This window comes from Suncus etruscus, chromosome 2 (genome assembly GCF_024139225.1).
Source record: "Suncus etruscus isolate mSunEtr1 chromosome 2, mSunEtr1.pri.cur, whole genome shotgun sequence".
Taxonomy (NCBI): Eukaryota; Metazoa; Chordata; class Mammalia; order Eulipotyphla; family Soricidae; genus Suncus; species Suncus etruscus.
This window is the reverse complement of record NC_064849.1, coordinates 6,540,697-6,674,724: the sequence shown is the minus strand read 5'-3', so window position 1 is coordinate 6,674,724 and position 134,028 is coordinate 6,540,697. Positions and strand designations below refer to the sequence as shown.

The following is a 134,028-nucleotide window of genomic DNA, read 5'->3' as shown; positions in this document are numbered from 1 at the left end:
CCAGTGCTTAGTGGTGGAGAGAAAACAGATTCCCTGTGCCCAGTGAACCCACCAGGAATGATTCCTGATGGCAGAGCCAGGAGTAACCCCTGAGTACCCTGAGTATGGCTCCCAAACCCAAAATCAAACACAAAAAAATAAAAAGCAAAATAAGTTCTGAGATAGTACAGCAGCTAGGACACTAGACTTGCACTCGGCAGAGACCCGGCATCCTAGATGGTTCCCCAAACACCACTAGGAATGATTCCTGAGTACAGAGCCAGAAGTAACCCTTGAGCACTACTGAGTGTGACACAAAATCAAATAAACCAAAGAAAGCTGAATAAAAACTAAAAATAGGGGCCGGAGAGACAGCCGGGAGGGCATTTACCTTGCAAGCGGCTGACCTGGGCTCGATCCCCAGCATCCCATATGGTCCCTGGAGCCTGTCAGGAGTAACCCCTGAGCGCCACCAGGTGTTGTGCCCAACGCAAGCAAATAAACTCAACTAAAAATAAATCACTTGGGGGCTGGATAGTATGGTGGTAGGGTATTTGCCTTGCATGCAGAAAGGCCGTGGTTCGAATTCCGGCATCCCATATGGTCCCCCCGAGCCTGCCAGGGGTGATTTCTGGGCGTAGAACCAGGAGTAACCCCTAAGCGATGCTGGATGCAACCCCAAAACAAACAAACAAAAAAATCACTTTATAAAATTTCTGTTTTGGCCATTCCCATATTTACCCCTGGCCCTGCTCTGGCAGTAACTCTGGGGGCCAGCACCCCTGGCCCTGGAAAGACAGAGCAGCCAGAAGAAGGGATTGCAGGGCCTTTAATGAGCTCCCAGGCCTTATCCTCCAGCCAGAGCCGGGGGTCCTCCCCAACATGCCAGCACCCCCGGCTCCCTTCCCTGTACCCCCCATCCCAGCTTCAGGGGTCAGGGGGCGCGGTAGCCGCTCCCAGCACCAGCAGGGCCAGGGCCTTGGGCCGGGCGCCGTGGATCTTCTCGTGGCGCAGCAGGTTGGAGCGGCGGCTGAAGCTCTTGCCGCAGCCGGGGCAGGCGAAGGGCCGCAGGCCGCGGTGCGTGCGCTGGTGCGCGGTGAGGTGCGAGCTGTGGCTGAAGCTGCGGCCGCAGTCGAGGCAGTGGTAAGGCCGTTCGCCCGTGTGCGTGCGGCCGTGCGCCAGGAGGTTGGAGCGCTGGCTGAAGCACTTGCCGCACTCGGGGCAGGCGTAGGGCTTGAGGCCCGTGTGCGTGCGCTGGTGCGTGGCGAGGGCCGAGCTCTGCGAGAAGCCCTTGCCGCACGCCGGGCAGCGGTGGGGCCTGGCGCCCGTGTGCGTGCCCTGGTGCGTGGCCAGGTCGGAGCGGCGGGCGAAGCGCTTGGCGCAGTCGGTGCAGGCGTAGGGCTTCTCGCCCGTGTGGATGCGCCGGTGCTGGAGGAGCGTCGAGTGGTGGCCGAAGCTCTTGCAGCAGGCCGGGCAGGTGTAGGGCTTCTCGCCCGTGTGGATGATCTGGTGCTGGAGCAGGTGCGAGCTGCGGCTGAAGCGCTTGCCGCAGTCGGTGCAGGTGTAGGGCTTCTCACCCGTATGCGTGCGGCGGTGTGTGGCCAGGTGCGAGTGCCAGCTGAAAGCCTTGCCGCACTGCTCGCAGCGGAAGGCCCGCCGGCCCGCCGCCGCGCCCTCCGGGATCTTGGCACGGCTCTCCAGGGAGCAGTCTGGGTCCCCTGGGTCCTGGGAGCCAGGCTCCAGAAGGGTAGGCCTTGGGTCCTGGGCGGTGCCCCCTGCCCCTCTTCTGGTGGGCTTCCCATCTTCAGTGGCATCCTGCTCCACTTGGCCCACCTGCAAGGTTCCTGGAGAAAGAAAGGGATTAGCAAGGGGCCCTCAGGGAGCTGGGTGGGGTGGGCCCGCTCTCCGTGCAGCCCTAAATTCGGCATCATCTTCTGCAACTTCGGGAGGGACTACTGGCCACCCCACAGAGACAGCCACACTGGGAGGCCCCCAGGGCAGTGAGGACCCCACAGAGACAACCCCACAGATACCACCAGGCCTGTATCTGGCGTCTCCTGTTCTGTGGAAGGGCCATATTCAAGCCCCAAGTGCCAACTCTTTTTGGGGGGAGGCAGGAAGTGTGGGGCCACTCCTGGCTCTGCGCTCAGAAATCGCTCCTGGCAGGCACGGGGAACCATATGGATGCCAGGAATTGAACCAGGATCCTGTTCTGTGTTGGCCGCGTGCAAGGCAAATGCCCCACCACTGCACTATCTCTCCGGTTCATGTGTGAGGTCTTAAGAGCGTTGAATTTCTGTTTTGTTTGGGGGCCAGGAGGAGCTCAAGGGTTACTCCTGGCTCTGCACTCAGAGATCAATCATTTCTGGTGGTGCTTAGGGGACCATATAGGATGCCAGGGATGAAACCCCTGTTGGCTGTATGCAAGGCGAGTACCCTGTGGGCTGTTGCATGGCTTTGGCCCAGAGTACTGGTTTGATGAGCCACACCCTGAGATCAGCTCTAGTAAGGCCAACCTAAGCCCCCTGTATTGTCTCTCCAACCCAAATTTTCCTTTTGTGACTCTCCTCTCATTTTATTGGGGGGGGGGGGCACATCCAGCGGTTCTCAGGGCTGACTCCTGCCTCTATGCTCAGGGATCACTCCTGGCAGCCTCAAGGGAAAGACTATATGGGGTGCTAGAGACTGAACCAGGATGAGCTTTGTGCAAGGCAAGTGCACTCCCTGTTGTACTATTGCTCTGACCCTCTTATGGTTTCTAAATTAAACTTTTATTTTAATTTGGTTTTTGAATCACACCTTCACCTTGCAGTGCTTAGGAGTGAATCCTGGATGCCACCAGGGGAGCCAAGTTGGTGCCAGGATCAAACCAGGTTGAAGGGATGCAGGCAAAGCACTTTCCCTGCTGAACTATTTCTCCACCCCTCAGCTATTTTACTTTAAAACCTAAAAGAGGCCACAAGGCATACTGAGCGGCCTCATCTCCCGCTAAGTGGAGCTGTGCTAGATTCCTGAGTAAATGATGAGGTTTGGTCCCTGAGCCCACTAACCTCACACAGCACCCCCAGACCCAGCCTGGGCCCCGAGCCAGCATTCATGACCCCAATCTTCACGGACTCATGGACCTGGGGTCAGAGGGGTCTGACAGTGCTCTCCACAAGCCAGGGGGAGACAAGGCCCATATGCCAAATTCTTCCAAGTGAGGCACTGGGATCCCGGTCAGGTGAAAAGCATTGCATTAGGCGGAACTACCAGCTAAAAAGAACATTTAAAATAAATAAATAAATAAATAAATAAATAAATAAAAAGAACATTCTTTCCCCAACCCCACCAAAACCCCAAGGCTGCTGAGGGGATCTGTGGTTGCCAGTGAGCCATGCAGAGGATCTGAGATGCCTCTGATCTAAGTCCTGAGGAGGCTTTCATGGTGGGGAGCAAAGCTGAGGTGATAAGGGGAGTCAGAGCAGGCCAGGTCACTGAGGGGCTCGCAGGGAGGCCACAGGCAGACGAAGCCTGAAAAAATGCCCCGAGTTCCCCATGAGCCTCTCACAGTTCAGGACTGGAAGGGAGCATGATACTCAGGCAGGGACCTGGGCTTCACCCCCAGCACATGCCCCCCTCCCAAACCACCAGATAAGGCTAGAAAAAAAAAAGCTCAAAAAATCCTGCCCAGTGCCCAGAGAGATAGCACAGCAGCGTTTGCCTTGCAAGCAGCCGATTCAGGACCAAAGGTGGTTGGTTCAAATCCCGGTGTCCCATATGGTCCCCCGTGCCTGCCAGGAGCTATTTCTGAGCAGACAGCCAGGAATAACTCCTGAGCACCGCCGGGTGTGGCCCCCCCCCCAAAAAAAATCCTGCCCATTATCCAGAGCCCTGAAGCCCCAGTGTGACGCCACCAGCCAAAGCGGCTAGGAAGAGGCCAGGTCAGGTCCCTGAAATGGTGGCTCTGACCAGTCAGGCAGAATCTGCTGGCACCTTCCGATCCACTCTGGGGAGATAGGTCCTTGCAGGGTGGGCACCAGAAAAGGGGTACTCTCTATGGACAGGGAGGCCACAGCCACAGGAGCTGCTCTCATAGAGAAAAGCCCAGGGCAGGTGCCTTGCTATGCTCTGCAGCAACACATGGCTTCATACCTGCAGGGACACAGCAACCCTATCACCAGGAAGATTCTAGAAAGTGCATCGGTCCTTACCCAAGGGCAGCCCACTCCACTGCTGCTGCTGTGCATGGTCCAGCTGCCCCCACTCCTCCCTGGACAGGTAGAGTGCCACGTCCTCGAAGGTCACAGGCATCTGAAAGCAGAGATGAGGCCTCCAAGACAGGGCGTGGGGCGTGCTGGGCTCAAGAAGGTTCTAGAACGGCAGCAGAGTCAGGCCCCCCACTCCTGCAGCCCCCATAGACCCACCTGTGACCAGGCGGTGAGTAGTGCTGTGGCCATCTGCCGATCCCGAGTCCTGGCCTCACGGGAGAGTGTGGGGACCCGGAAGGCTTCGGGGCCTGAGAGGAGAGAGAGGGTCTCAGGGTGCCATGCAGCCTGAGGGCCCCCACAGGATCTCACCGCCAGACCCCAAGCTGAGGTGCCTCCCCATGGCCTCTCTGCACCTTGGTCAAGCAGGAGGGGGGCTTTCTCCTCAGAGCCCTGAGCTCCCAAGATGCTGCTCTCTGGCAACACCCCTGCAGGTGGCAGCTCTTCCGGTTCCATCTTAATGAGCAGAGACTCCAGGGTGGCTCCACGTTCCTCAGCCTCTGGGCATGACTCCGGGCCTGGGCATCTGCCTCCTGCTGCCTGGGGACACAGTGCATGGGAACTTAGGGGGGAACAGCCCCCCAGGGGTCCCTAGAATAAGTCATAGGGTGGCTCCCTGCCTCTTCTTCCCTGTCCCAGAACCGCTGAGTACCATTATTAATACAGGATGAAATGAGCTATAGCCCCCCCATTCCGACCTGCCTGCCCCCCCCCATGCCCAGCCAGGCCATCAGTGAAGGACTATCCTGGTTTCAGGAAACCCTATATCCAGGAACCTGATGGAGGTGAGAAAGCACAGAAACTTGGGGACCTTTGGAAGAGTGGGGTAGTATGAGGGATATCCATAAACCCGGGCACCTAATTTGCAGAAGATGAGGGAGACTGGAGGGTCTGAGCATGCTGCAGCCTGGCCCTGCTTGGCTTTCATCTGGAGGAAAAAAGGCTACAAGTCCTCAGGGAAGCCCAGTGCTCACCTGGCTCAGCCCAAGAACCTTCCCCCACATTGGCCCCAGGCTGGCCTCAGTCCCAGCTGAGGAGGGGAAACTGAGACAAGAAGCATCAGCAAACTTAGGGAAGTCAGTGCCTGGCTTTGGAGACTCCAGGGAGCCATAGACCCATAGCACTGGGGTGGGGGTGACCTTCTAGGAAGTCACAGTCACCCTAGTTGGGAGTATGGAGAAAAACTCTTGGAGCCGGGCCCGGAGAGATAGCACAGCGGTGTTTGCCTTGCAAGCAGACGATCCAGGACCAAAGGTGGTTGGTTCGAATCCCGGTGTCCCATATGGTCCCCCGTGCCTGCCAGGAGCTATTTCTGAGCAGACAGCCAGGAGTATCCCCTGAGCACCGCGGGTGTGGCCCAAAAACAAACAAACAAACAAACAAAAACAAGAAACAAAAAAAACCTCTTGGAGCCAAGTCTCAGCAGTGACCAGAAAGAACCAGTGATGAGCAAGTCTTCTTGGATCTGGAAAGTACTGGATAACCACAGATCAACCAGAAATTATCACTGCTCTGCAGCCTAAGCTGAGGGTCCCGGCACCAGCCTCGGGGAAGACATAGCAGTGGAAGAAGTGGGGGAGGCCCGTGCACGTCAGGGCCTCCAATGGAAGACTAAGAGCCAAGATCTGAGAGATCCTTGAACTGGGCTGTGGTTTTGGGGTTTCCTCTTATAGCTCCACCCTCTCTGGGGTTGCTATGTGGCTCCCTGACCTCCGGCATCCCCACCCTTGGTTTGGAGCCTGGCCCATGGCACAGTGCCTCTGCGCCTCATAGACTATGCTGGAGAAATGCTGTGAATACACACACATGTATACGCACATGCAACACCGAGAGAAAGACCCAGGTGGAGGGAGGAGAGTGTAAAACAAGGTCTCACATTCTGTCCCTCCTGCCTGGAGTCCTCCCCTAGCATCCTGCAATCCCAGCTCTGTGGGCATGTGGGCCCCAACTCTGGAACTCCCCATGCAAAGCCAACGGGTCCCCTAGAAATCAGTTCCCAAGTAAAAAGTATTTCCCATCAGCACCCCTTTCACCCTATCTACCAGCCCTGCTCCCCCAGTGAGTATGAATTTACTACTGGTTCAGGCACCCTACTTAACCCCTCCCGTAAATGCTCTGTGGAAACCACTGGGCCCCAACATACCTCCTGGGCACCTCCCTTGTCCCGAGCAGCCTGGATGCCACTTCTATTTGCAGACATCTTCTCTCTGGGTTGAAATGCACAACTGAAGGGCCAGGCAGTCCAGGGCTTAGACCCCTACCTAGCCTTCAATTCTTCCTCTGCACCATTCACTGGTCCTGAACACCACAAGAAGTGATACTGAAGCTGAGTCCAGTGGCCCAAACCCCAACACCCACATTTAAAAAATAAAAGTTCCTTCCCCCTCTATGGGCTTTTGGCCAGGGGTCTGGGAGCAGGAAGGCGGCCAGCATTTTAGAGACACCTTCTAGGAGCCCCATTACCCCCAGATCAGAACCCTCCCTGCACCCTGACATGTCTCAGCCAGGGATGACAGTCGTTGCCTTGTTCCCTTCCTTTGTCCCTGCAGCCCGAGGAAAGCATGTTGGACTCTTTGCAGAATCTCCTGCCCTGGGGAGCCAAAAAGCGGGCGAGGAGCTGCATGACAGATGCTGTCCTGAGCCCTGCTGGCCTCGGCACCCCCAGGACAGACACGACCCCACGCCCCAATCTCAGCCCCCCGCTCTCAGCGGGCTCCCACGGCTGCAGAGCACCAAGCCCGGAGACCAGCAGGCGACGACCGCGCCCTTCAGCCTCCACTGCAGAACCGAGGCCGGGCCATGCATGCCCTGGAGCCGGCCCAGGGCTGCCCACATTCGTCTCTCGGGGTCCCGGCGGCCGGGTCACCTCGGGAGACCAGCAGGGGCGCCACTCCCGGGAAGGGATCCCTGCAGCCTGCAAGGGGGCGGGGAGCCGGGCGGGACCCTGACAGCAGGAAGTTCGTCCCCGACCTTCGTCCCCCGCAGAGCCACAACGCAACGGTTCCGGACTTCCAGGGTTCCGGGCTGGCTGCATCTGCTCAGGGAAGGCGGTGATTTGGTGATGAATATAGGCTCCTGTGGAGGGTCCTGCAGTTTGATGGTCGGAGAATGTGCCAGCCTCCCTGCAGGGGCCAGGGATTTGCCCAGGGGATGAGGGTACGCCTGTCCTTCTAGGCACAGGGTTGCACAAAGCTGGATGGAAGCTGTGGATGTGACTTTGGGCTTCCCTGAGGGCCCACGGCTGGTGGGCTAGTCCTCTGGGTCCATCTCCCTCACCCACTAATTCTGGCATGGAGCTCTCTCTCCCTTACGAGGTCAGGAACACCCCCCTGAGAACCTCCTACTCTTTTCTCTAGGCCACCCTCACTCCTTCCCAAATCAAGGCAGGGGGAGAGGGGGAAGGCTTCCAGCCCCACTGCCTTAGGGTCCTGCAGGGACCCTCAGAATCATGAAGTTTGATCTGGCACTTCTCAGTTTCCACTTCCTTATGGGATCCTGAACATGAGGGTTCCCCAAGTGGGGGGGAAGAGATGACTCTTGACTTCTTGGAGAAACCATTTCTCCTGGTGTGGCCCCCAAACAACAAAATTCGTTCTTATCATCTGAAAATTATGTTCTCAAAAATCTATTTCCTGGGGCCGGAGAGGTGTCGCAAGTGGTAGTGCCTTGTACACGCTGACCTAGGACAGACCTATATGATCCCCCAAGCCAGTAGCGATTTCTGAGCACATAGCCAGGAATAGCCCCTGACCATCACCAGATGTGACCCCTCCCCCAAAAAAATACATGTCCTGGGCTGGAGCAGTGGCACAACAGTAGGGAATTTGCCTGACCTAGGACAGACCATAGTTCGATCCCCCGGTGTCCCATATGGTTCCCCCCAAGCCAGGAGCAATTTTTGACCCCAGAGCCAGGAATAATTCCTGAGGGTCATTGGGTGTGGCCCCCCAAAATTATTTCCTTGGAGCCAGAGGTATGGCAAAAATGACATAAGTGCAGTCCAGAGAGATAGTACAGCAGGAAGGTGCTTGCCTTGCACACAACTGACCTGGGATCAATCACCAGCATCATATGCCCCCCCCCCAAGTCCACCAGGAGTGATCAATCCCTGAGTATCACCGGGTGTGGAAGAAAAAAGAAAGAAAAGAAGAAAGAGAAAGAAATAGAGAAAGGAAGGAAGAGAGGGAGGGAGGGAGGGAGGGAGGGAGGGAAGGAGGGAGGGAGGGAGGGAGGGAGGGAGGGAGGAAGAGAAGTCGAGCCGGAGCAGTGGCGCAGGGTGTAAGTCGTTGGGCGCACTAACCTAGGACGAACTGCAATTCGATCCCCCGGCATAATATATAGTCCCGCAAACCAGGAGCAATTTCTGAATGCATAGCCAGGAGTAACCCTTGAGCGTCACCGAGTGTGGCCGAAAAGCAAAAAAATGAAAAAAGAAAAGAAGAAAGAACAAAAGAAAAAGAAAGGGATAGAAAAAGGAAAAAAAAAAAAAAACCTTGAAGGGCCAGAGCGATACAGAGCGGTTAGGGCGTTTTCCTTGCACAAGGTCCATCCCCGACTCACCTGGTTCAATCCCCGGCAACCCCTATCGTCCCCTGAGCTTGCCAGGAGTGATTTCTAAGCACAGAACCAGGAGTAACCTGTGAGTGCCGCCGAGTGTGGCCCCCCACCGAAATAGACCTTGAATATGAAAATTTTCTTTACAGATGAAGACCAGACAACGAGGAAACCTAGCCTTAGGAACAAAGCCGCAGAATAAAGAAATATGAGCGAGGTGGAGAAAGCAGAAATGTTAATTAAAGCGGAGGTTAATCATTGAAAAGGGAGAGAAAGTCAATATGTTAAGTATGCAGGAGCCGCAGAAATAAAAATATTTTGTTTATTTTTTGATTTTTGTGTCACACCGGTGGTGCTCAGGCGTTACTACTGGCTCTATGCTCATAAATTGACCCTGGCAGGTTTGGGGGACCCGGGAATCAAACCCACATCCATCCCGGGTCGGTCACATGCAAGGCAAACGCCCTACCACTGTGCTATTACTCCAGCCCAGGAATAAAAGTCTTTAAAAGGCTTTTTTTTTTTTTGTGGTTTTTTGGTCACACCCGGCAGTGCTCAGGGGCCACTCCTGGCTCCATGCTCAGAAATTGCTCCCGGCAGGCACGGGGGACCATATGGGACGCCGGGATTCGAACCGATGACCTTCTGCATGAAAGGCAAACGCCTTATCTCCATGCTATCTCTCCGGCCCCTTTAAAAGAACTTTAAGAACTCCCGGGAACGCTGGAGATCGGTATGGGAGCTCATCCCGAACCCTACTCTGGGAAGCATCCTAGGCGGACAAGTCCCCAACTTGGAGATGCTCAAGAAGGAGCTGGTGACTCTGGGTACCAGAAACTCCGACGCCGGGAGCGTGTCGCCGAGGCAACGACTCTGCCCGCCCCCATCTTCAGGCAAACTCCGGCGATTGGCTGCAGATCATGAGACCACGCCTACGTTGCTTTCTAGGCCCCGCCCGCTGCCCTAGGCCCCGCCCAAAGCATCTGATCCGGTCCCGGTCCCGGTCCCTGTGATCTCCATCCCACCGCGCCAATCCCACATCCACTTTTCCCGAACTGAGTCTCGGTACCGGTGATCGGCCGCAGGACGGAAGCCCCGAGCCTCGGAGTTGGCTTCCACTGTGAGGAAACAGGCAGTTTTGGGGTGCATCGTGACGGAGCGCGAATTCCGGCCAGGATCTTCCCGGGCCCAGATCTCCCCACATTCACCTGTTCCGACTCGTTCTTTTCCTCGAAGGGCTCTTGCTGACTCGGGTGCAATCTGGCTCAATCCCGGCAATTATAGGGTTCCCCTCACCACCACTAAACCTGCCAGGAGTAACCCCTGACTGTTGCCAGGTGTGACTACCCCAAAAAAGAGAGAGATTTCCAAATCTCAGGGACAAGGGCCGGAGAGAGAGCATGGAGGTAGGGCGTTTGCCTTGCATGCGAAAGGATGGTGGTTCGAATCCCAGCATCCCATATGGTCCCCCGAGCCTGCCAGGAGCGATGTCTGAGCGCAGAGCCAGGAGGAACCCCTGAGCGCTGCCGGGTGTGACCCAAAAACCAAATAAACAAAATACACCAAATCTCAGGGGCATTTGGAAAGAACACTTGTTCTATCAAATTACATATCAAGGGGCCGGAGATATAGCATAGAGGTAATGCGTTTGCCTTTCATGCAGAAGGACGGTGGTTCGAATCCCTGCATCCCTGAGCCTGCCAGGGGCGATTTCTGAGCATGGAGCCAGGAGTAACCCTGAGTACTGTGGATGTAAACACCCCCCCCCCCAAAAAAATAATAAAATTACATCATCAAGCTCCTTAGAATTAGTAAAAGCTGGAACACTTTGTTTTGGTGTTTATTTTATTTTCTGATTTTATTTTGGACACACCCAACAATGTTTCTAGGGGCTACTCAGGAATTACTCCTGGGGTGCACGGGGCATCATCTAGGATGCCTGGAACCGAACCTACCCGCTGTAGTATGTCTTCAGCCCCCAAATGGAAGGTTTTGTATGTCCAGGTCTGGGTCCCAAACCCCATCCCTGCTCTGCACGGGCCCTAAGCACCAGCAAACAAATCCACATCATTGCTATGGATGTGCCCCCAAGGCAAGCAAAGAAAGTGAAAAGGAGGGGGCGGAGCTATTGCAGTAGCACAGGGGTATGGGTGGATTTAGGGCGTTTGCTTTGCATGCGGTCGCCCTGGGTTCGATCCTTGGCATCCCATAGGGTTCCCCAAGCCTGCCAGGAGTGATTCCTGAGTGCAGAGCCAGGAGTAAGCCCTGAGCACAGCCGGAGGTTGACCCAAAAAGAAAAAAAAAAAGTGAAAAGGAATCCCAGTAAGGGGGGGCTGGGTTCAGTCGCCCTCCCAGTAGCATTTCTCAGTGAACAGCCGACCAGACCTTAACCTCCAGGCCTCGCCTCCTCTATGTCACGCCCTTTGGCTCACTCAGGCCACGTTCTCTGAATGGGGGTCCTGGGTTTCCCGCTTCCAGTCTGACCCAAGAGCTTGTGCCGAGCTGGGCCCGCAGCAGCTCTTAGAATAAGTGAATCAGGGCTGGGAAGACTACAAGAGTACAAGATTGTACCTGGCTCAGTTCTGAGCATCATATTTGGTCCCCTGAGCACTGTCAGGAGCACAAATCCAGAGCACTAACAAGTGTAGCAAAAAGAAAAAAAAAAGAAAGACAAAATTAGGGGCCAGAGAGATAGCATGGAAATAGGGTGTTTGCCTTGCATGCAGAAGGATGGTTCGAATCCTGGCATCCCATATGGTCCCCCGAGCCTGCCAGGAGTGATTTCTGAGCGCAGAGCCAGGAGTAAGCCCTGAGCACAGCCGGAGGTTGACCCAAAAAGAAAAAAAAAAAGTGAAAAGGAATCCCAGTAAGGGGGGGCTGGGTTCAGTCGCCCTCCCAGTAGCATTTCTCAGTGAACAGCCGACCAGACCTTAACCTCCAGGCCTCGCCTCCTCTATGTCACGCCCTTTGGCTCACTCAGGCCACGTTCTCTGAATGGGGGTCCTGGGTTTCCCGCTTCCAGTCTGACCCAAGAGCTTGTGCCGAGCTGGGCCCGCAGCAGCTCTTAGAATAAGTGAATCAGGGCTGGGAAGACTACAAGAGTACAAGATTGTACCTGGCTCAGTTCTGAGCATCATATTTGGTCCCCTGAGCACTGTCAGGAGCACAAATCCAGAGCACTAACAAGTGTAGCAAAAAGAAAAAAAAAAGAAAGACAAAATTAGGGGCCAGAGAGATAGCATGGAAATAGGGTGTTTGCCTTGCATGCAGAAGGATGGTTCGAATCCTGGCATCCCATATGGTCCCCCGAGCCTGCCAGGAGTGATTTCTGAGCGCAGAGCCAGGAGTAAGCCCTGAGCACTGCCGGATGTGACCCAAAACAACAACAACAACAACAACAAAACAATAAAAGAAAGACAAAATTCGCATAGGCACTTCACAGATCAGTATGGGAGCCTTGTCTGTCCCATGCCAGCTGGCCTCATTCTTGGGGGGATTTTTAGTGACTCTCTTGTCCCTCTTGACCACCAAAGGGTCCTGTTCTCTTTCCTCCGGGGCACCTTGCACAGTCAGCAGCTCCACACCCCCAATGAACCCCAGAGGTTCCTTCCTCTGTTCCTCAGGATGTAGCAGAGAGGTGCTGGAACTGAAACCACCTGGAAAGAGCTGGCTCCCAGCTATTTTTGGGGGGGGGTGAAAAGGCACACCCCACAGGCTCAGGGCTTACTCCTGGGCTCTATCAGGGATCACTCCTGGTGGGCTTGGATGCCAGGACCATGGATGGTGCCAGAGATCAAACCCTGGTGGACTGCGTGCAAGATAAATGCCTCATCCACTTTACTATGTCTTTGCTCCCCAAGCTGTTTTTTGTGGTTTTTTTTTTGTTTTTGTTTTTTGGGCCACACCCAGCGGTGCTCAGGGGTTACTCCTGGCTGTCTGCTCAGAAATAGCTCCTGGCAGGCACGGGGGACCATATGGGACACCGGGATTCGAACCAACCACCTTAGGTCCTGGATCGGCTGCTTGCAGGGCAAACACTGCTGTGCTATCTGTCCGGGCCCCCCAAGCTGTTTTTTAAGCCACATCTGCATGTATAGGGTCCAGGATTTCATTCCCAGCACCCAAAAAAGTGATGTCTGTGATGTCTGCTCCTGTTTCCCGGGATTAACAGACACACACACATATACACACACACCCAAGCACAGTAAGAGCCAGACTTGATGAGCCTGGAATCTGCCTGGGCCCTGCCCTCAGTTCCCTTACTGTCCCCTGGGAAGCTAAGGGTTAACTCTAGGTGCACCCCCTCCTCACCTGCAGGGCTGGGCCGGGACTTCCTGTCCCACTTTCTCCCACCTCCCCCAGGCTGACCTCTGCTGCCAGGTCCTGGCTCCCTCGCCAACCTCTTGCACATCTGTCTCTCTAGCGGGGACGCAACGGGTGAGTCGCCAGAAAGCTGGGGGGTCGGGGGTCGGCGGCCAGGATACACCCTGAGATTCAGAGAAGCTTGGAGAAGAAGGGGGACAGCCGCCGTCCGGTGGCATTGGAGATTAGGGGACTGGAAGAGAATGTTGGGAAGATGTGGGTGGCCCATGCCTGGGAGCTCAGCTCCTCCGTTCTGTAGCAACTGGGTCTTGCGACTTCCCGCATCCATGGGGAAAAAGTAGGCGGCCAGTCCCCAGGCCTCGAACAGGTTCCCAGTTCCCCAGAGACAAAGCCGAGCCTCCCTGCTGTGGTCCGAGGGTGGGTGTTTTAGCCCAGGTCCCCTACTTTGGGCTTCCGGCTCTCTAGATTAGTCTGGCCCCACCTTCGCCCAGGCTGGTCCTGTGCAAGCATCCTTCCTCCCCCAGCTCTGGTCCAAAAGGGGAGGATGGGCCAAACGCCTCACCACCCCCACCCCAGTGGCCCCCCACAGATGTGCATATTAATAGAGCTTTTGTGCTGGCAACCTGGGGGAGGGGTTCAAATCGGAGCTACTTCCCCTGAATTCCATCCTTGTATCTTTAGAGTTGGGTTGAGGTTCCATGGCCCCATGGGGATCAAATTCAGAGTCCCTCGCCCCACCCCAAGTAGTGCTGTTTTTCAGACTTAGGGCAGGCCTGACTCGGATGGAAGGGAACCGGGTCCTGCTAAATTTCAGAATTTGGCGGGGGTGGGGAGCTTTAGCTGCTCATCCTAGAGCTCATCTTAGCTGCCCATCTGGAGTGACCCCTTCTCTCCTCTCTGAACCCTGCTCTGCCCTTGTGGAAGGTGTGACCTGGTCTTTGACTCTTGGATCTGATCTGCCTATATAGACTCAATGTAGCCAAACCCCCCTTTTCCCTCTAGCCATGGAAGGCACTTTCTATGGGTGGCCCCCCATTCTTAAGACTCTGAGCTGACCATGGTCAACTCCATTATTTCCATTACCAAACCCCCATTATTTCTATTAGTAAACAGGTCAATCCTGGTCAAGCGCTGGAGGAGAAAGGTCCTTGGAGGGGGCTGAAAGCTTGACCACTGGAGACTGGGTTCACCGCAGGGAGTCAGGAGAGAAGCTAGAAAAGAGGGGGAGATCCTTCGGGGGTGGGGCGGGGTAGGCCCTGGGGCTTTGTCTTAGCTTCCCTGCTAGCGCCTTCCCGCCTTCCTAGCAGGGAAGGAGATAGCGCCTCCTGAGCCAATGCAGGTCCAGAATCTGGGCTGGACACCTTTGGGACAAATCCGTGTCTCTGAGTCTTGATGTTCCCTGCTGGGAAATGGGCCAGACAGGTAGTCAGCTACCCTGAGGTTTGTGTTTTGAGGGAAAAACAACAGCCCGGGGACCTTACCCTGCTCAACCCCTCCTTCTAGGCAGGAAGTGCTGTGGGACCTGCCTTCACCCAGCCTGGAATGCCCGTGGTGTCCCCCAGTGTGGTCACAGGCGATTGGAGCTAAAATTCTCTGTCCACTGTCACCCAGGAGCTGAAGTCCAGCCTGTTATAGAAAGTGGGGCCTTCGGGGGACGCTCAGGTAACTGAATGTTATCTTTGTACTGAATGGTTACCCTGTGGGTGAGGCTGAATTTGAGGCACTCCCTAGGGGTAACCTGGGCTACCCCCCCCCCCAAAAATCAGAGACTAGAGCCCTGAGGGTCTGGGGTAGGGTTGGAGGAAGAGGATAAATCTGGCCTATGGAACCAGCGCCCCCTGGAGGCGAGTAGGAAACACTGCGGGCAAGACAGATACTTGAGCCAGAGAGCCTGGGACTTTAGGAAAAAAAGGGGAGAAAGGAGCTTTTCTCCTTTCAGCCAGCCTCTTCACCCAGGGGCTTCTGGAGAGGGCTTTCCCGGCCAGCTCTGGGTTGCATTGGGGATGTTTCTGGCTTAGCTCAGGGAATCTTTTTGTTGTTGTTTTTGGTTTTGCGGCCACATCCCGTGACGCTCAGGGGTTCCTCCTGGCTCTGCGCTCAGAAATCGCTCCAGGCTTGGAGGACCATATGGGATGCCGGAGAATCAAACCACCTTCCATCCTAGGCTAGCGCGCACAAAGCAGACGCCTTATGGCCTGTGCCACCGCTCTGGTCCCTTAGCTCGGGGAATCTTTTTTGGGGCACACCCGTTTGACGCTCAGGGGTTGGTTACTCCTGGCTAAGCGCTCAGAAATTGCCCCTGGCTTGGGGGGACCATATGGGACACTGGGGGATTGAACCGCGGTCCTTCCTTGGCTAGCGCTCGCCGGCCCAGTGCAGGGAATCTTACATTCACGGCCAACAGCGGGAGGCCAGGGTGAAGGAGCAACCTCAGGCACGAAGTTTCTCTGAACCTTCAGTACTTAAAACATCGAAAATCTCCAAGCATTGAAATCAAGAGTTAGCAAACACACCCATCTCCCCTGTCCTGGCCACTCTGCCATCTCACTGTGCTGCCTGTGGCCCCTGAAAAGGGCTTATAACCCTTCATCCCTTCTGGAACAGGCTTCCTTTTCTCCCTGAGCTCAGAGGGTCTCCCTCACACACTCCGAGATGAGGGTACTCCCTTAATGGGGCTGGGAGCAGAGGGGACAGATTCTCCTCGGGATGGTGGAGGCATCTTTTTTTTTTTTTTTTTTTTTTTGGCTTTTTGAGTCCCACCCATCAGCACTCAGGGGTTCCTCCTGGCTCTACACTCAGAAATCGCTCCTGGCAGGCTTGGGGGGACCATGTGGGATGCCAGGATTTGAACCACTGACCTTCTGCATGCAAGGCAAACGCCCCACCTCCATGCTATCTCTCCGGCCCTTGTGGAGGCATCTTGATTTGTGTTTGTTTGTGATCCACATAGTACTAAGGACTTACTACTAGCTCTACATTTCAGGGCTCACTCCTGGTGGCTCAAGTGACTAACTGGGGTGCCAGGGATCAAGCCCCAATTAGTCGTGTACGAGGCAAATGCCCTCACTGCTGTACTATCTCTCCGGTCTCAAAACAGGGGCAATTTTTTTCAGGGAGGTGTTATACCTAGACATGCTCAGGACTTACTCCTGGCTCTGCACTCAGTAATTTCTCCTGGCAGTGCTCAGGGGACCACATGGGATGCCGGGGATTCAACCTGGGTCGACCGAGTGCAAGGTAAATGCCCTCCCCTCTGTACCACAGCTCAACCCCATCTTGAGACATCCCTTGAGACCACGGATTGAAGAGCAGAGTGGGAGAGAGCGAGGAGCACCCACTTTGGTGACGAGCCCCTGAAGGATGCTGGCAGAGTCAGGCCCAACGGCGCAGGAGCCAGACCCGCTCAATGCCGTGAAACTGGAGGAGGAAGAGGCCGTGGGCCTGGAGGCAGGCGTCAGGCCGGAGGTCAGGCCTCGGCCCGAAGTGGCCCACCAGCTCTTCCGCTGTTTCCAGTATCAGGAGGACATGGGCCCACGGGCTTCGCTCAGCCGGCTGCGGGAGCTGTGCAGCCACTGGCTACGGCCCGCACTGCACACCAAGAAGCAGATGCTGGAGCTGCTGGTGCTGGAGCAGTTCCTGAGCGTGCTGCCCCCGCATCTCCTGGCCCGGCTGCAGGGCCAGCAGCTCCGAGACGGGGAGGAGGTGGTGCTACTGCTGGAGGGCGTGCAGAGGGACCCTGGCAACGTGGGACCGCTGGTGAGGGCTGCAGGCAGGAGATGGGGCTCTAATGGTCCGGGTTTCCATTCACCGCCAGGGGTACTTCTTGTGTTTAGAGCCAGGTGTAAATCCTGAGCATCACTGGGTGTGGCCCCCAAACCAATAATAAGGGTTGGTGGTGTTTTGTTTTGGGCCATGCCAAGGATTGTCTTGCTGGGTCCTCATTATCCATACAAGGGGCCTTGTTATCCATATCCCAGAGCCTGGAGTCCAGAGCAGGGAGTTTACTGCCTCATTAGATATCATGATGGTGGTGGTGGCGGCCTAAAAGATAGCATAGGGCTAAGGGTTTTCATGAGGCCAGCCTCTGGGCAGATACCCAAGAGATGGCTCTGTGGGATCAGAAAACAAGCCAGTGTGGATCCCTGGTTCTGTGCCACCCGGCGTAACCCCTAAGGCCAGAACTACCAGGCGTGGTTCAAGACAAAACCCAAACAGACTAAAGAAAAGTCTTCTGCCCTTCCCTTAACTCTCCTCCTTCGCTCCATCCCCTTTCTCACTGTCATCCCCTTCTTGGCACAGAGGATGAACTTCCTCCTTGAGCCCCTTAACACGAATACTTCTGAACAGGATTTTAGTCTTCCTGCTGGCAAGAACTGTCCCCAGGCAGACGGCACCTTGGAGGAACAGAGCGGAAATCCCCACGATTCCAGCCACAGGCCCAAAAAGGAGACACAGTCAGAGGGACTTCCAGCCCTGGAGCTGTGGCCCGAACTCCCACCTCCCCAGTCATGTGACTCAAACACGGCCGAAGTAGGTCTCTGGAGAGGTCCCGCCAGTTCACAACAGCCCCTGAGCCCGGGGTCCCAGAGACAATCCCAGGCCCTGCAAGAGATCGGTGAGGAGCCAGGAGGTTAGGCGCCCTAGTGGGGAGGGAAGTGGGGTCTGATTGGCCCTTGTGGGGCCGGGCACGGGGCATGTCCTGGGAGCTTTTGACCCTCTTCTCCCAGATGGCGCAGCCCCCAGGAACCCCGTGCAATGGCTGGAGGAAAGTGTGCGTGACCAGGAGCTGGCAGCTGTGCTGGAGTCCCTGACCTTTGATGATGTCCCGGTCAAGAAAACATGGACCGTGTACCCCAGAGGTGAGGATCCTTCCTGGCTGATGCCTCAGCCCCTGCTCTTATCTCTTGATGGCTGGAAGTTTGAGACTAAGTCTCGCTTCTTTGCATCTCTGGCAAATTTAACAGGTTGTTAAATAAGGGTGTTAAAGGCGCTTCGTCTGATCCAGGCATAAATCAATAACTTTGAGCTTTAGTTTTTTGGTTTTTGGATCACACCTGGCAGCACTCAGAGGTTACTCCTGACTCTGTGCTCAGAAATCGCTCCTGGCAGGCTCAGGGGACCATATGGGATGCCGGGATTCTGCATGCAAGGCAAATGCCTTACCTCTATGCTATCTCTCCAGTTCCCGAGCTTTTGTTTATTTTTCTATCATCATCATCATCGTTGTTGGTTTTGAGGCCACAGTTAGCAAGCAGTGCTCAGGAGTCACTCCTGGCTGTACTGGGGGAAAACATATATGGTGCTAGGGTTCAAGTGGAATCTATAGTGTGGGAGGTGCCTTACCATCTGTACACTCTAGCCCCAACATCTGAGTTTTTTCAATGACTGATCAGGGACCAGTTAAGGGCCCTGGAGGACCCCTAAATGGGGAGGGTGCATTGCTCTGCATGCAGCTGACCTGGATTTGATCCTTGACATTCTATATGATCCCCTGAGTGCCGCTGGGTGTGACCTAAGAAGAGGGGTGGGTTACATGTTTTATATGTAGGGGCCCCAGATTAGATCCTTGACAATACATAGTGCACTGAGTACTGTTTGGTGTGACAACCCAAACAACCCCCCCTCCAACAAAATGAAATGACTAGTCTTGTTCATAGGCATGGGATTTTGATTTGAGGTGAAAAACTTCTGGAACTAAGCTGTTGGGGGGGGGGGGATGCTGCATAGCACAGCTGTGTTTTAAATGGCCCCCAAATTGTTCGCCTTTAATCGGCTGCCGAGCAAATGCCAGGTCACCTGCAGGTCCCTGGGTATCCCTAGCACCTTCCCACCCTCACTCCTGGCCAACTTCCCCAACTTTCCTCCAGGCAGTGAGGTTCTGGAGATACGAAGTGACCCTCACAAATATATTTAACAGTGCTTGTTCTCCGTTCCCTTCCCAGATTTTGAAATCAGAACCTCGAACGGGGTGTTTAAAGTGGAAGGGGCTGGAGGAGTGGTCTGGCCAGCAGGTATCAGCGCCTCTGGAACCCCAGTCGAGGAGAGCCCCCAAATCATCAGGGAAGCGGCGAATGATAGGAGTCAACCGCTGGAGCCAGGCCCGGAGGCGAGCGTGAGCTCCGAGTCACGGGGGTCCCCATCGGGCAGGAGTGACATTGTGGAGGTCCGCGTGGCCGAGGACACCCCGGAGTACGAGCTGAAGCTGAGATTCCTATGCAGCGAGTGCGGGGAGAGCTTTCCGCGCCGGTCGGGCCTGGAGACGCACCGACTCCGTGCGCACACCACGACTCCCGCTTTCGTGTGCCCGGTGTGCGGGAAGACGTTCGGCCGCAGCTCCATCCTCAAGCTGCACCTGCGCACGCACACCAACGAGCGGCCCCACGCGTGTCACCTGTGCGGCCACCGCTTCCGCCAGAGCTCGCACCTGTCCAAGCACCTGCAGACGCACAGTTCCGAGCCCGCTTTCCGCTGCGCAGAGTGTGGCCAAGGGTTCCGGCGGCGTGCCAGCCTCCTGCGCCACTTGCTGGCCCATGCCCAGGCCCAGGAGGTGCCGGGCAGCGTTGCAGCAGCCGTGCCCAAGGCCAAGGCCAAGGTCAAGGCCGAGGCGGCCACCGTGCCGTGTCCCCACTGCTGTCAGACCTTCCAGCGCCGCTCCAGCCTCAAGCGCCACCTGCGCATCCACGCTCGGGACCAGGCGCACGCGGGCTCCAGCAGCACCCCCGAGGAGGGCCTCGCCCGGGAGCCCCCGCAGCGGCCCTACGTGTGCGGCGACTGCGGCAAGACCTTCCGGCGCAGCGAGCACCTGGGCGCCCACCGCCGCGTGCACACCGGGGAGCGGCCCTTCGCCTGCCCGGTGTGCGCCCGCCGCTTCAGCCAGAGCTCGCAGCTCGCGTGCCACCAGCGGGTGCACACGGGCGAGAAGCCCTACGGCTGCACGCACTGCGGGAAGCGCTTCGTGCGGCGCGCCGGCCTGGCCCGCCACCTGCTCACCCACGGCGGTCCGCGGCCCCACCGCTGCGCGCAGTGCGGCAAGAGCTTCGGCCAGACGCAGGACCTGGCCCGGCACCGCCGCAGCCACACGGGCGAGAAGCCGTGCCGCTGCAGCCAGTGCGGGGAGGGCTTCACGCAGAGCGCCCACCTGGCCCGCCACCGGCGCATCCACACGGGCGAGAAGCCCCACGCCTGCGACACCTGCGGACACCGCTTCCGCAACAGCTCCAACCTGGCGCGCCACCGCCGCAGCCACACGGGCGAGCGGCCCTACGCCTGCAAGACCTGCGGCCGCAGCTTCCGCCGCAAGGCGCACCTGCAGCGCCACCTGGCCACGCACGTCGGCCTCGGCTCCAGCTCCGGCTCCTCCGAGGACCAGGCGGCCGCGGCCGGCCAGGCCGAGGAGCCCCAGGAGTGCCCCGAGTGCGGCAAGAGCTTCAGCCGCGGCTGCAACCTGCTGCGCCACCTGCAGGTGCACACGGGCGAGCGGCCCTACGCATGCGCACAGTGCGGCCGCAGCTTCAGCCGCAACTCGCACCTGCTGCGCCACCTGCGCACGCATGTGCGCGAGGCCCTTTACTAGCGCCTCGAGGCCCTACGCATGCGCACAGTGCAGCCGCCACTCGAACGTGCTGCGTCATCTGTGCACGCGTGCGTGCGCAACCCTACGCATGCTCACAGTGCAGCCGCAACTTGCACCTGTTGCGCACACGCATGCGCACGAGGCCCTCTACGAACTAGGGGCACGTGGCCCGACGCATGCGCACTGCAGCCGCTGCTTCAGCCACGACTCGCACCTGCTGCCCCATCTGCACACGCATGCGTGCGAGGCCCTCTACTAGCTAGGGGCACGCGGGTGCGAAGCCCTACGCATGCGCACAGTGCGGCCACAGCTGGAACTTGCTGCGCCATCTGTGCACGCATGCGTACGCGACCCTACGCATGCTCACAGTGCAGCCGCAACTCGCACCTGCTGCAGCACATGCGCACGCATGCGCACGAGGCCCTCTACTAACTAGGGGCATGTGGCCCTACACCTACGCACTGTGCAGCCGCAGCTTCAGCCACGACTCGCACCTGCTGCGCCACCTGCATACGCATGCGCGAGAGGCCCTCTACTAACACTCCGCAGCTTCAGCCGCAACTCGCACCTGCTGCCCCATCTGCACACGCATGCGTTCGAGGCCCTCTATTAACTTCAGTTGGGGCCTGCCCCCGCTTCCCCAAGATACCTGCGTCTGGTGGTTTCCCCCACACACCCCAAGTCGAAGTAAACGAAGCCAAGTGCTCGTTGCTCCTAGAATGACGTCCTCGGGTCACTCGATGCGGCCGACTCCCAAGCGCCCTTCTGCCAACCTAGAGCCCCAGGCAGCCCAGCTAGGCGAGGGTAGAGTGGGGATGTTGGGCATCCATTTGGGGTCTCTCCTGTACCGCCCCCCCTCTGCTTCCTGGTAAACATGTCACATCCCTTAGGACAGTGCTTCTCAATTATTTTCTCTCACGCCCCCTTCAGAAGAAGAAAACACTTTTCGCGCCTCCCGCGCAACTGTAAATAGTATCTTTATTAAAAAAAAAAACTTGAACTTGCAAAACAAAAATATATAAAATAGTTTGAGCTGATTTTGTAATCAGTTGTGATGTCTGGATTCATGGCTCCAAGGAGCACGTTTTGCAATGCCTAGCTTTTCGAAGCGGGGTTGGAAGCAGGACACAGCAACTCTCAGCTCCAGAGACATACAGAGACATAAGCACAGGGCTTAGCTTGTTATGACGGTGTTTGCTGAGGACAAATGCGGCCCCCCATCACAGGGGTATCCCCTACCCACTAATCTCTATTCAAACCACACCCCCATCTTGTTCCCTCCAATCTGCCTCCCCCCTCCAGTATAGTGGTTTTTTTTTGGGGGGGGGGGTCTTTTTATTTTTTGGCTACACCTGGTGGTGCTCAAGGGTTACTCCTGGCTCTGAGCTCAGAAATCATTCTGGCAGGCTAGGAGGACCATACGGGATGCCTTGAGATATTTTTACTTTTATTAATGGCCGAGGGTGGATCTCACACCCAGCTGTGCTCAAGGATCAGTCCTGGCCACGCTAAGGGGACTCTTTGCAGTGCTGGGGACCCAACTAGAACCAGCCGCCAGTCAGTGCCTTAGTCCCTGAGCATGCTCCCCAGCATACAAAGAACAGATGGCAAAAGGGCTCTTAGAAGCTCCTAGTCCTTAGCGAAGGGTGTCTGTCTGGGTGCTGGATGTGGGGCACAATGAGAAACAGGGAACCTCCTATTCCACATGCAGTTTCTAAGCAAGTGAGGCACAACTGGAAACCACGTGGCTTCTGGTAAACCTTATATGCTAACTGTGACTTTTCCCCCATAACATCCTATCGCATTCATTGCTGGGCTTCCTCCAAAACACACAAAGGTTATTCAAAGGAGAGTGAGCTCAGAACTCCCCATGTCTTTGCTACATGTGCAGACACCCCCAAACCTGGTTCAGCATGTGGGGAAGGCCAGAAAGACAGACAGACCCGGGGAGAAGCCTTCAGGGCTCAGAATTGGTCTGAAAGTGGAGGGGCTGGACTGGAGTATTAGGGAGCTTGGTGTGTCAGGGAATCCATGCTGCACAGCCCACCCAAAGACGGGATGGAGAGTGAAGGATTCTGCTCATGCATGTAGTGGGGGAAACCCTCCAGGCCCACAGCCCAGGGAGACCAGGGGATGGGCCTATAAGGGGGGGGGTGCTGTGGGGACTGCAGGTGGAGGCTTCAACCTGGTGGTGTCCAGAGATAAGCAGGCCTGAAACTGGGACTGTAGAGGCAACCCCAAGGGAGGATGGAGCAGGGATCAGGGTGGTTAGGTGTGGCCTAGAGATGCAGCAAAAGCCAGGTGGGGGACATATGGGAGCAGGAAGTGCTTGATCAAGATGCAGCTTTCGGGCCCGGAGAGAGCACAGCGGCGTTTGCCTTGCAAGCAGCCAATCCAGGACCAAAGGTGGTTGGTTCGAATCCCGGTGTCCCATATGGTCCCCCGTGCCTGCCAGGAGCTGTTTCTGAGCAGACAGCCAGGAGTAACTCCTGAGCACCGCCGGGTGTGGCCCAAAAACCAAAAAAAAAAAAAAAAAAAAAAAGATGCAGCTTTCTGGGGCCGAAGCGGTGTCGCCTTGCCAACGTTAGCCTAGGACAGACCACGGTTCGATCCCCGAGTGTCCCATATGGTCCCCTCCAAGCCAGGAGCGATTTCTGAGCTCTTTTTTTTTTTTTTTTTTTTTTTTGTGGTTTTTGGGTCACACCCGGCAGTGCTCAGGGGTTATTCCTGGCTCCAGGCTCAGAAATTGCTCCTGGCAGGCACGGGAGGACCATATATGGGACGCCGGGATTCGAACCGATGACCTCCTGCATGAGAGGCAAACGCCTTACCTCCATGCTATCTCTCCGGCCCCGATTTCTGAGCTCTTAACCAGGAGTAACCCCTCAGCGCCAGTCTTCTGGGGCCAGAGCTATAGCACAGCGGTAGGGCATTTGTCTTGTATGTGGCTAGCCTAGGATGAACAGCGGTTCTGCATAGCCAGAAGTAACCCCTGAGTGTCACTGAATGTGACCCAAAACCAAACCAAAGCAAAACAAAACAAAACAAAACAAAACAAAAACAGATGCAACCTTCTTGGACTTCAGCTCTGAGAGTGTTCCTGCTTGGAGGCTTGGAGAGGCACACGGCCCTGTCCTGGGCGTGGCCCTGATAGATGGCGAACAGGGAGGCAGGGACAGCAGGCAAATATGAACTCAGATCACTTGTCACGTCCTGGAAGCTCCTGACCCACAGCTCTGGCTGAGCTCAGGTCCTGTCACTCACTGTTGTAACTCACCAGCACCCAATAACTCAGGTAATTGCCCTGGCCCTAGCTCTAGCCCTAGCCCTTTGCCCCCTACAACGACTACTGCTTCACAGACAAAGCATCAGTTTGAAGGCTTTTTTTTCGCACACCCATGTGGTAGAGAGCAGGTGGGGAGGGTTGGGAGAGGTTGCAGAGAGACAGGAGGATCCAAAGGCCCCTGTGTGTATGTGTGGACAGAGGTGACACCTTTGTCCATAAAGGGGTGTAGGCATCTGAGAGTGTAGAGGTTCCCCTGGGACTCTCTCCTAAGAGGTCACATGCAGACCTGTGGCACTGAGGTGTGACCTTTCTCTGGGACACTGCTAAAGGTCTGCATCCAGATGCATACACTCTTCCAGAGGTCTCTCAGCCACTGAAAAGTGTCACCAGCACTGTTAACACCCAGGCCCAGAAGTCATCCTCTGGTTCCTGTGGATGATGGCAGACGCCTTATTCACCTGGGCCTGGGCCTGCTGCGACACCTCCAGGACCAGAAGGGACCCCTGTGGGAACTGGCTGCTCTGCACAGCACACCCTGGGTCTCCAGAGGCAAGCCCCACTCAATGGCAGCTCGGGCTTTGCCCTGCACACAGCTGGCACGGGTTCAATCCCCAGCTCTCCATATGGCTCTCCAAGAGGGGCCAGGAGTGATCACTGAGGCAGAGCCAGGAGTAAGTCCTGAACACCACAAAATGTGACCTCTCCCACCCATCCACCCCCAAAAAAGAGGAGGCAGGAGAGAGCCCAGGGGTTGAGATACTTGTATGCAGATAACCAGGGTCAGTCCCCTTCACTGGCTGAAGCCCCGGGGTCCCCACTCTGTTCTCACCTACTCCTGACTCTGACATTCCTCATCCAGGGCATCAAGCATGGTAGTGTTGAATTCACCCTGGGGAGGGGGATATGGGCTGAGACCTGCCCCAGAAATTTTCTTTCTGAAGCTGTTCTTTTGGGTGCTGGAGGGTCACCTGGGCTTCCCAGATTCCCGGGGCTAAGCTCTGGGAGAGGAACAAGGTCCAACTCACCCTGAATCCTTGAAATTTGAGTGACCTGTGGGGAAAGTGGGGTGTGGAAGCTCAGTCTCGGCTCTCCCTGCCCTGAGAACCAGCCCTGCAGCCCCCCGGTCCAGCAGGTGTCTGGGCCAGGCAAGGTTGCACCTGCTCCATCCTACAAGCCCCCTTGCCTCCACGGATCTAGTCCCCTGATCTGTGACAGCTGCTCCAGGAATTGTGCATAACTTCAGGAACTCTGATCTCTGGCTCCCTCCTGAGCAGTCAGACCTCAAGCAGGAATGGGGGCACCCACTGTCTCTCAGTCTTGGAACTGGGATAGCATTTTATTCCCAAACCTATGGATCATTTCTTGCTGTGAAGAGAGACTTGTCCCACTCACTAGTATGACACTTCCACTCCTGAGTGAGAGTCATACTGGAAGGTCACCCCACCCTCATCTTCCTGTAACCTTACCTGCTAGTAAGACCTGCCCATTTCTGGGAGGGGTCTTTGGTAGGGGCAGGAAGGGGATTGATGGGGAGATTGGGAGAGATTCAGCAAGGGAGAAGCAGCAGGAGAGGAGATGGCTGAAAGAGGTTGAGATGTCAGGGCTGACTATGAACCCAGTATAAAAGGTTTCAGCTTTTACATTCCCTCTTCCTGTAACCAACCTTACCTGATGGTAATTACGACCTGTCCATTTCAGGGAGGGGTTTTGGGAAGGTATCAAAAGGTTTGCCTAAGGGGCAGGAAGAGAATCTGGAGGAGAGGAAGAAGCAGCAGGAAGGAGAGTTAGGACAGACAAGGTTGAATGCAGGGCTGATTAAGGATCCAGTGTAAAAGGTTATAGTAGGCCACACATGTTGGCCAGGGCCTGAATAAAACTGATGTCTCCTGAAACCTGTCTGTGGATCATTTTCCTCGCCGCTACCCTGAACTCTCATACCCGCCGACTGGAGTGGGTTGCAGACGTGTGGTCCGAGCTAGAGGAGAAAGGCCCCTCCATCCATCCCATCACCATCCAGCCCCATCCAGGGCTGTTGTTCAACACTGAAACCTTCTCCCCCAGACTCCCTGCCAATTGTACTGCAAGTGGCAAGGTTCATATTGAACCTTTGGTTCTCCCTTCCCTGTGGTCAGCTGTGGAGGAAATGGGGTACTCAGGCCAGTGTGAGCTGCAGGTCACACCCACCCACAAAACATATTTTCACTCACGCACATTTACACACAACCATCCACATGCACTCACACTTGTACAGACACAAACTCACTTGCATAACATACGTGCATGACAATTCACTTTTATACTCACATAACGCTCATTCACACACATACACTTGTGAATATTCATTCTTATATGTGAATACATGTGAATAATACTCATACTCATGTGTTCATATACATTCACATTCACATATTCACACCCACACATGCTTGCCCCCGATTCAGAGTTGAGGCACATCAGTGACCCCTCTCAGGCCAAGTACCAGATGTCTGACCCAGGCTCATGTTGCCTCCCTGCAGTTGTTTCTGTGGTGCAGGAACATGAGGGAAAACGGGCTCAGGGCTCTGCCCCCTGCCTGTTCTCGCTCATTCTGCGGAAGTACATGGCTGCGCAGGGTCTGGTAGGCTGTGGACACAGGGGACAGGGATGTGGTTAAGTGGAGATGCAACCTTGCCAGCTTGCCCAGCTACCCTGTCCCTCCCTCCTCACTGCTTTCAAGTCCAGCAGGAAGAGCCACTACGCAGCTGAGCCTCTGTTGCCAAGTTAAGGAGGAGGTGGGGGGCACTGGGCAGGGCCCTAAGTGACTATGTCACTATGTGGGGAAACCACACACCCAACCACACCATTCCACATACCCATCCACACTCCCAACCACACACCCATGCACACACCCAACCACACAAACCACATAGTCCTTCTGCATTCAGCAGAAATGCAGGCTTTTGAGTCACCTCTGTTTTCCTCCTTCAGGGCACACATGTCCCTCCTCTGGGAAAGACACTGGCAGGGACCAGCCGCCCTGAAGGATCTCAGGTCACTAGGGCAGAAGGGAGATGCTTGGCTGGGTGGGAGCCTAGCCCTTACTGACTGCAGTACTTGGGCGACTGACATGTGAGCAGGTCAAATAGGGGTCTGTCCATGACAGACACCCCTCCTATCCCTCCGCTAAAGCAGCCAGTCCCCAAGCTGCTGGTCAGCCAGGTGACCCCCGGTTCCAATGCAGCACCATTGCTGCACCTCCTGGGAGTTTAGGTGCAAAGGAAGAACTACAGTTTCCCACTCCCCGAAGTCATTCTTCAGTGGAACAGTCCAGAAGCAGAAACTGGACACTGGTGTCTTATTTGCTGCATTTGTTGTATAGTGAGGAATGAAGTTCAGGGTCTTCCTGCTGTTGTCATTCTATACTCTGGGTGGGCCTGAGGAGGCCGCAGTCTCCCGCTGTGGTGAGGGGTGCTGAGGAGATGGGCCCTGATGGATCAGATCTCTGTGCCCCCCCCCATCTGAACTCCTGGACACTGGGGAGGAGGTGTCCTGGGAGAATCACATCTATAAATGGGGGAAGGGGGGTTATCCTGTGGGGCCTTTGAGGCAGCAGAGAAGCTGGGCGGGTGGGTTCCTGGGCTATGAAACCTGAGACTGCAGGGCCACTGGGCCTTAGGGGCAGTCTTGGACCCCACCCTGGGGAGCATGACCTGGGTGGGGAAGCTGGAATGGATGAGAAAGTTCTGGAAGGGTGGAGTGGGGCAGGCAAAGGGAAGGCGTGCCTCTGGCTTCCAGTGGGGATGAGGTTGAATCGGGATGAGCCATCCCAGTGTGGATGTGTCAAGATCCACTGTCTTCTGTGATCTTCTGTGAAGATCCACTGTCCCACCAGACACCCCAGGGAGAAGGGTGGAGGGAACAGGTCATGTATCCCCTCAAAAGTCAGCTTTGACCCTCTGTCAGAACCTCCTTCCACAGCATGTACTGAGCCCCAGCCATGAGGACAAGGGGGTTCTTCCATTCACAGTCCCCAGGAGCTCTGGGAGATATCCCTGCTCAGAGGTGCTCTGTACCTGAATACCGGAGCTCTTTGACCAGTCCTTCTGGGCTCTGACTTTCCTGTGTCCCAGCTGATATGGCTTCGTCTAGGACACAGTAGCTTCCAGTAGCTTCCCCCCCGTAGCTTCCAGCCTGACCCTGGGCGCCAGTGGATTAGGCATTTGCCCCTAGTCGTTCTCCCAAGCAGGCATCTTGGTCTTCCAGGACACAGACTAAATCATACAATTTTTTTTTTTTGTGGTTTTTGGGTCACACTCGGCAGTGCTCAGGGGTTATTCCTGGCTCCAGGCTCAGAAATTGCTCCTGGCAGGCACGGGGGACCGTATGGGATGCCGGGATTCGAACCGATGACCTCCTGCATGAAAGGCAAATGCCTTACTTTCATGCTATCTCTCCGGCCCCATACAACTTCTTTTTTAAGGCACTGTGATTTGTTTTTGTTTTTTTGTTTTTGGACCACAACCAGTGGTACTCAGGTTTACTCCTGGCTATATGCTCGGAAATCATTTCTGGCAGACTCAGTGGACCATAAGGGGTGCTGGGGATCAAACCCAGGTCTGTCCCACTTTGGCCGCATGCAAGCCAAATGCCCTACCACTGTGCTATCACTCCAGCCCCAAGCACTGTGATTTGTGATAGTAATCATGGAGGATATCATGTGTCTCAACAGTGCCCCTCAGCCAGAGTGGGTGCCTCTATGGGACTTCTGGTCAACCCAGAAAGCCTTGCAAGAGGCTGGTGAGAGAGTACAGAAGTGATCCCAGACAGAGACAGAATTCAGCCTTAACCACTGCCAAGTGTGTTCCCAAAACGAAAGCAGAAAGGAAATTATAAAGCAAAAAAATGGTCTTTTTGTCGTTGTTGTTGATATTTTGGACCACATCCAGCAGTACTCAGGGCTCTATGCTCAGAAATTACTCCTGGCAGGCTCAGGGAGTCATATGGGATGCTGGGAATCGAACCTGGGTTATCTGCATGCAAGGCAAATGCCCTACCACTGTGCTTTCACTCTGGCCTCAACAGTAAGTATTTTAGTGGGCCAGAGCACTGCTATGTGTGACCACCTCAAAAAAAAAAAAAAAAGGATCATTCAAATTTCAAAGTCTTAGCTTCTAGGGGCTGGGAAGCTCAGGGGAGGGTGCCTGGCTCTGGATGGGGTGTGATGAAGGGTAGGGAACCCACTTGTTTTCCCAGCCTTGTGAAGCACAGAGGGGAAATCACATCACTTCTGGTAAATTCAGGGGAAGCATCCACCCGAGTCACCACGAGCTGACCTGTGTGTGGCTTTTCACCAGCATGTTCACTGCCCAGCCTCACTCCCTCATCTTCAGAGAAGCCACAGAGGATCCCCAGAGAACGTGGCAGAGGGTCAGGAGACCCCCAGACCATTCCAATGCAGTACCAGGCGCACCCCCAAGAGATTTCCAGGTGCACGGGGAGATCCACAGTTTCCTACTCCCGGAGTCATTCTACAGTGGAACATCCCAGAGGCAAAAACACTAGTGTGTTTCATTTGCTGGATCTGGTATGGAGGGAGTAGAGCTCAGGGTCTTCCTGCTGGTTTCTGTGGGGCTAAGGCGGCACTGGCACCCCTCTATGGCTCAGGGGTGCTGAGGACACAGTGGCCCTGGTGGAGGGGCCTCAGATCTCTGTGCCTACCCCCATTTTAGGCTCCCAAATATGGGGAGGGGGGTTCCTGGAGGGACCAGATCAGTAAGGGGGCGAGGCAGCTAGTCAGAGGTTTGGTTTGTCCTGTAAGGGGGGGCAGTTTTGGTGAGCTTGGAGCTGGGGTTGCCAGGCTCTAGGGAGACCTGAGTTCTGTAAGATGAGAGGCACTGGGGCTCAGGGCAGTCCTGGTTCTCACCCTATGCAGCACCAACCTGGGTGGGGAAGCTGGACAGGATAGGAAAGTTCTGGAAGGTGTGGATGGGAGCAGGCCTGACTTTGGCTCCGCAGACCTGCCCTCTCAGACCTGCAGAGTCAGGAGAAGGAAGGACCCCAGTGTGGTCCCAGAAGCCGGTGGGGTGAAGGGAGCCCCATTTGGTCACACATGGCTGGGTGGGGATGGTCTGCAGGGGCACTGCAGAGGCTCCTTCTGGGCCCACCCCACCTGCCCTGCATGGTCAGCTGGACATGGCGTCCCCCAAGCCGAAACCCAGGCCCAGCAGCAGCGGGGCCAGCAGCAGGGCCAGCCCGGGGGTCAGCTGTGCTGTGCCCCTACTGATGTCGCAGCGACAGTGGCAATGACCAGTCTGAGGGGTGGTCCTGGTCACCGAGGGGCTGCTGGGCGCTGGGCAGTCCAGCCACTTGGGGCCCATAGGCTTCGGGGAGTCAGGGTCGGCCTTGACGCTGCCCTTGGGGAAGCGCCAGTAGTGGGTACCCTTGAAGAAGTAGGTGTCACCTGTAAAGATTTGAGGGGGGAGGCACAGTAGAGGGTCTCAGTGTCTGTGCATCCCCACCCCACGAGCCCCCCACCTGTGCCCGGGCCCGCACCTGCGTTGTCGACCATGACGTCGTCGGGGGAGCTGGGCGCCCCTTCCCAGAGGACCAGATCCTTCGGATAACTGGGGTCAGGGCGGGCTGCGGCCTCATCGTAGCGCCAGTAGCGCTGCTGGCGGACCAGGTAGGTCTTGCCATTGAGGGGCCAGGAGAACACGGCATCCACCGGCTCCCCGGACGGCAACCCCAGCTCGGTGAGGGGCCGCGGGGCACCCTCCAGCTGCCGGTCCTGGAACACCCAGAAGTACAGGCCTGGGGCCGCAGGGCGTGGGTCAGGGCCCGTCCCCTCCAGGCCACGCGCGTCTCAGGGATCCCAACCCCGACACCCACCACTAAAGAGCAGGATCCTGCCGTCGGGGTGGCGGGCATATGCCGCCTGCACCTCTTGCACAGTCGCTGGCAGCCCTTCCCAGAAGCGGTGCAGCCTCGCGGGCCTTGGGGACACCAGCTGTCCCGAAGGCTGGACACGCCAGAACCAGGGCCCTGCAGGGGTCGGGTAGGGGCAAGATCAGAAGACTTCCCCCTCCCCATTGCATACCCATGAGGTGCGAGTGAGGAAAGCGGGGTGCAGAGGGGTGCAGGGAGGTCTTGGCCCAGGCTGTCTGTCCCTCAGATCACTGAAATTCTGCACCCCAGGGAACCCCCCCGTGGAGTCGGGGTGTAGGGCCAAGGGGGTGGTGGACCCCACTGGGGACTCACCCTTGAAGAAGAAGATCTCCCCGCGGATGTTGGCTATGGCGTCGAAGTTCCCAGTGCAGCGATCCGGCATCCCGGGGCTGGGGAGAAGACACAGGGTATGGGGTTGCATCAGGGCGCACAGGGCTCTGTTACCCCCTGCCTACAGCCCAAAGCTGAGGCTTCCCCTTCTAGTCCCCCGTCGTCTCACCTGTTGGGGGGCAGCACCGGGGGCGGGGGAGGCCGGGGCAGAGGCTTCATGGTGGGTCTGTCATCTGGGGTTTGGGATGCTCTCCCTGCAGACAGAGTGAGAAAGAGGGGATGTGAGTGCCACATCCTGCATGCTGACCTGGGCACCCTCCAGTTCCTATCCTGGCCCTCACCGTAGAGCTGCTGCAGGCCTTCGCGGTCATCCCGGGACAGGCGGAAGCTCGAGGGATCTCCCACGGGACCCTGATAAAAGGGCCTCATGATGGAGTCAGGAGCCGATGAATGGCCCAGGCCCAGTGCGTGGCCAAACTCATGTACTGCCACCGTGAACAGGTCGGTCCCTGCATCGCCATCTGTGGGAGAAGGAACAGAGATGGAGGGTGAGTTGGAAGGGCAGCAGATGGACTGACCCCGAGCCTGGCCGCGAGTTCAGGCCTGCACCCATCCTGATGCTCAATTCCCTGAAAGGTGTTGGTTGCCACATTTTTTAGTTTTTGTTTTGTTTTTCTGTTTGTTTATTTGTTTGTTTTGGGGCCACACCTGGCAGTGCTCAGGGGTTACTCCTGGCTCTGCACTCAGAAATCGCTCCTGGGAGGCTTGGGGGAACCACATGGGATGCCGGGAATTGAATCTAGGTCCATCCCAGGTCAGCCACATGCAAGGCAAACGCCCTACTGCTGTGCTATCTCTCCAGTGCCTTGTTTTTGTTTTCTGTGTGTTTTGGGTGGCAATGTTTAGGGGTTACTCCTGTCTCTATGCTCAGGCTCATTCCTGGGAGGCTCAGGGGATCCTATGGGATGCCGGGGATTGAACCGGGGTCAACGGCATGCAAAGGCAAAGACTCTCCGCTGTGCTCACATTTGGCAAGCCAGGGTCTCAGTGGACATGTAGACAGAGGTCTGGGGGCACCTTCTCAGCGATGTGGACAAGGGAGGGGGCACTGTCCCTGCCCTCAGGAAGCAAACTCAGAATATGCCTTGAAATGACCTTAAGATCCCAAGGCCCCAAATTCATTTCTCCAGCTCCGGCACCCCAGCCACTAACCTCCTGTCTGTACACCCCACTCCTGCATACTCCCACCTCTCCCCAATACCTGCTGGCCCCGAATCTGACCTCACTTTCAGTCCTCCAGATTGCAGAGGCATGGTTCTTGGGGACCATCCCCCAGAAACAAGCCTCAGAGCCTCTACAAGCTCCTGCCTCCTCATTAATCCAGCCCAGTCCAACCTGAGAGGCCGGAAGAGAGCTGAGGACCCCTAGTGGGAAGCAAGGTATCCCCAGATGCTGTTCTGTTTCCCGGAAACCCAGCACTGGGGAAGGGGGTTTCCTGAAAGTGGCCCTGGACTGAAAGGCCCAGAGACCAGCAGGAAACAAGGCTGTGAAGGGCAACAAACACCAGGCCTCGCTTGCTTTTTCTGAGATGCTGCTTCCTCTGCTCATTTCACTGTGAAGAAAAAAAAAAAAACTGAAGGACAGCAGCAGAACAGGCATGGAGGCAGGGTGTACAGATTTCCAGGAGATTGGGTGTGTGTGTGGGGGTTCCTGGCACCCTGAGTCTTTCCTGGGAAACTGAAATCACAAAGGCATTAGGATGCTCCTGGGGTCCCCCTAGCCTGCATTCTCATTGCCTTCCCCCAAGATTCTCACGCCAGGGGTCAGAGTGTTGCACAACCCAATCAGGCCACACGCAAGGGCCTCCACCACCCTGATGCTTGCTTGTCAACAGCTCCTGCCCCTCCCATTCAGGCCCTTCCAGGCCCACAGTCCCTCAGTCTCTGGCCATCCCAGCCACCAACTCTCAGATAACTGTGTGTTTCCTTTTTCATCACTAGAGGCCAATGTGTGCAATCTGTAACTTCCTGTGCTAGGACAAACTACTTGTTTTAGTTTTTTGTTCGTTTGTTTTTGGGTCACACCCGGCAGTGCTCAGGGGTTACTCCCGGCTCTACACTCAGAAATAGCTCCTGGCAGGCTCTGGGGACCAAATGGGATGCCGGGATTCCAACCACTGTCCTTCTGCATGCAAGGCAAACACCCTACCTCCACGATATCTCTCCGGCCCTGACAAACAACTTTTATCTCCCCTTTCCTCACCTCCTGCCTCTGGTCCTGCTTAGCAGGAGGACCCCACTGCACTCACCTCCTCTAGTCATTCACTCCATTCATTCCTCCATCCATTCACCCATCTACCCATCCATCCATTCACCCACCTACCCATCTACCCACCCACCCATACATCCACCACCCACCCATCTGTCCATCCATCCATCTGTCTTTACATCCAGTCACAGAGACAGCATCCTTCCTTTCCATTGGCTGATCTAGTATCCATCCCCACGCCCTCAAGATTCCCTCATCCTGAGATACCCCCTGACTTGTCTGGTCCTATATATCCCCTATTCTCTCTCTCCCCAACGCAGTGCTTGGTGGGTGGTTCACTGCCTCAGTTCCTCTGCTGCCCAGTCCCCTTGTGGTCTGTGTTCTTCCCCACCCACTGGTGCCTGCAGGCTCTAAGGTCACTTTGTCCACAACTGATCCACAAAATTTACTGGACCTGCCACCCTACCCACTGTGACCACTTCCTCCTTCCCCACTCTTGTTCTTGCTCACCTTGGGGCAGGCCCTTGTTGCCTTTGTCTCCTCCACTGTCCTACCCTTACCCCGGGCCCTGCATAGCTCTGAGCTGCATCCTTGAACCCATCGTCTCCTTGATACTTGACTACGGACTTGAGGGGGCCTCCAGGCTGGGCTCTAAGCAGTACCGGATTCCCCCGCCCTTGCCAGGCACTGTGCAGAGTGGGAGGTGGTTATTCAGCTCACCACCTCGGCTCACGTTATGATTATGCCCATTTCTCTGCAAAGGAAGCAGAGTCTAAGGAGGTCAGGTTGCTTAGCCCTGCAGCGAGTGAGGCATGTGACTGAGCTCTGGCTGCTGCTCAGAGCTGCACCCCCTTCCACTCATCCCCGCTTCTCTCACATTGTGCCTAAGGCTCTTGGCATCCAGTCCCACAGCCTCCTATATCAGGAAACAAGGCTCCCCACGGCCATTGCAGGTCTCAGGGCTGTCCAGGCTCCAGACTGGTCCTGCCACTCCCTTCTTTTTTGGGGTGGTTTTTTTTTTTTTTTTTTTTTTTTTTTTTTGGATCACATCCAGCAGCGCTCAGGGGTTACTCCTGGCTCTATGCTCAGAAATCACTGGCAGGTTCTCTCTCTTTTTTTGTTTTTGTTTTTGTTTGGGCCACATCGGTTTGATGCTCAGGGGATACTGGCTAAGGGCTCAGAAATTGCCCCTGGCTTGGGGGTACCATATGGGACACCGGGAGATCGAACCGAAGTCCTTCCTTGACTAGCGCTTGCAAGGCAGACACCTTACCTCTAGCGCCACCTCACCGGCCCCAACTCCTGGCAGGTTCTCGGGACCATATGGGATGCCAGAATTTGAACCACTGTCCTTCTGCATGCAAGACAAACACCCTACCTCCATGCCATCTCTCCGGCCCCTACCCTGTCACTCTCTTCTGCCTGGAACAATATCCTGGCACAAAGTCTGGCCTCGGTTCTCTACTGCTTCCCTTTCCCTAGATAATCTGCTTATATAAGGGGGTTCATCTCTAGGGGCTGGAATGATCATACAGCAGGCAGGGCTCTTGCTATGCACAAGTTCGATCCCTGGCACCCCATGTTGTTGCCTGAGTACCACTGGGTATGATACAGACAAAAACAAAAGCTAAACTAAACTAAAAAGCACTCCCAACTCCAGCCACTTCTGGGGAGCCAAATTCAAGAGCTAGTGAGCAGAATGGGCGCAGGCCAGCAGGGCCAGAGAGTGGGCCTGCTCCTCCCAAGGAATATCTCCACCTAATAGGTTTCAGGGCTGGAACAATAGCACAGCTAGGAGAGCATTTGCCTTGCATACAGTCAATCTGGGTTCAATCCCCAGCATCCCCTAAGGTTCCCCAAGACTGCCAGAAATGATTATTTTTGTTTGTTTGTTTATTTTTATTTCGGGGTCACACTCTGCACGCTCAGGAGTTACTCCTGACTCTACGCTCAGAAATTGCTCCTGGAAGGCTCAGGGGACCATATGGAATGCTGGGATTCGAACAACCGTCCTTCTGCATGCAAGGCAAACGCCCTACCTCCATGCTATCTCTCCGGGCTCCAGAAATGATTTCTAAATGCAGAGCCAGGAGTAACTCCTGAGCACCACCGAGTTTGGCCCCAAAACCAAAAAGAATGGGGTTTCACCTAGTGGGCCCCTCTAGCCAGAAACCTGACCACAACCACCATATCCACCATATTCCCATTGCCCCAGATATAACTGGCCCCAGTTCTGGCCTGCCTATACTACAGCTCTTGAGACACCTTCTACTGAGATATCATCTGCACCTCTCTCCAGCCCTCTCTACTCTGGCCAGTTAGGCTCAGAAGGCCTGAGCCTTTCTCTGGTTTGCTGGCTGTGTAGCTAGTAGGGTTTCCTGAACACGAGGCCCTTCTGGGCACCCAATGCCTGGTGACACCTTCTATCCAGGTTCCTCCATGCACCCTTTGTCGTGAGAACATCTGTCTGTCCCCTTCCAGTCCAGAGGTTCCAGACAGCTCCCACCCCAATGTCCTGGCATTTGTTGGACTCAGTGCAAATCGGGCCCCTGGTCCCTAGCCCTTGAATGTGTGAGTCGGAGTCGCCACCTCCAGAAAGTCCCCTCAGCCTAGAGTTCAGGGACAACCTTTCCCTCGAGCACCCCCCTCATAGGACACTTCCTCTGAGACTCCCAGTTCTGTCACCATGTGGCAATTGTGGATGACTCAGCTGCTGTGTGGTTTCACCTCTTTCTCAGCCCCAGCTGGGAACTGGGGCCTGTAATTTCTGGGTGTGTGTCACATTCTGTGTGTGTCCCAGGTGGCCCTGGGGTTGGGGAGATCCACAGGGAATCTCCCCATGAAGGCCTCTACAGGCACCATGGCCTCCCCATGTGGGGGGGGGGGGAATCACTGGCAGCATGTGGTGTGTCTCAGTGAGTCAGTTGAAGGCCCAATGAGTAGCTAAGCCTGAGCTTTCCCAGAGAAGGTTCAGCTGCACATGGCAGGGCTGACAACCTTGCTGGCTTCTTGGCCTGCCCATCCACCCAGCAGGATTGAAACTCATCACATTCACCATCCTGTACACCAGGGTTTTATTTATTTTTTGTTTGTTTGTTTTTGCTCTACGCCCAGAAATCACTCCTGGCAGGCTTGTGGAACCATATGGGATGCCAGGATTCGAACCACCGTCCTTCTGCATGCAAGGCAAACACCCTACTTCCATGCTATCTCTCTGGCCCCATGTACACTAGTTTGTTTGTTTGTTTTTTGTTTTTTGGGCCACACCCGGTGGACCTCAGGGGTTACTCCTGGCTATGCGCTCAGAAATCATCCCGCCTTGGGAGACCATATGGAAAGCTGGGGGATCGAACCTTGGTCTGTCCTAGGCTAGCACGCACAGGCAGACGCCTTATACCCTGAGCTACTGCTCCGACCCCTAAACCACTTTTGTGGAAGAAACCCAGTCGCATGTACATATATGCATGTCCTGAGATCTCTACCAAGCCATGTAATTTATACCTGTCTGCCTGTCATACTCAGAGCTTACTCCTGACTTAACTCAGGAATCATTCCTGGTCAGAATTAGGGGATTATATGTGGTTCTGAGGATATAACCAGGGTCAGCCTTGTGCAAGGCCAACACCTTACCTGCTGTGCTCTCACTCCAACACTATAAACCTTTGTTTTTGTTTTTGTTTGGGGACCATACCTGAAAGTGCTCAAGGTTTACTCCAGGTTCTGCACTCGGGGATCTCTCCTGGTGAGTCAGGAGACCATCTGGGGTGCCAGGATCAAACCCTGATCAGACGTATGCAAGGCCAGTGCCCTCCTTGCTGTGCTTTTACTCCAGCCCCTCTATACTTATTCTCAAGGACATAGGGATCCCAAAAGAGAGGTACCTTTTGACCCATAAGTCCAGGTCTCTTCATCGTCAAAGTGAGTGTCCCCTGAGATGGGGTGTTCCCCGGGAAAGAAGGCGTGGGCGAGGGTGCCCCCTGGTCCGTCGAAGGGGTAGGTGTCCTCATGGTAGGCCTTAGAGAAGCTGATGCGGATGTCAGCCTCCCGGGGATCCTGAGGAGGCACCTCCTGGAAGTCGAGGTTCGACTCTACGCGCCAGGCAGTCAAGGCATGATGCATGAGGATACGCACGGTGTCGGGGCTCAGGGTGGAGCCCACCGGAAAGGAGGACACCCTGCCAGGAGAACACGCAGCCACTCAGAGCCAGCTGGGGGCTGGTGGGGGACAGGGGTACTCTTAGGACCTACCTCCATGTCAGGGTTCGCTTTTTCCACACGCTGCCGCTCAGGGCATAGCGGCGCCGCCGTCGGACCAGCCCAGCCACACCCAGCACGTCGGGCAGGGAGCAGCGAGGTTTGCGCATGGCCACCATCGTCTCTGCATCTGAAGGGGCATGCCAGGAGCTCAGAACCCCCCCCTCCACCTGCCTGTCATGAGGGCAAGAAGGGATTCCAGAAACCCCCCAGAAAGCAGATAGGGCCTTCTGCAAGGTGCTAGGCCCTCAAATGGAGCCTTGCCTCTCTGATCCCTGGGCTGGCAACTCAGTGAGGTGAGAAGCCCTAGGAATGACCAAAGCATCCAGACAGCCCCTCCTCAGCCATGCCCCAACTCTCAGAGGGTAGAGGGATCTGGAACCCCTTTACCAGGGATCTTGGCCTCATCTAGTGGCTGAGGGGCAGAGGAACAGGAGATGGGGTCAGGAGCCATGCATGGCTGATCGGTGGGACAGAGAATGGTGGCACACCCTCTTATAGGATGCTCGGCTCACACTGCACCCAAGAGATACTGGACACCCCACAATATCTGCCCTGGACCTTCCCCCTCATTATCCACCTGCCATTGGAAACAGTGAAATTTGCTAACCCCATCTAAGCTTGCTAGCCTGCATGAAAGCTTCCTCAGAGCTCTTTCTGGACCCTGTTCCCAGCTCTTCATCCTCAAGCCTTTTCGTGAGAGGATCATGGCTGTGCCTACCACAGACTTGCGTACAGGCCTGTCCTCTGCCCAGGAGGCCTCCCCTCAACTTAAGCCTGTGTGCCCTCTTGAAACTCCCTCCATCCCTTTCTCTCATTTTCTCTCCCTGCCTTTTCATTTTCTCTCTTCCTCTCTCTTTCTCAAGTAAAAGCAGGTTATTTGGAGGTTCTGAGGGAGGGAGAGGATAAGAAAGAGCGAGAATGACACACCCGAGAGAGCCCACTCTGGCACACAGCCCAGCGTGAAAGCATGGAAGTCCACACGGCGAGAGGGGAGACACAGGTGCCCTGAGTTCAGCTTCAATATGTGGAGAGGGGAGATGAGTGCGCCCTGAGCTCAGCCCCGTACACATGGGCTGGCAGCACACGTTGGTCATCTGTGTCTCATCTAGGTGGTCTCGCTTTCTCAAGCCTCTACTGTCCCCTAAACACAGATCTCTATTTCTCTTTCTGCCCTTTTCCACTCTGAAATCCACATATTCCATGGCATATTTCCAATGCCATGGTTCCAAGAAAATTTCATTCAATAAAAACAACCGTGGGGGCTGGGGAGATAGGTGGAGGGAGGGCATTTGTCTTGCATGCAAAAGAACGGTGGTTTGAATCCCAGCATTCCATGTGGTCCCCAGATCCTGCCAGGAGCGAATTCTGAGCACAGAGCCAGGAGTAACCCCTGAGCGCTGCTGGGTGTGACCCAAAAACCGGGGGGGGGGGGGCAAAGAGATAGCACAGAAATAGGGCATTTGCCTTGTATGAAGAAGGACGGTGGTTCGAATCCCGGCATCCCATAGGGTCCCCCGAGCAAGCCAGGGGAGATTTCTGAGTGTAAAGCCAGGAGTAACCCCTGAGCATTGCCGGGTGTGACACAAAAACAACAACAGTAATAAAAAGACCTCGGGGCTAAGAGACAGGACAGGGGGGAGGACATTTGCCTTGCAAGAAGCCAAGTTGGATTCCATCCCTGGCATCCCAGATGGTCCCCCTGAGCACTGCCAGGAGTGATTCTGAGTGTGGAGCCAGGAGTAAAGCCCTGAGCCTTGGTGGGTGTGCCCTAGATGGCTTCACTAAAAATTAAAGAAAAGTAGGGCCCGGAGAGATAGCACAGCGGTGTTTGCTTTGCAAGCAGCCGAACCAGGACCAAAGGTGGTTGGTTCAAATCCCGGTGTCCCATCTGGTCCCCTGTGCCTGCCAGGAGCTATTTCTGAGCAGACAGCCAGGAGGAACCCCTGAGCACCGCTGGGTGTGGCCCAAAAACCAAAAACCAAAAAAAAAAAAAAATTAAAGAAAAATAAAGAAACACTCTCCACTCTGAACTTCGAGAGCAAATCTCTGCTCCTAAACTGTAATCTTTCCTCATCTAAAGAGGGGTGCCCAGGGGGCCCACTTACACTCACCACAAAAACCCCTCGGATGTGCAAGGGCATGTGAGAGGTTCCGGTGAGTAGTTACTGAAAGTAGGGCACCCGGATCCCCGAGGGTCGGGAAGGATGTGGTGGGCAGCTCTGTAGGGATAGGGCCACCTACCTAGAATGCCGGTCTCGGGCAGCCCCGCAAATCTCTGCATCACTTTTAGGGCGTCTTGTAGCTTGGCCAGACTCTGCAGCTGAGCCTGGGCCGGGTCGGGCGGAGGCAGGTACCCGTAGCGCGTCAGCCAGTCCTAGAGCAAGCGGGGACACTGAGGCACGAGAGCCAAGACCCCCCCCCAAAAAAAAAAAACCCTCCATTCAAACTCCACAGTTCCTAAACTGTGTTTTCCCATCTGCCACCCCAATTTCTTCTCGTCCTTCGATCAGAGCTGCAGGGGCAGGGGGCGAAAGCACAACGGGGAGGGAGTTTGCCTTACGCAGGACCAACCCGGGTTCGATCCCTAGCACCCCAATTGGGTCCCCCGAGTCCCCGCCTGAGCGCAGAGCCAGGAGGAATCCCTGAACATAGCCAGGTGAGGTAACAAAGCAAAAGGAACAAATAACGGAAAATCAATCCGGGGTCGAAAAAATCCCATCCGGACCCCATCTCCGGTTTCTGCCAGGATGTTCCAGTCAGCCTCCTGTCGCCTCCGGGGCTGTCTGCGCCCTGGAGCCCCCCACCTCTAGCCCCCCAATAGCGCACTCACCACGCCCAAGCTCACATCCTGCGCCCGGGATTTCCGAGCGCGCACGGGCGGCGGCGGCTGTAGCAGCAGAAGCAGCAGCTGCAGCGGTGGCACCAGGCGCACGAGCATCGTGGGGGTCCGGGGTCCCGGCAGAGCCCCCGGGGCAGGCGCAGGGTCCGGACAGGCTCCGGGAAAAGCTGGCTCCCGGGTCTGGGGGCCCGAGACGAGCGGTGCGGGGTGGGGCCCCAAAGGAGCGGTCGCAGGTCGGGGACTCGGGGTCCCGGGCGCAATTTCTGGCCTCCGGGCAGGCGGCCGGCCTGGAGGGGTGTCGGGGCGGACGGGCTCACCCCGGGAACCAGTGGACAGTCCGACGTGCCGACGTGCCGGGGCGAAGGGGCGGCGCTCGGACCCTCCCCCAGTCGGGGAGCGGGGGGCGGGGAGGGGGTGCGCCCGCGGGTTTCTGTTCCCGGAGCCAGCTCGGTGGCGGCTCCTCGGCACCCGCGCGCGCTTCTGCTTTTTGAGCACGGCATCAGCGCACGCACGGGGAAGGGGCATCCAGGGGGGTCCCCACCCCAAGTCCCACTGCCCTTCCCGGCGCCGCTGGGGCGGGGAGAAGGCGCTTCCCTCCTCCCCACGAAGGTCCGGCCGGGGTCCGGGGCGCCCCTCGCCTCGCCGGGCAATGGGGACTTCAGCCCGGGGACTCCAGCAGGTCGGGCTCCAGAGCGCAGCAGGCGCGCGCGGCTTCGAGCCCCGCAGAGCTGCCCCTGGGAGCGGAGAGGCGCGGAGGCTGGACCCCGAAAGCTCGGGATGGGGTGGGAACAGAGAACAAGGTAGTCCCGACGGGCTCTTGGGGGTTCCCGGTGTCCCGGCGACCCATTCCGCTGGCCCGTCGCGGTGGAACCCGCCTGATCCGTGAGCCCCTTTCTCCGGGCTCCGCGCCACACCCGCGCGCCCTGGGCCCTGGGTGCTCTCCAATCTGGGCCCTGGACCCCCGTGCTCCACCCGTGATGGGAAGGGGAAGGGGCGTCGGGATTCAGACGCCCACAGCTCCCGGGCTCCTCCCCCGTCACTATTGGGGTTCCAAGCGCCCCGGGGGTGCGGAGCGCACAGCTTGGTTTGACTCTGGCTCCATCGAGGACAGGGTTGGTCCAGCCTCTGTCCGACCTCCTGCCAGCCTCTGAGAGCCCCGCAGTGCAGCCGCACTTCACAGCTGAAGTTGGCTCCAGGCTTCTTGCGGGGTACCCCAGGGACCTATTATGGGGGGAGGGGGTTGGAGACTGGGGGATCTATCCCGCCCCCCGACCCGCTTCCCGGAAAAGCGAGGGCTTGGCTGTCCTCCCTCCCCTCCTTGCACAGAACAAAGCCGCTCCGGACGCGGCTTCTGAGGAGCCCCAAGTGGTCAGAAGCCAGACAAGGGATCAGCACTGCTCTGCCCCCTGGCTCCCAAATCTCCCGGTTGACCCCAGGCCTCACCACCCCTATGCGTCCACAAGACCCCGTGGACCCCTGCCATGGTCCCCCCAGATTGAGGAGAGGCACTGAGCTTCACAAGCCCCATCTTCTCTGGCCTGATACCAAGGTGACCCCAACCTTACAGAACTCTTTCCTCCTGCCCCTCTCTTCACACCCCAACTTTCTGCCTGGGAAGGGATAGGAAGGGTGCCAGGGGCTGATGCAACAGGAGGGAAGTAGGTACCAGACCCGACACAGGTACAGGGCAAGCTGGCTGCTTTGGTCCCCCAGAAATATCACTGTAGTTTCTTTTTGTTTTTGTTTTTGTTTTTGGGCCACACCCGGAGGTGCTCAGGGGTTACTCCTGGCTGTCTGCTCAGAAATAGCTCCTGGCAGGCACGGGGGGTGGGGGGGACGACCATATGGGACACCGGGATTCGAACCAACCACCTTTGGTCCTGGATCGGCTGCTTGCAAGGCAAACGCCACTGTGCTCTCTCCGTCACTGTAGTTTCGTCCTTATGTTGTAGAGAAGGAAATGTGTGGGCCCCAAGAATTCTGAAGGTGGTATTGAAAATGCCCACTGGAGGGTGGACCAAGTCCCCCCTCCACGCACTTCCCAATTCTGTGTGTGTGTGTGTTTCTGTCTCTCTGTCTCTCTCTCTGTCTCTCTCTCTGTCTCTGTCTCTCTGTCTCTGTCTCTGTCTCTGTCTCTCTCTCTCTCTCTCTCTCTCTCTCTCTCTATATATATATATATATATATATATATATATATATATATATATATATTGAAACTCAGAGGACTTCTCAGCAAGTGGGGGGGACCTGACTCACCTTTCTGCCTAAAGCCACAGCAGCTCCCCATCACATCTGAAACCCTTGGACAGAAGTGGCCCAGCTTGTCAAACACAGAAGTGGCCCAGCTTGTCAAACTGCCAACTCTCCAAATATGTTTCAAATCCTGGATGACAGGGTTGGCTGCAAGTGACCACACGACATCCAGAAACTTCATAGTTGTTGAATTAAATAATTAACGATGGGGCTGGATGGTGATGGATGGAAGTGGATGGAGAGATTCTTCTCTGCCATCCCAGGCCACGTGGCTCCACAACCCCCATCCAGCCAGCGGGTTCCAGGTCCAGGTAAACGGCGGGAATTGAACTCACAGGCAGGCATTAGGAACCATCAGCTTTATTCATGCCCTATTCACCACATGTGTGTGGCCTATCTCATAACCTTTCAAGCACAGCCATACTTTGCTAGCCCTGCGTCTTAACCCTTTCAGCCATCTTCCCTTTGGCCTCCATCCTGGTCCAAGACCAAAAGAGGCAGAGACCCAGAAGCCAGAGAGCTCAGCAGGGCCGAAAAGCCCCGAATTCCCTAGCTCCAAGGTTTATCTACCTTTTCCAAGACCCCTCCCAGGAATGGGCGGGGTCTTGCAGGTAAGGTTACACCTAATATTCAGTTCCCAAGACCCCTCCCAGAAATGGGTGGGTCTCAGGTAGCTACACCTAGATCCAGGGTCTCAGATAGGCACACTACACATAGTGAGATTCCAGGAAAGCTGGTGGGACAGTTTAATAGGAATCTCCCAAGCTCAGGGAGCCCAAACAGTAGCACAGAAGGAGTACCAACTAGGAGCATCAACTAGTACCAACCACAGTCCAATCAGTCCTCAAACACTGACTTCAGTAACACCATGGAGAGAGAGAACAAGCATTTCAAATGGACCCGTGTAGATCTAAGTTTTTTGTTTGTTTGTTTGTTTTGGGTTTTTTTGGTCACACCTGGCAACACTCAGGGGTTACTCCTGGCTCTATGCTCAGAAATTGCTCCTGGCAGGCTCAGGGGACCATATGGGATGTCGGGATTCGAACCACTGACCTTCTGCATGCAAGGCAAACACCTTACCTCCATGCTATCTCTCCGGTCCCGATTTAAGTTGTTTTTGTTTTGTTTTGTTTTGTTTTTTTGTTTTTGTTTTTGGGTCACACCCAGCAGCGTTCAGGGGTTCCTCCTGGCTCTATGCTCAGAAATTACCCATGGCAGGCACGGGGACCATATGGGATGCCGGGATTTGAACCAATGACCTTCTGCATAAAAGGCAAACACCTTACCTCCATGCTATCTCTCTCCAACCCTTTTAAAAAGAATGTTTAAAGAGCCAGAGTGGTGGTGCAAGCGGTAAGTCGTCTGCCTTGCACGTGCTAGCCTAGGACGGACCATGGTTTGATCTCCCAACTGTCCCATATGGTCCCCCAAGCCAGGAGCAATTTCTGAGTGCATATCCAGGAGTAACCCCTGAGCGTCACTGAGTGTGGCTGAAAAACAAAACAAAACAAACAAACAAAAAAAATGGGCTGGAGAGATAGCACAGAAGTAAGGTGTTTGCCTTGTATGCAGAAGGTTGGTGGTTCGAATCCCGGCACTCCATATAGTCCCCCGAGCCTGCCAGGGAGGATTTCTGAGTCTAGAGCCAGGAGTAACCCCTGAGCACTGCTGGGTGTGACCCAAAAACCAAAAAATATATAGACATATATATTTTAGGGGACTGGAGTGATAGCATAGTGGTTAGGGCGTTTGCCTTGCACACAGCCGACCTGGGAGAGACCTGGGTTCCATTCCTGGCATCCCATAGGGTCCATAGAACCCACCAGGAGTAATCCCTGAGTGCAGCCGGGTGTGCTCAAAAACAACAAAACAACTCAGTAGGGGGAGTGGTGGTGCAACCATAAGCCCCCTGCATGCAGAGCCCCCCACAGATGGCAGTGAGCTGGGCCTCCTGGTAGGGTCTGTCATGACAGGGACTTCGGTGGAGGAAGCCAGGTGGCTTTTCCAGAACGTTCCATGGCTAGAAAGATGCACTTGGGTGTAGCAGTGCATCTGGGCTGCCTGGTTGGTCTTCATAGTGTTTTCCTTCACCCCACCTTCTCGGCTCCTCTATCAACGTGCTATCTTGGCCCTTTTCCAGCACTACAAACCGCGGCTAATGCACATCTTGGCGTGTCGGCGCTTCAGCCATTTAGGTGGATCCTGCCCGCACCCTTCCCTTCCCAGACAAGCGTTTTTGTGGGGGAAGTGCTCAGGCCTTCGGAGGCTGAGGCACCTGCAAGCCCCTGGACCCTGGGGGTTTGGGTGGGGGAGCCCAGAATTGCCTTTCCCTTCACCTGCCACCAAGGGCTGCTCTTGCGGGGCTCCTTTCAACAAGGCCAGGCTGGTTCCCAAAGGGCAGGCTTTACTCAAGCCCTCCATCCTCGGGGGCTGACACCCCTAAGATGTGGCTGACTTCCTGAAGCCCCCAGCCCCCGATCTGTGCAGGCTGATGAAAAGGTGTGGGTGCGGCCGGGCGGTTGCACTAAAGGTAAGGTGCCTGCCTTGCCTGTGCTAGCCTTGGACGGACCGTGGTTCAATCCCCCGGTGTCCCATATGGTCCCCCAAGCCAGGAGCAACTTCTGAGCACATAGCCAGGAGTAACCCCTGAGCGTCACCGGGTGTGGCCCAAAAACCAAAAAAAAAAAAAAAGAAAGAAAGAAAAGATGTGGGTGCAAGGGTCTGTTGCAGGGGTATCCCATGACTGTGACAGTGAGTCTGAATACAGCTTAGAAAGCCTCATGGAGGGCCCGGAGAGATAGCACAGCGGTGTTTGCCTTGCAAGCAGCCGATCCAGGACCAAAGGTGGTTGGTTCGAATCCCTATGTCCCATATGGTCCCCCGTGCCTGCCAGGAGCTATTTCTGAGCAGACAGCCAGGAGTAACCCCTGAGCACTGCCGGGTGTGGCCCAAAAACCAAAAAAAAAAAAAAAAAGAAAGCCTCATGGAGTCTCCTCTTGGGTGTCCCCGAAAATAGAAATGTCCAGCAATTAGCTAGTAATGGGGAAAGCAGAACCAGAGACTGGCCCAGCTGGGGGTGAATTCTCTAGTGATAGACTTGGGGGCGGCTCAGAGGCCAACTAATTGTTTGGCCTGCTGTGCTATTTCTCTGGCCCTGCCTGGGTAGGGGACATTCTCTTTCTTTTCTTTTTTTCTTTTTGGGAGGGGAGTACACCCAGTGATGTTCAGGGATTACTCTTGGCTCTTAACTCAGGAATTATTCCTGACAGACTTGATACTATATGGGATGCTGGGGATTGAACCTGGGTCGGCCACATGCAAGGCAAGCACCTTCCCCAATGTACTATCCCTGCAACCCCATGTTGTCATTGTTTTTGGGCCACACCTGGTGATCCTCAGGGGTTACTCCTGGCTATGCACCACCACTCTGGCCCTTGCGACCCCATTTTTTTGTTTGTTTTTAGGCCACACCCAGCGGTGTTCAAGGGTCAGCCTGTGTTGGCCATGTGCAAGGCAAACGCCATATCACTGTGCTATCTCTGTCCCCAACCCCCCCCCCCTTTTTTATCTCCTTAAAAATACTTTTTGTTGTTGTTGTCGTTTTGGGGCCACATCCAGCGGTGTTCAGGAATAACTTCTGGCTCTGCTCTCAGAAATTGCTCCTGGCAGGCTCAGGGGACCATATGCAATGCCAGGGATAGAACCGTGGTTTGTCCCGGGTTGGCCACATGCAAGCAAGGCAAACGCCTCACCACTATGCTATCAATCCAGCCCTCCTGAGTTGTTTTTAAAGCAGGTTAGAGGGGCTGGAAAGATAGCACAGTGGTAGGACATTTGCCTTGCACGCATTTGATACAGGACGGACAGTGGTTCGAATCCTGGCATCCCATATGGTCCCCCATGCCTGCCATGAGTGATTTCTGAGCGCAGAGTTGGGGAAAATCCTGAGTACCATCGGGTGTGGCACCCGAAAAACAAAAACAAAACCAAAGAAAATAAAGCAAGTTAGAGAAACTATGGAAAGGTCAAGAGAGATGGAATAAAGGTAGGTGCTGGCAGGAGCGATAGCATAGCAGCAAGATACTTGCCTTGCACACAGCTGACCCAGTTCCCCAACCCTGCCAGAAATGAGATCTGAGCTAGGAGCACCCCCTGAGCAATACTGAAGTATGACACACACACCCCCCGAAAAAAGGGGAAGCTGCCCAGCATATGTCCAGTGTGTACAATCTTTGTTTTGAGGCCATGCCCAGCAGTGCTCAGGACTGACCTTTGGCTCTGTGCTTAAGGATAACACCTGGCAGACTTGGGGGACCACATGGGTGCCTTGGCTGACTTGCTGCATCAGTGGCAAACCCCTGGGGTACCTGGTGCTCAGGAGCAGTTTTCCTATTTTTCCTGGTCTGGCTGCAGACCTGGGGATTCTCAGCACAGGAGACCCAGGGACTGTGACACCTGTGAAAGTTTTCTGGCGACAAGACACCAGAACGGAGGTGGGGAAGCCCAGAAATGCAAATAGGTGGTATGTGGTGTGAGGAAGATCCTCTTGAGGCTGTGGGCTGCCACCACACCCGCCATCAACAGTCACCCTCATTTCACAAGTGGGGAAACTGAGGTTTGAAGAGTGTCCTGTCGATCCTTGAGCTGCACACCCTCTCCTCTCATTACATTATCCCTGGATGAGTCCAGCCCCCTGGCGGGGGTCTCTCCCTTCACTGAGCACTGGCCTTTTCTGTGCTGGCAGGAGCTTCAAGTATCTATCCCAGGCCTCAGGAGGAGTCCTTGCGCCCATTTTTCCCCATGTTGATCCAAATCAGGACCACCTAGGCCCCGATTCAAGAGCCCTGAACCCCACTGCCACAGAGCAGCTGGGGCAGACCCATGTGCAATTCTACTCTTGTCCAGGAGGTGGCGTTTTGGTGCAGCCAGAAGTCACTGCAGGGACGTTTGTACCTAAGAGGTTGGGGACAGATGTGGCAAGCAGGGCTTCCTGTCCTGGCCCCCAGAACCGGGACTCCTTTGTTTCCCTTGTTCCTTTAGTCCCTGCTGGTGGTCCCTGTCCAGAGTCGGAGCAAGGAGGAACTGACCTCGGACCAAGATGTCACCACTACAAGCTCAGCTGTAGGCCCAGCGCCCTAGCCTCAGGCGGCTGCAACGCTGTAAGGGGTAGGTCTGGACAAACAGACCAAAGGGTTAGACACCCCAAAGTCACACTTCAGAGGTTCACCTTCATGAGGCCCATGTATCCCTAAAAACGTCAGAGCCTCTTGCACCACATGGAGAGGGAGAAATTGTTCTTGCTTTGTTAATTCAGGTTCTGCCTAGCAAATACAGGAAGGACCCCTCACAGCTTGGGACACTGAATAGATTGTCCATCGGGATGGGCGTTTGTTTGCATGCTAGATTATAATCCCCAGTACATGTAGCATCCCCTATCCCTTCCAGGAATGATCACTGAGATCAGATGGGGTGATACGGCCCAAACAGACAGGTGTGGCCCCCTCCAAAATAAGGTTCAGAACAGAACCTTCTTTGGCCTGGCCCTGTGTTTCTTCGTCTGTTTTTTATTTTTATTTACTGGCGGAACTCAGGAGACCAAATGAGGTTTCAGGATTCGAACCCTGGGGCGTTTGCAAGGCAAACTCTGTACTATCGCCCGGGGCCCCCGTTTGTCTGTTTTTGTTGGTTTGGTTTGTTTTTGTTTTGGGACCACACCAGGCGGCGCTCAGAGGTTACTCATGGCTCTGTGTTTAGAAATCACTCCTAGCTGGCTTGGGGGACCCTATGGGATGCCGGGGGATCAAACACCCTTCTGCTGTGCTGTCACTAGGCCCCTTTGTCTGTTTTTACAGTTAAAACTCATTTCCAAACTTTTTTAATTTTAAAAATAAATTTTAAAAGTTCATTTTCCCTGCTGGACAGCCGCTCAGCTCGGAGAGCCGCACCCACAGACGCACTTGGGCGCCTCGCCTCGACCCGCCCGCCAGGGGGTGCGCCGGGCCCGGCCCGCCCATCACCTGTACGGCCGCGCACCTGCACCGCCTCCGGAAGACGGACGGGCTCGCTGGGCCCTGGGACGAGCCGGAGCCAGCCAGCGCCAAGCGGGTGAGCCTGGGAAGACCGGGGGCTGCTGCCCTTGGGGCTCCGGGTGGGCCAGGCCCCAACTCGGGTCGGGTGGGCACCGATGACAGATGCGGGAGCAAGCACAGAGCCCTCAGGAGGGAAGGCGGGTTGGGGAGAGGTGCCAACGGGCACTGTGGGGGCCTGGGGGTGGGGGTGGGAAGAGGTCCCCAAGAGTCCAGAGAGGGGTCTGGGGGCGCGGCCGCTCCTGTTCCACCTCCCCATGCTGCCAACTGGGCTTTTTTGGAGGTCAAGGCGTGCTGGGCTGCCCCCCGGGGTCCAGGGGAGGAGCGGGAGGACGGGGAGGTCAGGGTGACAGGCGCCAGGGTACGTGCCCCCCTCCGTCTTCCGTCCCTGGGGTGCCCGGACTGGAGCTGGGGAGGCCTTGGGAGCCGGCGCGGTGCTCCCCAGAGGTGGACAGGGAGTAAACAGAAACCGGGAACTGCGGCAGCCTGAACGACCTGTTGCCTCACCCAAGACCTGCCGCCCTGCCCTGCCCGTCCTGGGAAAGCAGCACCAGCCAGGAGACTGGGGGGGTCTGGGTTTCCGAGACCCCAGGACTGGCTTTCTGGGGGCCCTGGGACAACAGCTTTCCAGGAGGGACCAGGCCCTTCCCAACACTTTCCGCTCCTCTGGGTTCTGTGGAGTGTTTCCTAATGGCTTTGAGGCCCAGGGAAAAGAGGGGCAGAACCCCCTTGGGCTAGGTTTGGGAGGAAGACGGAGAACAGGGCAGTTCATTTCCTTCTAGTGTGCCTCAGTTTACCCTGGGTGGCCAAGAGCGGGTCATTAACCGTTTAAGTCTGCTTGCCCTGTTGTCGCTGGGAGAGCCAGAGCCTGGGATGATGAAGAACCAGGGGGATATTCCCACAGATGCGGCACCATGAACTCCCCAAAAGGGCCTGGCCTGCCAGCAGGGATGCTGATGGGGGGAGCCTCTCCCAGCGCTGAGGATGGCTTCTTCCCCTTCGTGATGGAGCGGCGGGGCTCATTCCTGGGATGTGGTCCTGGGCCGGAGGAGCCTGAGGACCTGGCCCTGCAGCTGCAGCAGAAGGAGAAGGACCTGCTGCTGGCGGCCGAGCTGGGCAAGATGCTTTTGGAGCGCAGCGAGGAGCTGCAGCGACAGCTGGAAGTCCTGAACGCTCAACACACTGAACGAGAGGAAGTGAGCAGGGGTGGGGCCACAGCACCAGTGGGGAGCACTGTGGGAAGCATCTGAGCGATGTGTCCAGACAGCTTGGTCCAGGGATAAGAACACGGGCTGGGGGCCTGGAGAGATAGTACAGCAGCGTTTGCCTTGCAAACAACCGATCCAGGACCAAAGGTGGTTGGTTCGAATCCCGGTGTCCCATATGGTCCCCCGAGCTTGCCAGGAGCTATTTCTGAGCAGACAGCCAGCAGTAACTCCTGAGCACCGCCAGGTGTGACCCAAAAACCAAAAAAAAAAAAAAGAACACTGGCTGGAGGACCTAGCTGTGAGCCTGACAGGCTGCTGGCCCTGTCAAGCCCTTTTAGGGTGGACACCCCCACCCCACAGCACCCAGGGGCCCCTGTCTGGATCCCAGCTCACCCAAGGAAGATCAGACATGCCCACACTCTGGGATCCCAGCTGGTCCCTAACCCTGCCTACTAGACCTACTAGACCCCCTCCTCCCCCTGCCTAAGAGACTGGCAGCCCCGCGCCTTGCCACCATGGAAGTGGTCATTGTCTTCTGATCCCACTGTGTGCTGGCCTGACGTGGCCTGGCATCCTCTAGGGACCACACCCCTCCACCTGCAGGGCCTGTAGGGCTCTGTTTGGGTTAGTCCTGTCCCTTATGCTCCTCCTCCTCCTCCTCCTCCTTTCTGGGGGACCCATGATCTGGGTCATTGTCAGAATCTACAGTGCTTCACTGGACCCCAAAAGTCTCCCAGACCTCATCTTTTCAGCTCCCAGTAGTCTTTTGGGTCTGGGAGAAGCCCCAACCTGTGCCCCTGGGCCTTTTCACCTGTCCCTTTTCTCCCTTGGTGCTATGCAGACCTTGTACCTCTGCACCCCTTTGCCATGGCTCTGAGCTCTACACTGCTTGAGGCCATTTGGTCACTGCTGACAGCCTCCTGGGCACAGAAACTAAGGAAAAGCAGGTGGGGTTCGGAGCCTGGGTGGGTCCACAGGTACAGCCACAGGCCCCTGCTTGGCTGCCCTCTGCCTCCAGACCGTCTGGGCTGGGAACTTTCTCTGCTCACTCTGCTTCCTTGGACAAAGCCTTGAGCCCATCTGTGCCTCAGTTTCCTTATCTGTAACGTGAAGGCGGGGCTCCAACACAGTGAAGGAAGGAGCCGAACAAAAACCTGCCAGGGCTGATGTGGGAGAACTTGGTGGTAATTGGGGCCTCCGTCAGCGTCAGTGCTGCCTTCCTGTTTCAGGGTTCCAGTGAGTGGGGGCCAGTCCCCTACTCACCCACCTCTCCAAGCTGGGCATCTGGGTGTGCCCGCGTCCCCCCACTGGTCCAACAGGTTTGGGGGAGGGCAAGCCAAGGCAGGGCGGGGCCAGGATGACAGGGTAAATTAGAGGGAGCTGGTGGGAGCCAGAGCTCAGAGCCCCTGGAGTTGGTCTGTAGTGAAGAGACCATGGGCAGGGGCTTCAACTCCACCAGACTTAGGCGCCAGAAGCGGCGCTCAAGGCCTCGGGCCCAGAAGCTGCGGCGGCAGCCAGAGGTGGGTGGGTGGGAGGGGAGGGAAAGGGGGGCTGAGCTGTCCTTTGATGTCTCTGGGCTCATATCACCCGCTTCCACTCCTGTGAGCCTCGGACTGTCCCTCCTGTCCCCTTCTGCTCTCCCCGTCCTCTCCCTGTCCCTCCATTCTCTCCTTCCAACCCTCCATCCCCTTCCCCCATCCCTCTGTCTTCCTCCTGCCCCCCCAACTGAGGGTCTGTGTCTGTCCTGCCCCTCAGAAGCTGCAGCAAGAGAACCATGAGCTGCGCCGGGGGCTGGAAGCCCGGGGAGCCGAGTGGGAGGCACGGGCCGTGGAGCTGGAGGGGGACGTGGAGGCACTGCGCGCCCAGTTGGGGGAGCAGCGCTCGGAGCAGCAGGACAGTGGGCGCAAGCGGGCCCGGGCACTCGGGGAGCTCAGTGAGCAGAACCTCCGGCTCAGCCAGCAGCTGGCCCAGGTAGGGCTGTCATGAGCCCTTCTCCGGGGGATGAGGGCTGGGCATGGACTTGGGCCCACTGAGGGTTCCACGGAGGGCCCCACTGAGACTCCCTTGCACCCTAGGCCTCCCAGGCAGAGCAAGAGCTGCGGCAGGAGCTGGACAGCCTTCGGGTACAGTGCCAGACTCAGGACCTCGCCAGGGCGGAGTTGAGGACACAGCTAGAGAGTCTCCAGGGGGAGGTGAGTATGGGCTGGTAGGCCCGGAGGGCTCTGGGCTATGGAAAGCACTCCTGTATCCCATATAGTATCGCCCCCAACCCCAGCACCCTCTCCTGTATTCCTCCAGCAACCCCAACACTCCACTCCTCCCAGTATTCCTCAGCACCCACCAGCATCCCCCTAGTATTCTCTATAGCATCCCCTAGCACCCCGCAGCACCCCCACACTCAGCCTTCCCCAGAACCAGATGCTGCAGAGCCGTCGGCAGGACCTGGAGGCGCAAACCCGCGGTCTGCATGAGGAGGTGGAGCGGGGCCAGGGCCGGCTGCGGGCAGCGCAGGAGGAGCTGATGCTGCTCCGGAGGGAGAAACGCGAGCAAGGCCTGGAGGTGACGGAGCCATGGAGCTGGGAGGAGTGTCAGAACAGGGTCAGGTGGGGAACCATGGAGGAGCCCTGAGGAAGGAGGTCTGCTCCTCGCATCTTGGGGTGCAGAAGCCAACAGGCCTTGAAGGAGCCCAGGCCAGGGGCCGAGGGGTCCCAGGAGTCAGGGCAGGTCTGGGGGTGTGGGGGATGAAACGGAGACGGAAGAAGGAAGAACTCTGGAGTCAGTGCTTCCCCTGGGTACTTATCCCAGTGCCCCTAGCTATTAGGAGCAGCTGGCCTCAGTTTCCCCATCTAGAGAGCTTGGTAATTGCATAGTGCCCTGCAGCCCGCAGCCAGAGCGCAGACCGGTCCGGGAAGGCCGGGGCCCAGGGACAGAGAGGACACTTAAAAAGACTGGGGTGCTGCCACGCCCTGCTCGTTAGGAGTTTGGACGGGCGGATGGATACTCCCCTGCAAGCCAATCCCACTCACTGCCAGGCTCACCTGGCCATCGGTCCATCCGCAGTTGGACCGAGCTCGCTCCGAGGCCAGCGAGGCTCTGAGCGCCCTGCGGAGGCTGCAGCAGCGGGTCTCGGAGCTGGAGGAGGAGTCGCGCCTCCAGGAAGCTGACGTCTCAGGGGCTTCGCTGCAGTCAGAACTTGCCCACAGCCTGGACGGCGAGGGGGACCAGTCCCCCCACACGGGAGGCGAGAACCCCCCGGTAAGCGCAAGGCCCGTCCCACCAGCTCCTGCCCCGACTCCTGCGCCGTTAGACTCCAACACCTCCCTGACCATCTCCATCTCTGTTGGCGAACAGATCGCTCTGTCTCCCGAGATCCAGGAGTCACCCAGCCAGCAGCTTCCACCACAGGAGAGCTTGGAGCCCCCCAAGAAGCGAGCACCCCTGAGCACTGCGGAGATGCTGGAAGAGAAGGAGGTGGAGGTGGCCCTGCTGCAGGATGAGGTGCGTGAGGCGGCCGCTGGGTGCGGGGTCCTGCCCACAATCAGTGCTTTTTCTCTCTATGCCGACTAAGTCCCCTCTACCTGGATCTTCTTCCTAACTTGTCACCATTGGTATGCCATCTCCTCCAGAAAGACTTCTGGGGTCACACTCCCAATCTCCAGTGCTTCTCTTATCCTGCCCCCCCCCCCCCATCCACAGCAGCCTAAGGGTCCAGCTGTCTCTCCTACTCTCAGTAGGAGGTTCCCTGCTGCCTGGGAGACCTGGGGGTCTACCTGTCTGTGTCCCCTGCTCTGGCAGATCTTTGTGCAGCGGACAGAACTCCAGTCCCTGAGGGAGGAGCTGCAAAGGCAGAAGGAGCTGCGCGCGATGGAGGACCCCGAGGCGGCGCTAAACAGGGCCCTCTCGGACCGGGACGAGGCAGTGAACAAGTGAGCTTGTGCCAGGGCCCTTAGCACCCCACACGGCCCACCTGGCGGGCTACAGCCCCCCTGGGAACCTGTCCTCTCTCCCGGCCCGGGGTGCTCGGGTCTCAGTCCTGGGGTGGCACCACTTACCCTCCGGGTGCCGAGCACCCTCGCACCAACCCCCCACGCCCACCCGCAGGGCCCTGGAGCTGACCCTGGAGCTGAGCCGAGTCTCCCTGGAGCGGGATTCCCTGTCCCGGGAGCTGCTACGCGTCATCCGCCAGAAGGTGGCGCTGACTCAAGAGCTGGAGGCCTGGCAGGTGTGGGCCGGGGCTCTGGGCTTGGGGGGCGGCCTAAGGGGGGGCTCGATCGTTTTGTGGGCTCGGCCATCCGTTAACCCGCCCCTCGTCCCTCCCCGTCCAGGACGACATGCAGGTGGTCATCCGGCAGCAGCTGCTCTCCCAGCGCCAGAAGGAGCAGAGCGCCACCGGGCCCTCGCTCCGCCGCGCCGCACCCCGCTTCTCGCTGCGCCTGGGCACGGGACCGGGGCGCAGCTTCCTCAGCAGCCTCTTCCGAAGGACCTGAGCACCCACCGAGCCCTGGTGCTGGCCTCACCCTCTCTGGCTCTTTCCGTTTCTGGCCCATGGGGCAGCAAGGGTGGGGCCGTTTCCCCATGGGGGGGCAGTGCCCTCTCTAGAGGACCCAGGGGCGCGGGTGGGTGGCAGGGGCTGGTGGGCCAGAGCGGGCTGCTTCCCCAATCTCTACACGCCTGTCTTTTGGGGCCGGGCAGGACTGGGCGAGGGTATTTATGTGGGGACAAAGTGACTTATATAAACTCCGGTACAGAAGGTGGCGTGGAGAATGGCCTGCGCTTTATTTGGGAAGGGACAGGGAGGTGCTGGCTCAGAAGGACAGGGAGAAGGCACGGTACCCCAGGTTGGTGAACACATCCACCCGGCAGCTGTTGCCTGCTGCAGTCAGGACCTGGAAGCGAAACGGGTGACTGGGGACTGTGCCACAGACAGAAGGTGCGAGTCTGGCACGTGTCTGACCCGGTTTCAATCTCCCAGTCCCATATGGTCCCCTGGCCATCTAGGAGTAATTCCTGAGTGCAGAGTCAGGAGAAACTCCCCAAGTACCGCCACGGGCAGCCCCAAATCAACAAGAAGGAGCGGGCCCTACCTTGCACTCGGGGGCAGCTGGTTGCTGGTTGAGGCTGAGGCTGAGCAGCCCTGGGGAGGAGCTGGGCACTTGGGCCTTGAGTTCCCCGCTCAGCTGCCACTGGTTGACACAGGGGCCTTGGCCAGCTGACAGGATCTGCAGAGTGAGGGGAAGTGAGGTGGGGTTAGTACTGGGGTTGGGTCAGGAGCCCAGGGGAGGTGGCAGGGCACAGACCCAGGTCTCACCAGGTCTTGGTAGAAGGTGACATGTTTCTGCGGTGCCCGCATGGGGAAGACGGTGGTGGGTGTGGAGGAACGCAGGTGCCAGAGAGTAAGCGCTGGGCCGCCACCACAGACCTAATAATTGGGGAGGGGTCCCACAGATTAGGGGGGGCCACAGACATGGGTAGTAAGGGGAGGCGACCCAAATCCCAGCCTGCCCTCTGTCCAGCTTACCATCCAGTCCGAGTCTGTGGCCAAACATCCAATCCAGCGCCCATTGTGGGGCCTCGCACACTCCTAGGAGGAGAGAGCCAAGACTCAAGGGAAACCAGGACAGTGGGAGGGGGTTGTCTGGGGTGACTCTCACCTCGTGCTTGTACACCTCGATTGTCTGGACTTCCTTGGCTGTGCGGAGATCTACGGGGAAAGATCCTCAGACTGTGCTCAGGGCAACCTGGCCCACCCTCTGCTGTCGGTGCCTCCCTCAGGACTCCTTACCCCACAGCCGCACAGCCCCATCCTCGCCCCCCGACAACACCTCAGGGCTCCGCTCTCGCAGGGCCAGGCAATGAACGTAATCTGTGTGTCCACGGAGAGCCCGCTACAGGAACAGAACAGGACATTTGGCAGGGTCCGGGGAGACGCTATGGTCACCCCCTACCCCAGACCTGGGCACACTCACTGTGAAGGTCCCTGTCTCCAGGTCCATGGTATGTAGCTGACAGTCGCCACCTGCCAGAATGAGCGAGTTTTCCTGCAGGGGAGATGGGGGCAAGTGAGGGGCCGTCCATGCCAAGGTTGGTCAGGGCAAGACCCTCAGGAAGGGCTCAAACCTTGGGGACTGGAAGCAACGCGTTGATCTCAGGCACTTCGAGGCTGGTCCTGGAGGAGGAGACTGGGGTCAGCTTGGAGACAAGGTGCCTGCACCCTGCCTGCCCACTGCCCGGGGAGCACTGCTTACCCACTGCTTACCTGTATGGGGGCTGCCGACGCCACAGTTCCTTACAGCCCTTCAGGAAGAAAAGCAGGAATGATCAAGGGGCTGGGCTCCCCAGACCCTCTACAGCTTCAAACACCTTTCTTTTGGAGAGGGGTTTTGGGGTCACTCCTGGTCTTGGGGGGGTGTCCTATATAGTACTGGGGATGGAACCCAGGTCAGCCACATGCAAGGCAGGCGGCAGCCCCAGTACAGACTCTTTACCTTCTTGAGGATCTCAGCCCAGAGCCAGGCCTTCACCTCGCCGTCACCCGCACTGAGCAGCTGCCGGTCCGTGGAGACCATGGTGTAGACAGGTCCCTCGTGGGCTAAAGAGAGAGCAGAACCTGAGTGTTGGCCAGGCCCTCGGCCCAGGCCCGGTTTGGCAATCTGGCAGCAACTGTATTCACCTTGGAAAGTCACCACCGGCTTCTTACTCTCCTCTTTGGCCTCGGAGCTCAAGGCTGCAGATAAGCTGAAAGGAACGAGGAGGAGAGGGAGCTTGAGACAGACAGACACGCTGTGGGCCCGGGCAAGGGGCCAACCAGGGTGCGGGGGTGGGGGGTGTCAGGGGTCGGGTACCTAAAGACTGCGATCTGCCCGTAGTTATTGCCTGCTGCCAGGAACTTGCCGCAGGGCGAGACGCTCTGGCAGAAAACACTCATGTGCAGCCGTTGCAACGTCTGGAACATTTCCATCTGCGGGGTCAAGGGTGGTGAAGGCCGCGGGGCCTGTCGTGGGGCCGACCGCCCAAACCTACGCTTGGGGCGGCTCATGGGGCGGCTCATCGTGAGGCCAATTGCAGGGACTCACCCCCCACCCCGTACTCCTAGTGAGCACCCTGAGGTTCCCCACCGACGTTTCAACTGTCAAACGCGACACAAGGCGATCCTCCCCCTAGGAGCGGCTCCACGTGCTAGCTGGAGCAAAGGCCCTAGAATGACGCCGTTTTCCAAAAAGGAGAAAAACTTTGCCAATCAGGCCCCTAGGGGATTTCGGGGTTCCTCTCCCGCACTCCCACTCCGGAGGTTGGAGCACCCTGGAGTTCCACCCCAGGAGCCCCCCCAAAAAAATCCCGCCACAGGAGTGAGTTCCAAACTGCCACAGAGTCAATTCCCCGGCCGCCCCGTCACAAGTGGGAGCGCGGACTGCAAGTCCCAGAAGGCACCGCGCACCGCGCGCCGCGCCTGGCGGACTACGAGTCCCAGAAAGCACCGCGCGCCGCGCGGGCGGCTCACCTGACCCAGAGGCACCTGCGCGTGCGGCGTGGCTCGCTCCATCCCTCCCCCCGGAACTACAAGTCCCAGGGTGCACCGCCCGTCGGTCCGCTCACGCTTCCGGCCGCGCTCTCCAGAGGCTCCCCCTCGGCGGCGTCTCTCCTCCTCCTCCTCTTCCTCTTCTAGCACCGCAGACCGGCGAGCAGCGACCGCCAGGTGCTACCCCGAGTCCCAGAGGCCAGGTGACCGTCACGGGGGGGTCCCCTAAATCCTACCACACCGGGCCCCTCCCCCACCGCGTCGAATCCAGTCCCGCCGCCGCCGCCGCCACTTCCGCCGTGCGCGCGAGACTTTGGCGCCGCCGCTCCGCTCGAGGCCACGCCCCCTGCATTGGGCACGCCCCAGCCCAGGCCACGCCCCGGAGGTCCCGCCCCCGCCGCCCTACCCCACCCCTCTGCCTGCAGGCCCCGGAGCCCCAATGATCCTGCAGCAGCCCCTCGAGCGAGGCCTCGCAGCGAGGCCCCAGCGCGACTCGCGGGCCGACTCGGGAGTGTCCCGAGGCCTGAATACGAGGTCTGTGTGTCGGGGGCCCGGTGGAGGTTTGGTTCGGGGGGCTGGCCCCCAAATACAGGCGCTTTGACGTGCTTGTGTGCGGGAGAAGATGGGGAGGCTGGTCCTGGTCCGCAAGACGATACACCCGTGAGGGGTGAATCAATCACTTTGCAAAGGTGGAGGTGGGAGGCTGGGGCCAGAGCCAGGTGCCCCATGGACCCCCCCCCCCCCGATATTGGGGAGTGCGTTAGGCAGCAGCTTGAGACAGATTGAGGCTAGGGGGGAGGTGGGGCAGGGAGATGATGCCCCACCTTCAGGGGTTCCTTTTCCAAGCTGGGTTGAGAGGGTTGGGTGCACCTGGCTCTCTTCTCTTCTCAGCTCCCCTCTGCGAGGAGCTGTGCCCATGAGCACCAAGCGGCGTCTGGAGGAAGAGCAGTGAGTTCTGGGGGGTCAGGGCGGGACTTCAGCTAGATGTTTATGGAGGTTTCCCTTGCAGGTTTCCCCTGCTGCCCTCTTAACTCTCCAGCCCGTCTCTTCCCAGGGAGCCCCTGCGCAAGCAGTTTCTGTCCGAGGAGAACATGGCCACCCACTTCTCCCAGCTGAGCCTGCACAACGACCACCCTTATTGCAGCCCCCCGATGGTCTTTCCCCCAGCTCTGCCCCCGCTCAGGTAGGGACTCGGTGGGATGGTCCTGCCGATGGTGAGAACACCTGGAGGGACTCCAGGGTCCGGGGAGCCTTTGCCTGGCCTCATCCTGCTATTTTTAGTAGCAAGCCAGCCTGTTGGCACCTTTAGGTGACAACTCCCAGGGAAATGGACCGGTGAAAGGTGGCCCCACCATGCTTGCCTCAACTCTGCTATTTTCCCCTTTCAGGAGCCCTTGCCCTGAGCTGCTCCTCTGGCGATACCCTGGGAACTTGATCCCCGAGGCCCTTCGCCTGATGAGGTTGGGGGACGTGCCTGATCCCCACTACCGTGCTGCGTCCTCCGCCGGGGACATAACGGACCTCTGAGTGTTACACAATGCCCCTGCTCACCACACAGGAGACCAGTGTGGCATGAAATGACCTGCTGCCCTGCTCAGCCTCTACACCCATCTCCAAGGAATGGGTGGGACGGCGCTCTCGTGCTCGCAGTGCAAATAAAGATCCGAGGATAAAAGATTGCCTGGTGTCTGCCTGGAGCTGGAGTCTTCGGGAGGTGGGGGTGCCGTGTTCCTCAGCAGAGCTTCCCTGGAAAACCGCTGAGCCCTGGCAGGCTGGCTCCTGGCTCCAGCTTTGAGAGTGTGAGTCAGAGCCCCACCTCCACCCCCACAGTGACTCACACCCTCCTGTGCCACTCCAAACCATTTAAAGTTAAAGCTTTTATTAATAAATTCTCCCCCAAATAAATACTTAAGCCCCCTCCAGGGGGCTAAGAGGGCTGTGTTGAGGCTAGCCCTCCTAGAGGGCCAGCCCCTAGTAGGCACAGAGACTCCTGGCCCCCACCCGGGACAGTGTAGGCGCAGGTGGGGCAGGAGAAGAGGGGCATGGGAACCCCTGTGTGCAAAGTGTCCCCGTTCCTTAGTGTCAACCCGGGAAAAGCCGGCTGGGTCTCCCGTTCATGTTCTTTCCGAGTCTTTGGCAGGGTCCCCTGAGGCCTGACCGCATGCCTCAGTGGTGATTCACTGCCCCCCCACCCCAATCCCTCCACACTCCTGCGGTGGCAGCCTGGCCCAGGGACTGTCTGGATGTCTGGGCTCCAGCTAACTCTGGAGAATGAATGGGCAGCGCTGTGTGGGTGCTGCCGCACGCGGGCCTGTCACTGGATCAGCGCCACACCAGGGCAGCCCTCACCGCCCGTCTCCTCGATGGGGGCTGTAAGATAAAAAGGGGGGTCATCCATCAGTGGCCAGAAGACAGGCGGGCTGGGTTCGGGGGTGGGTATTGTCAGCCCAGACACACTTACTGGTAAACTTCTCTCTCCTGCGGCACCGCTTCCAGACCAGGAAACCGGACACTAACCCCAGCACAAAGACCAGCCCCAAGGCGCCCCCCAAGATGGGCCACAGAAGGCGAATGTTGGTCGGGGGCGTCGCAGCGCCTAAAGGCAGGATCTGAAGTCAGACTCACCTGGAGATCTGAGCCCCCCCCACACACACACCTTCCCCCTGCCGCCCCATCTGAGCCCTTCCCTCCCTCCCTCCTGGCTCCCCACAGCCCCCCCCACTCACAGCCCAGGCAGAAGTCGCTGTGCGGGCGCGCAGGGCACGAAGCGCAGTCCATGCACTTGTCGAGGTCCGAGCTCCAGGAGCTGCCGCGGGAGCAGGGGGTGGTGCCTGGGGAGGGGGCGGCCGGTCAGAGGCCTAGCCTGTGCGGGGCGGGGCGCGCTATTCTGGGGGCTGAGGTCAGGGTCGGCCCGGCTCGAATAACGTGAGTCACCGGCGCCCTCCCCCCCTGCATTCCTCGCAGGTGACCGCACGGCCGAGGGCTAGAGCGGGCCCGGGTGGGGAGCCAGGCCCGGGACTGGAGGGAGCGCGGGGCGCCGGCTGCCGTGAGGGTCAGGTCCCCGCATCCCCCCGCGCGCCCGGTGACTCACTCCCGGGCACGGGGCCGACTCGACTCGACTCGGCGGGGCCCTCCCCCAGCATAGCTGGGCACTGAAGTCATCCGATGGAATGGGCACCCCTCCTGGGATCGGGGGCACGGGCACCCCCCAGTCGGCCGGCGACTCGCTCCCGGCCCCTGGGTCCCGCAGACCGAGGCAGCCCGGCCAGCGGGGACGAGCTGGAGGCGTGACCCCCGCTGGAACCAGACATCCCGCCCCCGAACTTTCCCTCTCCACTTCCGAGTCCGACTTTCCAGGACGGACGGGAGTAACGCACCCCCCTCCAGGGGCAGGAGGGGAAACTGAGGCGCAGGCTGCGGATGGAAGTGGGGGTCCTGAGAGCATCGGGCTCCACCCCCCCCCCGGCACCCCGTCCACGTCGCTCCTCCACCCCGTTACACTCGGTCCACCTGGCCCCCGCGCGGGCGATCGGCTCCCCGGATCAGACCTTACCTGGCGCCCGCTCCCCGGCCGCGACGCCCAACAGGGCCAGTCCGAGCCCCAGCACGAGGGCCCGCAGCTGTGGGCGCGGCGGGCTGGGAACCATGGTGCGCGCGCGGTGGCCGGGGCCGACTGTGGCCGCGGGCGCGCCAGGACACACCGCGGGGCCCGTCTCCGCCCCCGCCTTCCGGGGCGGGCCCGAGCACCTCTGCCGGCCTGGCCACGCCCCTTCCAGCCATCAAACCCGCCCGGAACGCCACGCCCCTAGGCCTAGCCACGCCCCGTTTCGGAGTCCCTCTCGCCCCGGGCACGCCCTGCCGGCTCCGTTGCCCAATCATGACCCAGCTCGCTCAGGACGCGGCGTGGTCTCGCCCCTGGCCATCCCCCGGTCTACTCTGTAGCCCCACCCCGTTTCGAAGCCCGGCCACGCCCTGCCGGCTCCGTCGCCCAATCATGACCCAGCTTATCCCGGACGGGGGCGTATCCCTGCCTCTGACCACGCCCCTATTTGCTCTGTAGTACCCTCTTCGCCACGCCCCGTCCCTCTAGAACCACGCCCTCCATCCGAAGCCCAATAACGCTCCAGCTCGCTTGGAGGGGGCGTGGTCTAGTCTCAAGGCCACGCCCACGCCGGCTCCGGAGTCCGGGGCCGCCCGACCCAACCTGGTCGCTGAGGATTCCCCGCCCGTCCGCCAGCCCGCTCGCCCGCCGGCCCGCCTGCCTGCCCGCTGACTTCACTCAAGCGTTCAACCCGAGCCCGGGGAAAACGCCCTCCGGGCCCGGCTGGAAGGGCGCGAGGCCGAGCCCAAACAAGCCGTGGCTGCGGCGCACGGCAGGGCACACCCCAGGGCCCCGGGGCAAAGCATGCACACTGCAAAATTCCAAGCGCGCCGCCCGGGGCAGGGTGGGTTGGGGTTGGGGCCGGAGGTGGCTTCCCGGAGGTCGCCCACGGAGGTCCCCGCGCCGATCGATCTCCCCTGCATGCGTGCACCCCAGGCCCGGACACGCCACGCGGGGCAGAGGCATGCCGCGGCGGCTCAGGGGAGCGTCCACCGGTGCGCACCCCCATGATGCGCGCCTGCCGCCCGCCCGCCCGCCACGGCCCCACCGGGGTCTCTGCCTGCCCCTCCCCGGGGCGGGGGTCCGGTGACGTCAGCGCCGCCTTAAGACCCCCGCCTCCGCCCCCAGCCCCACACTCGTCGGGCGCCTTCGAATCCCAGAGGACCTGCAACAGGTGGGCCCCGGGGAGGGCGCGCGTGGGGTGTGCGCACCTTGCAAGGAGCGGGCCGCGGGAGTGGGGGCCCCTCTCGGAACCCCGACGTGGTCCTCGTCCTGCGTGGCCATCCGGGGCGCAGTTGGGTGGGGGTGGCCGGGCCTTTGGGTCCCGCAGAGGCTCCGAAAGGGTTAACCGCCCTTCCCCCCCTCCCCGGGGACAAAGGCACCGAAACCTGGGCGCCCTTCCCCCACCTGAGCGCCCCTTCCTCTCCCCCTCCCCGCACCTGCGAGGCCCTCAAGGCCTCCCTGCGCCGCCATCTACCATCCCCTCCCCAGGGTAAGGACCCCCCTCTTCGGGAGGGGAGCTCCAGGCAGGGCAGCGGCCAGACCCAGGTACACCGGTGGGACCGAGAGGGCGACCCGCCCCGCCCCGTCGCGTTGCTCCCGCTGCTCCCAAAGCGTTAAGAGAACCCGCCCGCACCACCCAAAATTCCAGCCGGTAGTTCGGACCTGGTCTGGGCGCGGGCTTGGGGACTTCGGGCCATGCGGACTCTTTAGGGCCTCCAATTCCCAGTGTTCCTGGCGCGGGGACAGGTGTATGCCGAACCTGCCCCCCCAGCTTGTGCTGCCACTAGAACATCTGGAACGGAGGTTTCAGGAACTGGCCCAGGGTTGGCCCAGAGGATGGGAGTGCCGGCGGCCTTCGGGTCGGTCAGGAGTCTCTCTGGGCTGGATTGAGTCAGGGCTAGTGTCCTAACGTGAACACAAGATCTTGGGAGTTTTGTTTTGGGACCACGCTGCACTGAGGGGTTATTCTGGGCTAGTACAAGGCAGAGCCTATCTTCTGATCACAAGATCTTACCATAAGTGATCCTGGGGTATGACTCTGGACCAGGGTAAAGGAGCTGAGTGAGCAACCGCTCCCTTGTCTCTATCTGTGCAAAACCCCTCTATTGCTTCAGTCCCTGGCTGTCACCTCCCCTGTGCACTGCACTCCGAGTTTCTGAGTTACAAGGACAGGGTGGCCCCCATGTCTCTGGGGTTCTGTTCCATAGCCCTGCTCTCTGGGCCTGAAGGTGTAGCCGGCCAACATGTCCCTCTATTTCTCTCCTCAGGCTTGTGTCTACCTCGCATCACCACTATGGCCTCAGCTGGTCTGCAGATCTTGGGGGTCATCCTTGCGCTTCTGGGCTGGGTCATAGCCCTGGTGTCTTGTGCCCTGCCCCTGTGGAAGGTGACGGCCTTCATCGGCAGCAGCATCGTGGTGGCACAGGTGGTGTGGGAGGGCCTGTGGATGTCGTGCGTGGTGCAGAGCACGGGCCAGATGCAGTGCAAGGTCTACGACTCGATGCTGGCACTGCCCCAGGACCTGCAGGCTGCTCGGGCGCTCTGTGTGGTGGCCCTGCTGCTCGCCCTGCTCGCCCTGCTGGTCTATGTGGCCGGAGCCAAGTGCACCACATGCGTAGAGGACAAGGACTCCAAGGCCCGCCTGGTGCTGTCTTCCGGGGCCATCTTCATCTTCTCCAGCCTCCTGATCCTCATCCCTGTGTGCTGGACGGCTCATGCTATCATCCGGGACTTCTACAACCCTCTAGTGGTCGAGGCCCAGAAGCGGGAGCTGGGGGCCTCCCTCTACCTGGGCTGGGCCGCCTCTGGCCTGCTGCTGCTGGGTGGGGGGCTCCTATGCTGCACCTGCCCCTCGGGGGGCTCCCGAAGCTCCAGCCATTACATGGCCCGCTATTCCGCCTCAGCTCCCCGGGGCACAGCTCCGGGACCCTCTGAGTACCCCACCAAGAATTACGTATGATATGGGGGGGAGTGGGGACCCCATGTCCCATGAGCAGTGTTGATTCGAAACGTTCTGGCTATTTTTTTTTCATGTGGGGGGAATTTTAAAAATTCATTTTTAAAACCAAGAAGAGAGACAAGACCCTACCCCCCACTGTGACTATTTGTTACTGCTGCATGCAGAACTTCTAGATCTTTCTCCGCCTGGACATCACCACCTTGAGGCCAAGCTACTTGTGTGCTCACTCTTCAGACACCTCAGCGACGCTCCCCAAATTGCCTCCCTGCTCTTCTGCCTCAGCCCACCTAGGGAAGACCCCAGAAGCAAGTCTTAGGCCCACCCCAATCCCTGTTCTCTGCTCAGTCTCCTGCTCAATAAAGCATGTTTTGTTACAGACTTTGGTGTGCTGAGGCTTGGGGAGGGCGGAAGAGGGGGGTTTCACACCTTTGTTGTCTTTGAGCCCCGGATTTGTATGTGGGACCATAGACTTCCCTTCCCACCACAGAGGAGAGAAACCAGTTTACAAATGCATGTTTATTCCCAGGGTGGGTGGAGGCAGGGGACTTCCCCTGTTCTGGGGCTCTAGAAATAAGGAGGAGTGAAAGGCTCACAACCCAGAGGAATCAGAATCAGATCTAGGGTGTATCCAGCTTCCTGGAAGAGGGAGGTTCAGGGGGGAGAGGGTTCACAAGTAAAGGCAGCCCATGAGCTACAGCTGGGAGGAGGGGCTGGCTTCAGACACATCAGGCACCAGCTTCCACAGCACAGTGGGTTTCACCCACCAAAGGTCGAGGCAGGGTGTGTGGCGAGTGCTTCCCCCTCACACATAGTCCCTCTTGTCCAGGCCCGAGGCGCCAGAGCGGGAGGGAATGGAGTAGCCCAGCCTTGGGCCCCGTGGCTGGTGGATCTGGGGTGGGGGGCAGGAGCAGCAGAGGAGCCCCCCACCTAGCATGAGCAGTGCAGCGGCTGCCCAGCCCAGGTAGAGGGAGGCCCCCAGTTCGCGCTTGAGAGCCTCGGCCACCAGCGGGTTGTAGAAGTCCTGGATGATGGCGTGCGCCGTCCAGCACACCGGGATGAGCACCAGCACGCCGGCGATCAGCAGCACCGCGCCTGCCGTCAGCACTATGCGGGCCTTGGCCCCCTCGTCCTCCACGCATGTGGTGCACTGCGCGCCCGTGATGGCCACCAGCAGACCCAGCAGGGCGAGCAGCAGGGCCACCACACAGAGCGCCCGAGCAGCCTGCAGGTCCTGGGGCAGTGCCAGCAGCGAGTCATAGACCTTGCACTGCATCTGGCCCGTGCTCTGCACCACGCACGACATCCACAGGCCCTCCCACACCACCTGTGCCACCACGATGCTGCTGCCGATGAAGGCCGTCACCTTCCACAGGGGCAGGGCACAAGACACCAGGGTCCCCAGCCAGCCCAGCACGGCCAGGCTCATGCCCAGGAGCTCCAGGCCTGTGGAAGCCATCGTGGATGTCTCGCCCAGGGGCCGGGTTCACTCAGATAGACGCGGCGTCACCTGCTGCCACGGGGGTTCTCGGTACCCAGCCGGAGGGGGGTCGTGTCTGGGGCCAGGGCTGTCTTCACATATGAGAGTTTCTGGCCAGGTACTGCCTCCTCCAGGCCCCGCACGCTGATGTCTTTGGTCCCCACCAGACACCGATGATCAGGTCAGCCAAGTGTCTCCGTGCCTCCCTGACCCCCAGCTGCTTGCGGAGGACCCTCCGACCCACCTTCAGGTTGGAGCTCTGGGGCTGTGTCAGTCTCCTGCAGAGGATCCTTCTTGGGTGCCTCCGGAGACTGGTGGCTTTTGCTGCAGGCGGTGCTTTAAAGCCCAGGTGGCAGGGGAGGGCTGTGGGCTGGTCCAGGCGGAACCGAGTGGGCTGGGAGTCTCGGGTTTGGGGAGGGGGACACCCAGGGGTGATCCCGTGACCAGAAAGGAGCAGGGAACACCCACGCAGACGCTGGCCCAGGAACAAAGGACTGGGCAGAGCCCACAGGTAGGGTGATCCGAAGTGGGGTGTGGGGAGGCATTGACTCCAAGACAGGCAATTCATGGGGGTGTCCCTAACCCACTGTCCAGATGCCCCTCCCTGCTGGTTCCGCTTGGTCCTGCCCATCTCCCCCTTTGCCCCCCTCCATGTGGTTTCATGATGCAAACTTGCTAGCTAGTATCGCCCCGGTCCCCCGTGCCCGCCCAGGCCCGGAACACAATCCATCACCGCTCTTGGCCTAGCAGCTCCCACGGGAGGCCCCTCCCGCGCAGTTCCCTGGGCAACAGGTGCCTGGCACCCAGCTCAGGTGGCATTGCCTGGGCAACGGCCTAGAAAACCTTCCCCAGCTGCTATCCGGGCTCAGGTGTGCCCCCCACCGCCACAGGGCAGGGGGCTGTGAAGCTGTGGAGACCTGGGGGCGCTGCACCTGCACAAAGAGCCTGTTGTGAGATAAGCATGGGGCCCTGGTGACAAGAGAAAAGAGGGCGAATCTTAGGACCAGTCTCCCTAAGAGGGAACCAGGAGGTCCTGACCACCAGGCATCCTGCTCTGGGCTCCAGAGAAGAACCCCCTCCTTCAGGACTCACAGATCAAGGACAGGTTAAGAGGAGACAGTCTACATGGCCAGTGGCCGCTGTGAGAACCCGTGGGACCCCCAGAGATGAGCCCTGCAGGGCAGCAGGTACTCCTGCCACCTCAGCCTCTCTGCAGCAGTGAGGATGAGAGACCCCAAAGTTGGGACTTCACCCAGAGAAGTGCCTTTCCTATGGGGTGGGGGGTATGTGCAGAAACAGGATCTGAAGAAAGGGCCCCATGCTTTCTTAGCATAATGAGGGGCTATAGGCGGTTTCTGACTTCTAGGGTATTTCACCCAGGACAGTTCTAGAAGAGAGTGAGGGTCTGATTTGCTCCTGGAAAGCAGGTTGTTCCCCTTCCCTCCCGTGCAGTTCTCGACACCTCCACCCTGTGAGAATTTGCTGGCGAGACTGGATGCCTCTCACGTGAACCACACGTGTGTACTCGTGCCGAACACAGTACATGTGTACACACTAGAGCACACACCTGTGTGCGCAGAGCATGCTGTGGGGGAGGGGAAGTAGAGCAGGGCAGGAGGAGGGGGGGCTTGTCCGAGGCTCCTCTGGGGCCTTCCAGGGCACCAGGAATCCAGGAATCTGGTAGCACAGGTTTGGGCAGGTATCTGGAGGGGCCAGGCCACGCAGCCCTCTCCTCTCCTCTCTCTCCTTCCTTTCCTCTCCCTCCTCTCTTCTCTCCTTCTTTTCCTCCCCTCCTTCCTATCTCTCTTTTACCCTCTCCTCTTCCAGTCAAAACTGACTTTCTCTCTGCACCCTTTGTGGGCAGCCTAAATATGCAATATTGGGGGGGGGCCTCCAGCAAACCCCAAGTTCAGGGATGGCACACAAGGGTCTGACTTGACTTTTTTTTTTGAGGGTCTGACTTTCTAGAACCCCAGCTTCTCTGTTGGCATCCTCAGATTCCCCACTCAGTGCTCAAAGGGCTTCTCCCTGTCCCCCAGTTCCCTAGGACCCGTGGGGGATGGGATGGGGACACACCTTAGCTTCCTCTGCTCCCCCACTCAGCAAACTAGCACCTCCCCCAAGGTGGGGGAGAGTGAAAGAAAGTGCCTGAGGTATCAGGGGAGCTGCCCTGGGGCTATGCCCAGACACTTAGGCAAGTACATACCAAACCCAGCCCAGCCCAGTTATTGTCCCACCCCGGGACACAAATTCAACCCGAGCTGGGACTTGAAGAGTTAAAGTAGGAGTCAGGCCGGAACCAGTGGGTGTGGGAGGCCATTGATATGGAGAGGTTGGTGGGGACCCCCAGGGAGATGTCTTTCCCCCCACCCCATGGTACCACTGCCAGAGAGATGGGGGAGGGGGTAGGAAGAAACTGAGGCTGACCAAACCCCCTTACCCTCCTTCCACCGGTGCTGCAACTACTGACTGGGGGCGGCCTCCTAGCGCAAGGGAAAATACAGGGCCCAATCCCGCCATTTCTCAGCTCTTGAAGAAACCTAGAGGTGACCTTCAGGTGCAGGGTGGAGCCCACCAGCGGCCTGGCCGCAGGAGAGAGGCAGGAAGGGACAATGGTTTGGGTGTCCATTAACTTTATTATCAGGGTCTGAAGTGCCTGCCTCACCGCTGCCTGCGACTTTCCGGTTTGCAGAGGCCTGATCCCAAGAGAGGCTGGAAAGCTACTGAGCCCTAATCCCCGGATAGGGAACAGTCCCCCTCTTCCTCACACTAAGAGGGGAGCAGCTTCGGCCTTTGAAGGTGTCAGAAGCTTCAGCCCCCCGCCCCACACCCAATAGACTGTGTGATGGTGCGTGATGGTCCTATCTGAGTCCTCCGAAGGTGACCTCGAGAGAAGGGCTTGTGCAGGTTTATCTTGGAGACATTGTACCCCAACCCCACACCCCAGACAATGACCAAGTCAGGGAAGGTGCCTCTCCTTGGGCCTCAGGACACAGTGGCCCTTGCACCGGGACTCTGGTCTCTGGTCTCCAGAACGAGAAAAGAATGGGTCACAAACGTGGATGTTGCTTGTTGCTGTTGGCACCCCAGCTCTCGGGGTCCCCCAAGGTCAGACAGGCTTCCTGAGGGCACCCAGAACCAGCAAAGCCAGCAAAGAGTCCAGTGAGAGCGAGAGGCCGCCTTCCCTGCAGGAACAAAGGGGACTTTATTTACACTGTGCCAGGGAGAAACTGTGGTAGGGGCAGGTGAAATGGGGGGGGGGGTGAGATGGGGGGAGTTCCGGGCTCCTCGTGACTCACCGGGGTGCTTCCCAGTCCCTGAGCTGGGCTGACTCCGGAGACCTCGCACGTGACCTGCCCACTCCGAGGTTCTAAGGTTCCAGGTATCGATGACCCAATCGCCTCCATCAGCTCCGCAGCCTTCCTGGCGCCAGCTGGGCTCCGTCTCTGCTTCCAAGACGTGTCTCCCCTGCAAGCCCTCTCGCTCCCAGGGCCTCTTAACCCTCGCTTGGGGAGGGAAACTGAGGCACGCAGAGACAGACAGCTCTTTCAGTTTGCTCCTTCCTTTCCTCGAGTTCCAGTTCTGCCACCCCACAACCACCTACCACCACAGCCCTGCAGGCCACCAGGCAGTTAGCAGCACGGGTGAATTCCTCTAAGGTAACCCACCGGCTGGTCCTTCTTCTCGGACCCCGGCCCTGACCCTTTGCGGACTCCCTCTTCCCAATGGGGACTCCGGTCCCCGAATCGGTGGTGCAGAAGGCGGCATGGGGGTCCCGACTCACCCACCTGCGGCCCCCCGGAGCGGAGGCCCCAGGGCGTCCGTCGAGCGCTCAGCAGGGCGGCAGCAAGAAGTAAGGCGTCGGCGGCAGGGACAAGGGGAAGGGGGACAGCGGCCAGGGCTCGCGGGGTGCAGGCGGCGGCAGCGGCCAGGGTTCGAGGGGTGCAGGCGACCGCAGCGGCCAGGGCTCGAGGGGTGCAGGCGACCGCAGCGGCCAGGGTTCGAGGGGTGCAGGCGACCGCAGCGGCCAGGGTTCGAAGGACGCGCGCGGCAGCGGCCAGGGTTCGAGGGATGCGGGCGGCAGCAGCAGGTTGAAGGACGAGGGCCTCGAGGGCAGCGGCGGCAGCGGCTGCGGGGGCGCCTCGGCGATCAGCGGCGGCTGTCCGCGCGCGCCCACGGGCCCCGGGGTTTCGGCCACGGCGCTGTCGGGCAGCTGGGGCAGCGGCAGGTGCCCGGGGCGCAGCTCGGGCAGCGGCAGGTGCGCAGCAAAGGGCATCCAAGGCGGGGGCGGCTCGGGCCGCAGCGGGAGCGCGGGCAGCGGGGGCAGCTCGGCCAGGGCGAGCGCCAGCGGGGGCGGCGATGCGGGACTCAGGCCGGGGGGCAGCTCGGGCAGCGGCGGGTGCGGCAGCGTCGGGCCCGGTGGGGGACTCAGCGACAGCGACAGCGACGCGCGGGCCCGGCCCAGCCGCGAGGGAACGCGGGCCCGGCCCAGCCGCGGGTGCGAGCGCGAGCGGGGAAGCCGCGCCTCCAGCTTGGCCGCTGCACCGGGGCGCCCCGGGGCTCCCGCGCACCGTGCGCCAGGCCTGGCCCGGCCTCCCCTGCCTGGCCCGGTGGCCGCGCGCGCCCCGTCTGAGCGGCCCGGCGCGGTGCAGCCAATCAGGAGCCCGTGCGCTGGCCCGCCTCTCCCTCAGGCAGCCAATCAGAAGCGCGCGCGCTTGTGGTTAATCATTTCCGCCAATCGCGAAGCCGGACCGCTTTAAAGGCCACTCCCCCGAGCCCTGGCGCTGCCATAATGCTCTGAGCATCCCCGCCCCGACTGGACAGTCCAGCCCGCAGGGGCGCCCTAAGGTCGCTTTCCACGCCTCCCCATCACACATTGGTGGGAAGTGTGTGCGACTCTGGGAATTGATCCTTTGCGATGATTAATTAGATCAATTCAAAGTCTGATAATAAGTAGAGTTGTGTTGTGTCATGTTGTTAACAATGTTGTAAATGATGGGGCCGTAGCGATAGCACGGCGGAGAGGGCGTTTGCCTTGCATATGGTCAATCTGGGTTCTATCCCGGTATTTCATATAGTCCCCCGAACTAGCTTGCAAGGAGTAATAACAGCGCCACCGGATGTGCACCCCCCCAAATAAGACAGTGAGTTAGAATCATAGCTAGGGGGCCGGAGAGATAGCATGAAAGTAGGACGTTTGCCTTGCATGCAGAAGGATGGTGGTTTGAATCCCAGCATCTCATAGGGTCCCTCGAGCCTGCCAGGAGCGATTGCTGAGTGTAGAGTCAGAGTAACCCCTGAACGCTGCCGGATGCGACCCCCCCCCCAATAAATCGTAGCTTGGGGAAAAGGAGAAATGGGCTAATCTATTTAAATCTGAATTAGACAGAAACCGGTTCAAGAACTAATAGCTTTGGTTTCATCCCTGGTACCACACGATCTTCAAGCTTCAAGCTGGGAGTAGCACTCTAGATGTACAGAAATAGAGGCCAGAGCGATAGCACAGAGGGAAGGGCCTTTGCCTTGCACGTGGCCGACCAAGGACTGACCTGGGACTGACCTGGGTTCAATCCTCAGCATCTCCCAAGTCTGCCAGGAGCAATTTCTGAGCACAGAGTCAGGAGTTAACATCTGAGCGCTGCTGGGTGTGGCCAAAAATGCGTGTGCATGCATATATATATATATATATATATATATATATATATATATATACACACACACACACACACATTAGGTAGGCTGAGATATAATATGGCAGGTAAGGTGTTATCTTGCACATAGGTAACCGGGGTTTGATCCCTAACAATATAGTCCCTGTGACACTGACCACAGAATCAGGGGTGAGTCCTGAGCACAGTGGTACCACAAAAAGAAACAAAATTTAGGGGCCGGAGCGGTGGCGCACTGGTAGAGCGTTTGCCTTGCATGCAGCTAACCTAGGATGGACTGCAGTTTGATCTCCCGGCATCCCGTATTGTCCCCAACCCAGGAGCGATTTCTGAGCAAAGAGTCAGGAGTAACCTCCGAGCGTTACTGGGTGTGCCCGCTCCCCCCAAAAAAAAAGAAAGAAACAAAATTGGAATATAATAACTTTGATCTTGATGCAATGGGTGTCTGTCTAGGTGAGTGGGCTTGGGCAAATGCTCTAAGCAGTCAAGAGAGTCTCCTACTGCCTTCAGGCTGAATAGGGTGAGGCTTGAGAATGGCTGACTTGTTATCTGGGAAAAGTGTCTGTCCTTAATAGGTCTTTCTTGATGTTTTGTATTCAGAAAAGTATCTTAGGAACTTGCTTCTTGTTAATAGCCTCCTTCAGTTGCTTTCTTACAAGTTGTTTCACTTAAAAGGAAAGTTTACAAGAACCTATCCATGAGGATAAGTGAGGACTTATAGTATTGGAGTCTTACAGGAGTCTTAGAGTCTTAAGAGGAGGCAGTCAAGTTGCATGAATGCATGTTTGCAGGACACACCCTGCAATGCTGGAGGTTACTCCTGGCTCTGTACTCAGGAATTACACCAGCACTCTCCCCACTGTACTATCCTTAAAGCCCTGCTTGCATATTTCGGGGTAAGCCCATCTGTCATCATCAGGAGATGAGAATCAAAGAGAGCCCCTGGCTTTGATGCTTGTCCAGGATTAGTAACTGGCTTTTGAAGAAATTGGGAAGCTTTAGCACCTGAGATGGGAGCCCAGATATTCACTGCCAGAGTCCTGGCTCACTGGTGCCCACTCCAGGGCAGAGCAAGCAGTTGTTGTGGAAGGGACCCAGCAGGGAGGATTGGCTGCAGCTGTAGGGGAGGCCCCATTCTCCACCAATCTGAGGTCTCATCAGGAAATGGGAATGTGAGTCTTAAACCCAAGTGATAAAACAAACCAGTACAATGCATCTGCCACACACATAAATATTTATTTATTTATTTATTTATGGTTTTTGGGTCACACCCAGCAGCACTTAGGGGTTACTCCTGGCTCTATGCTCAGAAATTACTCCTGACAGGCTCAGGGGAACATATGGGATGCCGGGATTGAACCAGTGCCCTTCTGCATGCAAGGCAAATGCCCTACCACCATCCTATCTCTCCAGCCCCACATGTAGATTTTTAGAGAATGAGTTTATGCTGAAGAGTTTAATAATGTCACAAACCCAGACAACAGTGGGATTGGAGTAACAGCATAGTGGATAGGGCACTTGCCTTGGGTTCAATCTCTGACATCCCCCAACCTGCCAGGAGCGATTCCTGACCACTGCCTGGTGTAGCCAAACTAACAAACAAACAAATAAACTCAGATAAAGGCCTGGGGCAGGGGTCTTGCTTCCAGGGATGAATGCAGGCTTTGCAGAAAGAGACCAAGTTTAGTCCCTGAAGCCACATAATATCCCTCTGAAACCACATGGTGCCACCCCTCTGAGCCCCACTGGGATGGCCCCAAATGACCAAACAGAACAGATAAACTCCACAATCCTGACTTGGCTGCCCTCTAGGGGACTGGAACCAAATGCTCCCCAAAAGCTAGCTAGCCCAAATCTATTCTAAGCCTTAGCCCTGTGCTGCCACTTCTTCCTGAAAGAATGTGAATAAATGGCCGGGCGGTGGCGCTAGAGGTAAGGTGCCTGCCTTGCCTGCGCTAGCCTTGGATGGACCGCGGTTCGATCCCCCGGCTCCCCATATGGTCCCCCAAGCCAGGAGCGACTTCTGAGCGCATAGCCAGGAGTAACCCCTGAGTGTCACCGGGTGTGGCCCAAAAACCAAAAAAAAAAAAAAAAAAAAAAAGAATGTGAATAAATAAATGAAGTGCCGCTGTCTGGCACAGAGGAGAGGCACAGATGAGGTCTAGCTGGGTAAGGGGAGAGAAGTCGAGCCGGGTAAGGGGCTCAGCATTTCCACAGTGGCCTCAACCTGCAGGCCAGAGCAGAGAAGAGCAGGGGTCAGAGTCTGGGGCCAGTCCAGCTCCCAAAATCTGGAACCCTCCCCACCAGCTGCTACCTCCAGGGCTGACAGTCCACTTCAAGGTCACAGATTTCACCTCTGAAGTCACCTGCCTCTTGGAACATCCCTCAGAGACTCTCTCAATGGGGGATGCGGTCCAGATCCAGCAGAACCCTGGCAGGTTGGGGCACAGAATCCTGGCTCACTGCAACCCCCAGATTCAATCCCAGGCCCCCAGAGCCCTCCTTTCCCCTCTGTCCCCTAATTATTTGCACTCTCTTCCATCTCTGATCCCCCCATGCTCTTACCATGAATGCTCCTGACCCATCAGGCATGGAGGTAGCCCACCTCAATACTGGATGGGGACCAGGGAGGTCATCCCGGGACACTGGCCTGAACTGCTGACGAGGAAGATTAAGTGAGTCCTGCCCTGTGGGTCAGCCAGGCCCCCAGAACTGAAAGCCGCACCTAGTTCCCACAGGACCCTTAAGTCAAAGCCTTCTCATCCATACCATTTCCTTCTAGGGCTGTGGCAGAGACTTGGGGATACAAGGACACTTCCTTCCTGTACCCTGAAAGAGAAGTGAGGGAATCATTCTTCTCTGATCAATGACCCTATCCCTGTTTGGTTCCCCCCCCCATTCCACACACTGTCATGTGGCCCCCAGGAGGCCCTGGGGAGGGGAGGAAGTTGAAGACTGGGGTACCCCTGAGTCTAAGTGCCTGGCTGTGGCCTGAGCTCATCAAGCCACCCTGTGGGGTGAGGAGATGGGAGTGAAGGCTAGAAGAGCAAGGAAGGGAGAGAAAAGGAGGCTGGAGCCCATTTTGGGGCTAAATGGAGGGCTCATCAACTTTCCAGGGGTTCAGGCCATCCCCAATACCTGAGAGGAGGTGAGGGGGCAGAGGGAACTCTGGGCTGCTAGTGGAAGCAAGGGGTTCCCCAGGGTGTCTCTGCCCCAGTTTTGCTCCTTCTCCAGAGCTCTTGGGAGGTGGGAAGCCTGTGAAGGGATGGGGGGCAAGGGGAACCATCTCTGCCCCATGCCCCCTGGGAGGGAAGGACTCCTGGGGCAGGAACAGGGGAGGCCCAAGTGCAGTGGACACTAGGGTGCAGCTCACACAGAACCTACCAAACTTCTATGGCCAGAGACGGGGAGGGAGAGGGCCAGGCTGGGGTTCAAACTTCCTGGCCCCCAGAGGGCCCTCCACATTCTCCTAGCACCTTGCCATTGTGAATCTTTGATTGGCCATTTTGCATCTGGGATCTCAGGGCCCAGCCGCCCCTTTTCTGAAAGGAGGTTCTGAGAAGGGAGGCCACAGGAAGAGCAGCCTGGGGACCTGCCCTTAGCAGTGGTCTGGAGGATGGGGGAATGGAGTCCTGCCTTACTAAGTCCTGTCTGAGCTTCCAGTTCATTGCCAAAGCCAAACCCTGGACAGGAGAAGCAAGGAAAAGATCAGAATGAAAGGGGGGTCTGGAAAGATGGGCAGAGGATGTGGGAGAATGGGGCTACCTAGCCTCTGAGACCTCGTGTCCCCTACCAGGCCTATGAGGAGACAGGAGCTCAGACCTGCCAACTCCTGCCCGAAGAAAGGGAAGAGGAGGCCGGGGACACCCTTCAATTTCCACCCTGACCCATCTCACCTGGTGGGGGGGCTCTTTTCCCAGGAAATGCAGTAGTGCCCAAGGGGACCCACACACACACACCAGCAAACAAAGATGATGTCAGAACCACCAGGATCCTGGGCTGTTCTGGTGTGAGCTGCGAGCCCCAGATGCGGTGATCAATAGGGATGCCAACAGGTTTAGGGGAGAAAGCCATGATGGGATCAAACCTCCGGAGAGATAGCATGGAGATAAGACATTTGCCTTGCATGCAGAAGGTTGGTGATACAAATTCTGGCATTCCATATGGTCCCCGAGACTGCCAGGAGCGATTTCTGAGCGTAGAACCAGGAGGAACCCCTGAGCGCTGCCGGGTGTGACCCAAAAACCAAAAACAAAACAAAACAAAAAAAACACCTAACCTCTCTCAGCACTGATCTCAGTTCTAAATTAACCTCCAATGAATTGCACCCATGAATAAAGAATCCGCTCACACACAGTTGGAGTGTTCCTGGAGCAGAGCCCCTCTTGAACCTGAACTCCAGAACCCCCAACATCTTTGTTCCTCTAGCAGCGTCCTTCTGCATGCAAGGCAAATGCTATCTCTCCAGTCCCTTGTTCCCATTTTGTTTCTTCGCTTCGAAATAAGATCTACGCAGTGTGCATAGGAATTTGTTCATAGTTTTTATTTTTACTATAGTCTGGCCCTCCAACAATGAGAATGAACTGGCCCCTTGTTTAAAAAGTTTGAGGGAAAAAAAAAAAAGGTAAAAAGTTTGAGGACCGGGGCCGGAGAGATAGCACAGCAGTAAGGCGTTTGCCTTAGACGCAAAAGGACGGGGGTTCGAATCCCAGCATCCCATATGATCCCCTGAGCCTGCCAGGAGTGATTTCTGAGCGCTACAGGGTGTGACCCAAAAACAAAAACAAAAAAAGTTTGAGGACCACTGCAAGTCTAAAGGAACAACTTAGCCTGCCAGCCTCAGTGGAAAGAGACCAGGATAGTTCTGGGTGGGGTTTGGTTTTGGGTAAAAACCTTCCAAGCTCACCAGCCCCTCTGGCATCTCCCTGGGTTCACCACCCCAGTGCAGGCATCACTCTGGAAACCAGCTGACTCCCCCCCCCAAATAGATGCACTGGCTGCCCTCCCACCTCACAGATAGTGCAAACCAAGCCCAAGCCAAGCACAGGGAGACCACATGGGATTCTTGAGACAAATTGCAGTTAGGGGGTACAGAGAAAGGTGTTACCTGGCTTCTGAGCTTCATAGCCTCTCCCACACCTGAAGAAGGGATGGAGCACAGGTGAGGGATCTCAGGACCCACTGACCTCTCCCTGTGAGCCCTGTAGTCTGGCCTTGAGTAATGGTAGCCCCAGAATGGTGCATAGGCTGTAGCCCCCAGGGTTCTCAGAGCAGTGTGCCTGCTTCCTCATCTGAATTCCCCACCTGGTTGATATGGGAGTGTGCCAGACTGTGGCCCTCTTCAAGGTCAAGAATTAGAGCTCCTGGGGCCAGAGCAATAGCACAGCAGGTAGAGTATTTGCCTTGCACACTGCTGACCCAGGTAGCCTCATCTCTACAACCGACATGTGGGGACCCCCTCGCCATAAGGGCATGTGGGAAGGGTTCATCTACAGCTTGTATCCCCAGGTACTCCCACGTGTCCCTCTATGCCCTGCTCTTCACATGGCAGGGCCCCCTGTTCCAGGAAGGGCCCACTTGCAGGCCAGTTCTTATTCTGATCCTGTGTCCTGAAGGGAACCCAGGGGAGTCAGAGCCTTCTTGCAGCATGCCAAGGGGGCTGGCCCAGGAGGCAGGTGGGGCCAGATGCTTGCCAGACCACCACCCATGTCAGGAACACTGTTGCAAATCAGCCCTTGATGGGGTTGACTGATGGAGGGATGGAGGATGAGGTCTTTCCCCTCCAGCTCGGATCAGCCGGGGTTCTGAGGTGAAGCGGAGGGTAAACAGCTAGCAGACAGTCAGGCTTGTGAAAATATTAGCTTTATTCGGTGGACAAAACTGAAGCCCAAAGCCTCAGCATTAGTTCCAGCAAAAAGCCTCCTGCCTTTCACAGACCCTTGCTTTTATCTCCCAGAATCAGGTATCACCCAATGGTGGGATCAGGTACCACCCAATGGTGGGATCAAGGTACCACCCAATGGTGGGAGCAGAATGCCAGGTCACACCCTAGGGTAGGGCACAATCACCAATCAGGGTAGGGTCAATAACATAATAATCTCATTGAAATGTTTACATACACAGCAGAATACCATGTCAAAAGTCACTGCCAGGCCATCTGAGTGAGAATATGGGTCTGTAGAAAACATCAAGCAGCCTGGTACCACATGCCAGTGGGATGCAGTGCAAGTGAGGTGCAGTTTGGGGATGAGGGGCACTTCTGCCCCTGCACACACTCCAACCCAGCACCACTGGACCCCCAGCCTTGCCCTGCCCAAGCCAGGCAGTGCCATCTACTCTTATAGGAAGGCGGGCCCCTAGCTCTAAACAGAGGAAACCAGAGGGCCGGCGCCAGCGGGGGTGTGAGCAGTGTGAATCTGAGGCCCAGGAAATGCAGAGCCCACTGAGATCAGGAATGCAGGAGGGAGGACAGCTGGGGCGGCAGGGCGTCTGCAGACACCTCGGAGGCCACAGCTGTCCCCTCAGCCCACGCTGGCTTCTTCCCAGGCACCCCCAGACTGACCTCTGTAGACCTCCATCCCCGCCTGTCATTGTACTGGTGCCTGTGCAGATATGAACTGTAGCTCCAGACATGCCACAGAGAAACACAGAAGCTGATCCCCACAAACCCCCCCCCCCAGTGCCCTGGGAGCCTGGCGCCAGCTCTGGTCTCTGTCTTTCTCTTGTTCCTGCCGCAAGTGACTGTCATTTTGATGTGGCTGGGTCACTCCAGTGGTAACTGGTAAAGTCTTGGTTGGCTACATATAAGGCAAGTGCTGTCACCTGTGAACTCTCCTGAATCCAGGAGGAAAATTGGGATGGGGTTTGGGCTACTACACCCAGCAATGCTCAGGGGTTACTCCTGGCTCTAATCTTAGGGATCACTTTGGTGGGATTCAGGGGATTCTCGGGATGTTGGGAATAAATCTGGGTTTGAAAAATGAGGTAAGCACCCTCCCCACTGTATTATCTCTTCAACCCCTTAGGGGAAAAATGATGATGCTCAGGGCTTTTCCTTGGCTCAGCACCTCCTGGTGGTGCTGTGGGCCCATATGGGATGCTGGCGATTGGACCCTTGTAGGTTGAGTGCAAGAGAAACACCTTCCCACTGTGTTATCCTTGGGAGGCCCTCAGAGAAAATTTTTTTGGGGTCACACCCGGTGACACTCAGGAGTTACTCCTGGCTATGCATTCAGAAATCTCTCCTGGCATGGGGAGCCATATGGGATTTTGGGGGATCGAACCGCAGTCCATCCTAACCGCGTTTGTCCTAGGTTAGCTCGTGCAAGGCAAACGACTGCTTGAGTCACCGCTCCAGCCCCTCAGGGAAAGACTTTAAATGTAAAAAAATTCCTTAGATTCTTGATATTTTTTCTTCTTCTTCTTTTTTTTTTTCTTTTCTTTTTCATCATCTTAGATTCCTGATATTTTTGTTGATTTGGAGATGCTCTGACCTGTCCAGGGATAGCTCCCAGAATATTGCTCTGGGCGCACTTATCTTCGGAGCTATTGTTTCCATGCCCTTTTAAACAGTTGCTTCACTCAGGCCAGTAGCTCACTCCCAGCAAGAGGACTTGGGCTTTCAGTTCTGGCTCTTTCTAAGCTGCTTAGTTCCAGGCCCCCACCTCACTAGGAATCTTTAAAAGCTGTGTTGCCCGACCTGCCTCGGGAGGGCGGGTGGCTTGGGTGTTTCCAGGCTGACGCCATCCCTTTTTAAAAACACCAGATTGGGCCAGAGCGATGGCACAGCGGTAGGGTGTTTGCCTTGTCCGGAGCTGACACTGGACGGTCCCAGGTTTGATTCCCGACATCCCATATAGTTTCCCGGGGCCGGAGAGATAGCACAGCAGCGTTTACCTTGCAAGCAGTAGATCCAGGAGCTAAGGTGGTTGGTTCAAATCCTGGCGTCCCATATACTCCCCCGTGCCTGCCAGGAGCTATTTCTGAGCAGATAGCCAGGAGTAACCCCTGAGCACTACCGGTTGTGGCCCAAAAAACAAACAACAACAACAAAACACACACACACACACAACCCATATAGTTTCCCGAGCCTGCCAGGAGAGATTTCTGAGCGCAGAGCCAGGAGTAACCCCTGAACGCTGCCGGGTGTGGGACTCCCCAAAAAAGATAAAGTAAAAAGATTAAAAGTAATCATAAATAAAAGCACCAGATCCCTGTGTCCAGGCGCACGCCTGTAGGGCCAAAATCCGGGGTGCAGTTACACGGTCTCGACACACGGAGGCGTGCTCTCTCCGATTGGGATCCGACCACCACTAGGGGCTTTTGGTCCTTTAGATTTTTGGAGGGGAATTCTGTGACCCCAGGGGTAGGGGGCGGCGGATTGTGATCGGAGGGTCCTTGGGTCCTCACAGCTGCTCTGAAAAGGCAAACACCGCTCTATAAAGTAGTGGGTTGTTTTTAAAGGAGTGAGCCCACCCGGAGAGATAGCACAGCGGCGTTTGCCTTGCAAGCAGCCAATCCAGGACCTAGGTGGTTGGTTCGACTCCCGGTGTCCCATATGGTCCTGGTGCCTGCCAGGAGCTATTTCTGAGCAGACATCCAGGAGTCACCCCTGAGCACCGCCGGGTGTGGCCCAAAAACAAAAAAAAAAAAAAACAAAACAAAACAAAAAAAAAGGAGTGAGCCCCATCCTCCCTGTGTGTTCTCCATCCTCTCTGTGCGCCCCCATCTTCCCTGTGTACCCAAGGTTTTCAGGTAATTGGGGGAAATCCTAAGGACTGTGCAGCTTTTGTGGCAGGAACTGAACCCCATGTTCTTGAGTTCCACCCCAGCTCTTTTCTGCTCTCTGGATCACTGTACTGTATAGGTCAGCCTAGCACAGTCACTTATGGTTTCTTCGTTTTGGGTGACACCTGTCGAAGCTCAGGGCTTACAGTATGTATTCGAGTATAAGGCGCACACATGTATAACGCGCACCCCTAATTTTCTTTTCTTTTTTTTTTTTTTTGGTTTTTGGGCCACACCCGTTTGACGCTCAGGGGTTACTCCTGGCTATGTGCTCAGAAATCGCCCCAGGCTTGGGGGGACCATATGGGACGCCGGGGGATCGAACCGCGGTCCTTCCTTGGCTAGCGCTTGCAAGGCAGACACCTTACCTCCAGCGCCACCTACCCGGCCCCTAATTTTCGATTAAAAATCGGTATAAAATTTTGTTTCACACCAAGCATTGTAATTGAGAAAAAAACATTGAACACGTGTGTCCATGATAAAAATCATTTATTGACAACCTAAACTGGTATAAACACAATACCGAAATAAAATTACCGGTAACAATATTTATTTAAAATGCTTTCCAAGTCAGATTCATCATCAGATACACTAAAGAGTTGTTCCCATTCTTCTCGAGTTACTTTTTCATCAGTGTCCCAGTTGGCAGGAACATCTTTTTCTCCAGTTTCTTCACTTTCTTCTGAGTCTGAATTCCACAGCAGGTCATCTTCTGTGCTGTCCATTTTACTGCTGATGCCTGTCTTCAAAAAGCTCTTGATCATATCTTCTGGTATGTCTTCCCATGATGATTTAACCCAGGATGTCACGAGAGATAGGCTAGGTTTCTAGAAGTTTTGTTTTCTTCGCCCTCGTGTACAGTGCGCGGCTACAGTCCGGAAAACGCAGTGCGAACTCACAATTCGCCTGCACCCTCATTGGACCGGCCACCACTGCCACCCCATGCCAGCCCTAGTTTATAATGCGCACCCAAACTTTGATTTCCTTTTTTTGGTAGAAAATCTACGCATTATACTCGAATAGATACGGTACTCCTGGCTCTGCGCTTAGGAACTACTCCTGAAAGGTTCAAGGGACCATCTGGGAAGCCAGGGATAGGACTGGACACACATACTGGCTGTACTGCATCTTCACACACACCCCCATGTTGCCTTTTTCTTCCTTCCTTTTTCCTTTTCTGTGAAGTGTATGTTTATTTATTTATTGGTTTTTGGATCACACTCAGCAGCGCTCAGGTGTTACTTCTGGCTCTACACTCAGAAATAGCCCCTGGCAGGCATGGGGGAACATATGGTATGCAGGGATTCTAACCACCATCCTTCTGCATGCAAGGCAAATGTCTTACCTCCATGCTATCTCTCTGGCCCGAGGTGTATGTATTTTTGAGGGGTTGAGGGGACTCCTAAATTGTAATTAGGAGGGCTGGCAAACTCAATGCTTAGGGTTACTCCTGATACTTAGGAATCACTCCTGGTGGGGCTCAAGGGATAATAAAGGGTGCCAGGGATCGAAGCCAGGTGAGCCTTAGACATTTCCTTATCCACTGCTGCTGAAAGCATGTATTTTTTTTTGAAAGCATGTATTTTTTTGGGGGGCCACACCCGGTGACGCTCAGGGGTTACTCCTGGCTATGCGCTCAGAAGTCGCCCCTGGCTTGGGGGACCATATGGGACGCTGGGGGATTGAACCGAAGTCTGTCCTACGCTAGCGCTTGCAAGGCAGACACCTTACCTCTAGCGCTACCTCACCGGCCCCAAAAGCATATATATATTGGTTTTTGGGCCACACCCGAAGGTGCTCAGGGGTTACTCCTGGCTGTCTGCTCAGAAATAGCTCCTGGCAGGCACAGGGGACCATATGGGACATCGGGATTCGAACCAACCACCTTTGGTCCTGGATCAGCTGCTTGCAAGGCAAACACCACTGTGCTATCTCTCCGGGCCCCAGAAAGCATATATTTTTAATTAAAAAAATATATCTTCTAAGTTACTTGAATCAGAATTTCAAGAGCAGGGGCCAAGTGACAACACAGTGGTAGGGCGTTTGCCTTGCATACTGTGGACCCAGGTTCCATCCCCGACATCCCATATGGCCCCCCAAGACTGCCAGGTGTGATTTCTGAGCACAGAGCCAGGAGGAACCCCTGAATGCCACTGGGTGTGCCCCCCCCAAAATTTTAAGAGCAGGCAGTTGGTGTCTTGCATGCGTGAGACCATGTGTTTGGTCCTAGGCACCCAAATAACTAAAATAAGAATGGGTAGTTGAAAGGGGCCTGAATCCAGGTTCCAGGAGATGAACTGGAGATAGGAAAGGCAACTGGAGGAGCTGGCATTTCCCCAGACCCTCTGGGGTCCTTGACAAGGAGCAATGGCTTCCAGAATGCTAACACAAAGGTAGGTGGGGGGCAAGGCTGCACAATCCCCAAACTCCGGGTTTTCAAGGTACTCCTCCACCAGTCCATGCTCCCAACAGGAACATCCACTGTAGAAGCCCGCCAGGAGCCTGAGGCAGGAAGGGTGAGGTCCACCAGTAACCGAGGGTGTAATTTCCGTCCTTCTCCTGCAGGTGGCATCCTAAAAGCCTGACTCCCCGATTAAACTGGAATAAGGAGCAAGCCCCAGAGGAACCAGCTGGAGAGGGATCAATGTCAGCGCCTTTGCTGCTTCTGCTCAGTCCTTTAAGGGATCATCGGCTTTGAGCCCAAGGCTGGTCAGCTGTTCTTCCAGGAGATGAAGCAGCTCAGGAAGATGAGCACATCTTCAAGGGCATTTTGCTAGGAAGGACTGAGGGAGTTTCAAGGGAGCCCCGGTCTCACATCCCACTGAGAGGGAAAAGGGGAGCTGGAGTGATGGTGCAGCGAGCGGTTAGGGAGGACCCAACCGATCCGGGTTCGACCTCTAGCATCCTATATGGATTCCCGAGCCTGGCAGGACACAGAGCCAGGAATAAATCCTGAGCGCCACAGGGTGTGGCCCCAAAACAAAACAAAAAAACTAGAAAAGGGTCGGAGAGGAAATACAGGGGTGTGGGGCAAGTGGTAGGGCATTTGCCTTACATGCGCTAACTTAGAACTGATCGCGGTTCGATCCCTTGGCATCCCATATGGCCCCCAAGCCACGAGCGATTTCTGAGCACATAGCCAGGACTAACCCCTGAACGTCACCGGGTTTGGCCCAAAAGAAAAAATAAAGAAAATACAGTAGTTTAAGGTGCTTGTGTTGCCTGTTCCACCCCCAATAACTACACAGTCTCCCATAATAGGGTGTGGCCCCAAGAAATTCATCTCCCTAACATAAACAAACAAAAAAAGTCTAGAAAGGGCAGACTCAGAGGTGGCTGGGTGCTTTCTGTAGGGCCAAAGGGGGCCTGTCCAGAAGGGTTTCCTGGTAGAGCAGCATTTTTTTGTTTTTGTTTGGTTTTTGGGCCACACCCAGCAGCGCTCAGGGATTACTCCTGTAGGCTTTGCGCAGGCCCCGGGAACCATATGCGATGCGGGGATTCGGAGATTCGAAGCGCCGTCCTTCTGCATGCAAGGCAAACGCCCTTATGTTTGTTTTTGTCTTTTTAGCTTTTTTGTTTGTTTGTTTGTTTTTTCGGGCCACAACCGTTTGATGCTCAGCGGTTACTCCTGGCTAAGCGCTCAAGAATTGCCCCTGTCTTGGGGGGACCATATGGGAGGAATTGCCCCTGGCTTGGGGGGACCATATGGGAGGCCGGTGGATCGAACCGCGGTCCTTCCTTGGCTAGCGCTTGCAAGGCAGACAGACACCTTACCTCTAGCGCCACCTTGCCGGCCCTTTTTTTTTTTTTTAGCATTTTTTATTGTGACCAAAGTAAATCACAAATTTTTGAAGTAACATTTTAGGTAGAGAGCAGCATTTCCTGGCACCCAACTCAGGAGGTCCGGGGGATGGCCGGCCCTGCACCGAAGCATAACCGGGCGAGCCCAGGCCACTCCAGGCCCCAGGGCTGGGCCGACGCCTCCTCCGGGACTTCCGGTCCTGGGCCCGGGGACGCCTCCGGGGCACTTCCGGGACGAGCAAAGATAAAACTTTTAAAAGACGCAAAAGTGAAGTCATGTCCACAAGAGCAGCGACTGGGGGCGTCAGTAAGAATTCGGGGACCCTCCGCCCGAGTCCCGAGATGCGGGGAAAACTCGGGGTGCTCCACAGCCAGGCCGCACCTCTTTCCGCGGTGGCGCCCACGCCCAGGTCTCTGCGCCTGCGCCGTGGTCACGCTCGACGCGCACGGATGGCGTCAGAGGGGCGTGACTCCCGACGGAGGGCGTCTCTGATTGGCTGTTGAGAGGAGGGGGCGTGCGAAAAGGCGTTTCTGGGCGGGGCTTCGAGGCCAGTTTGGAAGTTTTGGCGCGAGACGGCTCCGCGCGCGTCCGAGGCCGTTCCCCACCTGGGTGGATCTTCCTGCCCCTCCCCGGTGCCCGAGAGAGACCGTTGCGGCGGACCCCGGCTCATCGGAACCCCCGAAGAACCCCCCTCCACGGCCTCCACCTCTTATCTGCCCAGAATCTGGTTCTACGCGTGAGGAGCCCCGCCCCGCCCTCCAGGCCCAGGTGAGCAAAGCCTGGATGGTTCCAGGGGTTCTCGGGCGGGGCGCTCGCTCGCTCGCTCTGGGGAACTGCGGCTGCACCCCGCTTTTCTTTTTTGGTTTTGGGGTCACATCCAGCAGCGCTCAGGGATTCCTCCTGGTTCTGCGCTCAGAAATCACTACCTGGCAGGCTCGAGGGGCCATATGGGATGCTGGAATTTGAACCACCGTCCTTCTGTATGCAAGGCAAACGCCTTACCTCCATGCTAGCCCTAAAGGGGTCCTCAAACTTTTTAAACAGGGGACCAGTTCACTGTCCCTCAGACCATTGGAGGGTCTGACTCTAGTAAAAACAAAACTTATGAACGAATTCTTATGCACACTGCATATATCTTATTTTGCAATGAAGAAACAAAACAGATACAAATAGAATATGTGGCCCTCGGGCTATAGTTTGAGGACCACTGCCAGTCACCACAGGCAGGAGCAGGAGTTGTCTACCTTCTTGCAGAGGGGTTCATCCACTCAGGTTAGTGCCAGGCAGCTCGGGGGTTCCCTGGGCTCTTAGAGACTCCCCAGCTGCCCTTGAGCTTGATCAGGTCCACGCCTAGATAGATACAGTCTCAGATTTGGGAGCTGGAAAGATGGGATATTGTGGGTTGAGGTGCCCGCCTTGGGTTTGCTGTCCTGTGTCACCAAAGTGAGTGAATTCACTTCCCCTGAGTCCACCTCCCACAGAAGTGCCAGGTGTAAGCCCTGAGCACCCCCTGGGTTCGGTTCAAGAACTCAGAAATATGTGTCTGATTCAATAAAACAAATAGTGTGGGAATAAGATGGGCAAGATTATGTGTATTGAGGATGGGGAATTCAGTCAGAAGTGCATCCCTCCCACTGACTGGACTGGAGACAGCATTGCCATAAGCAAGCGTGGCTATTTCTTTTTTTTTGGGGGGGGCGTTGGCTTTTGGGTCACACCTGGCAGCGCTTAGAGCTACTCCTGGCTCTATGCTCAGAAATCGCCCCCGGCAGGCTCGGGGGACCTTATGGAATGCCGAACCACCGTCCTTCTGCATGCAAGGCAAACGCCTCACCTCCATGCTATCTCTCTGGCCCGAAGCGTGGCTATTTCTGACTGTGACTCCAGGTGTCTTCAGCTTTGGGAAATGCAGATGGGGACTTTCTGGGTTCATCAGGCTCCTACTGGGTCTTCCTACTGGTCACTTTGGGGCCTCATCACAGCTCTCAGGGTACCAAGTGGAGCTTCACCAGGGTAGTGCTCAGGATTTGCACACAAGAGGCCCAGGTTCAATCCCCAGCACTGCATGGTACCCTGAGCATTGCCAGGAATAGCCCCCAAGCACCAATAAGCATGGCTCAAACACCAAATTAAAAATGTTTATTCTCAGGAGAAGTTGGTATTTCTGAATTCCCAAGTTGATCTGGGTTATTGTAGCTTGGCAGTGAGTCTGGGTCTAGGAAGGTTCGTCCTCCAGCCCAGCCCTGTGTCACTGCATTTCAGGATGTGGCAGCATTCTCACAGCCCATGTGTCCCGCAGAGAAGCCCCCAAGGGGTCACTGGGTATGGCTAGGTCTGCGTTTTAGTCCAAGAGCTTTGCCTTTTCCTGTGTCTTTTGGTTTTAGGAATCTGTAATGGCTTTTGGTCCACACCTGCTCAGGACTTATCCTGGCTTTGCACTTGGCAATCATTCCTGGAGGGCTTGGTGGGGACCATCGGAGATGCTGGGGATGGTCAAACCTGGGTCAGCTCCATGTTAGTCAAGTATTCTCCCTGCTGTCCTATCGCTTCGGCCCCTAGGGCAACTTCAGGGTTCAATGCCTGAGACTTCTCTGACATTGGAAGGTGGTTTTCAGTTGCCCCTTTCTGGTGCTCACCAGCTGGCCTCATGCTGCCCTGAGGAGGCGGCACCTTACACTTGCTCCCTGTGTACCCAAACCTGGCTGATTTGGTCCCCTGTTGCTGGGCTTGAAGAGGAGTCTTCAGCCTTTGAGACTGGTGGTGGAAGCGGGGCTGAAGGTACCCCATCTCTTCACTGCATTTAACTGGCAGATTGTTTTATTTGGGGAGGTGATACCACCTGGTGCTTAGGGCTACTCCAGGTCTGGTGCTCTGGCCCTCTCCTGGACTTATAACGTGGAGGGGCAGAGGGCCCCGTAGAGGTACCTGAGTATCATAGGGGAGAGAACCTGAAGGAAACCTCAGGATCCAGACCCCTGTCCTACTTGGCCTTTCTGTATCGTTTGTAGGCACAGCAGGAGTATCTGGTTTGGGGTCTCCCCTCCCGAATGCCCCTGAGCTCCCCTCCCTCCTCAGGTGCTTAGTGGCTGTGACCCCATGTGTGCAGTAGAACTCGAGGACAGCCCGGACCCGGCTCTCTCCCACCGCTTTCTTGTGGCCCTTGGCCCCAGTTTCCACTGAGTGGACTCACTGCCTCACCCTGGCCCCCAGACCTGCTGCCCTGGCCATGCCTGTGCCTGCCGAAGGGACCCCATTGCCAGTCCCCGTGCCCGCCTACTTCCGCCACGCTGAATCCGGCTTCTCCCTCAAGAGGCCTGGGGGGCTGAGCCGGAGCCTCCCACCCCGGCCCCCTGCCAAGGGCAGCGTCCCCTTCAGCCGTCTCTTCCCTGCCTGGACCCCGGGCTGGAAGCAGCCCCGGCCGCGGTGTGTATCATTCCACGGCAATGTCTCCGAGATGCTGCAGAGCCCCGGCTATGACCCCCACCGGCCCGAGTCCTTCTTCCAGCAGCGCTTCCAGACACTCGGTCGCCTGGGCCAAGGCTCCTACGGGACAGTCTTCAAGGTGAGGGAGTGTGAGTGGAGTGCCCCAGCCTGTCCCCACCAATCTTACGTCCCACTTGCTGTCTTCTTTCCCCTTGAAATATGTTCTCACCCCTTTCTCAATGCTTTCAAGCCAGAGGTTCCTCCCCTTGCAGGGGAAGGGCCAGAGGACCACCCATCTGCAGACTCGGCACCTTCTCCCCCATGTCCCCACTGCCCGAGGTTCTGTAGCAGCCTCTTCAGTGGAGGGAGGGTGAGGGGGCCATCCAGCTCCATCCTTGGGTCCCCCCTGTGTGAGCCAAACCTGGGGAGAGGTGCCACCAGGCCCCACAAGCGCCGCCTCCCTTCCAGGTGCGCTCCAAGGATGATGGGAGGCTGTACGCTGTGAAGCGCTCTGTGTCGCCCTTCCGGGGTCCCAAGGACCGTGCCCGCAAGCTGGCCGAGGTGCGTGGGCACGAGAAGGTGGGGCGGCACCCGCGTTGCGTGCGGCTGGAGCGTGCCTGGGAAGAGGCGGGACTGCTGTACCTGCAGACAGAATTGTGCGGGCACAGCCTCCAGCAGCACTGCGACGTGTGGGGCGCCCGCCTGCCTGAGGCCCGGGTCTGGGGCTACTTGCGGGACGCACTGCTGGCCCTGGCACACCTGCACGGTCAAGGCCTGGCCCACATGGACGTCAAGCCCGCCAACATCTTCCTGGGCCCAAGGGGCCGCTGCAAGCTGGGTGACTTCGGGCTGCTGGTGGAGCTGGGGGCCATAGGTGCCAGCGAGGCACAGGAGGGGGACCCCTGCTACATGGCCCCTGAGCTGCTACAAGGCAGCTACGGGACGGCCGCCGATGTGTTCAGGTGAGGGGCTGCCTGCCCACTCCGGGATGCACTCACCTCGCCCGGCCCCTGGATGGCCAGGCTGAGGGTCTGCCCCGTCCCCTCACCCAGCCTAGGGCTCACCATCCTGGAAGTGGCCTGCAACATGGAGCTGCCTCGTGGTGGGGAGAGCTGGCAGCAGCTGCGCCAGGGGTACCTGCCCCCCGAGTTCACAGCTGGTGAGTGCTGGTGTGTGTCCATGGAGGGGGCAATAACATGGCCATTGGCTCGGGCCTATCCCTAACCCCGGCACTCCCAAACCAGGCCTGTCTCCTGAGCTGCGTGCTGTTCTCACTATGATGCTGGAGCCGGACCCCAAGCTGCGGCCCTCGGCTGAGGCCCTGCTGGCCCTGCCCGCCCTGCGGCAGACGCGGACCTGGAGCACCCTGTGGTGCTCTGCGGCTGAGGCCTGGCGCCAAGGCCGGGCCCTGTGGCAGGTGAGCCCAGGAGTGGCGTGGGCCCCTGCCCCTTCACTCAGTGTCCAGAGCCCAGCCTCATGTGTCGCCCCTCCATTCTCCCTGCAGGCCCTGATTGCCTTGCTGTGCTGGCTCTGGAATGGGCTGGCACACCCCGCCCGCTGGCTGCAGCCGCCTGGCCCCCCGACCACACCGCCCAGCTCCCCGCCCTGCAGCATCCTAGATGGCAGCCTCTGTGGCCCCTGGGAAGATGAGAGCATGGGGTGGGTTGTGCAGGATCCTCGGCCTAAGCCCAGTTTGATTTTGCTGCATCTTCGGGGCCCCACCTGATGCAACCTACAGTATCCCTACTGCTGTATGATCCTCGGGTTCCCTGGGAACCCTGATACAACCACAGACTGGGCCCCGAGATCCTGTATGGCAGTTGGGCTTGGAGGAGCTTTGTCCTCGGGGCACAGATGCTGTGCTGAGGGCTGGACAGGGCCTCAGCCTGCCTGCATGGCTTCCCCCACCCTGACACCCCACTTCTTTGCACCTGCACAGGCCCTTGCTCTCTCCAGAGGTCCTGACCAGGGCTGCTGGGACCACGTTCACCCCCCGCCAGGGTTCTCCTGCCACCAAGAGCAGGTCAGCACTGAGGTGAGCAGGGCCAGGGCCGAGCCATGATTCCCTCATTGCTGACTGGTGTCTCCCCACCCAGGGATGCCCTGGACCTCAGTGACATTGACCCAGAGCCCCCCCAGGGCGCCTTCCCCTCCTTCGAGCCACGGAACCTCCTTAGCCTCTTCGAAGACACCCTGGTCCCGACCTGACCTGCTGTTTTTACCCTTTCCTGCCGCCCTGGAAACGTCAGTGACCCCCATTTCCCCACGGCTAATAAACAGTCTCAATCTTAGGCGCTGGTTTGGCGGTGGCGCTTCCTGGCTTTTTATTTTCTTCACCCTGAGCCCAGGGCTTTGGCTGCCAGTGCAAAGCCCCTTGTGAAGCCTGGTCCCGGCGGGCCGGGGGCCCTGAGTGTGGGCGGAGGTTTCCTGAGCGGGTGTGCAGTCAGCATGGCACTCGAGATGGGTCCTGGCTCGGGGTCTTGCCAGCTGCCTGGAGAAAGCCACTGCATCCCCCCTTTCCAGGCCTGCTCTGGCGCTTCCACCCGTGTGTCTGGGCGGAGAGGCTGGCATGCAGGGCGGAGGGTCGAGGCCCAGGTGCTGGTGAGGGTAGGGTCACTGGGTCCCCCAGCTCTTCCCACTGACTCGGTTCCCATTCAAAGAGGGTAAACTGAAGCCTGGAGGAAGGCAGGGATCTTAGAGGCTCACCCCCAGCGCAAAAGGGGGGTATAGGCCAGGCTCCCAGCAGGGGGGAGCTGGAGGCCAGCACTGCAGACCAGCAGCAGGGGGGGCTCAGTCGGGTGGGCAGGCATGGTGGGCAGCCCAGAGCAGGTCGGGCACAACACCTGCGTGCAGCTGCAGGATGGAGCCCACGCTGAGCAGGTGCATGATCTGGTGTGAATTGCCCCAGTAGTCGAAGCGGCCGGGCCCCCAGCGCTCAGGCAGGCGGGCCACATTCACCAGCCCCCCGAGAAGTGCCAGCGCGTCCATGCGCAGGTAGCAGGGCAAAGAGCCAGGAGCGCCCGAGCCTAGCCCCACGCCCCGGGCGCCGAACACCAGAAGGCGGGCACCGGCCTGCCAGCCGAAAGCCCGCAGCCGGGCGCTAGTGGAGGGGGCAGTGAGGGCCCGCCAGCCGGCCACGCCAGACAGAATGGTGTAGCCCAGCAGGGCCGCGGGACGCAGCCAGGGCCTGCAGGCCAAGGTGCAGTGGATGATGGGAAGGGCTCCTGCAGGAAGAGAGGCGGGAGAGGCCGTGAGTTGGGGGTCCACAAAACCCCTCCCAAGCCCCCCAGGCACCACCACTCACCGAGGGTATTGACGAGACAGACCCCGCACATGTCCAGGGCCAGCAGCCGGGCATACACCGTACTGCCGCCTTGGTGGCACATGAAGAGGTGGTAGAGCACAGAGCCCGCAGGGGGTGCCAGGCAGGCCACGCAGTGTGTGCCCCCCAGCCAGCCATCCTTGCCCAGCTGGGACCAGGGCACGGTCGTGGGCAGCAGCACTAGGAAGCCCAGAAGGGCCAGCCCTGGGGGAGGGAGAGACTCCATGGAGCCATGTCCACAGGACTCCCCAGCACAGACCCCAGAGAGGCCCAGAGTGAGAAGGGGCTTTGGGGGGGGCATGGGAGCTGCCACCCTCGCTGAGGCCCTTTGAACTCCCCGGTGACCCCAGGGCCAACTTCAAGCTGAGTCCAGACAGGGGTGAGATCCCCGTCTTCCACCCTCCAGGAGGCATGACCTCTAGGACTTTGACAGTGCTCAGTCGGTCAGGGGCAGGGGTGGGTCATGCAGAAAGGGGCAGGGAGGGGCGGCTCTAAGGGAAGTTCCTGTCTTTCCCCGGGACGCCCTGGCACGGACACATCTGTGGAGACCATCTAGCTGCCCACTCTCAGGCCAGGCGGCAGCCCCCGGTGAGGGCAAGTGTCCGGCAGGGCAGCTGGGGCTGCGCGGGGCAGCTCAAGGACAGGCAGGGCTGTGTCAGCAGAGCCCAGCGGGGCGGACGCGGAGGAGGGGCCGCAGGAATGGGGGGCCAGAGTAGCCGCCAGGCGGAGCCCCGAGCCTAGGATCCCCGTGCGGGTGGGGCCAGCCCGGCCCGAGATCTGTCCTGGGTGGGGTGGGGGGACCCTGCTCCGGCCCGGGACTCTGCGGGGCGCGGGGAGGGGCCCCACGGAGAAGGCAAGAAGGCCGAAGCAGGACAGACAATAGCAGCTTTGTCACCGCGGTTCCCGGCCGTGCCAGGGGCCGGACAGCCCGGGGACCTGGGCGCGCGCGGCCTAGGAGCGGGCGCGGGGCTGCAGCCGCGGCTCACCGTGCGTGTAGATGTTGCCCAGCTCGTTGTGCAGGTAGAAGAGGCTCCGCAGGCAGCCCGAGCCGCTGCTCGCTGGCCGGTAGCCCGTGAGCACGAACTTGTTGAACTGCAGGTGCGGTGGCGAGCTGGCCCAGTCCAGCAGGCGCGGCCCGGCCAGGAACGCCATGGCCCGGCCCGCGCTCCTCGGGCCCCGCGCGGCGGCCGGCTCAGTGGGGCCGCAGCGCGCCGAGGCTCATCCCGGTCGGCCAGCGGCGGGTCCCTCGCCCGCGCACGCACGCGCCAATCTGGGGGTCCCCCCGCAGACCCGGCCCGCGCCCCCCGTGCACTGCTGCGCACGCGCGGGTCCTGCACAGCCCACGCGTCGGGGCGGTGGCCAGAGACGAGACGAGACGCGCGGCCCAGTCCTCGCAGCCGGCGCGCCGCAAGGACAGTTAGTTACCCGCGCACCGCAGCGAGCGGCCCGGAGTCTCCCCGCAGCCGGGACTACGGGGCGCGGCCGGACACGGAGGGGACGCCAGGCCCCGCCCTCGCCCCCGCCGTCCCGCCACCGTTTCGCGCGCCCGGCTGCGGACGTCACCCCGCGGGCACCAATGGGCACGGAGGCCACGCCCCTGGGCACCCCCTTTCCAGGATGCTCGCGGCTCGGCGGGGCCCACCCCGCGCGGCAGTCGGTGGGACCCGGCGCTCCGGGTCCCGCAGAGAAAGCCCAGACGCCTGGAGCGCACCCCCAAGTGGAAAGCAGCTGGGTTTCCCCCAGGGCCACACACGCACGCCCCCCGGCACCCCTCATGCTCTTGCACTGTCAGGACATCCAGTCCCACCCCTAGCCGGGCTCTGTCCAAGGTGCTGCCGGCTTGGGGCGCGGAGACGGGCCTGCACTCTCTTGGGGACCCCCACCACCACATTCCGCCCTACTCCAAGGGGAGACCTCTCCAACGCCTCTTGCGCCTTCAGAGCGCAGCGTGAAGCGCCGAATTTGCCTCTGAGTTGTATTACGCGCCAGGCCCTGGGAGCCTGAACCCGGGCTGACCCGCTTTATAATCGCCCTCCAGGCGCACCTCCTGCCGGGGCCCCACCTGGGCAGGACGGAAATTCAGGGCCCAGGAAGGGCGGGCAGGAGGCCGAGGGCCAAAGGGTGTTGCCCAGGAGGCTCCTCCAGAAGACGAACAGATGGCATCCCAGGGGTTGCCCTCCAGGACTGAACAATCCTGCCAGCATCTCCCCACTGGGAAATCACCCACACTGGGACCCTCCCCCTACTCTGGGACCCCTGAATCCGTGCTTGGACACCCCTTCTGGGCCCGATGGCACCTTCGCGCCCCGCCCTCGCCCACGTACTCATGTCCTAACTCCTCCTACCCCGGAAGAATTCACCTCGCCCTGTACCAAAATATGTCATTTATTCAGTCTAGTCCCAGCCTGTTATCACTTTTGCTGCCCTCTCACAATGTCGCTCTGGGCAGCAGGCCAGGCACACCCCAAGAGGAGCTCCAAGAACCCTGAGACCAGAACCCCCATATCAGTTTGAGAGCAGAGTTCGGATTCCTCCAGCTGCTTTCCACCACGGGGGTCCAAAACTGGAGCCAGGGTCTGACACCCCAGGGCTTTCCTCCTATCTGATGCCGCCTCCGGAGAGACACCCAGGACCAGCTGGCGGGTGGAAGGACGAGGCAGAAGGTGGCACTGAGTGTTTCTTCCATGGGCGCATGGTCCCTGACATCCTGAGTTATAGCGCAGAGATGAGGGAACGCAGGGAGCTCTGGCTGGAGGCGCTCAGTGGCCGGTAACTGGCAGCAAGACTCTCGGCCTGGGGGTCCCCGGGCGGGCAGGGCAGCGCCACCCCTCGAGGTCGGCGGTACCACACGGCCCAGCTTCTCTTAGGGCCCGAAGGCCCCATCGCGGGAGCCCCTTTTCCTGGAGCCAGCAGGCCACTCCTAGAGAAGGGTCCAAAGGTCAGCGCACCCCAGCCAGCCAACCTCCCTCAAGTCTGCCTGGAGGCCCTGCGCACTTCCTTGTATGAGGCCAGGACATGTCCTCGAGCCCAGAACGTCCTCCCAGCACAGGCCCATTGCGGATCTTAGCTGCCCACCAGGGCTCCTCCCTCAGGCCCTGCCCCAGTACTCGCACCTTCGGCGTCCCAGCAGCAGCAGCAGCAGTAGCAGCAGGGACACAGCTGTCACCGTGGAGAGGACCCGAGCTGCAGGACACAAAACGGACGCGTTGAGGGTGAAGGCGGTGTCACTAGCCTCCCGGACCATAGCCCACCTGGCTTCTCTGCTCACCCCCCAGGGCCGCTCGGGCAGGGCCAGGGCGCGGACTGCAGCTCACGTTAGCCCCGTCCAGGGGTGCTTCAGGAGTGTGGGCCGAGGCTCCTGGGGGCGCGCGTTCATCGGTGGCATCCTGCAGGCCTGCAGAGAGAGGTGTAAGAGCCCTGACGGGGGTGAGGAGTGCGGGGTACAGGGGGAGCAGGGACGGGGCCTCACCGCGGTAGGTGAGCGCGAAGCCCTGCGCGTGGCCACGCGCGTCGCTGCGGAAGGTCAGCAGGAGCGCAGCGGCGCGCATCCGTAGTGGCCCCGGCGGTGGAGGGCGCGCGCCGTCGAAGGCGCGGAGCAGGCGGCCCGAGGCGGCGTCGCGGAGCTCCAGCCGGTCGCGCGGGTCGGCCAGCTCGAAGAGGCGGAAGGTGAGCTCCAGTGCGGCGCCCTGCGGGCCCAGCTCCCAGCTGCAGTTTCGGTCCGGCCCATACTCATCAGGGAAGTCCGGGGAGTAGAGAACCCCTTGGGGTGCCGTCCAGTTGCCCTGGCAGGAGCCCACGGACACTGCAGGTGGGGCCGACAGTCAGGACCCACCGTGAGGGACACCCTTCTCGGATCCACCCACTCCTTTTCCTTCTGCTCTCCCAGATCCAGCCGAGGTCCCTCTTGGGGGTTCACTCTACAGAACCTCCCAGAGCCAGCCCGCCCCTTCCTTCTCTTCTCACATCCCACCCCAAGCCCAGGCCTCACCTTCATAGATGCCCAAGCGGCCATCACCGCCACACAGCTGTCCCGGGTGGCCAAAGCAGATCTGGTCACAGTCAGTGGCTGGGGCTGGGTGTCCCCGGGACAGGTCACTCTCCGAGCCACAGAAACAAGCATAGCCGGCCTCCACACCTGCCAGCTGGGGCACAGACTGGGGGTCCACAGAGGCACAGGCCAGGGCAAAGTAGTTGGGGGCTGTGGCAGGGAGGGAGTTTTGCCTTGCAAGCCACCAAGCCAGGTTCCATCCCTGGTCCCCGGAACCCTGCTAGGAGTGATTCCTGAACGAAGAGCCAGAAGCCTTGAGCACCGCCCAGTGTGGCCCAAAAGCAAACAAGCAAATAGAAATGGGACTCAGCTAGAGATGAAAAAGTCAGGGTTGAGGATTGATGTGGGAGTTGGGAATGGATTGGGGCCTGAGATCAATATCAGAATCACGAGTACCTGGTAGCCCTTCATGCGGCAAAAGCGAAGGCACACCTGGACGGTGAGCTTGGTCGAGGTGCCGCTGGGGCCGCTGAGGGCTGGGGGTGCCCCTGAGTCCATGAAGCAGCCCAGGTACCCTGGCACTGAGAAAGGGCAGCCTGGTTAGACCCTCTGCAGGCGGCTCCTCAACCAAGCCCGGCTTCGACAGCCCCACTCACTGTGGCATGTGGGGATGTCACAGTAGCGCCAGTAGATCCCCTCCTCGGTCTCAGCAACATAGCACCACGGCTGCACGTCACCATCTGGGTTCCTGCGGGCCGGGAAAATGATTGGGTCCAATCAGCGCTGATCCTGGGTCCCCCCACCCAGGGCCCAGTCGCCAAATAGACACTGTGCATTAGTACGAATTCAGTCACTTCTCATTTCCCTCTGGGACTGACAGTACTGGGCTGGGTCACAGAAGTGGGCTGGAAGCTGCTTTTAGGATTCAGCTGTTGCCTGCCTGTGATCTCATGTGTGAGGCCTTTGAAACGCACCCTCCCCCAGCCCAGCTAGCCACTGTTCCTCCATGGCCTCAAAGCCTAAGTCCTGAGCCCAGACTTTGGGGTTCCACGAAGGTCTCCTCCCGCCCAGCCCAGTGGCCAGAATGGTTCCAAAGACCCCCTGGAGTTCCTTGGGGTCAGGCTCAGAAGAGGGTGCATCCAACCTGGCTTGCCTAGGCTCCCTGTCTCCAGAAGTAATTAGTTCCCGGGGCCACTCCAAGCAGTATAAATATTGGGGTTCCCTGCTCCCGCCCGCCCGCCCTCCTGCTCCACCGCGCCCTCACCGACAGAAGTTGTGCGCCCCTAGTCCCCAGCGGCCCTGCGGGTCGCTGGCGCTGCTGTAGCTGTGCTGCTGAGTCTGGTCCCAGAAGAGGCAGGGCCGACCGGCGCCGAGGGGGCCTGTGCGGTTCTGGCGGCCACGGTAGTCGGCCCCGTTCACCTGGAAACACTCGGACAGGCCTGCACGGCGTCGCCAGGGTCTGGGGAGGTCCGCACCCCGCCCGCGAAACCAACCCCGCAGGGCTAGCTCGGTTGCTATTGCCACCTGCCCTGCCCTGCCCTGCGCTGCCCCAGCTCCAGCCCTGGGAGGTCCCGCCCGGGCTATCTCGCATGCCAAGGCTGTGAGATTGGGCGCGTGGACACCCGCACGCTCGGGATGCGGCTCTCACCTGGGTTCTGCAGGCTCCCAGTCCAGGCCCCGCGTGGTGGGAGCAGAAGGAGGTGGAGGAGGAGGAGGAAGAAGCGCCGCAGGGTCCAGGGTCCCATCGCCCCGGCCCTCCGAAGGTGACCCGATTTGCACTCGGTTTGTGCCACCCTCGGGGTTCCCCGAGACGGGGGCGTGGCAGAGGCTTTGGGGCTTCAGGCCTGGTCTCCCTGGAGGGTGCTCCCTGTTGGGGACTCTCGGAAAAGCCCCCTGAGCACTCTCTTTATCTGGATTTCTAGATTTCTGCCTTTGGAGGAGGCTCCCCGGCTCTGTCTTTAGGTGGCCCGGGGTCCCGGCTCTGCGCCCTCGGTGTCCCGCTCCGGCCCGGGCGTCCACACTCGCTCCCTGCCGCTGCCCCTGGATGCACGTCTTCTGATGCCTCCTGTCCTCCCCGGTGTCTCCCTCCTCTGTCCCCCCGCAGCCAGCCGGGGGGCCCGCCCAAGACGCGCGCGGAAGCTGCAGGTCCAGACGCCTCCCACGCCTGCCCCCTCTCCGCCAGCCGACCCTCGGGGTCCCCGCGCGCCTCCCTCTTCTTCACCTCCTCCCAGGCGCGGTGCAAGTCGGAGCGGGAGCATGCGGGAGGCCCCGCGGGTCACCCACCCAGCCCCGGCCCGGGTCCGTCGGAGGAAACGCCACGCCCAGCCTCCCGCGCCGCACCCGACAGGCAGGGGCAGCTGGCCACGGGGCAGGACGCAGCTGCGCCCCGTCCGTCCGGCCGTCGCCTCCTCTCCGCCCCCTTCCCTGGACCCCCAGCCCAGGCTCCCCAGAGCCGTCCGGCGCGGTGGAATTCCCCCAGCGGTGCCCACCTCCCCGAGGCTGGCTGGGGGACGGGGCGGGGGCAGGCCCGGGCAGGCGTGGGGGGAAATTCCCCGCCCCCTCTCCCCAGCCGGCTCCCCAGTCCTCTGATCTCGCAGCGCTTGCTCGCCCGCGGCCCCGGGGGTTTGGGGGACGGCCAGCGCAGGTGCGTGGGAGGGTGGGGGCCTGCGGGGGCTCCCCGGCACACCCGCCCCGCCACATCGTGGCTCCTCGGTCCTATCTCCACGCCCCGCACGGGGGAGGGGAGGGGGTCCCTATTTCTAGGGCGCAGGGGTACCCGACTGAGGTGGAGACAGAGGTGCCTTGTAGCAAGGCTGTGGGGGTGTGTGTGCTGAGTCTGTTCAGTGACCCCTGCGGAACCCCTGCCCACCAAGGCCCAGAGGTCACACTCACTGAAGACCAGTTGCTAGGGTCCTGGGCACTGGGACAGGGTGTGGGGACTCACTGGCATCTGATGTGTCCCTCTTAGGGAAGGCACAGGGCAGTTGGGAAGCTGGTATCATTCGTGGCTGGAGGATGGAGACCCAACTTTTGAGGGCACTTCAACCCCCACACTCCAAGTCCATCTCCCTTGAGCACTGAGCAGTAGCTGCCCCCCAGCACTGCCAAGTGTGATCCCCCAAACCAAACCACAGTGGGGTTATCTGTTTCCCCAGCTCACCCCTGGGAGGTCGCCCTTGCCCTTGAGGTCAACGCAGAGATAAGTTACTCTGATCAGAGCCCTTGTAAGAAGTGGGAGTCAGTGGGGAGCTGAGAGCCAGTGGGAGGAGAGATGGGGGTCAGCCCCGAGAACCCCAAATCTGGGATGAGTCTCCTCGCCCAGAGAGCCAGTGAAGAGGGTTCAGGAGACTCGAGTGCCAGGACTGAGGTGACAGATCAAGGATCCTTTTGGGCCATGTGCCATGTGTGACCTTATCAGGCCAGGCATCAGTGCTGCCCCAAGGTCACAGGCAACACTCCAGCCCCAGTGTCAGCACTGGAGTTTGTGTGTATTTCTTGGGGATTTAGGTGTACCCTGAACTAGCCAGCACCCCATCATGATATTGTATGGGCAGCTGTATCCAAGGAGAGAACACACAAAAAAGTAAACCCCATCTGGTAGCCAGTCTACCCAGACCCCGGAACTAAGTTTCGGGATCCTAGTGGTTTTGTTTTGGGACCTGCACAGAAGGAGGAACCATCAGCCTGAGCACATAGGGAGAAGACGAGGGGTCTGAGTTCCCTTCCAGCATGCTGGAGTGTCCTGGAATGTTCTGGAATGACAAGTGGATGAATGCACAACACTGTGGCATTAGTTGCCCATGTAGACCCCAAGGCCTGGATGAGTCATGAGACACATGTCCATTATACTGCAATAAAGTGGTTGGTGTGAAGAGAGGAGCGGGGACTCGGGGTCCTCAAAGCTGAGAAACAGAAAGTGTCAATAGAGTGAGGTGCTGGAGCTCCAAGGACATTCCTCCAGTTGCCTAAATGATGCTCAAGTTGGCATGGCCCTACAGCACCCTAAGGCCCTCACAGTTCCTGGGCCAGCGCCTTAGTGTCATCAAGCCACACTTGTACATGACTTAGAGGAGGCTGTGTTATCAGACAAACAATTACAAAAAAAAAAAAAAAGTTTATTGGGGGAAACACAGAAGCAGCAGGCTAGAGAGGGGTCACAGCCCCCCATAGCTAATGCAACAGGCTCTGACAGCTCCATCATGACCTTCCTCGTCACAGGGTGTAGCCTATGGCATTCCCAGGGGTGTCAACTGCTCCCCCACCTCCCACCAGGTGTCTCTGTTCCCGAGGGGCAGGGCACCTCTTCTTTGCTTCAGATGAATGAGGGGGCGCCAGGTCTCTGCTGGCCTCATTTGGCCTCAGCCAGTTTCTTCTGAACTTCTAGACTGGAACCAAAGTGATGTAGGCTCGGAATGGGCCAAGGAGAGTCTGGCCTGGGATGTGGTGTCGGTTCAGCCTGTTCCTGGAGCGATGACAGAGCAGGTGGCCCGGGTCCGAGGGTCCTCCCCATACATGCTCAGCAATCTCCTCGATTCCCCAAGGCCAGAGCGTAGGAGAAGCAGGGACTCCCCAAGCTGCAAAGTTGTGATGAACAAATAGGTCTTGGGCCAAGTCCGAACTCGGGAACAACTGAGTGGCAGAGTCTCCCCAGGACCTGCAGGTCTCCCAGAGACCCCTCCAGCATGGTGTGCAGGATCTCTGTCCGCATGGAGGCCCCCAGAGGCACCTTGCCCCAGAGACCCCTCAGATGGTGGTTGGGCTCAAAGCTGGGAAGAGTGAAGAATTTTCTCTAAGCACATCAGAAGGGCAAGAAAGGTCAGAGGATGGGAGAACACACCTCTCCCAGGCAGATCCTCAGGGGGCTGTGTCATCTGTGTCATCCAGCACCGTATCTTGGTCCTCCCTGGTGAAAGAAACATAGGTTCACGCTCCTCTGAACAGAATATGGGCCAGACATATAATTGGATCATGAGGGGAGGTGAGGGTTGTGTACACTGGTTTCGAAAATGCTGGTGCTCAGAACACCTGACTGCTCGGGGCTCACTCCTGGAAGGGCTTGGGGGACCCTGAGGTGCATCAAACCCAGGCGGCTACATGCAAGATAAGAGCCCTCCTCACTGATCTATCACTCTGGCCTACCCCTATGGTTCCTTTTCTCTTCATTTTGGCTGCTGTTGGCATGTTGGGGGGGAGTAGCCACTTGGCTGTGGCAAACCTGGGGGTGACCAGCTGGATGCAATGTGGTGTGTGTAGGCAGGGGAATGAATCCGTGCCTCAGGTACACAGACTGCTCAGCCTGGACCCACTGGACTGGGACCCCTCCCCGAAGTTTTAAACCATCCCAAGGCTATGCAATGTGAGAGCAGGGGACACAATGCTGAGGCAGGGGGTGCAGTGGGGAGAATGTCCCAAAAGTCCAGGGTGTTGGTGCTTGCTGTTTCAGGTTACCCAGTTCTGGGGCCCTGTACTAGATAAGTCACACACTTACACACAGATATGCAGGTCCTCGGAAGAACTAGACTCGTAGCACAGTTGATCATCAGGTGGAAGATTCATCTCTGAGGAAGAAAACCAGAACCTAGATGAGAATCTAGTGGAAGCTGAGAGAGGTTGGTGCGTGCGTGTGTGTGTGTGTGTGTGTGTGTGTGTGTGTGTGTGTGTGTGTGTGTGTGTGTGTGTGTGGGCCTGAAGGTGCGTTGGGGAAGAGAGAAAGCAGGTGGGGAAGGGGAAGCCAGAGAGTCTGCAGCCTGCAGTTCAGGCCTGCAGTTCAGGCCTCACTCGATACACCCCATCATTGTGCCCAAGAGCCAGCCTTCATCCACCCCAAAGAGATGGGGGAACACGCAGTCCTCCCTGAGCCAAGGCACTCCAAAGTGCAGCCTCTCAGGTAAGTCAAACAGCCCGTTTTCAGAAAAATGTTCATTTTTAGCAGAAATTAAGTTTCTCTGGTTGTAGCTTTTTTTGTTTGGGGGCCACACCCAGCAGTGTCCAGGCCTTCCTTCTGGCTCTGCACTTGGAGATCACTCAGCATGGGACTCAGAGAGAACCACATAGGCTACCAGGCAGTGAACTGGCTTAGTCATAGCCAGGAAAGAGCCTGACACCGTGTCCTGCCTCTCTGGCCCCGCTCTAGATTGTTTTGCACAACTTGTGTTCGCGTCTGCACATCCACTGCCTAAACACGGGCTTATCTCTGCCTATGGGAAGGAAACCCATTTCTGGTTCGACCAAACCTATCTTGGCAAAATTGTGAGTGTGAGTATACACTCATCTTTGGGTTCTTCATTTGGGAGCACTTGAACATTCCTTTTTTTTGTTTTTGTTTTTTGTTTTTGGGTCACATCTGGCAGTGCTCAGGGGTTACTCCTGGCTCTACACTCAGAAATCACTTCTGGCAGGCTCGGGGGGGACCATATGGGATGCTGGGATTCGAACCACCATCCTTCTGCATGCAAGGCAAAATCCCTACCTGCATGCTATCTCTCCGGCCCTTGAACACTTCTACTAGGGTTTTTTGGTTTATTTATTTATTTTGGTTTTGGGGCCACACTTGGCAGTGCTCAGAGATTACTCCTGACTCTGCACTCAGAAATCACTCCTGGGGACCATATGGGATGCCAAGGATCAAACTTGGGTTGGTCCCGGGTCGGCCACATGTGGGACGCTGGTGGATCGAATTGTGGTCCATCCTAGGCTAGTGCGTGCGCACAGGCAGACACCTTACCACTTGTGCCATCACACTGGCCCATCATTTTGTGTGTGTGTGTGTGTGTGTGTGTGTGTGTGTGTGTGTGTGTGTGTTTTGGGTCACACCCGGCAGTGCTCAGGGGTTATTCCTGGCTCCAGGCTCAGAAATTGCTCCTGGCAGGCATGGGGGACCATATGGGATGCCGGGATTCGAACTGATGACCTACTGCATGAAAGGCAAACGCCTTACCTCCATGCTATGTCTTCAGTTCCTCGTCATTTTTTTTTAAGTTAAAAATTCCTTAAATATTTATTCCTGGTACCAATACCACAATTTACAGGGCAATATAGCTGATGTAATGAAAAGAAAAAGACAAAGTTACAATAGATAAAAATGACCTCAGGAATGTACATACAATTGACACTACATTGCATTAATTAATAGCTGCACTTTTGCAAACTGTGGCTATGACAGTCCTGAACAAGAAGGGTTTCCTGTTTAAGCTGCAGTAACTTTTTCTGACTATGGATCATGGCTCCTTCTGATGACAGATTTTTACAATCTCTCTAATGAATTTGGGGACGACTGTCTCAAAGTAACCTGCAAGCTTTCCTGACAACTCATTCACACTCTCTCCTGCTAAGAACTGTAAGCCATTTGTTGCTGAGATTTTAGAACCTTCTGCTCCCCATAGCCACCACTTCCACCACCAGATCCATAACCACCACCATAGAGAATGTCTGAGCTTCTGCCACCAAAACTGCCCTCTTTCATTGGTCCATAATTTGATTGCTGGTGTCCACTATAATTTCCAAAATCAGGGGCTAGAGAGATAGCATGGAGGTAGGGTATTTTCCTTGCATGCAGAAGGATGGTGGTTCAAATCCTGGCACTCCATATGGTCCCCCAAGCCTGCTAGGAGTGATTTCTGAGTATAGAGCCAGGAGGAACCCCTGAGTGCTGCCAGATGTGACCTCCCCACAAAATTTCCAAAATCATTATAGTTGCCACCGCCAAAATTTCCTCTCTCATTGTAACCATCATCATATCCACCACCTTGGTTTCCATATTGTGGTCCTCCACCACCATTGCCTCCTTAACTACTATAAGCAGGACCTCCGCCATAGCTGCCACCATCACCACCAAATCCATCATATCCACCGTCACCTCCTCCATAACTACCTCTGCTGCCACCATCTCCACCACCAAAGTTTCCACTATCGTCAAAGTTTTCTCCACCACTTCCAAAATCGATCCACCTCCTTGACCTCTTTGCGAACTAGCAGACTGCGTTTCTTTTCTTTTCTTTTCTTTTTTTTTTTTTTTTTTTTGGTTTTTTGGTTTTTGGGTCACACCCAGCAGTACTCAGGGGTTACTCCTGGCTCTATGCTCAGAAATCGCTCCTGGCAGGCTCGAGGGACCCTATGGGATGCCCGGGATTTGAACCACTGTCCTTCTGCATGCAAGGCAAATGCTTTGTCTCCAATGCTTGTCTCTCCAGCCCCACGTTTCTTGTTTAGAAATACCCTTTTCAGGTCTCGCTTCGGCAGCACATATGCTAAAATTGGAACAATACAGAGAAGATTAGCATGGCCCCATGGTTCGAATCCCGGCATCCCATATAGTCCCTGAGTCTGCCAGGAGGAATTTCTGAGCATAAGAGCCAGGAGGTAATCCTTGATTGCTGCCGAGTGTTGATCCAAAAGCCAAAAATAACGAACAACAAAAAGGTATAGGGGTGGAGACATAGCATGGAGGTAAGGTGTTTGCCTTCCATGCAGAAGGTCATTGGTTTGAATCCCGGCATTCCCATATGATCCCCCGAGGCCTGCCAGGGAGTGATTTCTGAGAGTGATCCAGGAGGTAACCCACTGAGCACTGCTGGAGTGTGACCTTTCAAAAACCAAAAAAAAAAAAGTTACAAAAGCAGGTCTGGAGTAGTAGCACAAGCAGTAGGGCGTCTGTCTTAGCATGCACTAACCTTGGACGAATCACAGTTCAATCCCCCGCCTCCCATATTGTCTCCCAAGCCAGGAGCAATTTCGGAGTGTAGAGCCAGGAGCAACCCCTGAGCGCTGCCGGGTATGGGCAAAAAAAAAAAAAAAAAAGTTACAGGGCCAGAGAAATAGCATGGAGGTAGGGTGTTTTCCTTGCGTGCAGAAGGGACGTTGGTTCCAATCCTGGCATCCCATATGGTCCCCTGAGCTCACCAGGTGTGACCCAAAAACCAAATAAATAAGTAAATAAAGTTAGAAAAGCAAGGGGCTGGAGATAGCACAGCAGTAGGGCATTTACCTCACATGCAGCCAATACAGGACTGATGCTAGTTTGAATCCTGGCATCCCATATGGACCCCCAAGCCTGCCAGGGGAGATTTCTGAGCAAAGAGCCTGGAGTAACCCCTGAGTATCACAGCGTGTGGCCCCAAAAGGAAAAGAAAACAAACCAAAAAAAAAGCAAATCCTCTTTCTTCCATTCTGCCAGTTTTCCAGAATTTCAATGGTTTCAATTTTGCCATACTTTTCAAAGTAGTCTCTCACATTATATTCCTTTGTCTCTTCTTGAATATCACCAATAAAAATTTTCTTCACTGTTAAATGGGCACCAGGCTTTAGAGAATCCTCTCTAGAAACAGCTCTCTTGGGTTCCACTACTCGACCATCAACCTTTTGTGGTCAAGCACACATTGCTGCAGCCACTTCTTCAACACATGAGTAAATCACAAAACCAAAGCCTCTGAAACATTTTCTCTGGGTGGTCTCTCATCACCACACATACTGTAAGTATCCCCCATTTCTCAAAATGCTCTATCTTTCCTTTTTTTAGTTTCTTGGGTCACACCAGCAGTGCTCAGGGGCTACTCCCGGTCCTACACTCAGAAATTGCCCCCAGCAGGCTCGGGGAACCATAGGGATGCTGGGATTCGAACCACCGTCCTTCTACATTCAAGGCAAATGCCTTACCTCCATGATATCTCTCCAGTCCCACAAAATGCTCTCTTAAACTATTATCTGTAGTTTTCTCAACTGCTCTGGTTCCTTTGGATAAAGGCCCTCCTCCATTTTGAGACTAGACTTAACTCTTCCATCTCAAGCTCAATAGCACACATAGATTCTCAGGAAAATACCCAAGGAGGGGGGCCAGAGAGATAGTATGGTGGTAAGGCGTTTGCCTTTCATGCAGAAGGTCATTGGTTCGAATCCCGGCATCCCATATGGTCCCCCGTGCCTGCCAGGAACGATTTCTGAGTGTAGAGACAGGAGTGACCCCTGAGCACTGCCTGTGTGACCCAAAAACCAAAACCAAAACCAAAACCAAAACAAAACAAAAAAACCCAAGGAGGGAATTTGCCTTTCACATGGCCAACCTAGGTTTGATCCCCAACAGCCTATATGATCCCCCAAGCCTGCCTAGAGTAATTTCTGAGCAGAGCCAGAAATAGCCCCTGAGTAGCACTGTGTGGCCCCTAAACAAAAACCAATAAAAGTGAGGAAAAAAGGTAAAAAGGGGGAGTTGATTCTAAGACGGAGTTGCTTATGTTCTTGAAAAAAAAATTTTTTTTTTGGTTTGGGTGCCACATCTGGTGATGCTCAGGGGTTACTTCTGGCTCTGTGCTCAGAAATTGCTCCTGGCTTGAGGAAACATAGGGTCCATCTTGGGTTAGTGCGTGTAAGGCAGACGCCCTACTGCTTGTGCCACCGCTCTGGCCCTATATGTTCTTGAAATTTGAAAATTGAAAAAAATCTGAGTGGGCCTCCAAGCAATGTTCAGCGGTAGCCTTGGATCACTCAGGCAAAGACTTGGCCCAGCCGGTCTGAAGTTTCAATGCTTGACCGGGGACCATGAAGTGCTCCTCAGGCCAGGAATGCTTGGGGGTGCAGGTATACACAGAACAAGGTCCTCATGTGTTGGGCCCTTTCCACTTTGGGCCGAACAGAGCGGGGCAGTTTAGGCGCCTCAGAATCAGAAAGAGAGGTGGAAGGGTCAAGAAGGTTCAAGAAGGTGCTGGGAAGACTGAAAGCCCAGATCTCGCAGCCCCCGCCGGTTGTCCCGGAATCCTGGCATACCTGCCTCATCCTGCGGCGCTGGGCTAGGATGTTTCTCCCGCTGCCGCAATGCCTCTAGGCCTCTCAGGTCCGGTGGGTGGCAGTGGGCCCGCATCACGGTCACCTGCTGGCCCTGGGTGATGGCACGGCTGCGGCAGCCCCTGCGACCATGTTCACGACACATCCAGTACACCTTGTCGCCTATCTTCTTCTCCTTCCGGTACAGGAATGACTCGAACACCAGGAAGCTGCCACCCAGTGAGGTGCGCAGGAACTCCAGGGGCTGGAAGGTCTCTGTGGGCATGTGTGAGGGCAGTGGGACCGAAGCCTCCCAGCTGGAGCCAGCGCTGGGGCAAGGGTCACCACCCAGACTCACAGCCCTGACACCCTGGATGGGGGTCCTGGGCTACCCAAACCAAAGGCTCTTCTGGGGCTTCCCCAGAGTCACCACCCCACCTTCTTCCGTGAAGCCATGCTTGCTGCTGGGTGTTCCAGGGAAAGGGTGCCGGGCAGGAAATTTTGGGAGACCCAGGTCAGTCTGGACATGATCAGCTCCTGCTGGCCCCTAGCTCCCCTTTTCTCAGCCTACAGCACGGACCAGAAGCTGAGATAGACTTGGGAGCACCCAGGGGTATAGGGTGGGAGGCATGGGAAGGGCAGGAAGCAGAAATGGGCCTGTGGAAGTAACGGCAGGCAGGGCATTCGCACCTGAATCCTCAGTCTGTGCCAAGCGGGGGAAGTTGTCGCGATCTCGCAGCTCCTCCAAGCCCCCCAGGTCAGGTGGGTGACAGTGGCGCCGCATAACCATGACGCGCAGGCCCTGGGTGATGGCGCGGCTGCGGCAGCCCATGCGCGCCTGGTCTCGGCAGGTCCAGTACACCTTGTCGCCTGCTGCCTTCTCACGCCGGTACAGGAACGACTCAAACACCAGGAAGGTGCCCCCAAAGGGTGTCTTTAGGAACTCAGGGTCTCCTGGAGAGGGTGATGTGACCACTTGGGGGGACCTGCACCTCTCACAGAGACACGGCCTGTCTCTGTTGCTCAGCCAACCCACCTGCAGCTCATGGTTCAGTTCTGTGAGGAAAGCCCCTGACAATTATCCCCACTTGGGGCCTGCAAGAAGAGGGAACCTGGGCATGCTCCTGCTGAACTGGAGGAGTACATGGGGGCTTCTTGGAGACACTGGACAAGGACACAGGAAGAAGAGCAGAGGACCCTGCCCAGGAAGGGGAATCAGAGGTGCCAAGAAGTGGAGTAAGGCTCAGCTTCAAACATATCTACAAGGATGGGGAGCAAGTACAGGGTTATGGCGCATGCCTGGTGCAAGGCCAACCAAGGAGTGATCCCCAGCACCCTATAGGGTCCTTTGAGCACTGCCAGGGGTCAGCCTTGAGCATCGCTGGGGCTGCCCCAAAACAAGGAAGGAGAAGGAGGAGAAGAATCGAAGGCATGAAGCTGCTGTAATCACTGTGCCCGAGGCCCAAGGAGGCCGTGGAGCAACCAGGGTGGGTTAAGGGGCCAGAAGGGATCAAAGGCCAAGACCTGCAGAAGCTGGACCCCACAGACCAGTGTAGGCAGGGACGAGGGGTGATGAGCAGAACCCTTCCCACTGCTCTTCTTTGTGGGGGACACTTGTCTCCCAGGGCCCAGAGTACGTCCTACTTCTTGGTGGAAAGGAGACGGTGAGATGGGGGTCTGTTTGCCCCAGTCCCACAGAGATTGAGAGAAGAGAGGACAGGAAAAGCCAAAGAGCACACGGCTTCTAGAATGTTCCCTGCTGGGGCTTGCAAGCAGGAAGCGGAGAGGAAGGCTTCAGGGGGCCCTGTGTGCCCCCACCCTCAGCCTAGCCAGCCCAGTCCAGTCCAGGCCCATGTACCTGCACCATCCTGCTGGGCTGCGTTGGGGCGTTTCTGCCGCTGCCGCAGTGCCTCCAGGCCCCCCAGGTCAGGGGGGTGGCAGTGGCCCCGCATCACAGTCACCCGGCGGCCCTGGGTGATGGCTCGGCTGCGGCAGCCCATGCGTGCCTGGTCGCGGCATGTCCAGTACACCTTGTTCCCGGCCACCTTCTCACGCCGGTACAGGAATGACTCGAACACCAGGAAGCTGCCGCCAAGGGGTGTCTTCAGGAATTCGGGGCCTCCTGGGGAGGAACATGAGGGGCTCGAGGCCTGCCAGGCTAGGCCAGGCCCAAGAGGACCAGACTGACGCTGGCAGCCAGACACTCACCCGGGTCCTCGTCCTCCTCCTCCTCCTCCTCCTCATCATCATCATCATCAGAAGAGGAGCTTGAAGGCTCAGCTGGCTGTTCTCTGGCCTTCGCCTGTATGCGGGGCCGGGGCCTGCTGAAAGAGAGCGGCCCAGGACCCCTGCGGCCGAGCAGATCCACAACGGGCCGGGCAGGCAGCCTGGATGCGATCTTCTCCCGCTGCCGCCGCGCCTCCAGGGCCTCCTCATCAGGCTGGTGACAGTGGCCCCGCATCACCGTCACACGCTGCCCATGGGTGATGGCACGGCTGCGGCAGCCTTGCAACGCGTGTTCACGGCACGTCCAGTAGACCCTGTCACCCACTGTCTTCTCACGTTTGTACAGGAATGACTGATGCACCAGGAAGCTGCCACCATAGCACGTGCGCAGGAACTCCAGCCCCCGGGTTTCTCCTGGTGACCAGACACACGAAGGACAGGCTCATCATGCCATCCCCTCCATTGTGTATGCCCTCAGGGCCATCGTCTCCTCAACTGTCCCACACCGCAAGGAAACTCAATGGTCTTGGATGTGCTAGGATCACAACTCAGAGGACAGGAGCAATGGCAAGCTGACCTATGTTCAATCCCCAACATCCCATAAGAGCACTCCTAAGCACTGCTAGGAGTGATTCCTGAGTGCAGAGCCAGGAGTAAGCCCTAAGCATCACAGGGTATGGCCCCAAAATAGTAAGACATAAAATAAAAGACCCATGTAGGGTTCTGGAGGTGGCTGACAAGAATGAGGCCCTGAGCACTAACCCCAGCAAGGCAAAGAAAAATAAAAATCCAAAATCTATTTTTTTGGTTTTGGTTTTGGTTTTTGGGTCACACCCGGCAACACTCAAGGGTTCCTGCTGGCACTACACTCAGAAATCGCTCCTGGCAGGCACAGGGGACCATATGGGATACCGGGATTCGAACCACTGTCCTTTTGCATGCAAGGTAAATACCCTACCTCCATGCTATCTCTCTGGCCCCTAAAACTCCAAATTCTAAACAAGCTGAAAAGCATCTGGGCCGTGAGTGTCTGAGTGCAAAGGGTGGGTGGGACTCACCGAAGCCCAGCATTTGGCGTTTCTTGGGGGGCAGGCTCATCAGGGCCAGGCCTCGGAACCCCTTATACTCTCCAGCGCTGTATTTGCTAGCTGGCCCCCCAGCAGTGGTCTCTGACTCGCCAGGATGCAGGCCGGATCCCTCCGAAGACTGTGACCCAGAGTTCTGGATGGGTAGCTTCTGCCTCCGGCGCCGTGCTTCCAGGCCCTCCTCGTCAGGTGGGTGACAGTGGCCGTGCATGACAGTGGCGCGGGTCCCACGGGTGATGGCCCGGCCTCGGCAGTGTAGCCCCACACTCTGGCGACACTTCCAGTACACCTTGTCGCCCTTGGCCTTCTCCTGCTTGTACAGGAATGAGTCCAGCACCAGCAGGCGGCCTCCAAACGGGGTGCGCAGGAACTCTAGGGCTGGCCGTGCTGAGGATCACAGGATGCACAGTGGGCATGGGGAGGAGGCAGGATGGGGGGGTCCACCAAATGGGGAGCACGGGGAACACATCAGCCTGGCCAGGAAACGCACCTGTCTCCGATTTCCCACGCTGCTGCTCCTGGGCACGAGGGCCAGGCTGGACAGTCACCTCCAGCTCTTCTGGCAGGATCTGGGGGGTGCTGGCCTGAGGGTCAGGCTCGGACAGTTCCGGGGAGTTACCATGATGCCGGCCATCAGGCTTGGAACCCCTCTTATTGCTTCTCTTCTTGTTGACCCGTTTGGAGATTTTCCTGGAGTTGGTAGGGGACCTGGAGACTGCCTCTTCGGGCGGCTCGGGAGATGGTGTCTGGCCAGCCTGCCAGCTGGCAGCCTCCTGCTCCCTGGGCCCGGGCAGGGGCATGCTGGGAACCCTGGCCATGGCCCCTGCCCTGCTCAGGCCCCAGCACTCAGGGCTGCTTCCAACTTCCTGGCAAGCAGAAGGGAAGCAGGTCAGTGTGGGATCTGGGCCTGGAATGCAGGAGGGGCGAGGGTAGGCTGTCCTTTTCCACCTCCCAGCCCTGCCATCCCATGGGCTAAATTCATGACTTTCGGGTGCGTCAGGGGTGACCCTTCCAGCATGGGTTGTGCCCCAGGACCCCCAGCACTCCCCTGAAGCTCCTCACTCAGCGACCAGGGGACAGCACTGAGGTGGGGCATGACCCATGGGTTTGATCCTGGGCTCGGTACAGTCTCCTCTTTTTTTTTTTTTTTGGTGGTTTTTGGGTCACACCCGGCAGTGCTCAGGGGTAATTCCTGGCTCCAGGCTCAGAAATTGCTCCAGGCAGGCACGGGGAACCATATGGGATGCTGGGATTTGAACCGATGACCTCCTGCATGAAAGGCAAACGCCTTACCTCCATGCTATCTCTCCAGCCCCTCTGTACAGTCTCCTAAACACACACACACACACACACACACACACACACACACGTGCACGCAACGCGCACACATTTAAGACCTGTCTGGGTTCAATCCCTGGCATCCCATATGATCCCTGAGCCTGCCAGGAATAAATTCTGAGTGCACAGCCGCGAGTAACCCCTGAGCACTGGCAGGTATGGCCCCCCTCAGAAAAAACAAATGAGGGCTAGAGAGATGGCATGGAGGCAGGGCAGTTTGCCTTGCATGCAGAAGGACGATGGTTCGAATCCTGGCATCCCATATGGTCCCCTGAGCCTACCAGGAGCGATTTCAGAGCATAGAGCCAGGAGTAACCCCTGAGCACTGCCGGATGTGACCATAAAACAACAACAAAAAGGGGCCGGAGAGATAGCATGGAGGTAAGGCGTTTGCCTTTCATGCAGGAGGTCATCGGTTCGAATCCCGGCATCCCATATGGTCCCCTGTGCCTGCCGGGGCAATTTCTGAGCCTGGAGCCAGGAATAACCCCTGAGCACTGCCGGGTGTGACCCAAAAACCAAAAAAAAAAAAAAAAAAAAAAAAAAAACAACAACAAAAAATAGGATGTCAAGGATAGAATGCTATCAAGTTATTCAACAGCTGCTCCAAGGCTGTTTTCACCCTGCGCTGGCGCCTAGAATATACACTTTGTTCTCTGCCGTGAAACATTTGAGAATTTCCGAGTGGGAGAAGGAATTCAACTGCCCGTTCATGCACATTTGCTCAGAGTCGAGGCATGTGGCCTTGTATGAGGCAAATCTGATTTTTCTTTTTTTACTTTTTTGTTTTTTGGGTCACACCCAGCGGCGCTCAGGGGTTACTCCTGACTCTGAGCTCAGAAATTGCTCCCGGCCTGAGAGACCATATAAGATGTCAAGATTTGGGCCTGGAGAGATAGCACAGCGGCGTTTGCCTTGCAAGCAGCCGATCCAGGACCAAAGGTGGTTGGTTCGAATCCCCGTGTCCCATATGGTCCCCCGTGCCTGCCAGGAGCTATTTCTGAGCAGACAGCCAGGAGTAACCCCTGAGCACGGCTGGGTGTGGCCCCCCCCAAAAAAAAATATGTCAAGATTTGAACCACCATCCATCCTGGATCAGCTGTGTGCAAGGCAAACGCCCTACTGCTGTGCTATCTTTCTGGCCCAGCAAACCTGATTTCAACCCAGCATCAACCCCTAGCACTGCCAGGAGTAATCCCCGAGCACCCCTCATACCCACACCTCGTGTAGCCCTAAGTCAAAAGCCAAAAATTTGGTAGCAGAGCCCTCAAGAGTGCTCAGAGGCTATTTCTGCCTCTGTGCTCAGGATCTGCACCAGGTAGTGCTGTTGGGGTCACCTGAAGTGTCAGGGATCAAACAGAGTTCAATCACATGAAAGCTGGCCCTTAGCTTTGGACTCTAAATCTCCTTCAGTGAAAGGAGTGTTTTCAAGGCAGGCATACACAAATTGAACGTTTGAGAGTCTGGACCAAAGTGATAGCACAGTGGTAGGGCGTTTGCCTTGCATGTGGCCAACCTAGGACAGACCTGGGTTTGATCCTCAGCATCCCATATGGTCCCCTGAGCCTGCCAGGAGCGATTTCTGAGCACAGAGACAGGAGTAACCCCTGAGTGCTGCTGGATGTGGCCCAAAAACCAAAAGCTAACAAACAAACAAAAACCAAAAAGAAAAAAAAAAAAAATGAAGCAGCCAGTCTTGGGTGTGAAACTCTGGACCACAGCAATAGTACTGCGGGGAGGGTGTTGTCTTCACTCTAGTTCGATCCCCAGCTCTCCATATACTCCCCTGAGCACCATCAGGAGTGATCCCTGAGCACAGAGCCAGGAGTAAGCCCTGAGCTCTGCGGGTACAGCCCAAAGACCAAATCTGAGCACCCCTTGGGCCCTGTATGCCACATGCAGCACTCATTAAATATGTCGACCACACTGCCCGCTTGCCCACGCTGCCCAGGAACCCAGTCCCGAACACTGCAGTGTCCACCTCCACTGTCCTGGCCCCATTCCTAGCACCAGGTTAGAATCCTCCATCTGCCCTGTCCAATGTGTCCCCATCCTACACCCCAATCCCACTCTCCCAGCCGCAGGATCCCCTCTCCTTTCCGAAGCTCCACACCAATCATCTGCCTCTTCAATTAAAAAAAAAAAATCCAAAACTCATCTGCGTCACACACAGACGCTCCACCATCCAGGCCCGACTCATACGTGCTCTTGTCTGAAAGGGAGCATTTGGGGGGGAAAGAGCACAATAAATCTTTGATGGAATCAAAACAAAAAATTCAGAGAAAATCCTGGAAGTGATTTTTTGTCCTCAAAGGCACAAATACCCGACTCTTAAACATATAAACAAACACAAAAACACCCTTTCTTTGGAGTTGAAAGTCTACCTGTGCCTAAGGATCCCAGAAAAGGAAATAAATGTAAGAGTGACGGGGCTCATGCCAGGGTCTCCAAGCAGGGGGGCTCTTAAGACACCCCCTGGTCTTTGTGCCTGGGGATGGCAAGCAAGGGCTTGGGCAGACAGGAGGGCACTGGAGACAGAGGTGGAAGAGGTCGAGCTGGGAGGTGGGGAGGGAGGTTCTCTGAGCTTGCAAGAGTCTGTCAGTCAGCAAGTCATCTCTGCCTGCTGGCACTGGGGTGCATGCAGTAGGGAACCTCCTGCGTGTAGGTGGGCTGGGAAAAAGTTTGGAAGGCACTGGAGCAGTCGCATCAGAGCTGGTAGTGCAAGGAAGGAAAGTGCAAAAGGAAAGAAAGAGCAAGGTCACTGGCACCTCCAAGCCAGGCCGGGCTGGGACCAACGTGGGGTTTGGGGCCCAGTGGGTCGGTGGGTGGGGGGGTGCAAGGAGCAAGAAAGCGAATGGGGGGTGCAGGAAAAGAAAAGGGAGACCCCACCACCCCAATACACAATGCACAGGGAGGGACATGCAGCCTTGGGACCACCCCCCAATGACTGCAGCTCTGGGCACGCCCAGGACAGCTGGGCCTTGGACCAGGGATCGGGGACCCTCCCGGACCCGCTCACACCCGTCCTCACTGGCTCTGCGGCGGGTGAGCCGGCGCGATGGGGCTTCAGGCCTCGGACTGGGCAGCCTCCGGAGTCCAACTCGCGGCCCCCAGGTCCCTCCGGCCGCCGCCACCCGAGCCCGCTCCCAGCCCCCACCTGCCCTCTCGGGAGCGCGCCCCGTGCCCGCGCGCGCGGCCTCGCTGGGCGTCGGGCGCGCGCATCCCCAGCCAGCCGGCGAGTGAGCATGCGCCGCAGGAGGGCTCCGGGCCTCGAGGGGAGTCCAGGGAGGCTTTTTCCCAGGCCCCGCCCCCGTAGGCGGATTGGCCAATCAGTCGCGACCGGAGGCGGGTCCACGGCCCGAAGAGAGATGGGGCCGTCCTCTGATTGGACGTTGCTTCCGGAGTTGCGCATCAACGGGCCCCGTCTCTGGGTCTGGGCGCCTAGGCCCTGGGGATTTTGCGGCCCTGGGATTTGGGTTCTGGTTAGGATTTGGGAGGCTTCTTTGAGAACCCCCTCTCCGGGTCGCCCCAAGGATTTGGTCCCCACTCCTTTGCCGGAGTCGTTTTCTGCAGGAAAATTCTGACTCACCTCTTTGAAATCTGCTGTTAGGGCCTCCCTAAATCGGGGTCAGTTTGAGCCCAAATTAGTAGTGACGTCAGGACGGTGACTCAAAGGGTTTGGAATTCGACCTCTGCCTGCGTGCAGGGCAGGGTAGGGGGAGCTTCTAGCTTCCATTTTCCAGCACTCACTGGGGCAACCTCTGAGCACCGCAGGAAACCTCCCTCAGCATTGCTGAGTATTACTACCCAGTCCAATAAATCACATCAGTGACATTGAATAAAATGAGTTGAGAGGAGTCGGAGAGATAGCACAGCTGTAGGGCGTTTGCACCCTGCTGATGCAGGCCAGACCTGGGTTCGATCCCTGCCATCCCATATGGTACCCCGAGCTAGGAGCCTGAGCAATGGTGGTGTGGCCCCAAAACAAAATGTGTTGCTAATGATAAAGGGAAGGAAGGAAGGAAGGAAGGAAGGAAGGAAGGAAGGAAGGAAGGAAGGAAGGAAGGAAGGAAGGAAGGAAGGAAGGAAGGAAGGAAGGGAGGGAGGGAGGGAGGAGGGAGGAAGGAAAGGAGGGAGGGAGGGAGGGAAGAAGGAAGAAAGGAAAAACAAAAGAAAGGAAGGAAGAGAAGATGGCTCTTGACTCGGTGCTATGCTATAGCTTCTGGTATGGTGCTTATGATACAACAGGGCTTCTGGCATGCAATGTCTGTGCTCAAGCACTTTGGGCTACCTGAAGCCCAAGAAGGGAAAGCCCGTAAGGCAATGAACCTACTCAAAATAGGCAGAAGGAACCAAACAGGGAATCATGCTTTCGGACCAGATAGGACAGTATAGAAGGCACTTTCCTTGAATGCAGCTGACCTGGATTTGATCACCAGCAACTCATGAGCATGGTGAGGTGTGATTCCTGAGCACTGCAGCTGTGGCCCCACCCTTCCTATTTTACCTTTATGATTCAAAGTACCACTAAAGAAATAGGACCCAGCCAAAGTTCTTCCCTTGTACATAGCTGACTCTGATTTGGTCCCCAGCTCTATATGGTCCCCCTAAGCACTGCCAGGAATAATTGCTAAGCCCAGAGCCAGACATGATCCGGGAACCATTAGGTGCAGCCCCTAAGATGAAGAAAAGCTCTTTAGTTATTTGGAAGATATAAAAGACTTTGGATATTTTCCTTACAAATCAGACACATTTTTGCCTTTGTTTGATTTGGGGTCAAACCTGGAGATGCATAGGGGTTCCTTCTGGCTCTGCACTCAGGAATCACTCCTGGTGGTGCTCAGGGACCATTTATGATGCTAAGGCTTGTAGCAGGTCAGCCCCTGAAGAGGTTGACTGATGGAGGGATGGAGAATGAGGCCCTTTTCTTCCAGCTCGGAGCACGCGTCTGCCACCCTGTCTAGCCCACGGTTCTGAGGTGAAACGGCGGGTAAACAGCTCGCAGACAATCAGGCTCGTGGAAATATTTGCTTTATTCGGATGGACAAAACTGAAGTCCAAAGACTCAGATTCAGTTCCAGCCAGCAAAAAGCCCTCGCCTTCCACAGACCCTTGCTCTTATAGTCCAGAGTCAGGTCCCACCCAATGGTGGGATCAGATACCAACCAATGGTGGAAGCAGAATCAGGTCCTACCCTAGGGTGGGGGCAGAATGCCAGGTCACACCCTAGGGTAGGGCACAATCACCTAATCAGATTAGGGTGAGCAACATAGTAATCTCCCAAAATATTTACATACACAACAAGGCTCAATCTCCCTGAGTTTGGTGCTCGGGGAGTCCTCCTGCTGGGAGGAGCGCTGCAGTTTGCCAGAAGTTCTTGGAAGCACGGAGCAGGGAATTTTCATTCTTCACCCTAAGAATTCTGCCTCCACACTGCAAGACCTAGTGCCTGTGCCTTAGGGCTAGATGGGCATTGCAGATTGGACACACTGATCCTCATCCATAGCGGTTAAACTTGACTCTTCCATGCAGGCATGTAGCCACAGGCCTGAGGTGTCTTACATAGTGCCATGTACCACACAACCCTGGGAGCTGTCAGGAAAGCAGAGGCCTCTGGAGGACCATCCTGGAGGAGAGTAGTGGGGTCTTGCTTCCAAGTGTTCAGAGCTGGAACCCCAAGACTCAGGGTCTGAAGTAGGTTCTGAGCTGCAGGTCCTGTGGCCCTGGGGATGCTGAGCTGTGGGAGACATCGGGCTGGAGGGTGTCATATAACCCAAATTATGACATGAAAACTGTGATGTTCAGACTCTAGGGGATCCCAGGAGCTGGGGTTCCAAGTCCACACCCCAGAGCCAGCAAGGCAGGGCAAAGCAAGCTGCAGGCTCAGTTTTTGTATTCCCCTCTCTTTTATCTTTTTTTTTTTAACAAAAGAAACCTCTCCATCTGAAGAAATTCAATGTAGCGTGAAAGGCATCTCAAGCGACTCAAAAAAAGCCCCTGGAATGTGCTGAAATCAAAGGCCAGGTCACAGGCCTGTGAGAACAGGCTGGGGGACCTTTCAGGGACATAAGGATTGTAAAAGCTCCCAGACACTGTGGGGTGCATAGTGGACTCGTCCCCACCAAGCGAAGAATTGGACCTCCATACCCTGCCAAGATTCTATCTTCTTTCCTTTCTGGAAGAGAAAGGTGTATATCAGACTGGGGGAAGAAAATGAGGGATGTTGCAGGGGCAGGGTCCGTGATACAATACATCACCCCACAGACCCCAGCTTAGGGTCCCAGAACATCTTATCAAGCAAACTTTGGGACATCTGGAGGAGTTGCTCACTCGGGTACAGCTTGTGGTGTTTCTGCATAGACTGCAACTGGAGGGCCCCCATGGCGTGCTGGGGGTGCATTAGGCCAGTGTACCTTGACCAGTGTGACCAAGCTGTGCAACCCCAGAGGCATAATGCAGTGCATGCCTGGCGCTTGGCACTAGCCAGCCACCTTATTGCTGTCTTTGTGTATGTCAACAACTACCTCTGCAGGGGATTGGGGGTCCAGGAGTGGGTGCTGGCAGCCTCCTGCTCCCTGGGCCTGGGCACAGTCATGCTGGGATCTCCCCACCTGTCCCCTGCTGCCTCCAGCTTCTTAGCAGGAAAAAGTCAAACGTATCAATGTGGGAGCTGGATCTGGATTGCAAGAGGGATGAAAGGAGGCTGTCCTTTCCTACCTCCCCGGCCTTGCCCATCCCATGGACCAAATTCATGGCTTTTGTTGGGCAGGAGGGCGCAGGGAGAATGGTCCTGGATTTTGACCCTGGACCCCCAGTGCCCTCTTGAGGTGCATCACTCCCGCAGCCCACGGGCAGCACCGAGGCATCAACCCTCACGGTACCAGGGGTTCCCACCCAAGGTTACCAGACTTGGCATCTGAGTGCAGATCAGGGACACGGGCACCCTGGCACAGAGGCTCAGCCACGAACCCTCCCAGAAGGCAGGTGCACTGTATTTGTTGTTGCTTTGTTTGGGGACCACAGCTGGCGCTGTTTAGGGCTTACTCCTGGCTCTGCATTCATGGGTCACTTATGGGGATGATGCTCAGAGAACCAGATGGGGTGCTGGGAATCGATTCTGGGTTTGCTGTGTACAAACAAGCATGCTCCCTGGCCCCAAGGCTGTGGCACACACACACAGACACACACACACACACACACACACACACACACACACACACTCTGATTGGCCGGGGCAACTGTCAAATCTTCATGCAGACCGCCCACCCCCAGAGCGCTGCCGGGTGTAACCCCAACCCCCCCAAAAGGAACGAGGTCCGTACAGTGGGGACCTCATGTAATAGCACCTGGTAACCCCATCACTACAGCTGGAACCTGGGTTACCCCTCTGGGCTGCCCCAGCTAGCTCCCAGCTTCTCTCTGCCACCTCCAGCACACACCACCCCCAAAACACTTCACTTTCCCAACCCTGGCTTTCCTTTGGGACCCCTAAAGGGCCGCAAAAATGGGGTGGGTGGGGCTAGGGCTGGGTGCTAGAGCTGGAGGACAGTCCAGGGTGGGGTCAAGGAAGGACACCCTGATTTGGCTGTTGGGGCTCACTCAGTATAGGGGCTGGGGGATGCAAGGTGGATAAAGGCAAGTACAGAATAAGAGGTGAGTGCAGGGACACCAGAATTAGGAGCTGAGGTATCCTCTGGACCTTCCAGCTGGGCATAAGCCTCCATGACTTTGGGACCCAACCTTAGCAGAGGGCTCTGCCTCTCTGGCTCCCCAGCTAGTGATCCCAAAGCCTCAGTGCCTGGTGTCAAACATAGGTTCTGGCCTTCAGTTAAAACCGGGGTCAAGGGTTGTGCCTACACAACAGGCCTACATTATCCCAACTGACATCCCATCTCTGTCTGGTCTGTGTGTTTGGGACCCTCCACACTCCAGCTACACCTTTCAGCTGCTTGAAGGAGATGATTCCTGCTTCTTTTTTTTTTTTTTTGGGGGGGGGCCACACCCAGTGACGCTCAGGGGTTACTCCTGGCTATGCGCTCAGAAGTCGTTCCTGGCTTGGGGGACCATATGGGACTCCGGGGGATCGAACCGTAGTCCGTCCTAGGCTAGCGCAGGCAAGGCAGGCACTTTACCTCTAGCGCCACCGCCCCCGGCCCGATTCCTGCTTCTTTCCAGAAAATTTCTGCTGGAATTCATGGTCTGTTAGAAGAGATCCTGCTGGGTTCTCTAGCTCACAATGAATGCTCAAGGATTACTCCTGGCTCTGCACTCAGAAATTACTCCTGGAGCCAGCTAGCACAGCAGGTAAGGCATTTGCCTTGCTCAGACTAACCTAGGTTCGATCTCTGGCATCCCATAGGGGAGACCATATGGTCTCCTGAGTTTTCCAGGAGTGATCGCTGGGCGCAGAGTTAGGAGTAACCGCTGAATACTTTCAGGTATGACGCCAAAACCAATTAAATAAACAAATAAATTATTCCTGACTGTGCTCAGGGCACTTCCCTTGCATACCACAGTGAGGCAGGGGAAGAAGTTATTGTGCATACCTCACTTCCTGAGCCATACTGCATGTGCTGAGGGAAGCTCCGAGCTAAGGAAGCCACTGCAGGTCAAATCCTTTTTCTTGAGCCTCCTAATGACAGAGGGAACCATAGGGGATCCACCCAACAGAGGTAGTACCTGGGTGCCAACAGGACTTGGGTTCTCTCACACCCTCTGCCTCTCAGGAGTAGGTACCATGAGCCCTGACAGAGCGTCCCATCAGACCAAAGGCCCAGACATCCCCCAAAACCCTAGAGCTACTGCTCCCAGCATGATATGGGGAACTTGATGCTGGGAAGGGTCCAGCCTGGGAGGCTTCCTTGTGGAGGCGAGTGGGGCTGGGAGCACAGAGCAGACAGGGATTTCTCAGAGGCCTGGAGGCCTTAGGGACAGGCCATTTCTAGGAGACCCCAATGTTCTCTGTTCGGTTCATGACACTCGGTCACATCTCTGAGCTCAGTTACTCACAAAAGGGGAGCATTTCCAGGCTTCGGGGCTTGGAAGCAGGATGGAGAGGCTAGGCCCTACCTGTTTTCTATGGGGTGGTGCTGTGGGAGGCTTGGAACTTTGTCTGACCCTCCAAGAGGACCCAAGATTGGTGGCTGAGACTGAAGGGTGTGTTTCCACAAAACTTGAATTCCTCATGTTGTGCCTCAAGTTTGTGTTATGGGTATGGGCATGAGAGGTGGGTAGACCTCGGTGAGGAGGACCCCCCACCCCAGTGTTACGTGGGGGGTGTCTGGGCACAGAATGCTTTTTTTCCTCTTCATTCTCTAGAGGACCCCTGAGCAGGGCTAGGACAAGACAGTGAAGGAACCAGAAGCTTGCGACTTGGGGCACTTGTTGAAAAACCAAGCACACAGAAGCCACCAGAAAAATGGGGTAAAATGAGTTTAATTTGGCTTTAAGATTCACCCACATCCTGAATGTCAGCCAATGGACATGTTTCTTCTGAGGACGGGTGTCTGGTGTGTCTGGCAGGTGGTGCTGGTTCAATCTCGATTTCTTTTGCTTTTGCTTTTGCTTTCACTTTTGCTTTTCAACTGCAAGAGAACAGGGGTCTCAAGCCAATGCAGAGGCTACAGAACCTCACTGTCGAACCCCCAGCAGGTTTGCTGCTGACCTTTTTGATTTTATAAACGGTGTAGCAAAAGGCCATGAAGCAAAGGGGCACCATGGCACCAACTCCCAAGGCACCTAACTTCACAGTCTTTGCAGCTGCATCCTGCAATAAAATCGACAGATAACCTAAGGCAGCAACACGATGGGGGAACATCTTGGGCCCTGCTTTCCCCTGTAACTCCTTTCTGTAGTTACATGAGAAGCTGCTGAGAGCACCAGGGGCTCAGCATGGGGAAATGAGGAACCCCTTTAAAGATAGGGGGGTACAGAGCAGGCCAGCAGCTTTCAGTTGGTTAAGCCTTTGCTGGTCATCAGGTTTGAAACCACAGTCCCAACTGAGCTCAATGGGCATGCTTTCTCACCAAGGCAAAAAGAAGGTAAGGTGTATGCTCAGCCACCATGTTCTGTGGATCCTGGGCTCTCTGATGGGGAGAAAACTGCTATCAGCCAACATCAACACTCATACCTCTGTACCAACAGTCCGCATGGAGGGGACACCTGATGAGACCAAGCTGCCCTGGAATCTCTCCTACTTAGGGGCCAGATGCCACACTCTCCCCTCCTGGGCCATTAGCACTACAGACACTTGCTTGGGCAGCTGCTTGTCTTGCCTCTCCCTGGGTCTCTCTGTGTCCCCAGATTACAGCAGACCACCAACATTCCCCACCAGCTCCAGGTCCCCAAGGCTCTCTCTCCAGTGGCTCCGACTCCTGACATCCCTCCCCATCTCATGTTCCCAGAGGAGACCAGAGGGCCATGGAACCGGGACTGAGGGACACACTTGGGGCTGCCCATAAACCCCTCCCGGCTGCACCCCAACTAGTAAGTGCACAGTGAGTCCAGAGAAGGTGGAGGGCCTCCCTCAAGGAGGTCTGAGCTCTGTTTTCCAAACCCCAACTCTGGTGCCTCCCCCAGCTGATCACCCACATGGCCACCTCCTCCTCCTGCCCGAGGATTGGGCTGCTGGGGACATCTTCAGGTGTGGGAAATAACACCTCCGCACTCACCTTGAAGCTTGAGGCTTTCCACAGTCCCAGCAAGCTCCAGCCACTTAGGAAGTGCAAGCTCTGAAGCAGAGTAGTTTTGTGCAGTGGCTCCACCCCTGGGGTTGGGCTTTCCGGGAAAGCACTTGATTTCTTTCTGCAGTCAGGGCTTACTCCTGGCTCTATGCCCAGAAATGGATCCTGGCAGGCTCCGGGACCCATATGGGATGCCGGAATTCGAACCACTGACCTTCTGCACGCAAAGCAAGCACCTTACCTCCTTGCTATTTCTCCGGCCCCAAACACATATTTCTTTGAGAGACAAAGAACAGGGGCCAAAGAGATAGCACAGCGGTAGGGCATTTACCTTAGACACAGAAGGACAGTGGTTTGAATCCCGGCATCCCATAAAGGTCCCCCAAGCTTGCCAGGAGCAATTTCTGAGCATAGAGCCAGGAGTAACTCCTGAGTACTGCCAGGTGTGACCCCCCCCCAAATTTTTTTTAAATATAAAGTATAGGGGGCCGGAGAGATAATATGGAAGTAGGGTGTTTGCCTTGCATGCAGAAAGATGGTGGTTCGAATCCCGGCATCCCATATGTTCTCCCGTGCCTGCCAGGATTGATTTCTGAGCATAGTCAGGATTAATCCCTGAGCGCCCCCCCAACCCCCCAAAAAAGAAGAGTTTAGTGGGACAGGGCGATAGTACAGCAGTAGGGCTTTCACCTTGCAGGCAGCCGCCCAGGACGGTATCCCATATATGCCTGTGCCTGCCAGGAGTAACCTCTGAAAGCCACTTGGTGTGGGCCAAAAACAAACAAACAAAAAAGTGAAACAGGAAGTTGGGGAAAGGGTTTCCTTACGAGGGTGCATTTTTTGTTTGTTTTGGGGACACACCCGGCGACGCTCAGGGGTTACTCCTGGCTCTGAGCTCACAAATCTCTTATGGCGATGATGCTCAGAGAACCACATGGGGTGCTGGGAATCGAACCCGGATTTGCTGCGTACAAGCAAGCACCCTCCGTGATGACTATCCTGGCCAAAGGCTTTTGCATTTTTTATTAGAGGGGGTGGACACACACACACACACACACACACACACACACAAGGCTTTTGCATTTTTTATTAGAGGGGGTGGACACACACACACACACACACACACACTCACTCACACTCTCTCTGATTGGCCGGGGCAACTGTCAAATCTTCATGCAGACCGCCCCCCAACACACACACACACACACACACACACACACTCACACACTCACACTCACACTCTGATTGGCCGGGGCAACTGTCAAATCTTCATGCAGACCGCCCCCAACCCACCCAGGGAATATTAGTGAATGAAGGCAGCAGCTGCACGCTGATTGGCTCAGAGCACACGTCAGCCCGCCTTTGGAAGAATGCGGAAAAAAGAAGGAGGTAGCCCCGCGCTGATTGGTCCAGGGACATGCCACTCCGACAGTAGTTCCGGGAAGAGTCCTTGAGGAATTTAAGGAGGTTATTTTACATTTTTGAAATGATTCCATTGAAAGATATTAGGCAATTAATAACAATAATAATCTCCATAATACTGTAAGTATTAATTAGTAGCCTATCTAAATGATAAAATAGCGGGGAGGGCGTTTCCCTTAGATGGGTCAACTCAGGTTTGATCCCTGGGATCTCATATGATCCCCAAGCATTGCCAGGAGTAATTCTGGAGTACCGAGCCAGGAGCATCCTTGGACATCGTCGGTTCTGTCTTCACAAAAAAGAAAAGAAAAGAAGAGAAAAAAATCCTCCATGCTATTCTTTATACATTATGGGTTTCGACAAAAAGCTTCTAAATAATTGTGTTCTTCGGCCCCTTGTCACCTACTAGGCTAGCAATCACCAGGCCAGACCTGATGTGAAAGTCTGAGAATGCCAGAGCTCGGTGGACCCATAGCGGTAGGTGGTGAAAAGCCATTTCAAATTTGAGCAGCAGCAATGTTCCAAAAGGGCCTTCAGGGGGCGATATGGCTCCTTAAAAATGAGCCGCAGTTTAGGATCCTTAAAGGACTGGGATTTCCCTAAAGCAAGCAAAATGGACACTGGAAGGAAAGACATAAGACTTTGACCTGTATTTGATGTACAAAAAAAAAAAAAAAAAAAAAAAAAACCAAGGGAAAACTAAAGTTGCAAAAATACATTTAGCAAGATGGGATATTCTTTTTTTTTCTCTTTTGTTTATTTTGGCCACACCCATTTGATGCTCAGGGGTTACTCCTGGCTAAGTGCTCAGAAATTGCCCCTGGCTTGGGGGGACCATATGGGACGCCGGGGAATCGAACCGCAGTCCTTTCTTGGCTAGGGCTTGCCTCTAGTGCCACCTCGCCAGCCCAAGATGGGATATTCTAGTCTAAGAGACTATATGCATTTCCCCCAACTAAACTGAACAATTAAACAACTTTGGCTCTCAGCCTGGTGGTATGTGGCTACAAGATTTCACAAAAATAAATTTTAAAAACGAGCCAGAGATCACCAAACCCAAAGTCAATGACAACAGTATTGAAACCCAATCTTCAACACTACACACAGAGGATAGCAGTTACACTAGCAGTCAGGGGTGGGGGAGTGAGAGAGATATGGGATGTATGCTGGGAATAGGGATGGAGGGAGAACAACACTGGTGGTAGGAATGGCCCTGATTTATTGTCACTATGTACCTTAATTATTACTTTGAAAGATCTGTAATTCACTTTGGTTAAAATAAAAATTATTTAGGGGCCGGAGAGATAGCATGAAGGTAAGGCATTTGCTTTGCATGCGGAAGGTCAGTGGTTCGAATCCCGGCATTCCATAAGGTCCCCCGAGCCTGCCAGGAGCGATTTCTGAGTGTGGAGATAGGAGGAACACCTGAGTGCTGCCGGGTGTGACCCCCCCAAAAAGATATATAAATAAATAAAAATAAAAATTATTTAAAAAACAAAAATGAAGGCCAGAGAGATAGCATGGAGGTAAGACATTTGCCTTGCATGCAGAAGGATGGTGGTTCGAATCCCAGCATCCCATAGGGTCCCCCGAGCCTGCCAGGGGCAATTTCTGAGCAGATAGCCAGGAGTAACCTCTGAGCACTGCGACTTCTGAGCATAGAGCTAGGAGGAACCCCTGAGCGCTGCCGGGTGTGACCCGAAAACCAAAATTAAATTAAATTAAATTTAAAAAATGAGCCAGAGATCATAGTACCTGATAGTAAAGCAGGTAAGGCGACGACCCAGATTTGATCCTAAGCATCACAAATGGTCTCATGAACACACCAGGATTGATCCCTGAGCACAGAGCACACTCGCCAAGTGTGACCCCCCAAAATGCATTGGTTGTGTGAAACCCACCCCCTCCATAACCAGCCCCATGCAGTGAATGAGGGGATCTGAGAATGAGCCCAGAAAGTCTGCAGGTTCATCATAACCTTTCAAGCAGAGCGACCCTCAAAAGGAACGAGCGCCGCACAGTGGGGGCCTCATGTAATAGCACCTGGTACCCCATCACTACAGCTGGAACCTGGGTTACCCCCCTGGGCTGCCCCAGCTAGCTCCCAGCTTCTCTCTGCCACCTCCAGCACATGCCACCCCCAAAACATGTCACTTTCCCCAACCCCGCCTTCCCTGCGGGACCCCTAACGGGCGCAAAGGTGGAATGAGTGGGGCTGGGTGCAGAGCAGGAGGGCACTTTTGGGTGGGATCAAAGAAGGGCACCCTGATTTAGCTGTTGGGCTCATTCAGAGGCTGGGGGAAAGACGGATCGGATGCAAAGAGGATAAAGGCAAGTGCAGAATAAGAGGTGAGTTCCGTGCAGGGACGCAGGGCCCAGAATACTCCACCAGATTAGAGGCTGAGGCACCCTCTGGATTTTCCACTGGGCATGTGCCCTCTCCCCTCACAACAACACGCTGGGACCCGACCTTAGTGGAGGGCTCTGCCCCTCTGGCTCCCCCAACTAGGGATCCCAAAGCCTTGGTACCTGGTGTCCCGCCTGGGTTCCTGCCTTCACCTAAAACCTGGGTCATGGCTTGAGCCTACACAACAGGCCTGCATTATCCCAGCTGACATCCCCACCTCTGTCTGGTCTGCATGGCTGGTGTAGTGTTCTGGCGCCAGGTCCCCCGTTGAGGCCGATGCAAGGGTGGGTAAGGATTTCTTCCAGCCCGTGGCCTCCAGCCTGGACTCGGGAAAGAGAGGGAAGACTGTGAGCCACAGACCACTCACAGGGAAGTATTGTCAGAGCATTAGGCTTCGTTTATTGAAGGTAGAGACAAGGCTTTTAAGGGTAAACTTTGGGGGGGGACAGAATGTGGGTAATACAGTTTAGACATTACAGCAACAAGATGGTATGCAGAGACAACAGTCACAAGGTACATGGCATCCTTGATTTGGATGGTATGCAAAGATAACAGTTACAAAGCCTATGGCCTCAGTAAATCAGGAAGCATGTAAAGATAGCAGTTGCAATGCTTGTGGCACTATTACCCTAGACAGGTTGTTTGACCCGGAGACTTTCTCCTGCACAAAAAACAGCAGGGACACAAGTCTCTAAACAGAGACTTTCCTTATATTCAAGGCCAGCTTGCAGAAATCTCCTTATTCCCCGGCCTCTCTCCGCACAGCTGGGACCCTCTACCCCAACCGCTCCAGCCAGAGCTTCCAGCTGCCTTGAAGGAGACGATTCCTGCTTCTTTCCAGAAAATTCCTGCTGTCTAGGCCTGGAATTCATGGTCTGTTAGAAGAGATCCTGCTGGGTTCTCTAGCTCACAATGCTCAGGGGTTACTCCTGGCTCTGCCCTCAGATATTACTCCTGGAGCCAGCTAGCACAGTGGGTAAGGCATTTGCCTTGCTCATAGCTGACCCAGGTTTGATCCCCAGCATCCCAAATGGTCCCCGAGCCTGCCAAGAGTGTTTTCTGAGCATAGAGCTAGGAGTAACCCCTGAATACTTCCAGGTGTAGCTGAAAAAAAAAAAAACCAAGTAAATAAGTTATTTTTGGTTGTGCTCAGGACACTTACCTTGCATGCAGCTAACCTGGGTTCAATTCCTGTCACCCTTTATAGTTTTCCTTGAGTCTTCCAGGAGAGTTTCCTGGTCACAGAGCCAAGAGTGAGGTATGAGCACAGTTAGTAGTGTCCTGTCCTCCATCAATATATATATAGTTGGGGCCCGGAGAGATAGCACAGTGGCGTTTGCCTTGCAAGCAGCCGATCCAGGACCAAAGGTGGTTGGTTCGAATCTTGGTGTCCCATATGGTCCCCCGTGCCTGCCAGGAGCTATTTCTGAGCAGACAGCCAGGAGTAACCCCTGAGCACCGCCGGGTGTGGCCAAAAAAAATATATATATATAGTTGTAGTGTCCTGTGCTCCATCAATATATATATATATATATATATATATATATATATATATAGGCTTTTTGGGTCACACCTGGCAGGGCTCAGGAGTTACTCCTGGCTCTATGCTCAGAAATCGCTCCTGGCAGGACCATATAGGATGCTGGGATTCGAACCATCATCCTTCTGCATGAAAGGCAAACGCCCTATTTCCATGCTCTCTCTCCGGCCACACCTCCATCAATATTAAAGTTAAATTTTTTTTAATTTTGGGCCACACTTGTTGATGCTCAGTTTTTTTTTGTTTTTGTTTTTTGTTTTTTGGGGGGTCACACCCAGCAGCACTCAGGGGTTACTCCTGACTCTACGCTCAGGAATCACTCCTGGCTTGGGGGACCATATGGGATGTCGGGGGTATCAAACTGCAGTCTGTCCTAGGTTAATATGTACAAGGCAAACGCTGTACTACTTGTGCCACCATTCCAGCCCGGTTTTTTTGTTTTTGTTTTTGGGTCACACCGGGAAGTACTCAGGGGTTACTCCTGGCTCTGCACTCAGAAACCGCTCCTTGAAGGCTTGGGGGACCATATAGGATGCTGGGGATAGAACCGAAGTTTGTCCAGGATTGGCCGCATACAAAGCAAATGCCCTACCGCTGTGCTATTGCTCCGGCCCCTAAAGTTAAATTTGTTTTGATTTTTGGATCATACCCAGCAATGCTCAGAACTTACTCCTGGCTCCTGAGATTGAAGCCTGGTCAGCCGTGTGTGTAAGGTAAAACATCCAATCAGCCAGCTGTAGGATTTCTCCAGCTCCTAACTTACAATTTGTATAAACAAAATTTTGTATTGATGTGGAATGTATCCTGTCTTGTCACAGCCCCATCCTTGTACTCCTTGGTAAGCTCAGGCTCCCAGATAGGTGCAGGGAAGTCACTCAGATAGGTGCAGGGAAGTCACTCCAGCTCCATGACGCCCTGCAAGGCCTCCTTTCTCCCTTTGTCACAGCCAGGCTAATCCGAGGTTGGGCTGAGAATGATCGGACTAGAGCTCAGGAGCCTGGAACAATCCACACAACCTTAAACAATCCCTTTTAGTTACCATGGCGACCCAGGGCCCTGGTCAAGGAGAGCTGGAACTCTCAGGAGAGTGGGCGGGAGAGGAAATGCTGGAAACCAGAGAGCTTGAAAGGACAAGAGCAGTGGGGCTGCCTTTGAACACACGCCCCTTTGCTTGCTTGTTGCCTTGTGCTTTGCTGCTTCCTCACTCTCTAAATGCCTTGATTTTCCGGATTTTTCTTCCTTGACTTTCCTGCTGCTGAGGCTGGTCTCCATCCCTTGCCTCCTTTTCCATGTTTTATTTAGCTCCTGCTTTCCAAAACTCCCTGTGGAGAGACAAGAAACAGGGACTGCAAGACAGTGAGCCTGTGTTCCTCAGACATTTCATTCTTTTTCTTTTTTTGGGGGGGGGCAATGCCTTGATTTTCCTGATTTTTCTTCCTTGACTTTCCTGCTGCTGAGGCTGGTCTCCATCCCTTGCCTCCTTTTCCATGTTTTATTTAGCTCCTGCTTTCCAAAACACCCTGTGGAGAGACAAGAAGCAGGGACTGCAAGACAGACAGTGAGCCTGTGTTCCTCAGATATTTCATTCTTTTTCTTTGGGGGGGGGGCACACCCGTTTGATGCTCAGGGGTTACTCCTGGCTATGTGCTCAGAAATCGCCCCTGGCTTGGAGGGACCATATGGGACGCCAGGTGATGGAACCGCAGTCCATCCTAGGCTAGCACTTGCAAGGAAGATGCCTTACCTCTAGCACCACCTCTCTGGCCCCAGACATTTCATTCTATGTTTGCCCAGTTTTGAGCCACACCTAGCAATGTACAAAGCTTTAAAAAAGACTGGGGGGGGCGGAGCAGTGGCGCAAGCGATAGGGTGTTTGCCTTGCATGCGCTAACCTAGGACGGGCTGCAGTTCGATCCCCCGGCATCCCATATGGTTCCCCAAGCCAGGAGAGATTTCTGAGTGCATAGCCAAGAGTAACCTCTGAGCTTCACCGGATGTAGCCCAAGAACAAAAACAAACAAACAAAAAGACTATGGGAGAAAGCGATAGCAAAGTGGTAGGGCATTTGCCTTGCATGTGGTGACCGGGTTCAATCCCTGGCATCCCATATAGTCCCTGGAATCTGCCACGAGTGATTTCTGAGCGCAGAGCCAGGAGTAACTCCTGAGCACACCAAAAACAAACAAAAAGACACTATGCCAGGGTTCACTCTTATAAGGCTTGGGACACCGTATATGGTACCAGGAATTGAACCCAGGTTGGCCATGTGCAAATAAATTGCCTTAACCCCTGTACCATCTCTCTGGCCAACGCCCCCCCCCTTTTTTTTTTGTTTTTGTTTTTGGGCCACACCCGGCGTTGCTCAGGGGTTACTCCTGGCTGTCTGCTCAGAAATAGCTCCTGGCAGGCACGGGGGACCATATGGGACACTGGGATTCGAACCAACCACCTTTGGTCCTGGAGCGGCTGCTTGCAAGGCAAACACCGCTGTGCTATCTCTCCGCCCCCCCCCCTTTTTGTGATGGTGGAGGAGTTCCACACCTGACTATGCCCAGGGGCTACTCCTGGCTTTGTACTCAGGAATTAGTCCTGGCAGTGCTCAGGGGGACCATATGGGATTTTGTGAATCAAACTTGCATCAGCCATATGCAAGACAAATACCCTAGTATCACTCCATCCCCACCAAACTCATTCTTAGAGAGAACAAACTCTGGGACTCAGGATCCCCCATATCTGCAACACTTAGCTGTGTGTGACCTAATTTGGAAACAGGCCTTTGTAAATGCCCTTTAGGACTTCAGAATCAAACCTTGCCAGATCCCTTGGCCCTACGACCAATAACTGGACTTTGTGAAAGGGAGATGGGGAGGGTATATGCCTGGCATACAGCTGACCCAGTTTCTATCCTCAGCACCACATAAGGTCTACTGAGCCCTATCAGTAGTGATTTCTGGGGCTGGAGCAGTGGTGCAAGTGTAGGGCATTTTTGTCTTACAAGCGCTAACCTAGGACTGCAGTTCAATCCCTGGTGTCACCGAGTGTGGCCTTAAAACAAAACAAAAGGAGTCATTCCTTTTATTTTGGGGGGGTCACACCCAGCAGTGCTCAGGGGTTACTCCTGGCTCTGCGCTCAGAAATTACTCCTGGCAGGCTTGGGGGACCATATGGGATTCTAGCAATTGAACCTGGGTCCATCCTGGGTTGGTCCTGTGCAAGGCAAATGCCCTCCTGCTGTGCTATCACTCCAGTCCCAAGTCTCATTTCCTTTTTTCTTTTGTTTAATTAAAGAAAATGCATTACATAGTTGACATAACTGATAATAATACATTTTTAGGAAGACCAAAAGCAACATGTTTTTTTTAATAGAAAGTTGAAAGAAAAACTAAAGAGATGGAAGAGAAAGGAAAGAATATTTTTGAAAATAATGGCTCACAATGAAGTTATTGAAGCACCAGCAGAAACTTTAGTAAGCCCTTCCTTCATTTTTTATAAAAAGGATAAGAGTTAAAAAAAATACAGCACTAACTGTGTGAGAGTGGCAAGTGCTGTTGTTTGCATAGGCCCAGCAAAATATGGGCAAATGGAAAAAAAAAAACCTGTCCCAAATACAAAGAGACCTTATCCCCAAAGTTCTCTGGCATAAGACCGACTCTGGGCTTCAGGTATCCTAAGTTGTCCAACTCCTGATTCATTCACTGTGGTCATATCGAAATTTTTTCACACATTTGCTGTTGTTGTTGTCCGGTTTATGTAGTTAAAGATTCTGGTTTCTATGCTAGAAGGATTCTGGTTTCTGTGTTTCATCGAAGTCTGGATGTGGAGATTCCTCCAATTTTACCTCACCATCAGATTCGAAGCGTCCAGCCCTGCAAGCAAGTTGCTGCTATCGCTGAGTCATCTGGGTGTCAAGGGAACACTCCTTAGAGTAAAGTCAATGCCAGGGTAGCGCCAAGTCATTATGCCAGTGTTCAGGATATAAGGCCTAACTGCATTACAAAATTTGTGTTCTTATCTCTGTTAGATAATAATTTGTTTGCATATGTAGTATTTACCCATTTTAATGTGCCTATGCAAAAGAGGAACAATACCACAATGTATTATTGATGCCTCTGGGGAGCCGAGGGAACAAGTCCAACAATCCCCTTAACTTGGTTTTAACATGAATTCTAAAGTAAAAGACTCTTCTACCATAATTCCTTGTTAAACAGATCAGAAAGAAAGAAAGAAAAATAAACAAACAAAAATGGGCACAATTTCACTGTATAAGGGGATATTCAATAAGAGTTATAGCGGTTAAGAGAATACATTTAGGATATTCATAAATGCATGTCCTTTTTGTCATTAAAAATAGTCGGGGGGGGGGCCCGGAGAGATAGCACAGCAGCGTTTGCCTTGCAAGCAGCCGATCCAGGACCAAAGGTGGTTGGTTTGAATCCCGGTGTCCCATATGGTCCCCCGTGCCTGCCAGGAGCTATTTCTGAGCAAACAGCCAGGAGTAACCCCTGAGCATCGCCGGGTGTGGCCCAAAAATAAACAAAAAAAATAGTGGGGGGGGCAGAGAGATAGCATTTGGCGTTTGCCTTTCATGCAGAAGGTCATTGGTTCAAATCCCGGCATCCCATATGGTCCCCCCTGTCTGCCAGGAGTGATTTCTGAGCGTGGAGCCAGGAGTAATCCTTGAGCACTGCCGGGTGTGACCCCAAAAAAAAAAAAAAGTTGGGAGGAGAGTGCTGTATCCTGGACACCACTTTGGTCTGTGATTTGGCCTTCTGGAGTCTGCAAAATGACTCCTGGCAGTTCCATATAGGAAAATGCCTTTGAGTGGGAACTAATCCGAAACCTAGTATGGTAGCAACCACAGTTACACAGTGAAGGAAGGTGGAGGACTGGTGGCTCCAAGTCTCATTTCCTAAGTGCTCCTCTGTCCAGCTATTATGTCCAGGATTATTCCTGCTCTGTGCTCAGGGATCACTCTTGGCAGTGCGCAGGGAGATCATATGGGATGTAGGGGCTGGTTGCATGAAAGACAAACGCCCTCCCCAACTTTTGCTCTGGCCCCACAGATTGAATGTTAAGGGTGACTAAAGGTCAGATGTGACTGACATAGATAGAGGTTGGTTGGCATTGGTAGAGTTTGGAGAAATTCCAGGAAAAAGTAATAACAAGCAGCTCCTGTCTGTACTCCGGTGAGTCTCTAGGTAAACAGGTTTCAATGTGAAGCCCATTATCCCTTTGAGAGAGATGAGCAGATGGAATGTGGCCCTCTCGTTTGTTTTTTCAGTACCCACAGGATCTATGTAAATCACCTTGTGCAGGCTGCACGGGACACTGGGTCCATCTGCAGCGATGCATGTTGTCCCTGCTTGAGATCTGTGAACACCAAGACTTGGTCGAGCCTGTGTCAGCCACAGCCCAGAAACTTCTTTTTAGCTTTCTGCAATTTGTGTGTGTGTGTGTGTGTGTGTGTGTGTGTGTGTGTGTGTGCAAGTGTCTGGGTCACGCTTGGAGCTGCTCTGAGAACTGGTGCTGGGAATCGATTCCAGGGCTCCCATAGACCGAGTCTGTCTCTAATGAGCACCTACCCTTCCTCACATAACCTTCTTGGACTCATAGCTGCCTAGTCCCCAGAGTGGCATCATTGGGGAATCTCACAGCTCCATACCATGGGGAGAACCTCCACTTGGGAACTCTGTACATTCACAAGTTAGAAGGAAACTGGGCAGATGAGATAGCACAGTGGTAGGGCATTTGCCTTGCATGCGGCCGACCCAGGAGGGACCTGGTTTGATTCCTGGCGTCCCATATGGGCCCCCAGCCTGCCAGGGGTGATTTCTGAGTGCAGAGCCAGGAGTGACCCCTGGAAGCTACTGGGTGTGACCCAAACATCAATCAATCAATAAATAAAGTTTAAAAAAAAAACAAGTTAGTGTTGTCTTAATATAAATTAAAAAGTCCTGGAATTGGTGTGGAAATGGTGAGGCCTTACTGGACTCAACCTAGCTCCTGCAGCCCCTAAGGTCTAGCTGGTCTGAAGGTTGCAGGGTGAGGGCAGAGAGATCCACAAAGCGTCAGATGAGGTTTCAGGAGTCAGCCAGCTTTATTTCACGAGTCCCTACCGACCATGTACATCTCCTCCCATGGCGCTCTTATACTAAGCCTTATTCCTAGCAGCTACTTCTCTACTTCCTACTGGGCTCTCTCGGCCTGTTTCCCTTTCAGCAGCTCCCTTTGGTGATGCGACTGCTGCTGCTTCTTTGATGATGCTCAATGGCTAGTGCTGAACCTGAATGGCTGCATCTCTGATGATGATGGCTCTCCTCCCCGCTTCTCTCTCTCACTCTCCTTCTTATCCCCGTCTCTCGCCCCCCTGCAGGGACTCCTCTACCTGCCCATTTCTCCAGGTGTGGACAGTTCTGAATTCAAGTGGGATAGAGAAGTTGAGGTAGGGGATATTAGAAAGCCATGAAAAGGCAGCTGGAAGGGAGACAGAGGCTGAGAGAGCCAGAAGGAGTAGAGAGGTAGCTGTGAGGAAAAGGCTTAGCTTAAAAGCATGTGAAGAAATGTAGATGTTCAGCCTAGGACCGTGAAAATAAGCTCGCTGACTCCTGGAACCTTCATCTGACTGCTTTGTGAATCTCTTCCACCCTCACACTGCAACCTTCAGACCCCCGCCAGACCGTAAGGGCTGCGGGAGCCGGATTGAACCCAGAAAGGCCTTACCCATTTCCACACCAATTCCAGGACTCTCTAATTTATATTAAGACAACAGCGCTGCAATGGACTATAGGTGTGAGGAAGGGATTTTTTTATTTTATTTTTTTTCTATTTTATAGTTTTTGGTTTTGGGGTCACACCCCAGCAGCGCTTAGGAGTTACTCCTAGCTCTATTGCTCAGAAATCACTCTTTTTTTTTTTTTTGTTTTTTGATGGTTTGGGCCACACCCTGTGACGCTCAGGGGGTTACTCCTGGCTATGTGCTCAGAAGTCGCTCCTGGCTTGGGGGACCATATGGGACGCCGGGGGGATCGAAACTTGCGGTCCTGTCCAAGGCTAGCGCAGGGTAAAGGCAGGCACCTTACCTCTTGCGCCACCAAGAAGCCCGCGCCCAGAAATCACTCTTGGCAGGCTCGGGGGACCATGCCGGAATTGGAACCAATGACCTTCTGCATGAAAGGCAAATGCCTTACCTCCATGCTATCTTTCCGGCCCCCTGAGGAAGGGATTTTTTAAATTGTATTTTTGTGTTCCTAGAGTTATAACCCTAGGATTGGTATAGCTAGATCATATGGGACCCCCGATTTCCAGTTTTTTTGAGGCATCTTCATATTGTTTTCCATAAAGGCCTGATTAGATGGCATTCCCATAGCAGTAATAAGACTTCCTTTCTCTCCACATCCCTGCCAGCACTGATTGTTCTTGTTCTTTGTGATGTGTGGCCCAGTCTCTGTGGTGTGAGATGGTAACTCATTGTAGTTTTCACTATGCATCTCATGATGATTAGTGATGTGGAACATTGTTGGGTCCTGTTTTTCATGTAGTCTTTTGGCCATTTGTAACTTCTTCTTTTGATGAAGTGTTTATTCATTTTCTTCTCCCCATTTATTGATGGGGCTATCTGTTTTTTGTTTTTATTAAGTTTTGTCAGTACTTTGTATATTTTTGATATTAGTCCCTTGTCTAATGGATATTGGATGAATAGTTTCTCCTTCTGTGGGTGGCTTTTGTATTCCTAGGCACTTTTTCCTTTGAGGTGCAGAAGCTTCTCAGCTTAATATAGTTCCATGGGCCGGGCGGGCTGGCGCTAAAGGTAAGGTGCCTGCCTTGCCTGCCGCTAGCCTTGGACGGACCGCGGTCGATCCCCCGGTGTCCCATATGGTCCCCCAGGCCAGGAGCAACTTCTGAG

General features: G+C 56.4%; 13 protein-coding genes and 1 pseudogene across 14 annotated transcripts in view; 6 read left to right on the top strand and 8 right to left on the bottom strand.

The window, feature by feature from the left end:
• Nucleotides 1-7,046, bottom strand: part of LOC126001590 (uncharacterized) — a 19,283-nt gene extending 12,237 nt beyond the window's left edge. Inside the window, exons 1-5 of the mRNA XM_049768870.1 lie at nt 6,370-7,046; nt 4,583-4,766; nt 4,386-4,477; nt 4,173-4,272; nt 910-1,823 (exon numbers count right to left, since the gene is read on the bottom strand). Coding sequence (XP_049624827.1) covers nt 910-1,823; nt 4,173-4,272; nt 4,386-4,477; nt 4,583-4,766; nt 6,370-6,426 — 1,347 coding nt within the window. The 5' untranslated portion in view covers nt 6,427-7,046. The remainder of the gene's footprint in view (nt 1-909; nt 1,824-4,172; nt 4,273-4,385; nt 4,478-4,582; nt 4,767-6,369) is intronic.
• Nucleotides 7,047-16,463: 9,417 nt separating this feature from the next.
• Nucleotides 16,464-20,676, top strand: ZSCAN10 (zinc finger and SCAN domain containing 10). Its single transcript, XM_049768444.1, has 4 exons — nt 16,464-16,859; nt 17,451-17,718; nt 17,840-17,962; nt 19,046-20,676. Exons 1-4 carry the CDS (start codon nt 16,464-16,466, stop codon nt 20,674-20,676), a joined length of 2,418 nt encoding a protein of 805 aa, XP_049624401.1.
• Nucleotides 20,677-30,123: 9,447 nt separating this feature from the next.
• On the bottom strand, nt 30,124-40,678 carry MMP25 (matrix metallopeptidase 25). The gene is made up of 10 exons (XM_049768869.1): nt 40,571-40,678; nt 39,982-40,114; nt 37,732-37,867; nt 37,366-37,658; nt 31,558-31,737; nt 31,386-31,470; nt 31,199-31,275; nt 30,830-30,982; nt 30,494-30,751; nt 30,124-30,401 (listed from the first exon to the last, which is right to left on the bottom strand). Exons 1-10 carry the CDS (start codon nt 40,676-40,678, stop codon nt 30,124-30,126), a joined length of 1,701 nt encoding a protein of 566 aa, XP_049624826.1.
• A 9,154-nt stretch (nt 40,679-49,832) lies between these two features.
• Nucleotides 49,833-54,613, top strand: BICDL2 (BICD family like cargo adaptor 2). The gene is made up of 9 exons (XM_049768484.1): nt 49,833-50,114; nt 51,882-52,097; nt 52,202-52,318; nt 52,539-52,685; nt 53,187-53,423; nt 53,520-53,624; nt 53,922-54,052; nt 54,228-54,348; nt 54,452-54,613. The coding sequence occupies exons 1-9, from the start codon at nt 49,833-49,835 to the stop codon at nt 54,611-54,613; spliced, it is 1,518 nt and encodes a 505-aa protein (XP_049624441.1).
• A 282-nt stretch (nt 54,614-54,895) lies between these two features.
• THOC6 (THO complex subunit 6) lies at nt 54,896-57,741 on the bottom strand. Its single transcript, XM_049768494.1, has 13 exons — nt 57,625-57,741; nt 56,969-57,084; nt 56,797-56,861; nt 56,612-56,715; nt 56,383-56,420; nt 56,244-56,292; nt 56,093-56,164; nt 55,909-56,011; nt 55,778-55,827; nt 55,645-55,707; nt 55,435-55,545; nt 55,211-55,345; nt 54,896-55,012 (listed from the first exon to the last, which is right to left on the bottom strand). Exons 1-13 carry the CDS (start codon nt 57,664-57,666, stop codon nt 54,932-54,934), a joined length of 1,029 nt encoding a protein of 342 aa, XP_049624451.1. The 5' UTR covers nt 57,667-57,741; the 3' UTR covers nt 54,896-54,931.
• Nucleotides 57,711-59,317, top strand: HCFC1R1 (host cell factor C1 regulator 1). The gene is made up of 5 exons (XM_049768536.1): nt 57,711-57,819; nt 58,068-58,176; nt 58,534-58,590; nt 58,697-58,825; nt 59,031-59,317. Exons 2-5 carry the CDS (start codon nt 58,082-58,084, stop codon nt 59,167-59,169), a joined length of 420 nt encoding a protein of 139 aa, XP_049624493.1. The 5' UTR covers nt 57,711-57,819; nt 58,068-58,081; the 3' UTR covers nt 59,170-59,317.
• Nucleotides 59,318-59,939: 622 nt separating this feature from the next.
• On the bottom strand, nt 59,940-61,315 carry TNFRSF12A (TNF receptor superfamily member 12A). Its single transcript, XM_049768537.1, has 4 exons — nt 61,196-61,315; nt 60,369-60,473; nt 60,104-60,238; nt 59,940-60,012 (listed from the first exon to the last, which is right to left on the bottom strand). The coding sequence occupies exons 1-4, from the start codon at nt 61,287-61,289 to the stop codon at nt 59,957-59,959; spliced, it is 390 nt and encodes a 129-aa protein (XP_049624494.1). The 5' UTR covers nt 61,290-61,315; the 3' UTR covers nt 59,940-59,956.
• A 1,492-nt stretch (nt 61,316-62,807) lies between these two features.
• On the top strand, nt 62,808-64,205 carry CLDN6 (claudin 6). The gene is made up of 2 exons (XM_049768520.1): nt 62,808-62,897; nt 63,514-64,205. The coding sequence occupies exon 2, from the start codon at nt 63,540-63,542 to the stop codon at nt 64,203-64,205; it is 666 nt and encodes a 221-aa protein (XP_049624477.1). The 5' UTR covers nt 62,808-62,897; nt 63,514-63,539.
• Nucleotides 64,206-65,007: 802 nt separating this feature from the next.
• Nucleotides 65,008-65,661, bottom strand: CLDN9 (claudin 9). Its single transcript, XM_049768521.1, has one exon. The coding sequence runs from the start codon at nt 65,659-65,661 to the stop codon at nt 65,008-65,010; it is 654 nt and encodes a 217-aa protein (XP_049624478.1).
• Nucleotides 65,662-87,105: 21,444 nt separating this feature from the next.
• Nucleotides 87,106-89,586, top strand: PKMYT1 (protein kinase, membrane associated tyrosine/threonine 1). Its single transcript, XM_049768507.1, has 7 exons — nt 87,106-87,502; nt 87,832-88,325; nt 88,416-88,522; nt 88,608-88,780; nt 88,868-89,022; nt 89,303-89,386; nt 89,460-89,586. The coding sequence occupies exons 1-7, from the start codon at nt 87,167-87,169 to the stop codon at nt 89,569-89,571; spliced, it is 1,461 nt and encodes a 486-aa protein (XP_049624464.1). The 5' UTR covers nt 87,106-87,166; the 3' UTR covers nt 89,572-89,586.
• Nucleotides 89,587-89,662: 76 nt separating this feature from the next.
• On the bottom strand, nt 89,663-91,938 carry PAQR4 (progestin and adipoQ receptor family member 4). Its single transcript, XM_049768511.1, has 3 exons — nt 91,672-91,938; nt 90,668-90,889; nt 89,663-90,587 (listed from the first exon to the last, which is right to left on the bottom strand). Exons 1-3 carry the CDS (start codon nt 91,835-91,837, stop codon nt 90,154-90,156), a joined length of 822 nt encoding a protein of 273 aa, XP_049624468.1. The 5' UTR covers nt 91,838-91,938; the 3' UTR covers nt 89,663-90,153.
• A 1,459-nt stretch (nt 91,939-93,397) lies between these two features.
• On the bottom strand, nt 93,398-96,418 carry KREMEN2 (kringle containing transmembrane protein 2). Of its 2 annotated transcripts, none has more exons than XM_049768490.1 (9): nt 96,322-96,418; nt 95,938-96,112; nt 95,330-95,421; nt 95,130-95,254; nt 94,674-94,827; nt 94,155-94,487; nt 93,954-94,079; nt 93,799-93,868; nt 93,398-93,605 (listed from the first exon to the last, which is right to left on the bottom strand). In XM_049768490.1, the coding sequence occupies exons 1-9, from the start codon at nt 96,416-96,418 to the stop codon at nt 93,398-93,400; spliced, it is 1,380 nt and encodes a 459-aa protein (XP_049624447.1). The 2 variants fall into 2 exon arrangements, with proteins under 2 accessions (XP_049624447.1, XP_049624448.1); XM_049768491.1 differs by having other exon boundaries at nt 94,674-94,710.
• Nucleotides 96,419-98,775: 2,357 nt separating this feature from the next.
• FLYWCH1 (FLYWCH-type zinc finger 1) lies at nt 98,776-113,294 on the bottom strand. Its single transcript, XM_049768554.1, has 9 exons — nt 113,106-113,294; nt 109,227-109,598; nt 108,710-109,123; nt 107,634-108,065; nt 107,284-107,547; nt 106,116-106,379; nt 105,429-105,701; nt 100,162-100,231; nt 98,776-99,576 (listed from the first exon to the last, which is right to left on the bottom strand). The coding sequence occupies exons 2-9, from the start codon at nt 109,552-109,554 to the stop codon at nt 99,528-99,530; spliced, it is 2,094 nt and encodes a 697-aa protein (XP_049624511.1). The 5' UTR covers nt 109,555-109,598; nt 113,106-113,294; the 3' UTR covers nt 98,776-99,527.
• On the top strand, nt 102,897-102,958 carry LOC126002397 (uncharacterized; annotated as a pseudogene).
• Nucleotides 113,295-134,028: the final 20,734 nt, after the last annotated feature.

Excerpts from the sequence above, each read along its gene's own strand:
- ZSCAN10 (XM_049768444.1), top strand. The coding sequence starts at position 16,464 with ATGCTGGCAGAGTCAGGCCCAACGGCGCAGGAGCCAGACCCGCTCAAT. Across the intron at positions 16,860-17,450 it reads CTGGCAACGTGGGACCGCTG|GATTTTAGTCTTCCTGCTGG; the intron begins GTGAGGGCTGCA and ends ACTTCTGAACAG. Across the intron at positions 17,719-17,839 it reads CCAGGCCCTGCAAGAGATCG|CCCCCAGGAACCCCGTGCAA; the intron begins GTGAGGAGCCAG and ends CAGATGGCGCAG.
- MMP25 (XM_049768869.1), bottom strand. The coding sequence starts at position 40,678 with ATGCTCGTGCGCCTGGTGCCACCGCTGCAGCTGCTGCTTCTGCTGCTA. Across the intron at positions 30,983-31,198 it reads GGAGATCTTCTTCTTCAAGG|GGCCCTGGTTCTGGCGTGTC; the intron begins GTGAGTCCCCAG and ends CGACCCCTGCAG. Across the intron at positions 30,752-30,829 it reads CAGGATCCTGCTCTTTAGTG|GCCTGTACTTCTGGGTGTTC; the intron begins GTGGGTGTCGGG and ends CTGCGGCCCCAG.
- BICDL2 (XM_049768484.1), top strand. The coding sequence starts at position 49,833 with ATGAACTCCCCAAAAGGGCCTGGCCTGCCAGCAGGGATGCTGATGGGG. Across the intron at positions 52,686-53,186 it reads AACGCGAGCAAGGCCTGGAG|TTGGACCGAGCTCGCTCCGA; the intron begins GTGACGGAGCCA and ends GTCCATCCGCAG. Across the intron at positions 54,053-54,227 it reads CGGGACGAGGCAGTGAACAA|GGCCCTGGAGCTGACCCTGG; the intron begins GTGAGCTTGTGC and ends GCCCACCCGCAG.
- THOC6 (XM_049768494.1), bottom strand. The coding sequence starts at position 57,666 with ATGGAGCGAGCCACGCCGCACGCGCAGGTGCCTCTGGGTCAG. Across the intron at positions 55,346-55,434 it reads TCACCTTCTACCAAGACCTG|ATCCTGTCAGCTGGCCAAGG; the intron begins GTGAGACCTGGG and ends CTCACTCTGCAG. Across the intron at positions 55,013-55,210 it reads CAGCTGCCCCCGAGTGCAAG|GTCCTGACTGCAGCAGGCAA; the intron begins GTAGGGCCCGCT and ends TTTCGCTTCCAG.
- HCFC1R1 (XM_049768536.1), top strand. The coding sequence starts at position 58,082 with ATGATCCTGCAGCAGCCCCTCGAGCGAGGCCTCGCAGCGAGGCCCCAG. Across the intron at positions 58,177-58,533 it reads TCCCGAGGCCTGAATACGAG|CTCCCCTCTGCGAGGAGCTG; the intron begins GTCTGTGTGTCG and ends TTCTCTTCTCAG. Across the intron at positions 58,591-58,696 it reads CGGCGTCTGGAGGAAGAGCA|GGAGCCCCTGCGCAAGCAGT; the intron begins GTGAGTTCTGGG and ends GTCTCTTCCCAG.
- TNFRSF12A (XM_049768537.1), bottom strand. The coding sequence starts at position 61,289 with ATGGTTCCCAGCCCGCCGCGCCCACAGCTGCGGGCCCTCGTGCTGGGG. Across the intron at positions 60,239-60,368 it reads CAGCGACTTCTGCCTGGGCT|GCGCTGCGACGCCCCCGACC; the intron begins GTGAGTGGGGGG and ends TCCTGCCTTTAG. Across the intron at positions 60,013-60,103 it reads CAGGAGAGAGAAGTTTACCA|CCCCCATCGAGGAGACGGGC; the intron begins GTAAGTGTGTCT and ends TTTATCTTACAG.
- CLDN6 (XM_049768520.1), top strand. The coding sequence starts at position 63,540 with ATGGCCTCAGCTGGTCTGCAGATCTTGGGGGTCATCCTTGCGCTTCTG.
- CLDN9 (XM_049768521.1), bottom strand. The coding sequence starts at position 65,661 with ATGGCTTCCACAGGCCTGGAGCTCCTGGGCATGAGCCTGGCCGTGCTG.
- PKMYT1 (XM_049768507.1), top strand. The coding sequence starts at position 87,167 with ATGCCTGTGCCTGCCGAAGGGACCCCATTGCCAGTCCCCGTGCCCGCC. Across the intron at positions 87,503-87,831 it reads CCTACGGGACAGTCTTCAAG|GTGCGCTCCAAGGATGATGG; the intron begins GTGAGGGAGTGT and ends CCTCCCTTCCAG. Across the intron at positions 88,523-88,607 it reads GCCCCCCGAGTTCACAGCTG|GCCTGTCTCCTGAGCTGCGT; the intron begins GTGAGTGCTGGT and ends CTCCCAAACCAG.
- PAQR4 (XM_049768511.1), bottom strand. The coding sequence starts at position 91,837 with ATGGCGTTCCTGGCCGGGCCGCGCCTGCTGGACTGGGCCAGCTCGCCA. Across the intron at positions 90,890-91,671 it reads GGGCAACATCTACACGCACG|GGCTGGCCCTTCTGGGCTTC; the intron begins GTGAGCCGCGGC and ends TCCCTCCCCCAG. Across the intron at positions 90,588-90,667 it reads CTGTCTCGTCAATACCCTCG|GAGCCCTTCCCATCATCCAC; the intron begins GTGAGTGGTGGT and ends CTCTTCCTGCAG.
- KREMEN2 (XM_049768490.1), bottom strand. The coding sequence starts at position 96,418 with ATGGGACCCTGGACCCTGCGGCGCTTCTTCCTCCTCCTCCTCCACCTC. Across the intron at positions 94,080-94,154 it reads CTTCGCGCTCACCTACCGCG|GCCTGCAGGATGCCACCGAT; the intron begins GTGAGGCCCCGT and ends CTCTCTCTGCAG. Across the intron at positions 93,606-93,798 it reads CTGCTGCTGGGACGCCGAAG|GAGTGGCCTGCTGGCTCCAG; the intron begins GTGCGAGTACTG and ends ACCCTTCTCTAG.
- FLYWCH1 (XM_049768554.1), bottom strand. The coding sequence starts at position 109,554 with ATGGCCAGGGTTCCCAGCATGCCCCTGCCCGGGCCCAGGGAGCAGGAG. Across the intron at positions 105,702-106,115 it reads GGCACAGACTGAGGATTCAG|AGACCTTCCAGCCCCTGGAG; the intron begins GTGCGAATGCCC and ends ACATGCCCACAG. Across the intron at positions 100,232-105,428 it reads AGCGCCGCAGGATGAGGCAG|AGATGAATCTTCCACCTGAT; the intron begins GTATGCCAGGAT and ends TTTCTTCCTCAG.